At 38.7% G+C, this 144,179-nt stretch overlaps 3 protein-coding genes across 3 annotated transcripts; 1 reads left to right on the forward strand and 2 right to left on the reverse strand.

The window, feature by feature from the left end:
- The first annotated feature begins 7,781 nt into the window (after positions 1-7,781).
- On the forward strand, positions 7,782-76,344 carry ITGA2 (integrin subunit alpha 2). Its single transcript, XM_085213122.1, has 30 exons — positions 7,782-7,941; positions 26,829-26,952; positions 34,013-34,122; positions 35,353-35,444; positions 39,379-39,493; positions 39,889-40,016; positions 41,238-41,386; positions 44,186-44,336; positions 44,752-44,917; positions 46,047-46,120; positions 47,049-47,187; positions 49,145-49,290; positions 49,994-50,137; positions 52,200-52,403; positions 53,234-53,370; positions 55,251-55,390; positions 56,485-56,636; positions 58,000-58,110; positions 58,615-58,697; positions 59,524-59,665; positions 61,251-61,343; positions 62,381-62,457; positions 62,550-62,633; positions 65,319-65,421; positions 66,269-66,379; positions 66,866-66,970; positions 67,248-67,361; positions 69,633-69,722; positions 72,547-72,663; positions 73,372-76,344. Exons 1-30 carry the CDS (start codon positions 7,905-7,907, stop codon positions 73,459-73,461), a joined length of 3,528 nt encoding a protein of 1,175 aa, XP_085069248.1. The 5' UTR covers positions 7,782-7,904; the 3' UTR covers positions 73,462-76,344.
- A 4,322-nt stretch (positions 76,345-80,666) lies between these two features.
- LOC100549086 (molybdopterin synthase catalytic subunit) lies at positions 80,667-84,586 on the reverse strand. Its single transcript, XM_085213528.1, has 4 exons — positions 84,451-84,586; positions 83,539-83,692; positions 81,990-82,113; positions 80,667-80,776 (listed from the first exon to the last, which is right to left on the reverse strand). The coding sequence occupies exons 1-4, from the start codon at positions 84,569-84,571 to the stop codon at positions 80,708-80,710; spliced, it is 468 nt and encodes a 155-aa protein (XP_085069654.1). The 5' UTR covers positions 84,572-84,586; the 3' UTR covers positions 80,667-80,707.
- Positions 84,587-85,641: 1,055 nt separating this feature from the next.
- Positions 85,642-88,899, reverse strand: LOC104914875 (molybdopterin synthase sulfur carrier subunit). Its single transcript, XM_085213529.1, has 3 exons — positions 88,743-88,899; positions 88,460-88,581; positions 85,642-85,787 (listed from the first exon to the last, which is right to left on the reverse strand). Exons 1-3 carry the CDS (start codon positions 88,752-88,754, stop codon positions 85,661-85,663), a joined length of 261 nt encoding a protein of 86 aa, XP_085069655.1. The 5' UTR covers positions 88,755-88,899; the 3' UTR covers positions 85,642-85,660.
- Positions 88,900-144,179: the final 55,280 nt, after the last annotated feature.

A 144,179-nucleotide genomic window follows, 5' to 3' on the forward strand; every position in this document is an offset into this window, starting at 1 on the left:
TACAGGGGAATTATATACATGAACATTGCTTGTTGAGTGTTCTCATCTCTGGGCCCATATTAATGGCCACTGATGTGCAGTCTGTTGTTTCCCACAAACACTGGTGTCAAGAGATTATTATTCTTGTTTTAGTTATTTTACACTGTCACAACATATGCCATAATGCATCAAACTTCTTGGTTTCAGCTTAAAATTTCCCACAGCACCATTAGTCAGGAAAAAAAAAAAAAAAAAAAGGAAAAGCTCTGATGACACTAGTGTTATGGTTTTGGGGATTCTCAGGAACTTCAGAAACTTGTTAGTTGGGTTTTTGCAGTTTATGTGAGGGATCTGTCTTTTGAGGATCTTAGATTAGAAAATACATTCAAAGTCTCTGGCCTTCTTTGCAACATTTTTCCAACATTTGGAAACATGCCAATAGATATCAACACACAAGCCCCAACAAATGTAATTAGAAAGCAAAGCAATTATTCCAAGACACTGCTGCAATACAGTTTGTCTCTTCATACACTACCTTCAGGTTTCAATCATCATTGGCTTGCCAGGTTGTCATCTAAAATTTTTTCTTGATGGTAAGATTTTTGCAATCTGATCAGGAATGCTTTGTGCATCTCATCAACTAGGTGACATTTAATCCTGTTACCAAGTTTATCCCCCACAGCCTAGTCTGATATTTCATCTTTAACTCAAGGTTCAGCAGCAAATGGAAAATAATTGAGCAAAAGTAGCTCCAATTTAGCAGTTATGAATGTAATGATAAGTATTCTCTTGGAGACTAAGCTTTTTTTTTTTTTTCTTTTTCCCAATATGCAAACAATATAAGAAAAATAGCAAACCAAAACCATGTATTAAGACTAAAATCCACCTCACCTCATCCATTTGCAATTCATATGTGGTTAAGCAGGGTTCTTAAGGGTGCCAGTTTTGAAAAGAAATGTCTAGCAAATGATTGAGTAACTCTTTGTGACAGACAAATAAAAAGGAAGAAACAATGAATTTTAACTCCACAAACCAAACAGTCACAATGCCTTTAAGGCAAAATTGTCAAGAATTTGAGTTAAAGGCATATTTTTTAGCAGAGTTTCTCATTTTTTTTGTTGCATACCTATAACTCCTGTCTGATAAATATCTGGGAGAAGGTACCTCTGCTGTTAGGAGTGGATATTGGAGCTGTATCAATATTAATGCTCTGAGAAATGGTTTGAAGCTCACTGGCTGTTTTAGAAGGCATTAAACTACATAAATTTACAGGCTTTCATATTGGACCTCAATTTAGAGGATCACAAATGAGTGGGAATATGTTTTCCCCATCTACCATACATCCCATGAGCATCTATGATAATTTCCATATATCAGGCACAAATTTTGCTCATCTGGACAGAGAATCTCTTAAAGTATGTATGTACTCTATGTTAATTAGGATACAGCTCAGTCTAAACAATATGTAATCAGTAAATGTATGCTAAGATATATAGACTGGAACAGGACTGGAGAGTACTAAAGCCTCTGGCTGAGGACACAATGCACACACTCTCTGCCTTTAGAGAGTTTTCCTTTGAACTCTGACTTGAATATCAATTTCATATTTTTTTTCAGAAGACAGTCTGGCTTTAAAGGACGTGAATACTGTTCCTGCAGGTCTGCTCTTCACATCAAAGATCTTTACTTCTCTCTGCCAGCTCCTGTAATTTTCCTTTGAAATCCTTACTTCACTTTTCAATCCCTTTTACTTCCTCTGAGGTTCATATTACACGTCTAAGAAAGCAAGTGTATACTGACCCAGTTGGACTTTCAAACATCTTGCCAACATCTACTGTGAGACTTTGTTATCCCTATTAGTCCTTTTCTGTTTGTCACTAAAAGGTTTAGTGGAAAACAGATCATTGGGTTTAAAATGTTTACCCTTTGTTAAATTGTATAACAAGATCTGTTGCTCTTAAATCACCATGTAAGAAAACCTTCTTTCCAAAGTGGATTTGGATGATTCTCAGAGGACCTGAGGTGGACGGGGAGATGAAGGAGGCAACTCCACATGTTTTACACTGATGTGCGATTTGTCAGGATTAACTCATCTGTCAGGATTAATCATGGCAATCACATAGATGTTAGATCATGACTTTCTAATAGAAAACGCTGAAGTTAGGAACAGCTCTAAATGTGATATCCAGTTTGCTTTCTTGTGGGTGTGCATGTGTGTGTGCCACGGAAGACGGGCTCCCTGTAGTACTTCCACTGGGTAAAGAACTGGCTGGATGGCCAGGCCCAGAGAGTGGTGGTGAATGGGTTCACATCCAGCTGGTGACCAGTCACAAGTGGTGCCGCCAGGGGTTGGCATGGGGTCCCATCCCATTCAATATCTTTACTAAAGACCTGGATGAGGGCATTGAGTGCACCCTTGGTAAATTGGCAGACGACGTCAAGTTGGGAGGAAGTGTTGATCTGTCTGGGGGTAGAAAGGCCCTACAGAGAGATGTGGGCAGGCTGGATAGCTGGGCTGAGGTCAATTGGATGAAATTCAACAAGACCTGTGTCCCGCACTTTGCCCCCACAACCCCAGGCAACCCTACAGGCTGGGGACACAGTGGCTGGAAGACTGCGTGTTGGAAACAGACCTGGAGGTATGGGTCAATGCTTGGCTAGACGTGAGCCAGCAGCGTGCCCAGGTGGCCAAGAAGTCCAATGGTGTGCTGGCTTGGATCAGAAACAGTGTTGCCAGCAGAAGCCAGGAATGGATCATCCCTCTGTACTCTGCACTGGTGAGGCTGCAACTGGTGTACTGTGTTCAGTTTTGGGCCCCTCACTAAAAGAAAGACATTGAGGCCCTGGAGCGCGTTCAGAGAAGGGTAATGAAGCTGGTGAGGGATCTGGAACACAAGTCTTATGAGGAATGGCTGAGGCAACTGGGATTGTTTAGTCTGGAGGCGGCTCAGGGGAGACCTTACTGCTCTCTATAACTACCTGAAGGGTGGTTGTGGTTCTCCCATGTAACTAGCAATAGGACTGGAGGGAATGGATTCAGGTTGGACATTAGGAATACTTGTTCTCTGAAAGAGAGGTCAGGACCTGGAACAGGCTGTCCAGGGAAGTGGTGGAATCACTGACCCTGGAGGTGTTCGATAAACGTTCAGCTGTTGTACTGAAAGACATGGTTTAGTGGGCAATGTTGGTGGTATATGGACCATTGGACTGGATTATCTTAGAGGTCTGCGCCAACCTCAGAGATTCTATGATTCTGTAATTCTAAGATTCTACTTTACACACTACTTTACACACTACTTTACCGCTTTAGGTGTCTGACACACCTACTGAATTTTCCTCTAACTCAACAGTGCAGGCATCACTGAAATCAGCTATCTGCTCTTTACATGATGAAACTTTCCAAGGTGACTGAGACCATAGACTATTTCATCTGTGACTAATCTTACCCCTTCTTACAGATTTCCAGAAGGGATAGACAATATACCCTCCTGAAAGTGCTCACATCATTAATAAAGAAATATTAAGAGCATGAAAATATAAAATATAAAAATATTAAATTCCAAACAGCTATGATAGTCTCAACAATGAAATCATAAAATGAGCTAAATACTAAAAATAATCAATTCTGTTTGGTAAATCAATTTTACAGAAAGCTATAGATTAGTCCAATAGCAAAAGCACATGAAAGAACTAATATGAGCTCATAATAAACATCTATGTAGTGTCAGGTAATGTCCTTTGATGTTAAAAGTAGATACCTATGAAAAAAAAACTAAGACCAAGGCAAAACCATCTTCCCACAAAAACTCTTGGCTCCATGCTTTTTGCAGTACAAAGTCTTCACAGGATGGGAAGATTTCAATATGTTTAGTAATCCTTGGCATACTTTTCTTTCCCAGTCATGACTGGGAACTCAGGTTAGCTTTAAGTACTTCTAGTAATCTGTGGCACTGAGGTCTTCCTGAGTGCACACAGATGGAAAATCCATCCTCTTTTGCCTGTGCTCATCTTGATATGCGGTACCTACACCAGACTGCCCTAATTTACCAATTGTAGAAGACAGCATTCAACTGACCCCATCACTCTCATTCATGCCCTTTCCAATACTATACATACACTATTTCCTTTTAAGACATCCCTTTTCTGGAGGTAAGCATCTTTGTTGTGATTCAACAGCACCATGCACTCATTTGCTCACTCCCTCCACTGGGATGGGGGAGAGAATCTGGAAAACAAAACAAAACAAAACAAAAACAAACAAACAAAAAAAACAGGCAACAAACCAGAGCCTGTGAGTTGAGATAAAATCTATTACTAAGAGAGAAGAGGAAAAAAAAGATAATAGTAGTAATGATAATAGTGTAATATATATATATATATTTATATATATATTTTTATGAAACAAGTGATGCACATGCAATGTCTCACCACCCACTAACATTGCCAGCCCCATGCAATGAATGCCTCCCTGCCCAACTCCTTACTGTTTTCAAGTTATCTCACGTGATGTCTTATGGTTTGGAATATCCCTTTGACCAGTCTAGATCATCTGCCCTCGTTCGGTCCCCTCCCAAGCTTTTTGTGCCCCCTAGCCTCTTGCTGGCAGGACAGTGAAAGAAGTTGAAATATCCTCGGTTCTGTGCAGCACTACTCAGAAACAACTAGAACATTGGTGTGGTATCTACATATTCTCCTAAAGCCAAAATATAGCATCACACCAGACTCTAGGAAGGAAAAAACAACTCTGTCCCCACTGAAACTAGGACACCTCACTTACTTAATTAGCCTTCTAGCTCTACTGTGGTACTTTGAGATCAATGAAGCAAAATTTCACAACATTAAAACTGTATTATGGTGAAGTTACACTCTACTAATTGCTTAAGCAATTCCTAATTTCAGCTGGGAGAGCAGTAATCAACCTTTTCCAACTTATCACAAAAACTGAATTATTACTAAGGTCTAAACTATATCCTGACAGCTATTTTTCCCTTTTTGTTTTGGTTTTATTTTTTTAAGCTTTTGCTACAAGCATGTGTCTGCCAAAAATAATAACTGCTTGGTGGCCATTTTCTCTGACATCCTCAGAAACATCAAAGGTTTCTGTGACTTGGAGCCATACACCTTGGCCTCCAAAGGCAAATTGCATCACCTTGGTGAGAGCCCCTCCCAGAATTACGTTATCAAAGAAGTCCAGTGTTGTACACTGCACAGAAACTCTGAGTCTATGGGCACCCCTCACAGATGACAAAGAATGGAAATACCCAAATGCTTGTCTGAGAAGGTTGGCATTAAGTTTCTTTTATGTCATCACATTAAAATTACTATATATTAGTTGTAAAATCCCACAATAAAGCATACTATTATGCAGACAACAGATATCTTTTAAAATCAAGTATTAGCACAGTTTCTTTCCTCTTTAATTCTTCATTCCTCTTGAAAATACAAAGATTATACTGATCTTTTCTGTAGTGGAACTTACCAAGCTACTTGCTTCCCTTAGCACAGGGGAAAAAAAAAAAAAAAAAGGCTTACTTGTCATTTCCAAATGAAAATAGATTCTTTCCATGTGCAACAAATCAATATTTATGCACAACCAAGCCTGAAACTTCACAAACACGCTCAGGCAGATGAAGCATTTTTGGCAAGTGTCCCTATGACGAGCAGACAAAACTGGGTGCTACGAAGCACACCAGTAAACAGCCAAGTCATGGAGAGCACAGGGTGCTTATCAATCCCCCCCTTACATACAAAAACAAACAAAACAAACAAACAAAAAAAGAAACAAGCACAAACCAAGCTGTTCGGTGGATTAGTTTTTTGTTATTCTAGACAAAATAAATTAAGGAATTACTGCCTTATTTTTCTTTCATTCTTTCCCTAATTTCACAAGGTGCACATATAATACATATAAAGTAGATGGGAAAAAGTCAGAAGGCTCACTCCCTCCCTACAGAAAGCCTGGCTTTCTGTAACACACAATGGGCAGTTCAGGATTATATAGCAGGGTACAAATGCTTTGTAAGCTATTTGAAACATAAGTATTCAACTAAAGGTTAAAGGATGCAATAATTCACATGGTAGGTATTCTCCTCCGACCTATTATTTGCAGATACAGACAAATGTCAGTCTGGGAACGGCCTTTGTGCGTATGAAACTATTTTTCAACATTGTGTCTGGATGAGGAAGAAAGTTTCGTATCCTGAGGGTGTGTTCATAATAAGGATGATGTAACTGAATCAAAGGCACTGTTTCCTAGGAAACCGACATGTTGGTCTTCAAAGGTTATTTTTAGGTGGGATAGAGGGTAATTCCAGGTGTATGTATTAACTAAGAAATATTTCTTTTTCCTTTTGCTGTAGATTTCATTTATTATTGTCCTTCCAACAGCATCTATTAATTGGTGGTTCTTTTTTCTGCTTCATGGAAGCATAGATTTCCCTCCCTGCCCCAGAGCTGCAAGCATTCTTACACGCACAGCACAGGGAGAGGAAAGCCCAGAGCTGCTCCAACACCTGCTGCTGGAGCAGATGTTCCTGTTGCAGGTAGCTCCCCCTTGAAGCACATTCTGCAAGGCTGTTAAGACACAAAGAAAGGACTGCACGTGAGTCATTCTCAGTAAATGATTGACTCAGAAGGAATGGTCAGAAGTAAGGATGTCCTGTGAAGTCTGTCCCTGTGCAAGCTCATGGGCTAGGCTGAGCAGCATGACTTCATGAAAGAGTAAATATGTGGAAGGGATCATTGTGAATTGTCTAGTGCTGGGTTTCTGCTATACTTCCATCAAGGATCTGAATGTCCTGACAGTTTCCAAAGACCCACTGTCTGAACCAATCAATACCTGCTGGACAATCCCACCTGTCAACAGCCTCTGCTTTAACTTAAAATTCACATTCAAAGTGTTTGAAAGGAATATGATAGTGAGAGAACACATGTATTCTTACAGTGCTCCTGAAATAAAAACTGAGGTCTGTGACACACCACAAGGACATGACAAGATGATGAACAGGGGGAGGAAGGAAGCATTTCTATTTCAAGTTTCCAGACAAACTGCCTTTTTCACTCCACTATGTTCATGCCAGGAAGCTCCAATATGTTCACTAAAGTCATTGCTGCAAAATAGAATATCATCCAGTATTCAATAGGTCTCATACACCAGAACTGCGGGAGAGAGAAAAAGAAGGTATATCAAATACCATGAATACGTAGGGTACAAACAGTGCTAATAGGCCTACATAGGCTGAAAACTACACAGAACAGAGATAATCCCGCAATTCGCACTGCTTTCTGATTTCTTTCCAAGTAGGACCCCTTACTATCACATCATTTGTGGTTTTCACTCACACTGTGCCCCTGGATGTTGGCCGGACACCTACGGCAATATTTTGCATGAGCAATATACTGTTACTGTCATGGCTAGTGCTGGAGTCGGTGGAATGGCAAGGCTCCCACATCCTGTTGCACTTCTCACAGCTGAGGGCATGGTCTGCAGGAATTTCACTTAAAGGAGAAGATGTGGGTTTAAGGCAATAGAGAAGAAAATATCGTGATACTCGAGGAAGACTTCGTGCTCCTAGGGGGGGGAAAAAAAAAAAAAGAGAGAGAGAAATAAACCCTGATTTTCATTAGTTTCAGCAGAACCCCTTCACAATTCGGGGTTCTCACGCCGGACGTCGGCAGATCCTGCCGGCAGCGGGCATGCACCGGCGGGCTTTCACCCATCCGCCCCTCCCGAGAACGAAACGGGGGAGGGCCGGAATTCCCGGCCCGCTGAAGGGACCCCGCGGGACGTTGTGGGCGGGCAGGAGGAGGAGGAAGAGGAGGAGGAGGGGTATTTCGTGGCGGCGAGGAGCAGGTGGCGCTCAGTGCCGCGCGGCCGGCACCACACCGCGCTCCTTGCTCCGCACCTCTCCGCACCGCCCTGCGCCATGGCCTCTGCGAGCGCGGCGCTGCTGCTGGCGCTGGGTAAGGCTCCGGGCGGAGCGGGGCGATGCCGCTGAGCCCCTCGCCGCGGCGCCGGGGACGGGGCAGAGGGAGGAGCGGGGCGGGGGTCTGGGCCGACGCGAGCGGAGAGCGTGCGTTCCTGCGGCAGGTTCGAGCCCTGGGCTGGCACCGCGTTGGGAATTCAGTAAAATGGTGGTGATGGTAGTTCTGGAGGCCGGGGGTATGGATGCCGTTTGTTGGCGTTTGCGGTTCTGTGGGGATTGTGCTGTCCGAAAAGGGAAGGTGATGCTCTTTGCTGGGAATGCCACTCCTGATTACAGGAATCCTTTAGGTCCTATCCCACCCTGCTCAGCAGATGTCTGCTTGGAAAAGGACTGGGAAACTTGAACCATCTCCTCCTTCTCTTGGCTTACTTAATTACCATTACATATATTTTCCTGGGAAATGTACGCCATCATATTCACTTGCCATAAGCAAATTCCCAAGAACTTTCAGAGTGGTAATATTACTGTATGCTCGCTCAAACCCTTAATTAGTAAGTGACTGAAGAAGAGGCATAAGAATGAGTTTCTACATGTGAGTTGTCCCGACTTGTTCTTTCAGTAGCTGTAGCAAATACTGCAGTGGAATGTGCGGCTGCAGGGTATGAAGTAGAATGCAAAAATATTATCCTGTGGTGAGATACATGGTATACAAACAGCCTTATGGTTTGGGTTTTTTTTGTTAAGAAATGAAAATTCTTAAAAGCATCATTGGGCAAAACACCCACTCTGCCCTTTTGTTTAAACCATCTCTTATGCTCTTGTTATAGTTACTGCACACCAGGAGTGTTACAAGTCCCAAGGTAAAAGTCCTAAGACTTGAGGAGATTTGTCAAGCAGTGCAGAAACCAGAAGATAAGGACTGGTTATGGGAGCAGGATTCCCCCGGCAATGAGTCTGACAGAAGTGGGATAGGCCTGCTTTGTTCAGGCACTATCCGTGGTTCATCTACATTTATACGTTCTTTACAGAGAGAGTGGTGAGGTGCTGGCACAGGCTGCCCAGAGAGGTGGTGGATGCCCCGTCTCTGGAGGTGTTCAAGGCCAGGTTGGATGGGGCCCTGGGCAGCCTGGTCTAGTATTGAATGGGGAGGTTGGTGGCCCTGCATGTGGCAGGCAGTTGGAGATTCATGATCCTTGAGGTCCCTTCCAACCCTGGCCATTCTGTGATTCTGTGATTGTGTGATACAGCTGAAAGCAGACATGTGCATTTGATTTCAAATGTGTCGTGACATTTGATGTTAGTAGGTGTAATTGCTGAGTTAATACTTTAAAGCCTTTTTTTGATCTTGTAGAACTAGAAGGGAGAGGCGATTTAGAGTCCCACTGTGGTGATGGAATTCTGATGAGCTCTTTAACCTTCAAAGGCTTATTGAGTATAACGGAGCTGTGATAGCTGAATTAGGCAGTCCAGCAAGAAAATAAATTTGCACAAAATAAATTTGATTTTATATAAGTATATTCATTTCCAAATTATCAGCTATATTAAGTAGACCCCGTAAGGGCCTTGTTGTATACCCAGATTCAACCAAAAGTAATGCAACAGTTAGTAAAGATGTGTATTTTTTACTTTTGTTGTGTATTTTTATGTTTGAAAGTCATTCAGACTTCACAATTGGTAAGGAAATAAAAATACAATAGAACTATAATTTTGATATTACAACCTCGCTAACATAGAAATGTTGTTTTTCATTGGCCAAAAAAGTATAGTATGATAGAAGTAGACTATGTTAGGGGGATAACAGTAAGTGGAGAACTTAATAGTACAACCTGTACAACAAAGCATGATGCTTTCTGTTGCAACATATTGACTGTTTTGAGCAGATCTCAAGTACTTGTAATTTTTCAAATCTTTAGATCTTTGACTTCTTTAAATTAGAGGTTAATGTCATTCTTTAAATCTGCATTTTTGAGATGCTGATTCTTTCTTAGCCTGTTCTTTAAAAAAAAAAAAGCCTGAGCCAAAATACCCCAGCTCTTCCTGAGAGCAAAGCCAATGGAAAACACAGTGCCTTTCCTGGGCTCAATGCTGGTAACATTTTCTTTGGAAAGCTCCTGTGCCCTCATGCTTCAGAGCAGATATTTGAAATTTGGCAGGAAGATGTTATTTGCATCGTTTTGAAAATCTACCTAAATTAGTCCAAGTGAAAAAAACTTTGGAAAATTTCATTCCTCTGGAAAGAAATTTATTTTTATCGGCTCGATTTTAACATAAACCCTGTCTGTCCTTGGTATGGAGCTCAGACAGACTTTATTTGCTACTGCAGTGGCAGTGGTCTGGAGGTTTCTTTATGAGGTCTATGTTTACATCTGCAAATGTCTCCCTTGTATTCTTGTGCTATTTCTTAAAATCCCCACTCTTTCAAACACGTAACCCTCACACCATTCTGCTCTGAACTGAAAAATCCCAGCTAAATAAGGGGTATGTTTTTGAGGACACAGGTGTATCACTTCAGGACACCAACTCCTCAACCTGTTAGACCCAGTCGGATTGGAGGAGGAATCAGTCTTATGCAAAATGAGGAAGGGGGGATTTTCTCTTAAACTTCATATGGACTCCAGAATTTCCAAGTGTTCTTCTGTAGTTCAGTACATACCTCACCCTTGCTGACACAAAGCATCACATTGTCCCAGGAAGCAGCAGTGTCCTTCAGCCTTGGTGGCAATGGGCTGAAGAGCTGTGCAGTGATACAGGGGAAGACACCACTAACCTAAATCTTTTTCTTCTGATTAGCTATGTTTATGTCCCAGGAAATATGAACTGTGATAAAACAAGTGAGTCAAATGTGAAAAAGTTAGGAAGTGCCTAAGTTAGCAGCCTTCAAGGCCAGGTCAGATGGGGCCCTCAGCAGCCTGATCCCTCTCCAAGGCACGGGATGAAACCAGATGATCCCTAAGATCCCGCCCAAACAAAGCCATTCTGTGACTCTGGATTTTTCCCCTTTGAAACCTGTGTATCATGCAATCTTTTGGACTCAGGTCTGCAGCTTTGCTGTGGCTGTCTGCACAGGTGGATGTAGTGTGATCAGAAAAGGGGCTGGAAGTTCTCCCTCTGTTACCGATGAAATTGGAAGATGCCCTAGGAATGGTGAAGAAGGGTAGGATGGAGAGAAATGATTATGTTCTTTGCAGAATAGGGCTCTTTCACTGTGGGTTTTTTTTTTTTTTCTTTTGGCTTTTTTTTGGTCACAAAAGTCCAGTGCAATTTCAGGCGAGTCATTTAAATTAAATATTTGACACGTGGTTGGAGCCTTTGTCTTCTTCTCTTTCTCTTTGCTCAGCCAGGGGTTCTCAAAACTGTAGCTGCATTTTCACAATCTGGCTAAGCTGCCCTGAATGTAGGCTGCTGCTGCAAGGACATTTCATCCACTCCTGACTGTGCGTTCCCACTAGTATCCTGTGGTGCCACTGGGGCTTGGTTTGGGGACAGTAATATTTTCCCTTTTTTTTAGGGGGGGCAGGTTAGTTTTGGAGATCAGCTAACCTGATCCTGTACACTTGAGCAGTTAATATTTAGGTGTCAGCGCTGGCACAAGGGACAGTCAGAACTTGTGGCCAGAGGTGGGAGGGAAACTGGAAGAGTTTCTTTCACTGGTAGCCAACACTTCCACTGGCTTGAGCTGGTTGTGAAAGTGCATCTTAACATGCAAGGCTGCTGTGTATTCACAGCTGTGAATGAAGTCAATGGAAATTGTATTTTGAATGTGCAATGTCTTCTGAAAAAATACAGTTTTTAGCTGAATCATTAGATATCCAAAAGGGGTACTTTGGACCTCAATCTTTTTTTTTTTTTTTTTTTTTTTTTTTTTAAATGAGACTTAGGATCTCTCATTTCTGGAACTGCTTTCAGAGAGCTTGTCAGGTAGCAGAACTGTTATTATATATTATTCTTGGAACTTTGCCTTTCATTCATGCTGTGTTACAGGACTGTATTTTGTACAAATGATGTTTATCTTAGACAGCATACAGGGTATTACCATCACACTCCTAAACACATTAACAGCTAATGTTTATTTGTGCATAATTTGTGCAAAGCAAACATGAGATCTTACCAACAAGTAAGTAAGAGCTCATAAGCTATGTGCTCTCTTACTCTGCAACAATTTTTTAGTTGTACTTTATTTTTTCAATTTATTTATTTTAATTCAGTTGCACAGAATTTTCATTTAAGAGATCAAAGGAGTAAGTAAAAGGACTGATAATTCTTGGTTTCATTGTGCTTCATAGTGACTACACAGATGTTATTCATTGTGGTCTTTCTTCACTATTGTTAATTTTGAATGAATGAAAGTAGTTTTTTCGTATACTTTGTGTAATGTATTTTCATGAATGCTAATAACTGGAGCTACCAGTATAATGGATTAGTGTCCAAACAGCTAAGTGGGAATAAAATGCTTTCCCTTAGGGTTAGTGCAGGTAAAAGCGAGTTTATCCATCTTCAGAGCAGTCATTTTCCCCTCAGAAATCTTGGCTGGTCTCTCACGACTGTTGCTATTTTCATTTCAAGGTTTCCTTTGTTAGACTCTGTGCAGGCTGGTTCCCATTTCCATGGTTACCATGCTGAAATGCAGACAGGACATAGGCTGGCTTCTCCTCCGCGTAGCCATGCACTTGCATACCAACACATGTTATCTGCTTGTTTTAGGACATTTCCATTAGCAATGTTCATGTTTAGAACTTCTTCACAAAGTGAACCCTGGACCAGTTATGCAGAGCTTAGGATTTCAGACCCTGTAAAGTGAAAGGAAGAGAATCAACAAGCTTTTCTTTTTTCATTTGTTTAAATAAACTTGTACTGTTCAGAGTATTCAAGGACATCAGAGAACAGTTTCGGCCTAAGTTTTCATTTCTGTTAAAAAGGGTAACAGAGCAAGTTTAAGTTTTTCTTAAAAATCATTTAAGTGAAGGACTGACATATGTTTGTGCTAAATAGTTGTATGAACACACTCCTTTTTCGTGGCACTGATAAAAGGGCAATAAGAATAAATGGATTTATGACACCTTCTGTCTATATTAACTGAGTGTGAGTGTGCAAGCCTATAAAGCAATATGAGATAATGCGCTTCCTGCTCATGCTGCACTCATTTTTTGGAGGTGGTGGATGCTAAAAGCATCTAGAGGAGTCGATATAAGCTGTTTGAGCGCTTGCATCAATTCTACATCAGGATGGTATTTCCCATTTAGCAAATAAATTCAATATTCTGACTGCAAGCAACTGTTACTTTGAATTAATCCTTTGAGGATACTGAAATGCTATTTAGTGACTAAGTTAGTTTTATTTTCTCCTGGAGATGCATATTATTCAAAAATCTATAAGACTTGCACGCTATTCAGGACCTAAAAGGCAAAGAAGTAAGGTAAACACAATCTCTTTGAATACTGTATGAGTAAAGACATCTTGTGTATAACTGAATGGCATCTGCGTGGCTGAATGTCACACATGATAAATGTCACAGATTCTTTCGTCCCTTTCAAATCGCTGACAGACAAGGATGAAGGACTTGCAAGTTGTCTATAGCCTGGTAGCCTGGTGGAAATCTCCTGCCTTATTCCTGATTTATTTTGCCCTTTTAATCCTGCACCCAAGTTTATCATTCTTTCTTTACTTTGTTCGGGATATTTTTATAAATAACATAAATCTCCTTGTCTAATATGGTTGTTTGTTTCTGAGGAACAGAGGAAAATTACTGTTCACAACAAACATCTGGGAAGGAGCATATTTGCACAGTGAAGGGATCATTCTTAAAATGAGTAGATATACTTACAGAAATAGTGGAGCTTAATGATGAGTCTGGTGGTGGAGAAGGGTTGAGTTTTTACTTTTTATCTATCTATGTTAACATTCCGCAAGAAATCTGGCAACAGTTGATGCTACGAGTAAGTTAAGACTGTAACACAAAACTGCATGCAGTCAGTAGAGGTAAGACCACAGATGCCTGAGTGTCTGATTCTCTGGATTAGCTAGTTAAGAATGATCTCAGCCAACTGCAAGATGATTTCTTATTTGACTGAGGAATAACCAGCCTGTGCTTGGTTTATGTGAACTTACCACAGGAATGGATTCCACTTTTCAGAGTGTTGTGCTGTGCTCCATGTTGTCCACAGTTAAACCAGGTGGAGTTGCTAATGAGGTATCTACCTTTTCCAAATATGCAGCAGTCACCTCTGACTTCTCAGTGTTGTGACTGTTGTGGTAGCCAATACGTACTGCAGTTCTCCTTTCAACTGTGAAAGCGCGCTAAGAAATTCAACTGAATTGCATAATTGCTAAAACAACAAATCAGTAAATTAAAGAACTTTAAGTCTAAATTTCCTTTAAGCTACTGCCTCAGTACGGTAAATATCTGTAGGTGTCTGAATCAGGAGAGCTGATGTCAAGAAGTGGTGGTCTAGTTTCTCAATAGCATTATGCTACATTATTCTATAGAAAAAAGGAATCCCCTTCATACAAGCCTGTCTGAAACAGAAAGAAGTAGGCTGCCTTGTCCCTAGTCAGTTCATGTGTCCTACACAGTTAAAAAGTATTGCTGCAATATATGAGACTTAAGAACATTGGAAAATTTTGCCATGCATGTATCTTTATTTGAACTTTCTATTTCAAGGAGAACAGTAGATATAAAGTTGAAGAAAGGCACAGCATTTTAACATTGATTTTTATAAAATTACTTACCAATCTTACCCATACTACTGTTTTAACTGAATATGCTAATGAGACGATACATGTACTGCTCTAATAATGAACAAGACAGCAATTTAATCCAGCGTACATAGAAGGATAGAATCACTGAATATTCTGAGTTGGAAGGGACCCACAAGGATCATCAAATCCAACTCCACGCATGAACACCCACAATCCAAACCCCTTGTCTGAGAGCGTTGTCCAAATGCTCCTTGAACTCTGGTGAAGAACCTTTTCCTAACACCCAACCTAACCTGCCCGCTCACCCCCCATCACAGCTCCGTGCCGTTCCCTCGGGTCCTGTCACTGTCACAGAGAGCAGAGCTCAGCGCTGCCCTCCACTCCCTGTCAGGAGCTGCAGCTGCCATCAGGCCTCCCCTCAGCTCCTCTGCTCCTGGCCCAGCAAACCCAGAGACCTCAGCTGCTCCCCATGCGTCTTTCCTTTGGACTCCTTCCTGTCTTCATAGCGCTCCTTTGGACACTCTACCTTTCCTTCATTATGTATAAAGCTAGTAATATCTCCCTTCAGCAACTGAATTAATGGGCAGAATTACTTTATTATGCAGAACAAAAATACTTAAAAAACAGATCAGCTTTTCATACAGCTGTAATGCCTATTATTATACCTGTATGAAAAGCAAGATACAGAAGACTATCTTACTGTAGATCATTCTGAAATGGTAGTAATTAGAGAATGTGCAGTTTCTTTAATTACCTTTCCCTTTTTATAAACCACCCTATTTTTAAAAAGTTTGTGTTACAGGCAGTAAACTATAGCGCCATGCCTCCTTTTCATCTCTGGTATAAAATTTAGTTATCACTATGTACACTATTTCCATTGCACACTGAACTGATTTATCTATAGTATCTATAGATAATAAATAGATTTCGCTGGAATTTAGTTGACCTTTTGTAAATGGAAAAAAATTAACTGGCCCAACGCTACATTTAACTATGCCAACAAATAGCATTCACTTTTAGATGTGTCTGAAATACATAGAAGTTAAACTTAGAACTGTAGAGATGACTTGACAATAAAATAACTCCTTTATTAAGATGGAGAAAACAATAAACAGAAAAAAAAATCAGTAGTCCGTTAGTAATTCTGCTAATTATAGTGATTTGCCTGACTCTAGGCAAATCCCCTTTCATTTCACCATGTCTATTCAGTCCCTTTCGTGTTATTTTGGTTTGTTTTGGTTTCTTTTCCAAACTGCCCAGAGCCAGTTCATATTGAACAAATACACTGTGGAAAATACTCTGTGAGTCTCTGGATTTCTCTTTTGCCAAAGTTGATTAAAACTACAATAGACTTTCCTTCTCTGGCAACAAAAAGCAACCATTCTGCTTTAGTGGAAGGGAGCATTATCTCCAGAAAACTCTTCTTAAATCTGCATGGATCCCATTCTCTGTTCCCATATTGTAGCATGTCTGCACTTTACAAATAAAGAACTTCCTGAACTCTGATCAAAGATAGCATCACCCACCTGACCACAACCAGCTAGATATGCCAGACTCCGGTGTATGAGTTGAAGGCTGGAACAGTGCACGCTGCTGCCTCACAGCACCCAAAATCCACCTACCCTACCCTAGATGCTGTGGATCAGAGTGGCAGAATTAATGGAGACTTTTAGGCACTTTTAACAGCAAAGAAAATATTTGCATGTGAAATAGGAAGGTCTTCCAAGTCAAGCACTGGGCTGAGAAGTGGTTGGACTCCACTCTTCTCGGAAACCTGCATTAGGGGTCTCCTTCCCTTGAGTTACAAGCAGGGGAAAAATTCTTTGGAGCAGGGATTTAGGTGATGAGCTCTTTCTCGAGAGCAGGTACCTACTCTGCAGGTACCTGATAAATTATGATAATACTTGGCTTTTACTTACTTACTTACTTAAGTCTCACTTAGCTCTCCCTTGAGACTTAGTAGAATGTGAACTCTCCTCTCTCACTTTTCAAGAAGCATCTTTTCTACCAGGCAGTAAAGCAGTTAGAGAAGCACTCTCAACCTCTGCTTTTGAAACCTGCTTTGTGTTCATCTCAGGATGGATATTTCTGTTTGCAGGCAGACATGCAAAGACACATCTTGCCTCTGGCCTAATGGCTGCAGCACTGAGCTGTAAGGAGTTCTGGGCTGGCCCTTTTGGACTACTCATGCAATTTACCTTTGGTAAATAGGCAGTGCATTAAAATAAATTAATGTTTAGCTTAATAATTCATTTATTTAGGGCAGAAATTATTAATCTGGGAATCTGCCACCTGGCCATGCCTGCAGAGTGGATCTCAGTTTGAGAACCTTGCTGTTAGGGGTGTTTCTGCATCTGTATCATATCCTGAAATTGTACGTGAATTTGTACTACAAAACCTAGGTGACAGATAATTTTTAGTGCAGTCTGGGTTAGGCAGCTGCTGAAGTCTGGGATTCTTGGGCTGTTTTCCTGACATTAATAAGATCACATTCTGCCCGGTGCCAAAATTGATGGCTTCAGTGTTCATTATGGTGAATTTCAGGTCCATGGCTGGGACCACCTAGCATTCAGTCTGCTGGGCTGTGAGCTCCCCTTCCAGCCAGTGAAGACAAATAGAGTCATTATGTCTACTATAGAAAAACAAAAGATCTGATAATTATAGCTCTTCCAACTATTGTATTATATATATCCTGTGGTGCTTTGGGGTTTTTCTTGTTGCAGGAAGCTAGCGTACCAAATAGCTGATTCAGTTCTTGTGTGTAGCCAAGAAAGCTGAGCTCCTGACTTGCTCTTGAGAAGCTGAGATGGAGGAACAGGGTCCTAAATGTGGTGCCCTGAAGACTGTGCCAACAGAATTGCTCTCAAGCCACTGCAGTCCTCACACTGCAAGCTGTGATGCTGGAATTGTTGTGTGGCAAGTTCCTCAGGCTTTTTGTAATTCAGCATTTTCAGGTGCCATTTAACAGTGATATAGCATAAAATGATAAAGTATTATATCATATACTGAAATTTTCGTGTAACCTAGGGTCTGTTGTGCACAGGAGAATACAGATCTTTTGGTCTTGGTGTCTCTGTACAAATATGCATGTTCATCAGTGTGTTAGTACACCTCTACAGCAGCTGAGTGAATAGGGCACAGAGATAACAGTCTTGGTTTCTGTGTAATGACATGCATTTCCTGTCTTACAGTCCTTAAGCAGCTCATGCTACTCTGTATTTGGAAATAGGAAATATTGGTGGCTTGAACAAAGCTGATAATGTGAGTGTGAGGAAAGAGTATATGCTGGAGTGAAAAGCCATTTTTTTATCATAGAGAAGCACATGAAGTATTTTTTCATGATCAGTGTTCTTGAAGCAACTGGCATAAATGTGTATATAGCATATTTGTGTGTACAACTTGTTAGCCATGTATACTTTTAATCTCTTTGTAGTATTAGTAAGAACAAATTGTGACAGTGTAATCCTGTCTGTTGTACCCAGATCAAGGAAGAGAAGAAAACAAAGTGCAAGTCATTTTGAAAAGATGCAATTCCTGTGAGTTCTCTGTAGAAGAAAGCTATTCCCACTGGATTTAAGGATGGAAGTATGGCAGGATAATAATTCATTGTCCAAGTACTTGCTGTCTTTATTAGAAGCACATAGGAAGTTGTCAGTCCAGCAGGAGCTTCTACTGAACATGACTTTGGAATCAATCCTTCTGTGTACAGGAGGTTGTTGAGATTTCCTAGCTCCAGCTGAAGAGCAGCACTCTGATCTATTCTGGGAATGGAGGAGAGCAATGTGTAGGCAAGAAACAGGAAACTATCAAGACAGACTTTCCAAGAGTAATTAATGCAGTTGTGGGTAGATTTAGGTAGATCTCATACAACAACTCTGTACTACTTCCAAAGCAGTTAAAGAGACAGCAGCATTCTCCCAGGCTCTTCTGCCTTTCATTCACAACTTGAATTATATCCTGTCTGCGTTTATAGCAGGTTACTGGTAACCCTTTGGTGCAGTTTCTCATAAACAGTTGTGATTCAAAGGCAGTGAATCATACTTTCACACACACAGAAGCTTTCAGGCTCAGGGCTGACCTACTTCCGGGACAACACAGTTGGACAACACCAATGAAGCCAAGGAAACTTTTCAGAGGGAGGAAAAGGAGGGGAAAGAATAGGGATGGGAGGGAGGATTTGTAACTAAATGAATCATTGTTTAGCCTTTTTTCTTTTGGTTGTGGCTTCAAATTTGTTTATACTCTAACCTCAGTTAATTATTAAATAGTTTGAGATATTGTAGCTAATGGGAAGAATAATTAAGGCTCAAGATAAAAAAGAAAAATAAACAAATAGAAGAAATGCTCAAATAATCAAGTTTTACCTTTTAAGACTTAAACATGATGAAATATCAACAAAGTAATTGAATACAGAAAATACAGCGTCTTGCCAATTGCATTCTTTTCTCCTTTAGATTTCCTCAAATCCCTCTTCTCCTTTTGATTTCTTTTCTCCTTGATTTCCTTTTTGCTTTTTTTTTTTAAGATGGTTTTTCTCAATGAGAGATATGCCTAATTTAAAATAAAACTGATGAACGATAATGATAAAAATGGTGTTTCAGTGCATGAGTTGAAGATTTCTAAGTGTTGCTTTAAATATATACTTATCAGGTTGTGCACACTGGAGAAAAGAGTACAAACAATAGCAGAAAAACTCTAATGAGAAATTATTTTTCAGTTATCTTGACATTTGCAGGTGAGTATCAGTAAAACTTTCCAGTATTTTCTCTGCTGTATGCAGACTGGGTTCAACTGTCTGAGTACAATAAAGATATGTAAAAAATGTGTTTCATATTTACATTCAGAAAAGCCCAAATGAGTGCATCCACTACAGAATTACTTGCTTCACATGAAAATAACTTTGTTTGCTGCCATTACCTGTGCATACATAAAATGCACATAGCAATACAGTAATGCAAATCAGGCTGACAGCTAATTTGTTATCAGGAGAAAAAAAAAAAAAGATTCATTTTTGGCCAAATTTGCTCTCTGTAGAAGCTTATTGCAGAGACAATTACTTGGTGGCTTGTAGAAGTCACAGTGAAGAATATCTGTGCTGCAATTCAACAGAATCAAGTAATTGCATGATGGTTGCTTTGTTCTGTAAGTATTCACAGTCTTGTCAGTAAAACCTTAAAAAACATAATGCACTATAAGAGCTGCTCAAATTATGGGTTCTTTCTGCAACAACAGTTGACTACTTTTAGTTGGATTATTGCTGTGATAGCACAAGTTCTGAATAGTAAGAGAATAACTTTATTTTTATACCAAAATGCCTTTTAAGAAAAAGTAATAAAATAACACTGAATATATTTAATGAAGCAAATACTTCCTGACTGCACTCTTTCATAACTTTATTACTTTCTCTTCCTGCCTTCATTCCACCTTTCTGCTCAGTATTTCAAGGACAGGAGGTGATTATAGTGTGAGGAGTAGCTGTGGGTGCCTGTACTCCCTTGCTAATTTTGGAAGCCAAATTCAGCTATCTTTGCAGCAGAATGAAAACAATAACCAGCTGGCATTGGGATGAGGCAAAAGTGCCTTTACTAGTTTTCTAACAAATAAAGAGATCCAACATGAGCTTGCGTATTACAAAGTGCCAGAATATCAACCCCAGAAAGAGCACCTAGAATTGCTTCAGAAAGATTACAGAAAGATACAGAAAAATTGCAGTCTCCAAAATCCACCAAAATGTGCAGTCCAGGAAAGGTAAGGCCAGAAGAAACAGGAGTTACCATGTTCTCTAATGCCTTGCACCCCTTTCTTTTTCTCTGCTCCCATTGGGGACCAGCAGGTTTCAGGGCACTGCTGGTGAGTATTCTTAGGACGGAAAAAATCTTTGAGAACAAAGGGAAAAATCTCTTAGTAGAATTTTCTTCGGTGTGGAGATTCTCCTGGAGAAGACCAGTGTGAAAGGGCTATCAAACTTCTGGAAAAACTAGATATCTAAAAACTGCTAGACTAAGCAATTGAGGCAGTGTAGGTTATACACATCTTACTGGCTGCCAATCTATGAAACTGCTTCAGGAAGCAGACAATCACCCAGTGTGATTGTCACCCATTGACTTTTTTTTTATATTATTTTCCAAAGCAGATCATGGACTTAAAAGACCACACAGGAACGTGTGTAATGCTGTCATGCTTTTACTATAATGCTATACTGCGACCTTTATCTTCTTCAATGACTACAGGCATAGTCCTTCTATTCCTGAACTCTTAATGTCTTTTTTTTTCTTCTTTTTGCTTGTATGTAGGTGTAGGCAGTAATACTATTTTGTATCCACTATGTAAGATAGAGTTAACCAAGTTAACTCTTGTGCCAGTTCTGTGGGTTTTTTGTGCTTGTTGTTTTTTTTTTTTTTTTTTTTTTTTTTTCAATTCACCATCATTGCAGTTTGGTGACAAACCTGGCAGAGGTGTGCTGTTTACACTGCATTTGTGTTTGCCAGGTTCTGCTGCCCTGTGCTGCGAGGGTTTCTGAAGCTGTGATGCTGCACAGTGTAGCTGTAGCTGTGGCTGTGCATAGGGCAGAGTGGGACTTCGCATAGGGGCCAACAATGTTTCCTCTCCTGACACCATTCATGGAATGGAGGCTCATGCACAAAGACTACCCGTAGCTTTAGTTGGATTATGCAATGAAGTTTTTCAGTTGTGGGTTTTTGTGTTTTGGCTTTTTGGTGTTTTAGCTTTTTGAACAAATTACAGTGTAATTGAGGAAAAAGATGATGAAATTCGCTTCATTTGAGTATTTTCTGCTGGCAAGGTTAATACTGGGTAAATTTAATACTAATGATTAGTATGAAGCGGATCTTTACAGATTCAGTGATAAAGTTCCTGCAAGTCTTCCCTTTTCTTTATACTGTGAGTGCAAGACTTGTTTAATATAAACTAAACAATAGTAAATGCCTTTATTGTACTATATATCTGAGCTGAGACTTAGTAAAAATGATACTGTGTGATTATGAGATTCTATTGTGTATTATCACCATTTCAAACAGCAGCATCACCTTTTTAGTGTAGTACTGATGACTGAAAATTCAGTTTCAGTATTCAGACTTAAAATGATGTGTTTATTATGACAGTATGAAACAAAATGCAGACCAATAAGATTCTTTCTATATTTTTTAAAACTATTACAAACTTACCTGGCAAACCAAGGTAAGGTCCAAAGCAGGGCAACAAGGCTTGTGAAGGGCTTGGAGAATATGCCCTACAAGGAGAGACTGAAGGAACTGGGGAAGAGAAGGCTGAGGGGAGACGTTATTGCTCTCTTCCAATATGTGAAAGGTGCTTACAGCAGAGCGGGGTTGGTGTCTTCTCACTAGTGACAGGTGACAGAATGAGGGGAAATGGCCTCAAGTAGTGCCAGTGTAAGTTTAGGTTGGATATCAGGAAAACTTCTTTACAGAACGGGTTGTTAAACACTGGAATAGGCTCCCCAGGGAGGTGGTTGAGTCACCGTCCCTGGATGCGTTTAAACACCATTTGGATGTGGTGCTCAGGGACATGATTTAGCAGAAGGTTGTTAGAATTAGGGCAGTGTGGTTAGGTCATGGTTGGACTCAATGATCTTGAAGATCTTTCCCAACCTGAGTGATTCTATGATTCTATGACTCTGTTAGACACACAGAGTCATATATATATTTTTTTCTTCTCATCTTATTATTTAAATTTTATTTTTTGTTTTGCTCCTTAATATAAAGAAAGGGTTGCAGCCACTATTGTTATAATCACTACATTAAATGATTGATTACTCAGTATTTTATACTTGCTCCCTTAAAACTCTGTATTTTGCTTACAGAACCAAAACAATTACAAACTCAGGGTACCTTATATAAGCCATTGCTTCAAAAAACTTGCTTCAACTTGTACTTATTAGTACAATAGTAGCGAAGATGTTATAGCCATTACTAGACATGCCTTTTATAGTTACAGAAGAATTCCCACATGTTCAGGCTTAAAGATGCTCAGTCAGGACTTGTATTATTTTTCATCCTACTAGAAGCAAGAAAACAGAGGTGCAGATGTATAAAAGCAGCAGCACTACTATACTGCATCTCTCGTATACAGTAAAATATAATCATTGAAACACAGTAATTCCCAGAAAAAAATACAATGCAGATTGGTGCTGGAGTTTCATTAGATATCTTACAGTCTCTTCTATTCCATTAGGGAATTTTTCCTAACTACTATTTTTTTCTGAAATGTTGTTGGGAGCCGCATTGCCTGATGAAGCAGTCCTCTTTGAACCAAAGCGTTTATGTTCTCTATCCAGCCTGTGAAGAGGAAAAAAAAACCACACTGAAGTCTTCAGAGGCCCCTTCAGAAACTTCAGGCTTGCATCTGGCTTTGTTTGTTCCATGAAGTCTGTTTGTTTGACTGTAATTAGGTTGTCATTTACAGACAGAAGTTGGGAAGTGGATTTTTCCTTGCCCAACTAATTTCTCATTGCAATTGTTAGGTCATAAAGTAATATTCTGTCACCAAAAGCTATTGAAATCCAGATAGTGGATTAGTTTTCTTCATTCTGAGATACTCAGATTATCAAAGTTCATTTCCTGAAGGGAGAAACAGATACTGAATCTTTCAGCCTAGAATATACAGTACTTTGAACTCTGATTCTTCAGTAGTTGACATTCCTTTAATGCATAAGAGACCTTCTTATTCTGGAACAGTCTTAAAATAGGTTTGCAGCAAACAGTATTTTCTTTTTTTCTTTTTTCTTTTTTTTTTTTCTTGCTCCAAATGCTTGAATTTCTTGTTCTGAATACTGTATATAGATAGACACACAAAATGGATAAAATATGTCTTTATACTGTAAGCACAATATGAAATGGAGAAAAATGCACAAAAATGCCTGCTATGTTATTCTTCTTTACACCTTACCGCAGCCATAGGATTCTTTTGGCTCCAAAGCCAAGGTTTATTTGCATGTACACTACCTGATGTGTGTGACATAAATTTAAAATAAAAAATCTGCTAAAAATTATCAAAATATGGAGCATAAAATGACTGTCATTGAAATATGTTTATACTGTGGTTCCCTTAATAATGTTAGAAGTGAGGCAGATGTATTTGCCCGCTTTTCTACTTCGATTTTGCAAGTAGTCATGTAGTAAGAAGTAGTAAGAAGCAAAGCTGATAGACAAGAATATTGCAGGTGACACTGCCTCCCTAGACACTCCATTTCCTGGTTTCTTTTTTAACTTAATCTTATTTTTTTAAAATGTGGTTGGTCTGAGGAGAACTGCAGGGCTCACAGGAAGCAAGGGGAGAGATGGACAGGCAATGTGCAACCCAGCCGGTGTTTTCTCAAACCCTATCTAATTCGACACCATTTCCTATATGAAATTCAGTCAACATAGGAATTTCTCTTCAGGCTGTTATTTGTGGCATCTGGTGTTTGCAGTTTTATAGACTTCTGGCAATTTTTGCCCTCACTCTTGCATTTAATAATACTATAGTCTTGGACACACGAGGAGGAATCTCCAATGCATTTGCACCTAAGTTGGCTAAGTTGCACTTAAAATATATTTAGTTAAGTAACAATTCAGCTAGCAGTCTAGAAATAACATATATCTTTGAAACACAGGAGCATTAAAGTATAATTGTACCCCCTTTTACCCAGTGACAACTGGGCAGTAGCAGCAGCAATATTAAGATGTATTCACTCAAGTCATACAAAAGGAAGTCTATCTTTTGGCACCTTATTCCTGCTGCAAGTATCATCTGGGATAGCTACAGTGTTGGTAGATGACATCAAGAAGATAAAATCTTTATTTTAAGATAAAATCTTTTTATTTTCCATTAGACAAGTAGGGCTGTCCCTATTCTCTGTGCCCAATTCCATCCAGATAAGGCATAGCCACATGTTGCACTGCTTCCTACTAGCACATGTACAGCAACTCATGATCGCAGTAACTCAGTGCAAGGATGCAGAGGTGAGCATACAGACTTGGAAAGCCATACAGTATGCTTCTAAGCGACATATTTTGGCCCTTCATTCCAAATCCAAGCTTTATTTGCATTTATATCACCTGATTTGTAGAGTTATTCTTTCCCTGAATTTGCACAAGGAAGTTAAAATATACAATAGCATTGTGGTAGAGTCTCTCATGGCCTCTGAGAATGAGTCACTACTAAATGACACTTGATTTGGACCAGAAGATTTCCAGACCTCAACCATCCTGTGATTCTATGATTCTGTGATTTCTCACCAAGTGTAATGTAACTCAAAAACAATAGACACCAAAATAAAAATAAATAGGACAGGACACAAGCAAAATACTTTGATAAAATGCAAATATGTTAGATCACCAAAGAATTAGTGGCAAAGTTTCCACAGTAATCTTAATTTACATATGGCCAATATCTGTCTCTCTCCTTTTCTCTAATTCCCCAAACCTAGATTTGAGCTCTAACTTTAAGTGGTTGTAATTACTGTCAAAAGTATTGCAATACGCAGAGTGGTGTGTCTGTACACACTCTTTTCCAGTCTCAAATAACATGGCTGAGAAAATACTTTTTCTCTCTAATGATGTTTCTCAAGGAACTGTATTTCTAGCAAAGGGCAACTGTTTGGTTTCCAAAGGCCAGCTGTAGATAGTGGTTGTTTGAAATAACTAATGTATGATTTCCTGTTTTGAATTTGTGGTCAAAAAGTAGTAAGTGTGTGAGTTGCATTTAGTCTTTTGCATAACCTTCGTGCTTTCTATTCCATGGGTATGATATGAAAGTCATTGAAATTTTTTACATGTAGTGAACTTTGCATGCAAACCTGCAGTTGTGATTTTGATGTTATCACTATGATGTTGTTATTGCTGTTACTTTCATAGCTAAGCTGCTGTGATGGGCTGCTGTATGCCATTTTAATTTAATTTATTAACTCTCTATTGAAGCTGTTTTAGGGACCTGGAAGAGTGTAAAACCAACAATTAGCACTCCACATATCAAAGCTAGAGAAATACAATTTGAGATTTTTAAGAGCAAAAGATTGGTACATATCTTCTTGAAGAATCAATGTTATAAGGGATTGTTATAAAGACCCCTACTTTACTACAGAATGACTCGTACTGAAAAACTATGATGAGACATATTTTGTGTGAAGAATAGATAAAACACTTCCTGTCTGGATAGACAGGAAGGGAGGGAAAACATGAGTGATGTTGTTTAACCAATGTGCAACTCTGTGAACTAACCTCACCTGGGAACCTCAGCAGTGCAAACAGAGGTCACCATTTCTTCCTTTGCTGTCATTTTCAGAGGCTTTCCTGGGGCACTAAGGTGTCCATGAGCTGGGCTGTACCTTATTCTTGGGATCCCACCATTGTCTCAATCCTTCTGTCTAGAGGGGGGAATAATCTACTCATGGCAATTAGTGATTTCTAATTACACACAGTGTGTAATAATAAACAAAGTCCTGCAACTTCTGTAGCAGGCATTCTTCTTAACATCCTTTTAGAGGCCTTCATCAGAAAGAACTCAGATCCTTTACGAATGAGGAGTGGATTCCTGCACTTCCCAACACGAAGTAATTAATATCACGGTCACAGCAAAGTGAGGTTTCAGTATTAAGTTCCATAGTTTATTAATGCTGTGATAATTTCCATGCTTGTATTTCTAAGTTTTCCTGTTTGGATAACCATTCTGGCTGTTTGGACAGAAAACAAACATGGTGTGATAATGAAATGTTCAAAACCATAGGTTCTCTGATGCAGTAGGTGATCTGATTTTGTTCCAGTCTTTCAAACATTAAATTGCAGAGAGACACTAGAATACAAACAGTATCAATAATTACTTTCTGTGAACCTTCATTTCAGTATACTTCAGCAGGCAGCTGATGCATTTGGGTGGGCCATAGGCTTATGTCTTAATGTGAAGAACCTCTGAATCACATTTCCTGCTTCACTTCAGCTAAAACGCTCTCATTAGTAATGCCACAAGATTTGCTGAGCAAAACAGTGAATGAGTCATTAACCTACAGTATTATAACACCTGTGCATCATTCTAGACAGGCAGTACACATGGCAGGGCAGATGGGTGCCATAGGCTGGCTTTTATTGCATGTGTCAAAGGCTATGTTTTTTTTTCTTCTGTTGTGGCAGTTGGCACAGATGAAAAAACATTTTCACTAGCATCTAAATTATTCTTTAATTGCTTCTGTGGTAAAAATAATCTTTTTGTTAACAGGTTTTCTTCATAACTGCTGTGAAGCCTACAATGTTGGGCTCCTTAAAGCAAAAATATTTTCTGGTCCATCAAGAGAGCAGTTTGGATATGCAGTTCAACAGTTCATAAATGAGCAAGGCAAATGGTAAGCAATTTGAATACCTTGAAAATGTCCAACTAAATGGGTAACAAAAATTACTGCAACATTTTTATTTTATGATTCCAGATTTCATTTAAATGACTTTCAACTAGTTCATTCTTATATTAATCTTTTTACTAATAAATACTGATTTTATTAAAACAAAAGTGAAAATGTTCTGAAGATGCATTCATGTGAATGCTCGGGTTCTTTTTCTTCTACTCAGTGTAATCTGAAGTCTTTATCTCTTTTCATCTTTAATTTCCCTTCCACTATATGACTCTCCTCAGACTCACAATTACTTGTAGCATTTTAATTCTGATCTCAGTCACTCTTGTAGCCATAACATACCTGTTACACACTGTATATGTTAAGGATATTTTCTACTTTAATGTTAGCAAAGTTAACACAAATGAATAGGGCTAAGGAGTTCCAGTTATTAAAATTAACTGAACTTAAACTTTGTACATCTTTTTCTGATAGAATATTGTTTGCTTCTTAAGGGCAACGTATTTGGATGTGTATCATAACATAATCTTAGCAAAGGAAGTCTGCTGCATTTCCTCAAGCATAAAATTTCATGTGAAGACCACTATTGCCATAACATTCAGCTTAATGAGTAATTAGTAAAATATTTTTTTCTGGTAATGTTGGTGCCAAAAAGAACTTTAAAATATTAAACCATCTACATTTAAACACATTGTACTTTTTCCTTCTGCAGTCTCAGCAACCACAGAGCTTAGGACATCTTTTATGGCAGGGACCAATGGAAAGTCATACAAGCTATACATATTATCATAAGCTGAGATAATATTTTAGATGTGTCATTCTCTATAGATTGAAACAATATCAGAACCAAAGAGCAACAAACTGGTATGTTTAACTGATGATGGACAGATAGTGAGTACCTAAACTGTTTTTCAGTAAAAAGAAAGATGGAAATGCATATGAAGATCTCAATGTCTGCAAAAGCCCAGACAAAACTGCAAAAGCTACCGGGGATGCTTTACTATACAGAATCACTGCGCAAGGCACAGTTTGTTGCATATGGAAAAATGTAAGACTTCCTTGGTCCCACTGCTTGTCTTGCATTACCTTGTCTACTGCTGATGACCAGGAGACAAAGCAAGAGAGCACAGCTGTATCCCGAGTAGAAGCTCAGTGTTTCCTCTCACTCCTTTCGGCATGAAATTCCCCTGCTCCTTGCTGATTGCAGTAGCAGTTTCTTGCTGTGTTTCTGCCTGCCTTAATTATGTGTTTAGTCACCCATAGTTCTGAGCACTCTTTCTTCTGTGTGAAACTATTGAAGGAGAGCAAGAATGTTTGCCCAAAGTCAATTAAGTGCTTTGGTATTTTCTGAAAAAATTGTCATGCATTTTATCCTTATAAATTTCTCTCTAAGCTTACAACAGGAACACCAGCTTCAGGACTCAACTAAGACATTTTTTGTTCTTTTATTGTCTCTGTTTTGTAATTAGTTCCAATATAATAACTCCTTCACTACAAATTTACTGGCTGGTATGCTGAATTTGGGAAAGAAAGTAAATTTGGATTTACTTTCCCTATCTGTTCTCCCATCTATGTGAGTATATGAATTTGGGGCTGTTTTCTGCAAATAGGCACTTCTTCATCACTTATTCATTCACTGCGTAATGTCTGACCATGATTCCAAAACTCAGAAGAATTTTATTAGCAGCTGTTTTAGTAACCATGGCTTGTTAGAGACTCTTAATGAAGAAAAGCTCTTTTCAGTCTTCCTGTCAAGTAACCATTAAACATGCAGGAAAAACATCACTTATAGTTTATCTCTTGTTCTCTAGGCTATTTTCTTTTTACTGGTGCAATAGCACATTTTCTTCTGCATATTATTTAAAAGCACTCAAGCTGTTTGAGAGTTGATTTTTCCTAGAGGTGATGCACTGACTGCAGTCTTTGTATGGAGCACTAGCTGACATGTCTGAGATAGGAGGGAGGTAGACAAATTGAGGCCTTGCACAAGGGTGGGATGCTGCCTTGTATCAGAAAGGAACATTTATCACCATGTGCTTTTATGACAAGACCATCATTGTGCAGCAAGTGCGTGATGCACTTGTAAAATCAATTTGGGCACAGTGGAGTTTCTCTCCACATCAAAAACCACAGGTGGCATCTCTCTCCAAGGGAGAGATTGTCCAGAATCTGAGATCCACAAGGATTTCATCACTTCCTAGACTTTGCTTTTGAATATAGTGGGGGCTACTGTATGTAGGGAAGCTGTGACACAAACCAGCAAGGGAGCCCTTTTTGTGTAGAGTCAGAAGATCCAGGATAATTGGACACTGATCTGCTGTGCATTGATGGCATGTGATGCTTGTAAATAAGGACAGATTTGCAAGCCATGCAAAGCTCAAGCTTTTCATAGTGTCTGGTGGGAATTTTCAGACAGGAACTCTTTAATGAGGTCTAGTAAAATTATGAACACTGAAGAAACTTGTTAAATAGAAAAAAAAAGAGGCAGATAGCCATGCAAGTAATAAACCAGAACAGAAACATCACTGAGTTTATAATATGGCTCTTCTTGTCATGAGATTATTTGCATTTAAGCCTTAAATTGAGACTAAATTCTCTGTTATTTCATTAACATACTGTGAGGTTCATTTCACAATAGAGCTAATAGATTAAAATCTCAGTGTGATGTTTGATATAAACTTGTAGCCACTCTGTTGATTTTTGAATTTTGTTTTGCAACTTACAGTATGGATTTTGCATTTTTTTATATTTTTGTTGCCTTTAATATTGTGTCAATTATGAAATACCTTGACATGACTACCATTTCTGAAGCATCACATACTCGTTGCAATACTGAACAGATGTAAAAAATGTGATTGCAAAATGTTAATTACTGATCAAAATATAGCAGCCTCTCTCTTAGGGAGATCTATTGATCTGCTGACTTGTTCAACCAAAAAGACATTTTGACAAAAACACACATTTCTGGAGCACCTTTGCTGTAAATTGATACATTTCCATATAATAATTAAGAGAATGCATTTTGGCCAATTTAATTTTTTTTTTAACAAAATGCTGCCATTGTTACAGCTCTTGCTCTTAAGTGTCAGGATCAACTGCTAACACTGGATTCGTAGCCTTTTGCTTTATCAACTGCTTGACCTAGTTTGCCTTTTCCCAGCTTCTGTCTTCATGGCCTTCTAAGTCTATCAGTCTGAATTCTTGCCATAATTTATAGTTTTTGAGATTTTGAGTATCGTGTTCAAAGAGTTGGAAATTTTAGATGCTGATCAGGGCTTTAGAATGTGTAGAGAAGCAGCTATGAGAGCGAAAAGATTCCTGATCTTTGTATCTATTCATCACTTCCTGTAGTTGAAGGGAAAAGAACCAGATGATTTAAGAGGTCCTTCCTACTTTTATTATTGCAATTTGCAGCTACTCTTCTCTGTTTAGAAACTGCATTAAAGAACAAATGCATTTTAAAAAGTCAACAAGGCAACATTAAATTTAAAAACTGCTTTGACAACAGCTGGGAATGTAGCACTTCACCCTGAATTCTAATTTTTTTTGCAACATCACACTTTGCCAGTTACTCGCTTTGTCATGGTGTAATTTCACAGAAATAATTCCCATTACACTTTGATCTGCCTTTCCTTCAGCCTGTGTGGTATGGCGTTGCTGCTGAACTTTACTTGACTTCGTGCTTTGTGTATAGTGTTGGAGACTGATTAAAGAGCTGACTAACGAAATCTGTGCCAACACTACACAGTGATCACAATGGTATTATGTAAAGCTACTCTACAAAGATACATAATGAAGTTTTGTTAAAATAAATATTTAACCCATGCCTGAAAAAGGCCCATAATTAATATTCTGTGCATGATACAATTTATTTTAAAACAAGTATTTTCAAGTATTTTAGTAATCATTTTTTGCATTCTTTCCTGATACATTCTGTTTCACTCTGTTTTGTCTACATCCTGTTTAATCAAAGTAAATAAATGTTTTTGTCGCTAGCAGGATGCTAGTCAGATTCTCTTTCTTCATTGCTGATTTTTTTGAAAGATACACATTTTCCCAGAACACTGTTGTGTAACTGTGTACCGTAATGGTTTCTTTTACTCCTACTTTTTAAAGACAATGAGGATTTACTGATTTAGAAGGTGAAGACTAGTATTAAACTCATGTAAGTCTCAGGATATAAAAGAAATCCTAATTAAGTTATCTCCTAGGATCTTTATATAGACACACACAATAAAAAATCGCTGTAGGCTAGGCATGGCAGAAATTGTTTAATAATTTTTTCTCAAGAAAATATTGATGAAAGTTTAGTTAAGTCAAATAAGAAAAGATGTTTAATAATTAATTTCTGAAAGTCAGAGTATCAGTAATAATGAGTTTTAAGTGTTAAATTCTGTGTATAGATGCATTTTTTTGTTTATGGTGTAATTGTGCGTTGAGATTACAGAGATTACAGATCTGTATTGAAGGCTAATTCCAGCAAAGGGAAGGTATGAAAATAACATCCAGAACATTATGAAGAATGAAAACTAAATAAAAGCTATAAATTACATTTGCTTTAGGCACAGTTTGCATAGATATTGTTTTGAGCACAGAATTAGAGGAGCTTACTTTTTTAGCTTCGTTTTTCTTCTTTGATCTGCACAATAAAACAATTGCTGTCTTTCTACAAGATAATTGAGAAGTGGACAGGTACTTTTAAAATATTCCTACACAATGGCAACTGAGCTAATAAAAGAGAAGAACATTATTCGTGTGATTAGGTTTGCATTTGGCTGATGTGAAATAAACTAAAAAATACAGTTAGCAGTATTTCCTTTAAGAAATCTCAATTATGGAATCATAGAATTTCCTGAATTGGAAGGGACCCAGAAGGATCATCCATTCCAACCCCTGGCTCCACACTGGACCACTCACTCAAAAATCAGACTCTGTTTCTGAGAGCCTTGTGGAGACTTGAAGGACTCAAACTTTTGTTCTTGCATCTAAAACTATGTCTTTTCATCAAAGCAATTTTACTTGAATTAGTTACAAAATTGGAGCAATAAAATCAGGTAGTCTTCCAAAAGTTAGTAACATATCATCATTCAAGAAAGCTGCTTCAAAGCATAATTATTTCCTAAAATAATTTATTTTACAGTGCAAAGTATTTACATCACCTACCTGTAAAATTTTAGGGAATGGCAGCTAACACTCTAGCAATATATTGGTGAACTAAAAAAAATGTACTGTTTGTCCTTTTTACTGTCCCACAGAGGCATTAATTATTACCATAGACTATGCTGCATGAAAGGAAAGTCATATTGCTGCTCTCTAATCATCTATTTGTTGTTGGTTTGTGTTTGTAGAGATATGTTCCTATAGTCGTATTTTGCCTTAGCCTCATTTTGTTGCACATTAAACTCTGTAAATAATTGTCTTTCCCCAGAACTCCACTACCCTATGCTGCCTGTTGGTCTCACTCTCTCAGAGGGTAGTGCTGGAAGACAGGTGTTCTTCAGCAGCATTTCCACAGGTTGAATTTGTTGGTTTTGTGAATGCTTTCAGACAAAATGTGAGAAGTGTTTTGAGGAATAGGCACTGGAGAGGGAATGTTAACTGCAGATGAAGAAAAGTGCTGGGGAGAGTGAATCATTTCATGTTACTACCATAAATTACTGAAGTCTTAACTTTCTTGTTCAGGATTAAATACTTCACGCAGCAGTCTGTTATCACCTGCAGTATTTTCTTTCTTACTCAGTGTTGTCAAGGTGTGGCAGCTTTCAAGTTCAGACATAAGAACCGTACTGTTGCTGTGCTGAGCCTGTAGGAAGTGCTTCTTATCGGTTAAAAGAATAACTTAAAAGGAAGCAGTTAACTGTTACCTGACGGGAGGATCAAATTCTTTGTCTCTCCTTCCACAATGCATGTATTTCTAAATTTGTATGCACTGGTGTACATTAACATCTGTGCTTTATTTCTTCTGATGGTGACATAGTGTCACAAGTGCAACAGTACAAGTCAGGCAGGTTCAACCAGAGTCCCACAGGCTCCATGTGGCCCTGCACACCCTGCATTGCAGCCACCTGCTGTCCAGCCTGGGCTCAAAGCTCTCTCTCAGCACCACTGGAACATTGGTGCACTATTAATCCTATCGATGCTGAAACCAGGACATGGGGTGCAGCACAGTGCCAGCTCAAGCTGCCATTGAAGAAGACTGATGCAATAGTTTCACAAAAACAGGATCAAATAGCCCACCAATTTTATGATTTTTGCTGCTTTCCTTTTTTAGATTTTAATAAAAAAAATTTTTTTAATCAAAATCTTTTTTGATACTTATATACATTGACTACATTATATATTTTATGAGGGCTGCTCTGAAAGCAACGTCTCTTACTTTAGGATGTTGGACCACAATGTCAGAGGTGGATGTTGGTGTTAAGTCATTAGAAATTAAACCTTCCCACCAATATCCTATTACATTTTGTTGCCATGTGACAAATGGCAGCAGAAGGGCAGTCTGCCAGTCAGTGAATGTGAGCATGAGGCAATGTGGAGGTATGTTTCAGCAGAGGCGACAACCACAGTGGATCACCTTCACTGATGCAAATTGCTTTGAGTGCAGCTGGCTAAATTGCATAGCTAACACTGGTGACTATGTTGAAAAACAGAACTTCCTGGTTGACAATTTGCTCTATCAAATAGTGCAACTGTGCTCTTTGAATCTGTTGTAGTTTCTGTGGAAATAAAGAGGAGGCTTTACTTTTGGAGCAAACTAAATTCCTCTTCACTCACTGCAGTGCATACTAGCCAAAAGGTTGGACACCCATGGGATAAGTGCTTGGGGCAGTATGCTCCTAGAGGCATTCCTGTCAGGGTTGCCTGTCATCACTCAACTGTGTTAACATAACATAAGTAAAGTAAAATAAAATGCAGCTTCCAAACAACTCTGGAGAGAACTCTTGAAAGTCTTAGGTGCAATATTTGGTAGAAGTCTCCTTACCTGATCCCCTCAGATTTAATTGCATCAATACTGCTGGCCCTTTTGGGATGGTAAAAGACATTCCTGTTGTTACAGGTTATTGGTTGGCTCACCCTGGAGTGGTTATCCAGCAAATAGAACCGGAGATATCTATGCATGTCCTGTTGGTACACCCAAAACCACATGTAAAAAATTAAACTTGCAAGGTAAGTTATAGTGAATAATGCCTCATTGCAATTATTCAGGATTTCCTCATTTTTGTACCAGACCCATCTATCTAATGAAATAGTTGGAAGCTACCAAGACCAGTAGCAACAGCATGTAACAGCAGTGTAAGCATGAATGTTGCTGAAGAGGAATTCACAGGAATTTCCTTTTCAATCACAAGTTCAGTATTCAGTGGTCTCAGACTCCTTGAAAAATAAAAATATTTTTCTCTTGTCTTTTTCACTTGACTGTTTCTGAGTTCTAAAATTAACTGCTGGTGAATGTTTATGCATATTTTTTACAATTGACCTTATGATACTGATGTGAACTTTTTTTTTTAACCTTTCTGTCATTTATTTCAAGTATTTTTAATTAATAATCATAGAATCGTAGAATGGCCTGGGTTGAAAAGGAACTCAAAGACCATCTGGTTTCATCCCCTCTGCTATGTGCAGGGTCACCAACCACCAGACCAGGCTGCCCAGAGCCACAGCCAGCCTGGCCTTGAATGCCTCCAGGGATGGGGCATCCACAACCTCCTTAGGCAACCTGTTCCAGTGTGTCACCACCCTCTGTGTGAAAAACTTCCTCCTAATATCTAACCGAAACTTCACCTGTCTCAGTTTGAACTATTCCCCCTTGTCCTATCACTATCCACCCTCATAAACAGCCATAAACAGGGGATTCTTGTTACATTCTCATTTCGAATCTCATTTGGTCAATATATATCATATGAAGCCTTTTCTGCTTTGTGTGTTTATAGATGAAGTATAAAATGAGATTCCCTTTTAGATACAGTGAAGTTTAGATGTGTACATCATGTTTAATTGTGGTGACATATCTGTTCTCCACTGTTTCTTTCACATTTTTGTCCGAAGTGTGCTACTGGATAAGGGCAGCCCTAGTATCCTTAGAAATGTAACAGGAGCCGCTCAGCTGCATCTATGAAGCCAGCCAAAAATGCTTAATTGGAAGGAAGACAATTTCTTCCTCTCTTGTGCCTTTGCTCTCTTGGGAGCAGCTACTTTAAATGGCCCTACTTAATTAATGTCTATTACTAGCTAGCAAATTTATGACAAAGATTAGTTTTCATTTCTTTTGTCTCAAAATATTATGCAAGTGTTTGGAAGAAGCATGTTAGATTCTGAGACATGAAGGAACTCTAACTTACTGAATTGCTTCTGTTCCTCAGCTACTGTTTTGCCAATTTTTTTTTCTTTTTATTTCAGCTTTAATAAATATTCCAAATGTAACTGAGATAAAGGAAGACATGAACCTTGGCTTGACACTGATACAGAACTCAAAAACAGGAGGATTTTTGGTATGTATTGAGGATACAGTCAATAGATACAGAAATTCATGAAGACAATGAAGAAACTAGAATTTCCACAGTTTTTGGTTAAGCCTGAGCCAGACGTGTTTCATTATGCAGCCTTGATAAATACATATTTTGGATGATTTAAAGTCAAGCTCTCATTTTCTAAGATCCATGAAGGTTGTCTTCCACATTTATCAAAACACCATACGGAAGAAAGCCACCAAACAAATAATTAAAGATTTTGTAATTTAGTTCAGAAAACATTTACAGGATCATTTCCACAATGGACATCTGTAAGGTAGTCTCATATAGCTTTGGTTATGCTTTCAGAAGACAAATGAGACCTCTCCTCTGCATTAAGCACTTGCACAGTGACTACTCTCCTGAGATGTTGGGATTTCCAGTCCTATGGGACTGCTCTTTGCTTTAGCAGTATGGTTTATTTGGTTAGTGAAGTAGAGAGAGTGGATTTTTATGTGTATATTCTGAAAACTACTCCTAGAATTCTGTATAATTGGGATGTAGTAACTGTGAGTAAGTTCAGGCCTGTTTTGTACACAGTTTTACGGTCTTTGCCATAGACTTGAAAACTCGTGAAAAGTAGATACGTACCAGTTTGTGATGTATACATGATACAGTAACCAAGTGAAAGAGTATAGGAAAATGAGATTTGAAAGTCCCTCTAAGCTTGTTATTTTTCAGTTGCATCTTCCAATCATGAAATTATTCAACTGCTTATGTTCACCACCATATAACCCAGTTCACTGGTTCACTGAAGTACTACGATAGATACAGATTTAATTACAAGCTTTCCAGGAGTTCTATTAGTGTTATTTAGATGGATCATAAGCTCAGAATACAGCAACAGTTCTCTTCTTGATTGCTGGTTTGAGGATAGACTGTGTGATCCAATCTCTTGAGTAATATCTCTAATTAAAATTAACACTGTCCCCTGCATAACTACTTTAATCAGTATCAGTGACTGAGGCAGTATAAAACATCTCACGAAGGAAAAAATGCATTTCCTAGCAATACATGAACTTTTTCAGTTAAAAAGAATTTCCTGATTCATGTGGCATTGATGATTATCTAAACTTCATGAAGTAGCAAGGCAAAGCAAAACACACAGGAAAAAAGTGGAATGCTAAGATGTGAACTATTTGCCACATCTTTGGGAAAGGAAGTTCTTTATGAAAGAGTGAGTATTAGAGATGGGTGCTTATCTGTGTCTCAGCTGCCTTGAATTTCAAAAGCCCTGTCATTTACATGCACCTAGCACTGATCAATAAGTGGAGACTATCTTTGCTCCTAATTGCACGTTGCTGCCAACCAGGGCTTCACTCTGGGACACATCTCTGGGAGCTGGGCTCTGCAATGGGCTCTCTGTACCATGCTCAGGACTTCCCACCCAGCTCATGCTCATCCTCCCGTGGCTGCTTCTCTCCCAGGCTCCAAATTTTTGTGCCCATATCTGCTCCTCTTCAGAGCTCTTTCCAGACTGCTCAGCTCCTGGCATGTCTGTGTTGCAGCCTGAGGGCTCTGTGTGTTCAGCTTTTTGATGTCATGTGATTGCTTCCCACAGTAACCTAACAACAGGGCAGTCATTTGCACATGCTTGTTACATTTTTTTGTAGGAATGCTTAGTCCTGCTGAATAGTGTTTAAGAGTTTCATTCCTCTGATGGCTAACAATTTTTTATTTTTTTAACTTCCAGATTACGTTCCTAGCAGTTTGTTCTTGGGACACTGCTGTTCAGTAATTTGAAGGAGCTCCCACCAATCCCCAGGACATAAAATCTCACATCAATATTTAATACAGCATTCTCTTTTATCCTTTTCTTTGCTGGTCAAACAGGTTTTTGGATGAAATGAGATTTTTAAAATATATCTGTCTTGAATGTTACAAACCAAATGCATGCTGTATTCCACATGAATCTTTCCTGGACGCAGCGCGGTGTATTTAGTACTTCCCTGTCTCAGCTGCAGGTGCTTCTTGTTACATACCTCCAGGCCATTCGTGTCACATTTGCCTTTGTATGCCACCTTGTAATCAGACAGTGCGTGATCCATCTGCTCCAAGGTTTCTTCCATCCAGACAGCTCCCAGTTTGCATTCAGAGTTCTTAGGATCAGTTCTTAAGGACAAATCTATGCCCCTTTCTGATATTTCATTTTCCAAGCTCATCAGTTCTACTTATCTTATCTACCAGTTTTCCACTGCACTAGTGGTGCATCTTGCTTCTCTGACTGTAACCACACCAGAACGCTTGAACTTAGCTATAGGTATAGTTAGTTTCTTTTGACTAGAAATATTGCCATCATATGAAATATATTAGAATATTTTGATGCCATCTGCCACTGATAATCCTGTCTGACATTTATGTCATTTTTTATTAATTTCTGCCTTTAATTCCTTTTTTTTCTTTTCAGTATTCTTGTCAAAAGCGTAATGCTGCTATTGCTCTCCTTTCACATCTGACATGGAGATGGTGCATTTTCTGTTATCCAGACTCTTCTGACTGACAGAATTGATAGATGAATCAGAAAGTATTTGCATGGGAGCTATAATTTCACAGAATCACAGAATCATGGAACTGTAGGGGCTGGAAGGGGCCTCCAAAGATCATTGAGTCCAACCCCTTGCTAAGCAGGCTCCCTACAGCAGGCTGTACAGGTAGGCATCCAGGCAGGTCTTGAATATCTCCAGAGGAGACTCCACAGCCCCCCTTGGCAGCCTGTTCCAGTGCTCTGTCATCCTCACTGTGAAGAAGTTCTTACGCTCATTTATGCAGAACTTCCTATGCTTCAGTTTGTGGCCATTTCCCCTTGTCCTACCACAATGTGCTGCTGAAAAGTCTGGCTTCATCCCTTTGCCTCCTGCACTTTAGATATTTACGGACGTTGATCAGAACCCCTCTGAGCCTTCTCTTCTCAAGGCTGAACAGATCCAGGTCTGTCAGCCATTCCTCATAGAAGAGATGCTCCAAGGCCTTTTATCATCTTTGTGGCTCCTGGACACTCTCCAGGAGATCCGTCTTTTTTGTACCAGGGAGCCCAGAACTGGACACAGTTTCTTTCAGAACTGTTGACAGAGGTCATATGTTTTCTCCCTGTGTTCCTAATATAATTTGCTTTCAATAAGAACCTCCTAAATATCCTGATGATAAAGTACCGTCTCTGTATTTGTCTTTTCATCTAGTTGCTTTTGTAGAAATCCTTCTACGATCAGAGTTCTCACTTTTATGCGATTAGCTGAAAAATCTTCTTTATGTAGAGATCATTTTCAGCAGAGCAAGCTTCTGAGGAAGGCAGGGGCCAAACTTATCCTTGTAGCGGCAGCCTGCAGCTAAGTTCAGATTGTATATACTGGGAGACTATGAAGAAATTCAACTCACACATATTTTGGCAAAGTTAATTTCCCTTGGGAACAAGTCTTCTCAAATTAATAAATCCATGTGCAGATGCAGTGATCACAAGGCTTGTCAGTCCCGTCAGTGTGTGGGCTTAGAGCATGCTGTCTGGAGATGCTCGTGGATATAATGCCACCTCCTGGTTTAATAGAAGAACTTCACCACATGGTTGAAAGTAACTTGGAAATATGAACTCTAGTTTTACACTGATAGTTTGTAGAGCAGGTGGATTAAAGCAGCACAGGTTCCTGGCAGACTGTATCACACTAGAAATTATAGGTGTGAATGCTCTGTAGGAAGGAGCTTGCAAAGGCTTCAGGATGGCCATAAATAGAGAGTTGTTTTCATGAGAATGTACACAAAGAGGATTGTCTGATATTGTTGTGATAGCAGGAGACTCAGCCTGGTAACCTATGGGGGCTCATCTTATCCCATCTTCCTTTCATCCAGCTTATTTTGCTTTTGTATATGGATACAGTGAGACCAGTACTTGTTATTTTATAATTTCTTCTTGTTATTACTTTTAAAGACTTGTGGCCCCTTGTGGGCACAGCAGTGTGGAAGCCAGTACTATGCAACAGGAGTCTGTTCTGAAATCAGCCCAAGTTTCCAGATTCTAAGAAGCTTTTCTCCTGCTATTCAAAGTAAGACAACATTTGTAAAACAGATTCAGTAAAAAAAATGGATCAAGTAAAATTAAGATATATTGTGTTGGGGACACTTTAATTTGGGATTTTTAAAAATGTGTGTATGAAGTCTTAAAATAAGTCTTTCTGACACAAATGAAGATTCACAGATACTGATCTAATTCTGGTAAGAATCTGGATTCACTCTTCTGAATTCAGAGGCACTGCAGTGGAGCAGTGCAAATTGATACTGACCCAAAATCTGCATGTGATATTATTGAGTCTTCATTCAGATGAAACCTTCCTTATCTGAAGTGCTGCCTATGTGAGACCTAGATATGTTCCTCTTGATTTCACCAAAGACTTGTAAGTAAATTCAGAGTGATGTCCATTTTTTTTTTTTCTTTTTTTAGAGTGTTCTTCCGTCATAGATATTGTTGTAGTTTGTGATGAGTCAAACAGCATTTATCCCTGGGATGCTGTGCGGGCATTTTTGAAGAAATTTGTCCAAGGTTTAGATATAGGCATTAACAAAACCCAGGTAAGTAAAATGCAACTGTGGGAGAAGGGTCATGGGAAGGAAGCAGTGGATTATATTAGCAAATTCTGGCAATTTTAAAGGAAACCACGTTTGTTTTAGCTTAACAATAGTAACTCCCCCAAGGCCATAGATAATGCAATTGTCCTTTATTTTTCAGTACTGGGTATTTTGTTTGTTGATTGTTTTTTAACCTCACACCTAATTTATTCCAAAAGTGACTAGTAATTTGATTCAAAATGCAGACCAACTTAAATAGAAGTCTAGATTATGTATAATGGATACAGATCTCTTTTACGTATATAAGATAATATGATAGATACAAATAATTAAAATGTAGTCTGTGGAAATGTGGTATAAGTAAGTTTGTGTGTATGTGTGTATGTGTGTGTGTGTGTGTTCTGGGTATTTTTTGTGGGAGGTTTTCATATGGCTTTTACTTTCCAACTGCTGTATCTTTAAAAATAGGAGTTTTTCCCCACTTGATTGTTGTCTGATCTTTGAGTTCTTTTCTCATTTTATTCTGATGATGGTAAGGAAAATTTTGTTTCCTGTTTTTAAACATTTTCTGTCTTTGCAGCTGTCCATTTTCCATATACAATTCTGGGAACAAAGTCTGGGCATTGGAAATCTCTCTCCCAAAGGCTGCCTTCTTCATTGGGCTACTTTGGAAGCGAGGTGCTTAAAAGTCAGGCTACCTGCTCAGCGTCATTAGTCCTTTCTAAACCTTACCTTTACCATCTTCCCTTCTCTTTTTCTTTCATGTTACATGTACATCTTAACGTATTTCCATAGTATTCACCTGTATTGAAAGTAAGTAAGGTTTGCAGTGCTGTCAAGAAACTAACCCTTAGGACTTCCCTAGAGAAGATCAAAATGAGGCGCTGTCAGCTCATAGAATTTGTGCTATTTTCTGATTTTTGCATAGCTCACCATGTTACTGCTGTCCCTAAGCTCTTCCAGAAGTAACCAAACATTTAAATGCCTACTAAATCAGATTCTTTGCATTAACATATTGTAGTCCATAATAAATGATGTAAGATTCAAGAGTATTTAGTTTTTTTTGCTTTCCAAATTAGTTAGTATAAATTGGTTTTATATGTTGAAAGAAAATGGTATGCATCTGCAGATCTTCTGCTCCTGCTTGACAAATAGATATGCATCATGATACCATGTAAGTGATTGTAATACATGATAATTTAATGTAATTTTTTCATTTTATAGGTGGGTTTAATTCAGTATGCAAATAATCCTCGTGTAGTGTTCAAGTTGAATGAGTACCGAACAAAGGATGATGTTGTTAATGCAACAGAGAAAACATTTCAACAGGGAGGAGACCTGACTAATACTTTCAAAGCCATCGACTATGCAAGGTAAAATGTGTTGATTACTGTGGTATGATTTCTATCATAACTTACCTCACAAGGCAAGGAGCACTTCCTGAATTTGGTTCCTTCTGAGAGCACATGTCCTGAGAGTCTCCAAGGAGGTGCATTTGTAAACAGGCACATGCAAATAACTGTACATCAGGTACACATGTAGCATAACCTGCAATGCAAGGCAAGGATATGTAAATTCAGCTTGCTGAAATCAAGTCCTTAAACTTTGTGCTAAACTCTGCACTCAATTGGCCAGAAGTGACAGGTCAAAGCGAGTGTACCTCCTTTGGTAAATGTAAAAGGAGAACTGGCTTCAACTGACAAAGAGAAGGCTGAGGTACTGAATGAGTTCTTTGCCTTGGTCTTCACTGGCCAGGATTCCAGTACTTCTCACATCCCTGAGCCCTGCATCCCTAAACCTCTAGGAACTGGGGGTGGTAAATCCCCCCCTGCTGTGAGGACAAAGCAGGTCCGAGACCGCCTCATGAGACTGAATGTGTACAAGTCTATGGGGCCACATAGCGTGCATCCTGGGGTTCTGAAGGAGTTGGCTGAGATGGTTGCTGAGCTGCTCTCCATCATATTTGAAAAGTCATGGCTGTCAGGTGAGGTTCCTGATGACTGGAGGAAGGGTCACGTCACTTCCATTTACAACAAAAGGAGCAAGGAGGATCCTGGGAACTACAGGCTGGTGAGTCTCACCTCTGTGCCTGGGAAGATCGTGGAACAGAAGATCATTGTGGATAACATGCTTGATCACGTGAGGAATGAGTGCATGATCAGAGACAGCCAGCATGGCTTCACCAGGGGAAGGTCATGCTTGACTAATCTGGTGGCCTTCTATGATGGAGTGACGGCATTGGTGGACAAGGGAAAGGCGATCCATGTCATTTTCCTGGACTTGAGCAAGGCCTTTGACATGGTCCCCCACCACATCCTTATCTCCAAATTGGAGGGATGTGGATTTGATGGGTGGACCACTCGATGGATAAGAAATTGATTGAAAGGCTGCAGACAGAGGGTGGTCATCAATGGCTCTATGTCCAGGTAGAGGCCGGTAACAAGCGGCATCCCCAAGGGGTCTGTCTTGAGGTGCTCTTTAACACCTTTATCAATGATATCGATGACAGAATTGAGTGCACCCTCAGCAAGTTCGCTGATGTCACCAAGCTGAGTGGTGTGGTTGACACGGTAGAAGGAGGGAATGCCATTCAGAGGGACCTTGACAGGCTAGAAAGGTGGGCCCAGGTGAACTTGATGAGGTTCAACACAGCAAAGTGCAGAGTTTTGCACTTGGGCCGGAGGAATCCCAGGCATCCATACAGACTGGAAGGAGCAGTCCTTGAGAGCAGCCCTTCAGAGAAGGACCTGGGGGTCTTGATAGATTAAAAGCTTAACATGAGCCAGCAGTGTGCTCTTGCAGCTCGGAAGACAAATGGTATCCTGGGCTCCATCAGAAGAGGGGTGGCCAACAGGGACAGGAAGGTGATTGTCCCTCTCTACTCTGCCCTTGTGAGGCCCCATCTGGAGTGCTGTGTCCAGGTCTGGAGACCCCAGTACAAGAAAGACAAAGAGCCGTTGGAGAGGATCCAGAGGAGAGCCACAAAGATGATCTGGGGACTGGAACACCTTCCCTACAAAGACAGGCTGAGGAGCTGGGCTTGTTCAGCCTGAAGAAAAGAAGGCTGTGGGGTGACCTCACTGCAGCCTTTCAGTACCTAAAGGGAGCCTACAAGCAGGAGGGGAATCAACTCTTTGAAAGGGTTGATAACTGTAGGATAAGGGGAAATGGTTTTAAGTTGAAGGAGGGAAGATTTAGGTTGGATGTCAGGGGGAAATTCTTTACAGAGAGAGTGGTGAGGTGCTGGCAAAGGCTGCCCAGAGAGGTTGTAGATGCCCCGTCCCTGGAGGTGTTCAAGGCCAGACTGGATGGGGCATTGAATGGGGAGGTTGGTGGCCCTGCATGTGGCAGAGGGGTTGGAGACTCATGATCATTGAGGTCCCTTCCAACCCTGGCCATTCTGTGATTCTGTGATTTGCAAATGGCATCAAGCTGAGGGCAGACGCCTCCACCCTGGAAGCATTCAAGGCCTAGCTGGAGGGGGCTTTGAGCAACCTAATCTAGAGGCAGGTGCCTATAGCAGAGGGTTGGAACTAGATGGTCTTAAAGGTCCCTCCAAGCAATTCTATGATTCTATGATTCCAAGTATTTCTGGTACCCAATAGATATATCTCACATCAAGCACCACTGAAAAAGTTTTGGGAGAGATTTAAATTAATTGAAAGTAGTAAAAAACTTCCAAAGATTTAATGGAATTGGTAACATAAGAGTTTTAAGGTCATGTTTGTTAAATAGAGGGAAAAGAAGTCCTTTGTCTGCTGTCAGTTTGTCACTGCATCAATAGTAGCATGAAAAAATTGAAAAATATTTAAGTGATATACTGTGAATTCTGGACACACATAGAATCCAGGTGTGTTTCTCAATAGGCAGGTGCCATTTTGTGATTGGATCTAGGACAGGGCTGTAGGCATAAGCGGCTGGAAGTCTAAATGATTTTGAAAATCTTACTTAGGGAAAGAATCAATCTTCAGTGGAGTCCAAATTTGCATACTCTTAATATTTATCCCTTTTGATTTAAAATTAGTTTAGGCAGTTCCTAGCTATTCTGGTATTACAAAATATAGGTGCTTCTTTTTCTATGTCAGTGGTTGATGTGTTCATTGAAGTGTGTATATGTATATAATTCCATCCATTTTGAATTTCGATCTGGTAAACCCACTGTTTTGTAACAGACAGCATGCCTTCTCAGCTGAGTCAGGGGGACGGCCTACAGCCACCAAAGTAATGGTTGTTGTGACAGACGGTGAATCGCATGACGGCTCCAACTTGAAAACTGTGATAGGTAGATGCAATGAAGACAATATAACAAGATTTGGTATTGCTGTAAGTAATAATTACTTATAGTATGACAGATTTGGAAACATCGTATTATTGTGTGTACATGAAGGTGCATGTTCTATATATAATAATTATATAGTATAATAACACAGTACCTTAAGTTTGGTTAAATATATCTTATGAATTAGTGAAATATAGGACCTCTTTAACTGGCTATAAAATCAGAACTATTTTAATTCGATCAATGGTTTTCTTCTTTGCTTTGGCTTATGTATTTTTCCTGTCTGAGTGGTCCACTGTAAAGGTATAGTAACGTTAGCAGTTCTTTAACATAAATGAAATTAGTTTTATTTTTGTTGTCATATATGGAATCTTACTCAAGTGGTACGCAAGAAAATGAAGTAACGACATGATAACCCCTGCTTTTCTATTTTGTTTCTCCCCCATCTCTCCCCTCAAGGTTTTGGGATACTTAATCAGGAATGAACTTGATACTAAAAACTTAATTAAAGAAATCAAAGGAATTGCTAGTCATCCAACAGAGAAGTATTTCTTTAATGTGTCATCTGAGGCTGCACTACTGGAAGAAGCAGGAACACTTGGAGAGCGTATTTTTAGCATAGAAGGTAAAATACTCAATGTCTCTGAAATATTAGACAAGATTCTCCCAGCTGGGGAATGAGAATTTTGTTTGTCTTCACCTTGGTGTCAAAAGGAGAAGCAGCTGGATCTGCAAGCTGCTTGAGGCTCCCCAGGAGGGCTGTGGTTTGTACAAGCTACTAAAGCCCTAATAAGCCTGAGTTTCACTTTTCTGCAAATTAGTGGGAATTGTTCCTCAGTTTCTGAAAATTTCACTTGAGTCCTCATTTTCTGGCATCAGCCAAGGGTTTGTCCATGTGCATCCAAATCTTTTTAGAGCTGCTATCACTGGACAGTAAAGGGATCTTTCTGCTTGTGTTTGTTAATGTTAAGCAAGAGTAAAGATAAAATGCAAGTCAAAAGATTGAGTTACTTTTTACAAAGCTGAAAAGCTATGGTAATGCAATCCATGTGGTTTCTGCTGGACTCCATTCCTGGCACCATCCATGTGTGTTTTGGATTAGGGTATGCCAGTGGTGGCCCAGAGACACTTCCTCCTGACACCCAGCTTTTTAAAGTCAAATTTACGCCTTACTCAGGAGACCTGTGACCTGACCTCAGCTCATCCTACAGAATTTTTTGTAGCTTTAGTGTTACGATATTCAAGTGGCTTCACTTTCTAGAGTTTTGCTGAGTATTTCTGTTGAATTCTTGTTACTTGACTCTCACCCAACTAGCTTAAGAAACATTCCTGTATGTCACAGTATTTTGAAGGCAATTACAACAGTTGTCAAAAAAACAAATTTAATTGGAAAGTTGTGAATACCCACTTACTAAAGCTGTTAGATGTAGTGTACTTCTAGTGCTTCCTATAGAACGTAAAAGCTGATTAGCTACAGTGCCAGTACCATGCAGGCTGATCCAGGCCATCCTTATCATCTGCCTCTTTTGGAGAAGTCTTGTAACATGCAACACTGTTAGCCAGCTGACAGTAAAATATGAAAATATTGTAACATTTATCTGATTTCAATTTGCAAATGTTTTAGCAGAAATGGTGAATTGGAGAAAAGATGGAATTACGTAGGGACTCTATAAAGTTATACTTGTAAGCAGCAGGATTGGATCTCTCTCTGTGCTTCTGTAGGGTTAACTGTATGTGAACATTTATTGTAACAGGTACAGATCAAGGTGATACGTTCCAAATGGAAATGTCACAGGTGGGCTTCAGCGCATATTTCTCACAAAAAAAGGTATATGAATTTAATTATTCAATATTATAAGTAGGTTTTATTTCACAAATATACTGCTTTGAAACACAACAGTGTAAGAGTTTAAATTGATAGTTTTTTGAAGATTGTTGTAACCAGGAGAATGTCAAATTATCCTCTGTCTTTTTATCAGAAAAACACAAAGTTGACTTCTAACACGTGGTGTGTTCTCCCAAAAAGACAAAATATTTATTCATAAGTGAAGCTAACTGACAGCTACATGTATTCATACCACTTCAGTGTAATGATTTTGAGAAAGTTAATCTAATGTTTTCATCAATTTTTGAGTTCACCTATCGTGAGAAATTCAGTCACTGAAGTTGACATTCTGCAGCTGAATAACTCAGAAGAATTGGAACAGTACTGTAATGATAGTGTATTTCTGGGCTCTGACCTCTATATAAATAGTTAGAAAATAATTTCTCCAATATTTATAAAATCAATAATACTTGCTTAAATAACATTTTATTTAGAAATTAGTCTAATAAATCAGATCAATTCTTCATGCTAATCAATTTTAAGATTATCTTGATTAAATCAATTTTGATACTCTTCCAAGGATCATGCGTTTGTACAAGTGTAGGCTTAGCAAGACCAGCTTTAGAGAAGCCAGGCATAGGAAAGTTAGGTTGCAGTGCCCAGGAACTAAAGCTGTCAGTTATCCTCTTGCAATAGAAGGGTAGAAATTCTTTTAAATAGGGTAGTAAGGTCCAGCATGCAAATGAAAACTAAGTAACTCACATCAACTGCTTGTAGTCATTAGACTGCACATTGTTACCTCAAAACACAGTGATGTTTTATGTAATTAGATATGGTAACTTTAGCTTTTTGGTGTTGGTTTTGTTGTTGTTGTTGTTTACACTTTTTCTGAAATAAGCAGTTCTAAAGTGTTGATTTTTACTTTTTAAAGGATGTCCTGTTACTGGGTGCTGTTGGGGCTTATGACTGGAGTGGAACAGTAGTTCAGGAGTCTTCAAACAGAGTTACTACTTTTCCAAGCAATGTGTTTGAGAAAATTCTGCAGGACCGAAATCATAGTTCATATCTAGGTAAAGGACTAAAATGCAAATCTGGAAATGCATCAAGCTTCTGGTGAATAACTTGGAAAATTTGTCTCTCATTCCTATTCAGAAATGATCTGCAAAGAAAAGAATTTTGCATGCAAAACCTGGAACATTGAATGAAGTCTTTTATTGTGTTTTTAAAATTCTATTCCCATCAAAATGCCAAGCTGGGAAAAAAAAAGGTTCTGTCATAAAACAAAAAAAATCATGAGATTTGAAAAAAGGCCAGTTTGTAGTAGTGGATACCTTCTCTTTTAATATTTATATGTACATTCTCAGTTGCACATGGCCGTTGATTGACTTGCTGTAGTTTCATCTGTGCTTTCTCATTTCTTGGCCTTTTCCAGTCAATTTTATAGTTTTAGGCATAATACAACAGTTTAGCAGAGATCTTATTTATAACTCCCATTTATTTTCTGACACATGCTTTTGTGCCCCAGTGAAGCCAGGCAGCTTGTCTTCTCAGTTCATTGAAATGTTTTCTGCAAAGCTACAATATGCTTGCTAGCAATTTATTCCTGAATAATAGTACTGTGTTTATCAATCATGGCTTTCTAATATGTGAAGTTATTAAAGAGGTGCTATTTTTCCCGCTGATATTTACACTTTTCCCTATGAGTTAGCAGTATTTTTATCTGACACAATAAAATTATTAAACATAGTTTAAAAAGCAGTAGCTTTTTTGTATGTCTGATAGCTTCAGATTTTTTACTTTTCTTTTTGTTAGAATAATCCTTAAAATGTCAGGTCATTTCTGTGCAGCACTTCTCCACTAGACATTGTCTAGAGCATCATTCTTGCACTTTTTGGAGCAAACAATGTTGCTTCCTTTTCTTACTCCTCCTTTGGTACTGTTGCCGTACTCTCATTTCCTTCCTTTCCCTCTTCCTGTCCCCCAGTGAATCCCTCCAGTATCAGTGAGGAGCCCATGCTAAAGGGTTTGCTAGCTCATCACAGCTTGCTAGCTTGGCCTCCTTTCTGCTCTGCACCTTCTCAGTTCAAGTGGCTGTGTGTGTTTGAATTAGAAGCTTGTGGCCTTAAGCTGTGGAATAAAATCTTGTTTTGAAATTTAAGCCTACAGTGATGTTCTCTTCCTGAAAAAACATAGTCACATATTAACTGCACACAAACCTGAATAAGACTGATAAATGTAATGACCAAGGCATAATCCTTTTGGACTGTGTTCCATGCTTTGTACTACAGCTTGCTAAAGACTTGCTTGCTCTGCCCAATCACTGGGATTTTGTTACTCAGTTTAGTTACAGACTTTAGAAAGAGTGATTTTGTTTTCTCGTGTTAAAATAAATCTGGTGTAGTTAAATCACAGAAGTGTAAAATGTGTAGTAAAACTATCCTTACAGTGCTAATACATTCTAAGATATTTGTGGGCATTAAGAGATGTTTCCTGAAAGCAAATAAATGTTAGAATAATGTGAATGAGGATTAAAATGTTGAAAGACATTCAACCAACTAAGCTCTTCAGCTGACAGGCTATTATGGTCTGTTGTGTTCAGCCAAAACACTGGGCTGTGGTTTTGTGAGTTGTGAGAAAATGCAATGAGGGCTTTGCGAAAGCTAGGTGTTTCTCCCTGGTTGGAGCACTGGCTCAAATGTTTTCTCAAGTTTCTCTTTATTTCTTCATTCCCAGGATACTCTTTGTGCAATTTTTCCTATCTCCTTCATAAAACTGACATTTTAATAGTCTATGTTTAGGCTAGGCTATTGTCCATGCTGGTCTGCAAACATTCTTTGACTTGATCTCTGTGCCTCTGTTCATTCCAGAAGAGTTTTGATGCATATGGGACAACTTCAGTTCCCATCTATAGACACCATCCTTTGCCACTGATGCACCAGACTGAGTCGTCTGTGCTGTTATGGATGACCAGCTGATAACTTGAGGTTCACGGACTCTCACATGTTACATGCTGTCTTCTTCCCCCAGGTTACTCAGTTGCTGTTCTCTCAACTCAGAGTTCCATCTATTTTGTTGCGGGTGCACCAAGATCCAACTATACTGGCAGGGTTGTGGTTTATTATGTTGACAACCAAGGTAATATCTCAATTGTGCAGTCCCAGAGAGGTGAACAGGCAAGTATATTTTGTTTACGACTGCAGATTTTGAAGGTCTGTTCCTATTGATAGAGGATTAGATCGCAGTACTTGAAAAATTCCTTTCTCCAGTGCACTTAGCATCCTACTTGCATTTCTCTTTACTACTAGACTTTTTCAGTGAAGTTAACTGTAACTCCTAAAGCATATTTTATGATGTCATTCTACTAGTGGTACAAGATAATATACAAAGCCACATAATGTATAATTCTGTCAGCACTTCTACCTGGGAGAGATTTGGTGAGCTCCACTCTGCCTGAGAAGCTGTGAAGTAGATGACATCAAGGGAGAAATTTGGAAGTTTTTTCTTTTTCTCATTTTGGGAAAGAATGGAAAGCTTAAATGGCTTCAGTTTGTTTTGTTTTACTTTGTAAGACAAAGATAGCAGAGTGTAATGTGCACAGTTGAATATAAAAAGCATACCTTCCATTCCTTGTTCTCTGTTTTCATTCTTATTGTTTAGTGGTAAGGCCATGGTAGCAACTACTAGGCAGAAACAGTGAACACACAGTAAGGTTGTGATTCATAAAACACTGGAGTATACTATATAATAGTTTCATGCCAATGGGCAGTTTCATTACTACTGTGCCTTTTTCAGGTATAAGAGTTTTCTGGTTCAGATGTTAAAGCATTATGCTTTGCAAAATCCACATACAAACTCAAGTTTCTTACTGGTTTTCAGATTGGCTCCTATTTTGGCAGTGTGGTGTGTTCAGTGGATGTTAACAAGGACTCTGTGACAGACGTGTTGCTTGTAGGTGCACCAATGTTTATGAATGACCTGAAGAAAGAGGAAGGGAGAGTATATATGTTTTCCATCACAAAGGTAAGAATGGACATGAAGCAAACCTGGAATTGGCTTCTTGCATATTCTTCCATAATAAGTTCTGGCATTTTCACTTTCAGCTAGGATTCACTGTTTTTCCCTGGATTAGAGTTTGTCAGGACAGTCCAATCAGAAGTACTTGGTGACAACATCTGTTCTATTAAATCAGAGAGCGATCAGAGGAGTGATCCGTGGCCCCAGTGGTAGCACTGCTTAGCACTACCCTCTTGCAGAGACTGGACACGGCTATGCAAAAAATCCCTTGGCTCCAGACTTCTTCTGGGCCTCTATTTTATCTTTCTCCGAGCATTTGAGATGCTGAGAGTGGTGTTTTTGTTAAGAGACACAGAACATGTGCTTTGCCTGAGGTGTAGTGTAGGGCAAGGGTAAGTGATGCAAAGGCTTTTTGGTCAGAGGATGCACATGGAGCACTTCCCAGTACAGTCTTTCCTGTCCTGCTTTTCAGAAGCAGGTGCAAACTCTCCCCAGAACCACTCATGGACATAATCTGGTAATAAGCCAGCTGGAGCAGTCTGAAAGAGAGCCACGAGGCAAGCTAATAGCTAAGCAGTATTAGTGATTAAGGGCTAGCTGCTGCAGCTCGCTCCTCCCTGGCCCTGGTTTTAGGGACTCTGCTGGGCACAGTATATGAATGCAATGCAAGGTTGACTGTTTCTCTATAAAGTTTAGCTTGTAGCTTCCGCTAATTAATTTTCTGTGTAATTTTAGGAAATCTGTTCAACACCAAAAAATATTCCTAAAACAGTTCTAATAAACACCAATGCATTGTTTCATGGACTGTACAATAGGTGGTTGCTATTACTCATGTTGTCTCCTTTGTCAGCATAGCTGTGCTATTTATGCGATGCTTGACTGTTTTTTACTCAGAACCTGTGGTACATGTTTTCAGAATGTTTATATTAACCATCCTGAAAAATCTGGTAATTCTGAACAGTCTCACAAACAGTCATGGATGTCTTACTTACACAAAGTAAATTTTTCCCATTAGTGGCAGCTATTAGAAAACATGGCACTTTACTAGGTAAATTACGATCAGATAAACAGAGATGAAGTAGCATCCTCTTTAGAAGTGCTCAGAATCCAATTATACTGGAGCAAGATGAAGCTGTACCCTGGGGCAATTTTAAGGTCGATGAAGTACTGGAAGCAGTACTGTTGGCAGCCGGCATTGGTCAATGTGACTGTGAAATGAGACAAAAAATACAGAAGAAAAGAATGGTGTTTTTTTTCATGTTTCAGAAAATGAATACACTGAAAGGCTATCCTTACAAATTTTAATCTTTGACAAATATTGGATTTAAAATTATTTAAAAGTTAAATATAGTGAGAGAGTGGTTTAACAACAAAAAACAAAACCTGAATTTGTGAAACTGTTTATCTTGCGTAAATTACATATTTCTAGTCATTTTGAACAAATAACTTGGCTGGTATTTATAAAATTTTGAGCGCAGTGTGATAACTTAGGTTAGAGATGAGGATGATACTTGCCAAAGAGCTGGATTTAAGGTAATATAAATGTGATTATTTAACTCTAAAGTTCTCCAGCCTTTCTTTCCTCATTGGCACTGGAGAGGTCAGGAGTTTACCATTTGGACACATGTTTTTTGCATTAGTATAGTTAGGAAATTCCATTTCTATTTCAAAGAATTATGTCCAGTTACATAATTTCCATTCCCTCTGCATAAAAGCTGGTAATCCAAAACTGGAAACTGTATTTTTCAATGTATTGTGAAACTTTCAGAACAGTCAGATGAGGACAGTGAGAGCACTTAAGCTTTATACATATGGTTATATTTGCTATTAGTACTCTGCATAGCATGCTTTAATTTTGCTGTGTAATGCTTGCCAAGACTCTGAGACATAATGCAAACTGAATGGGCAATACAATGGGGAAGGAATTCAGGGTTGAGCAGTCCAAGGAGAATGTACTGGGGGGGAAAAAAAAAAAGCAAGAAACAATGCACATAGATAATGCTCCTATGTCTAATCTGGAGTCATCATAGTTATGTTTTGGCTTTTTCTTCTTTTTCCTTTTATAAAGGGAGTTTTGGATCAACAAGAGCTCTTGGAAGGCCCACAAGGTTCAGAAAATGCTCGCTTTGGATCAGCAATTGCAGCTCTTACAGACATTGACTTGGATGGCTTTAATGATGTTGTAATAGGTGCACCACTGGAAAATCAAAACTCTGGAGCAATTTATATTTACAATGGGTTTCAAAAGACTATACGTACCAAATATTCTCAGGTAAATAACTGTGTTGTGCAATGTTCTACTCAGATGTGCTGGAGGAAAACTGAAAGATTTTCTATCCTTTTATTGCCCATGATTTCATTCTCTTACTATTGTTATTTTCATGGTTTATTTCAAGCTTTATCCCCCTCCATACTTCAGCTGTCAGCATATCCTGAGTGATACTGTTGTGGTGCTTACAGCTGAAGTACAGAGGAAAAGTTCTTGCAGGATGCTCTGTTAGAGCCTCTCATAATTTTGGTGCATGCATATGAAGTCAACTCATTTCCTTTATCTTTTTTGACACTTGCAATTCAAGTTTTTAAAGCTGTTGTGCAGCACTGAAAATTAGATAAGTCCCCACACTGTAAATTTCAAATAAATTAAAAATATGTATTTGAGGAAAAGTAATTCAGAGAAATTTGCATATTTGGTGTGCTCATATAATAGTAATAATTTTAATGTCACTTTCCGTGCAGACCTTCTGGTTGCAGAAATTATTTGTTAGAAGTCCTGTTTCGCTTCCTATTCTTTGAGTTGCTCAATGTAAAATGGAAAAAGTTTCCAGTAAGTGCTGGCTGACATAAAGCAGTCAGCTAGTTGATTTACTACCAAGACAGAAAATTGTAGTTCATTGTCTCCTCTAACAGGGGAGGAAAAAGTGCTTAACAGCGTTTGAGAAAAGTCACACATTTGAGAATGTTTGAGAACATTCACAAAAGTTTTTTTGTTTAAACAATATGTTACATATACAGAGAGAATCTGCAAAAATCCATTGTTTGGGCTGATATCTACATGCTTAAAGCACTGCTATGGCAACTTAGTAACCAAACTTTCTTTCCCAGAAAATTTTAGGATCAGATTCTGCTTTTGGAAAACGGCTCAAATTCTTTGGAAGATCAGTAGATGGCCGTGGAGACTTAGATGACAATGACATTACTGATGTATCAGTTGGTGCAGATGGAAACGTGGTTCTGCTTTGGTCGGTAAACTCTTTTGGAAAAGCAGTACTTAATGAATCAGATGAAAGTTGAGCATTTAGTTAATTAAGCAGTAAAACAAATCATAAAGCTCTTTCATTCCATGTGTTCAGAGGGCTAACACACTTAATGCTTCATTACTAATACACAGCTTCAGAGTACACTTCTGGGGCGCCCAGTATAGGAAGGACATGGAGCTCTTGGAGCAGGTCCAGAGGAGGGCTACTAAGATGATCAGAGGGCTGGAGCACCTCTCCTATGAGGAAAGGTTGAGGGAACTGGGATTGTTTAGCTTGGAGAAGGGAAGGTTCCAGGGAGAACTCATTGTGGCCTTCAAGTACTTGAAGGGAATGTATAACAGGAGGGGGAACGGCTGTTTATGAGAGTAGATAGTGATAGGACAAGGGGGAATGGTTTTAAACTGAGACAGGGGAGGCTTAGGTTAGATATTAGGAGGAAGTTTTTCACTCAGAGGGTGATGACGCACTGGAACAGGTTGCCCAAGGAGGTTGTGGATGCCCCATCCCTGGAGGCATTCAAGGTCAGGCTGGATATGGCTCTGGGCAGCCTGGTCTGCTGGTAATAATTGTGGTCCTTTTCAACCCAAGTCATTCTATGATTCTTCTAAGTACTTACAATCAAACTACCAAAAGCCAAGTCAGCCTGACGGCGGAACCAAGATGCAGAGGGGGAAGTCGGATGGTGAGGACTGTGACAGACAGGGTGGGGGGAAGAAACACTCCCATGTGGGCATATGGTCTGGAAGGAAAGAGTAGCAGAGGAGAGTGGGACATGCCCAGCAACTTTGGTGCTTCAACAGCTACAAGGTAGTTCTGGTACTGAGAGAGACAAAGCTACTTCCTACAGAACCTGCAGAGCCATTGTGAGCTGATAGGCTTGTATGAAGGAAGAGTGATTCTGCTGGGTATGAACTGAAAGCAGTGCCATTGAATTGGCATCTACTTCTGACCAGAAACCCATATTTTCTAGCATGTAGCCTTTACTGACACAATCTGAGTACTTGTACAAAATAAAGAAGGAAGTCTTCAAGAACCCAAACCTTGTGCCTCCATAAATACTGGGTATTTTCCATTGCTTCTGTGGGGAGCGAAGTTAAAATGTAGCTTGCTGTCCAATTTGTCACCCTTCCTCTTGCCTGAGGGCCCCCATTGTAACAAGAAAAACATCACTGAATTGCTATTGATTTCATAATAAAGCAAGAGTTTACAAAATGAATGGTCAGTTTGGACCCTTGACCTACAAGAGAACTCCTGCTGGTGCTGACGGAGATTGCGTTAAAGAAAATTATGCTCCTTGGAGTACCAGCATTTATTTCTATGTGATTAATGAAAATGCTCGTTTTTCTTTCACTCTGGAATTTGGCCTGATTAATGAGTTTCATTTTTGATTGAAGTGTTTGTTTTTACAAGTGGGGTTACTTTGAAACTGTTCTAATTACGTGGAAGATGTTTTTCTGAAAAACAAAGGCATAATTAAAAAAAAGAATTACCCTTCTTTACCTTCCCAGAGGAACTCCATGACTTCCCAAAAGGAGCAGAAGAGGTTTCGTGTTCAGAAAACAGGGCAAGGGCTTCATTCTCTGTTCTCATAAGGGACTGATTAGGGCATTAGGACAAAGACACTGATTAGCCGTTAATTTGATATGATACATTACTTATTTAATTATATTTCTCAAACCTGCTGTATTAACAGACTCATTTATATGCAAATAAAAATAATTTTGCCAGTGCCATAAATACTCAATGTTTCCATTGAGAACCCCAAAGATTTATGTTACATTTACAAACAGTAGCAGAGAATGGTGTCTCAGTTACCCAGTGCTGTTGAAAATCGCATATAACCCTTTAAAAATGTTTTACAGGTCACAGAGCATTGCAAATGTGTCCATAATTGCCTCGTTTATACCTGAGAAAATCAGTCTGCTGAACAAGAACACTGAAATAACTGTCAAAATATGTTTTCAGGCTACATTTAGACCTGCTAAGAGAGATAATCAAGTGGGTAAGAGTATTTCAATGGCTTGTTTTATATTAATTTCTTCAGAAATCCATTATTCAAATGTGTAGTGGAAATTTTAAAGAAATAATGCATTAGATGTCAAGAAAGGTGAAATCACTATCAAATTTAAGTGCTTAAGGAAGTGTTTTTAAAATCTACTGTCATCACTGGCTCCATAATTTTGTAAAAGTGAGGAATTAACAATATAAAGAAAATTGGTATGACAAAACCCAGAAAATGTTGATACTGAGAAGCTTTTCATTTTACTTTATGTTTTAAGTCTTTGCTTACCAGTTCTGTTGTTTTCCTTTAGCTGATGTCACTCACATATGGCAACACACTTTAGTAAGGGTGAATGGGTATCTCTGGAGGATGCTTGTTTGGGGACAGAGCCTTTGCGAGCTGCTGTTTCAATAGCAGACTTCAGACTCTTCTCTCTTCAGCACAAAAATAATTTCCATAAGATCAGTGCAGAAGTCCATGGAGAGAACCTTTTCTTTTCAGAGAACAGGAGAGTGCAGAATATTTCTGAGATCAACAGTCATCTCTCATGAAGCCATTTAGTCCAACACCAGTTGGACTGCTTCAGTCCTACACACAGTGCCTTTTGGAACTTGTGATTGTTAGCTATAAAATAAAAGTGAACTTTCAAGGTGTATTAGTCATCCTATGAAGAGAAGAAGACAGAAATTATGATGTGATTGAAGAGAAGATGCAGATTTTTTATAGTCGTCTCAGAATTCGGGGATATGATTGCAGTGTCCCTTTATCTGCTATAATCCTGGCCCTGCTAACTGGCTTCCTGCCTGAGATACAGGCTCAGCCATCTGAAGTGGAGACTGGATGGTTTGCCATTTAATGTGCTCTCTGTGGATGAGAACTTATTTCAGGATTTAAAACTGTTTGACTGCTTTGGAAAACAAAAGAGAAAATTTTATCATTTTGAGAATGTTCTGTGATTAGTATGAAAAAAGTATAATATTTATTGTGGTTTGGAAAGTCTGGTCATTCTGCAGTGTTGAGCATAGTAATGAGATCGCAGGCAGTACGGCTCAGCAAAAAAAAAAAAAAAAAAAGTACTGTTATTTTTCTTGTAGCTATAAAGTGCAATGCAACACTGGATGCAGATCTCCAGTCCTCCCGAGTGACTTCTAGAGGACTTTTCAAAGAAAGTAATGAAAGGTATATGCAGAGGGATGTTGTGGTGACTCATTCCATGAATTGTGTTCAGGACATCTTCAATGTACAGGTAAGTGCAATTGTAAGGGGCCTTGTAACAAAAATGATCAGAACAAGATCTTGATAAATTTTATGTCTGTAAGATGAATTCCATCACAGAATTGTAGGGTCTAGAAAGGCCTCTGGAGATCATAGAGTCAAACTTCCCTGCCAAAGCAGTTTCTCTACATTGCATTCATGTAGGAAAGCTTTCAGGTCGGTTTCGAATTCCTCCAGAGAGAGAGACTCCACAAACTCATTGGGCAGCTTGTCCCAGTGTTCTGTCACCCTCACAGTGAAGAGTTTTTCCCTCATGTTTGCATTGAAGTTCGTATGTTCCAGCTTGTGTACATTGCCTCATGCAGGATTTAAGTTTCTTAAATTCAGCAATGAACTTACTCCAATGAAAAACATGGAGTAAGATGCCAGTTCCAAAGAAAATAATAACAGCTGTCTTATTCATCACAGCTTTTTAAGGCAGAAGAGGCCATTCTTAACTATGTATTTTAGTTCTGGAAAAAAAATAGTCCATAGTTTCAATAGATATCAGTTACCATTTAGTTTCAATCAATTTTAGATTCTTGACCAGTAACAATACATACAAATGTCTTATTTCAAATTAATGCTTGAGGTGAACTTTTCTACTTCATGCATGTTAACCCTAAGTATACACAAGTTGTATTTGGGATAAAGTGTCCATCTTTCTCTAGAATCAAGGCCAAACACTGCCCTAAGACCTGCAGTAAGCCCCCTGCATTGTGCCAAGTCTGATATTAGAAAGTCTGAGAATTTTGAGTCTGCTTTGCTTTGCAGTACTTAAAACCAGCAGGCTTAGAGCTGAATAGTAAATAGGAATGTTTTCACATCCCTCCTTCTGATTCTTCCTTCTTTTATTTATTGTATACCCAAATTCAGTGAGGGAAAATATTTTTGACTTGTTGATCATATTTATTGTCATCGTGGAGCCATGAGCTAGAAAAGTATCCACTCAGAACAAAGAAACTAAAGAGATACAAGGCATATAGTGTTTTATTGCTGCCTAAGCAGACTGGAATAGGAATTTGATTCCTGCAGCAGTTTGAGAAGGAAAGTCACCTGCTGTTGGCTTTTGATGGTTAGCTTCTGCAGATGCAAAGTCTACACTTTTGTATGTGATGAGTAGAGTCTTTTGGAATACTTGGAAAAGGAGTTTTATCACAGACATGGGAATAAAAGCTGTTTAGCAAGAGGATACCACGCTAGGCAATCTCTCAAAAGTATTTTGGTAAATAAATGGAGTTTTACATTGTTACTTCATGTTTAGAGAAGTAATTTACTATGCATTATAAATTTACAACAGAATTACCATTTTAATGTTATTTGTTGTGCTGAGAGCTATCATCTGTGTTTTGCAGGAACCTTCTGATGCAGTCAATTCCCTTAATGTGCGCATTGACATTTTCCTAGCAAATCCAGGCACCAGCCCTGTACTTGATACATCTTCTCCTGCATCTGTGGCCTACAGTGTAAGTACACAACCTCAATGTTGGACAATGCATTGCTATATACTTTTGCATAACATGACCTACAGAATCACTGAGGAGTTTGTCCCAGGAGCTACAGGTAAAAATTCGTATTCAATTAAGTCACTGGACTGAAAGCAGGCACCTGCACATATTCTTCCTGTTGCTTTATACCCTGATTCATGTGAATTTCTGTTGCATTGCAGCATGATGTAATCTAAGTCAATTTAGCCTACAATAAAGGAGTAACTGGGAAATGTGGATTCCTTCAGATTACATCAGATTTGCTGTAGGATAGCAACATCCTGCCTGCACTGTTCTTACGGATCAGCTGATGTGTAGTAACATGCTTCTCAGCGTTAGCTTTTCCGTGTGTCAGAATTCTTAAGGTTCTTTGAAGGGATGTTCTTTTTCTATAAGATGTTTAAGACTCTACTGTCCCTAGATAATTTTAAAGTAAAACACTGTCATTCAGGATTTATTTATTTGTTTGTTTGTTTTTCGTAGATTCCTTTTATTAAAGACTGTGGTGAAGATGAGCTTTGTATCTGTGATCTTGTTCTGAACGTACAGCAGAAGGGAGATGACGGGTAAGACCTCAACAAGTGGGATTGGTGGGGACATTTTCCTAGTGGATTTCATGGATTGGCTTATCTTCAGACTCTGAATGAATTTCTATATAAGAATACCATTCCAGTGCAAAATCTATTTAGAAATAGCAGGGGGAAAAAATAGAAAAGAATAGCATTTCTGTCTAAATAACTAGCCAAGGAAAAAGGGGTGTGATATGAACAGAGATACAGAAGCAGGATTTTTATCAGTGTAGGCAAAACTAATTTTTTGATACCATATGAGTGAGTAAACACTGAAAACTCAGAAGAGCAATGTCTGACTGTGTCAGAAGTGCTCTAGGAGAGCAGCTGCAGCAGGAGTTTCAGACTCTTCTGTGAGGAACAGAGAGGTTCCTGCATGAGGCTGTGCCGCTGGGGAAAGGAGATCAGTGTATAAGCACGTACTCTAAATCCATATGCAGACACACACGTACATTTACAGTATGCAGACAGACAGAACTGCCTCCTCCTGAAGCTGCCGTCTGACTCAGCTGCCCATTCTCCGCTTACCTTTCCCAGCATGGTGGAAACTGTGAAAGTTCACCAAAGTGACTTTGACTGTACATGATCAGAGTTCTGCACTTAACAATGACATTAATTCCAATTGGTTCTGAAAAACATCATCACAGAGTTTCTCATGTCACAGGGTTTAGACAGCAGAAGATTTATATGAATAGAAAATAGGAAATGTCTTGCTGTGCTTGTTATTCTTTCTTGGCTAGAGGCAACACAGTACGATACAGTTTCACGATCCACAGCTGTTCCATTACCTCTATTTACAACATTGAACTTCATTTTCCAACAGCAAACAGCAGTTCATTGTCAGCAGCAAAAGCAAAAGACTAACATTCAACATGAAATTGAAAAATAAAAAAGAAAATGCATATAACACCAGAATCCAGGCTACGTTTTCAGACAACTTGTTTTTTGCTTCTTCCTCCTTACCGGTATGTGGTACCCATCTTCACTGTTTCTGTTACTGCTACCGATTTTCCAGCTACTCCAGAAAAAATGTATTTTTCTGTCTATTAGTGTCTGTCCCAAGAAAGGAGAATGTGTGTGCAAATCTTTCTCTCAGTTTATTTTCTTGGCTACCAGAATTATTCCCTTCAGCATATCAGTTTTATATAGGTCAAGGAGAAACACTGCCAACTCAGCACAGAAGTTGGCAACCTATTGAGTTTGACCTCACATCAGTATTTCAAGTCATCTTTTCCTCACTTTAGGCTTTGGCTGTCACATCTCGTGCCTGACTTCACAAAACATGCCTGAGTGCAGTTGCTGGGAATTCATATTTGATAAAGCACGCAGCACAGATGCAACTTTAAAGCAAAGACTTTGGATCTAGAAGTGGTTTCACTGCCAACACCACGTATTCCAGCTATAGACAGTTAATCAGACTGAAATGATTGCTATACCAGAAGCTCTCCTAACAGATTTGGTCTTAGAAGGGAAAATAAGGGAATTTACAGACTATTTTAGGGAATACAGTAGATCTTTAAACTGAACTGTTTCTCTGAAACAATTCATGTAGGATGAAATCCAGACTTCAGTTGTTGGCCTTATGCACTAGGCTGCTACTGGGGAGATGCGTGATAATACAAGAGGTGAAGTCCAGAGCAATAATGAAGGGATAGGAGCATTCGTCACTGTCCTAGAGCCACATTTTCTGGAACAATGAATTGGCAGGACTCAATACTGTGCTGAGTGTGCCCCTCTACCTCCCCATCCTGTTGCACAGCAAAATTACTCACTCCATTCATACCAAAGGACCACACTGGAGCTAGGCTTTTCTTCCACATTAAAAGCTCATTTGTTTAGAAGTATTCCAGGCTGCAAGTGAAGTTTTTTCCCCCAAAAAACATGCCTTTTCTAAAGCTGAAATATTATAAGCTATTTGTTCAAAGCTTATATTCTTTTCAGACTATAAATCATGAATGGTAAGTATCTGGTAGGGATGTGTTTTACAAAAAGCAGTACTTTTTATTGTTTTCAGCATGATGATAACTGGCTATAGTCTATGAATTTGTCTTTCCTTTGATGTGAAATGCTGACATGCTAAATTTTCCAAAGAGTAATAAATAAACTCTTAAGCATTGTAGACTTTCCTACAAAAAAACCATGATAAGATTTCTCTTCCACACTCCAATTTCTATGGTGAGAGTATTTAACCGTCTCTCAGGCCATGCAAATATTACTGTAGAAGTTTCTAAAAACCGCAGTAAGTGTTAATGAAGTAGGAGGCCTATCCACCATGGTCTTTTTTCCTTCTTTCAAGCCCAGCATGAAGCTTCTGTAAGATCATTAGAGTCCAGAGAAATTACATAGGATCAGTCCTTATTCCACCATTCTCCTGCCACTCTTCTAGCCCTACTTATAATTCCCATCCATCTCATCTCTAGGCATTATTGCTATAACACCTACTGGTACTGCTTCTTACGGTAACACAGCTTATGTGGAAGAGGCAGGCTGAGAATTTCCTGTCTTTTATCAGAAACTGCTATTAAGATGACTTTTCTGTTTCCTCTGCAGAGCGATGGGACTGAAGTCTCATGTCAGACAGGAACATCTCAAACTACAGTCATCTGCCAGATAAGCTATCCTGTTTTCCGAACAGGACAACAGGTACAGCTAGCACAATTAAATAACCTCAACTGACATACCAAAGCATTTTTGTTGTTTTTGTTTTCCCCTAATTCTGCATACACTGTTGTTGAAGATTTTAGGGCTGGCAATAGGTAACTTCCCCTTGGATTTCAGAGGCACTGAGAGAAGCAACTCAGAGCTTAGACTGTGATGACCAGTGTTCTAGATTAAAGGAAAAAAATGCTCTAAAGCACACTTCTCTCTGGCCCTACAACCCAAATGCTTCTGTAGCTTTGTAACCCTAAGAGGCTGGGGAGAAGACAAGAGATGAGCAGCCAGCTGCCACACGCAGCCTCCTGGGGGCTCTGTGCAGTGCATCAAACCCTCACTACTGAGCAAACCTGGGCAGCTGCTCCAGCTCAGTTCTGCAAGGAAGTGGTGCTGAGGAGAGATGGAGGAGAGGAGAGCCTGGGATAGATCATGTATCCTTTTTCTCATTTATGCCATAAATCTCAGGATATCCCTGGTTTTATGGAACTTAATCTCTTATTCCTCTGAGGCAGAACAGAAATAGGCTTCCAGCTTTTAGCACAGTCAGTTGGAGGAATAAGAGCCTTTCCAGAAGTAATATAAACATGACATTCTGCAAAGCCAAAGAAGTCCCATTAGATATATAACAGGTTTTTTTTAATTGTTAATTGCATTGGCCAAAGCAGACCTGTTGGAATGACTAGAAGAAAAGAGAAACTGAAAAGGCTATGTGAGTGCTGGTGTTTAAATATGTAAAAACATGTAACCGGAGCAATCTAAAGACCCGTTGTGCAGCCTGAAGCAAGTTACACATCTTTTAAAAATATAGATAGCTAATGTTTACATAACAGAGTTGACTTGTGCATGAAAGAAAAGAAAATGCAGTTCTGAAGGATTAGGAGATTATTGAAATATTACACAGAAACAGGAGAAATCAGTTACAGAGGGTGATATTTGTACATATGAATAATTATGTTGCGACCTTTAAGTTCTCTTGGTGTTGTATCGTCGATTCATTTACTTTGTGTTCCTTGTTTCTTCCATAGGTGTCTTTTGATATTAGTTTTGATTTTAACCTTAAGAATCTTCAGAATATGGCAGTTCTAAGTTTTCATGCACTGAGGTAAAGTGTTTTATAAAGCAAATTATGTATTAGTAGGACATTTATACAAAATAATATAAAAACACCTGATCAAAATGTATTTTGATGAACAGCGAAAGTAAAGAAGAGCAAGAACTGGACAACCAGATCAGCTTGTCAATTCCTTTGCGGTATGATGCAGAAATTCACTTCACAAGGTATGCTGAATAATGGAAGGAGTCACTGTCATTTTTTCAATGGCTTAAAATATAGAAGCAGTTCTTGAAAGACCACTGAAAGTATACTGAAACTTTGTTCTGTTCTTATGGAAGTCACAAGAAATTCTCTTGGCTTTTCTTTCCACTCCCACCCTACCTACTGTGGCAGCAAAAGCAGCACGTCCTGCTCTACACATGCCCAGGGTTAGGATCATGAGCCTGTCCCTCCACTTGGGAGGCAACTGAGATTGGTATGTGTCAGATGCAGTATCCTGATAAATGCAGACTGTGAGTAAAGCCAGTTAGCCAAGGGGAGAGAGAGATAGACAAAAGTCCCCATAAGAGTGATCTTGACTTCAGGCCTTTGAAACCTCTTTTTTCAGCCCCGGGAACATTCAGTGATTTGGAATGCACTGAAACAGTAGTCTGATAATGTTGCAAACAAGAATAATTCCAGTTAAAGTTTAACTGAAATTAAAAACGAAATGAAAATACACTAGTTTGACTCTCAGTTTAAGATATGCTATTTTACTTTCCATCAAAGAAAGGTTATCTTTCCCAGCTGCTGAATTTTCAGATAAAATTTGTGGAGCTATACTTGATGCACATAGTCACGAACTAATGGTGGAAAAAAATGCTTTAGCATCCCAAAGCATTCTAAAATCAATAAACATAAAATGGTAGAAAAGAAATGGCAGTTATTCAAACAATGACAGAAGTATGCAAATAAAAAAGTTGTTTAAAAATTCACAGCAATGATGAATTTAGGAAATGAATATTCCAAAGCCACTGTGACACATAACACAAGAGATTCATGCTATGACCTGACCTTGAATCTGGATCATAGCACAGAAGCTTATTTTAATAAATGCATTGCAATTGCAGTTTCATTGTTCTAAGGCCCTGGGTTCACCACACTTGAGTCCACCAGGTCTAGGGTCTGACAGAATCTTTCCAATTTTTGTAGTTGCTGAAAAGCATGCATTTAGACCAGCGATGCAAGTTCTTTCAACTCCCTGGGAAAGTCAGAGGAGACGTCAGTAGAAGAAGAGTGTTTGTTATTCAAGTTGGCAGGAGCACAAAGACTACAGAAGGATTTGAGTAGGTGGCTATCACACCAAATTAAGGACTAACTCAGTAGAAATTTCAAATGGTGCAAAGTTGATTCAGCAAATTTATTTTATCTGAGAAATGATTACAGACAAACAAAAAACAAACAACCCACAAAAACAAGCACAGAGTTTATAGTAAAGTTGCTCAAGGAAAAATAGGATTTCAAATTCACCTGCACCCCCATCAGAAAATGTAATTACCTATGCAAGTCAAGGCATGAAGGAATCTGTACAGTCAGAGAAGTTTTTTAGTTATTCTTGGAGATGAAACAGCTTAAAAGAACTGAAGGAAGTACACATTAAGGCAATGTATAACTTTAAATGCTTCTCTTGGATTTAGTAACTCTTAGCAAATATCAATATGGAAATAGTTTCCTCTTCTGACAGGTAATTTTTAGCAAGTAACAAACTTTTTAAATAAGAACTGAGGAAAAAAAGTCATCTCGCTGAAGGGCATCTATTCTAGCAAAAAATCTTCTGAGTTTTCAGAGGTGGGAATCAATCTTACCAGTGACAACTGCAAGGACAGGAAGTTGATACTTTCAAACTAGAAGAATTGGAGATTTGAGCAATAAGAAAGAGCTCCACATGGATTGTCCTGCGAGTTACTGTCAGGAGGCCCTGCAGGGAAAGGCCTCATGGGAAGAAGCATGGAGGATCACAGAGGATCCCTGGCACAGTTGGAAGAGCACCTCATCAGGAAGTGCCTCTTTGAGGCTGTACATGTTAATTTGGCATTGTATGCATAGATGTTACCCAGATAAATGGATAGAGCTGCACTTCTAAACAGAAGGGATTTGTAGTTTGTGCTACAAAGATCAGCTGGAAGGAGTCTTGATGGCTTCTTCTTCTTGCTAACTCACTTCCCAGATTCTACTGCTTGAGTAACCCCTCTCTAGGATGAAGACTATAAAATTCTGAGATGTTTCAGCAGAAGGGTTGCTCCCAAGCAGCACGCGGAAGCAATTACTTACACAGGGATGCTTTTTTTTGTCTTTGAGCGTAGTCCCACCTGGTTGAACCCCTGAAACATCCACAGGACCTCCCACCATGTTCTTCCATCAGACACTCATCATTTCATGATATGTTGGACTGCAGCCACTTTCATGTTCTTGTGGGAATTCTGAATGAAAAAAGAAGTGTCCCAGGGTACTGTAAGAATGTGTAAGAATGTGTCAGCACATGTGCAGGGTGCTGTGTGTGTACACCCAGTCAGTGAGGAAATAAACCCACGTGGAACAGAGCACATTAGGGCCAAAAGTAGCATTTGTTCTTTGGAGAGGAGCCTGCAGTACAGTGCCAAATGCACTGTAGGGTGCAGGAGGCTGAGCAGAGCCCACATCTGATGCTGCACTGCTGGCTCCACATGCTTTCTTGGCTTTGGGCTTCAGTATAGCTCTTCTTTTCCTAAACAAATTTGTAAAATTCAAAGACCCGTACAAGTGACTGATTTTTCTTCTCATTATACTTTTGACCCATATCACAAACTTAAAACAAACCAAAGCAGATTCAGTTGCATATGTTTTCAAAGTAGCTGCCAACTGTAATGTATTGTTTTGTGGTTGTTACCTAGGCTTGCCAACATCAACTTCTATGAAGTATACTCTGGTCATAACATTCCTTCCACTGTGAATAATTTTGAAGATATTGGCCCCACATTCAACTTCTCAGTGAAGGTTAGTAAATGTTTCTATTTCTGGTTTGTGAAACCACTTTACCTCCTCTTATAACTGGGACCTAAAACACAGTTCAAAAAACAGTTCTGTTTCACTGTCTGATTTTGATGCTTTTGGATCAGTCAAATAGGAAAAAAAATGGCAAATAGCTGGAGGATAAATGCTTACAGTCAATGCTTATGAGTTTAAGAATGAACTTTGCACTTAATGCATGAGTAGGCTGGGGAGGGATTGGTCCTGCATTGTTTATGTATTTGGAAGACGGTTAATGCTTAACTTCAGTCCAATTTACACTATTTGTTCACCGAGCTTATTTGTCTTCTATTCACTTGACGAAGGAAAATAAGGCTTTGCAGGCTTGGACTTTGAAATTTAAGTTTGGCGAGGGTTAAGTACTCAAACCAGATGCAAGGACTAGCCAGATCACAACATTTATTACATGCCTTAAAGAAACCCTAGATCCACATATGCAACGTGGAAGAAACTTAAATTATGTTCCATTTACATTCCTGTAACTGCTGTTATAAAGGCTTATTGGCTGTGGTAAAGTATTTGTTTTTCAAAAAATATCTCACCCAGTTAATAAGAGCTTTGCTAAGGAAACAGACTGGTACCCAAAGCTATGTTGTATATACGGTAGTCTGAAGGTGTACAGCATAGTACACTTTCCATTAGGGCATACTGTCATTATTTACCCTATTAAATGTATCAACATAAAAGTACTGATGCAAAAGGAATCCCGTTCTATCTTAATTATCCCTGTTTTGGTTTTCTTTTGATATACCAAATAATTTATGTGTATATAAGTATCGCTACCTGAATTAATTATGAGTTATTTGTTTTGCAGGTAACAACAGGAAGTATTCCAGTGAAGATGGCATCTGTGAAAATCCATCTTCCCGAATTAACCAGCAAAGACAACCCATTGATGTACATAACTGCAGTTGATACAGATCAGGTGAAGAACTGAGCCATATAAGCTGCCACGTTTTGAGAGTTAGCCAGCACTATGTACATCAGCCTTCATAGTGTGGCTGTGATTTCTTTTTGTCTCTTAGTCACAAATGGGAAAGTGTGTGGGAGGACCACAACATCAGCAGTACACTAAGGGTAGTCCTTGGCAGATCCAGCTGTGCAGTGCACAGCTGAGTTTTCATATCACCCAGGAACTCTTCAACTAGGTTCTTCTCCAAGCTCCTCAGAGGAATATAGTAAAAATGGAATTTTTTGATCAGCACAAAACTTTCAGCATGATCTAGGAGGAAAAAAAATTACCAGAAGAGCAGACTAAAAAATGTATTATCTATTGGTTTCTAAATTATCCAGTATTATATAATTCACAACCTATAATTTCACAGCAACCATGCCATCAGGAATATATGATATTATGACTGTAAACTTCAGAGCATACCAACCAATTCTAATTCTGCTGTTCATTTCCTAGGCCAGAGGTGTTACTTGTCAAGTTCAGATAAATCCACTGCAGATAGGAAAAAGACCTTACTCTGCATCTTTCAAGAAAGAAAACCTCAGAGCTGTGAAAGAGCTGGTGAGTAAGAGCCAGGACATGGGTGCAGGGCTGACATTTTCTGCTGCACCTGTGGGGATCGCTGTGATGGCCATGGCATTCCTCGCCTGCTGTGCAGAAGTGATGTTCTCACACTGCATCTGCCTTCGAGAGAAGCACTGTGTGTTCTTCACAGTGTGCACACACTTAATGTGTGGGCACAGGACAGTAAAACTTTCACCTAAATGTTAAAGGACCATTACTTGAAGTGTAATTTGTAATGCATGCTGTTGTCTCTCCTTGCTGTTTTCCCTGAAAGAACTGTAAGAATGCAAAGTGCAGTACCATCACATGCAAACTGGAAGACCTCGTGCTGAAGGGAGAGTATTTTGTGAACGTGTCCACCCGAATCTGGAACAGTACCTTTGCTGTTGTGAGTACCACTGGTGTATTCATGATGAGACCCAAGTATTTTCTAGTTCCTGATGCTTTACAAAGTTCATTAAAGAGAACTTTCCAGTCTAAAAATGTTATGTTATTGTGTTTGCCTGCATTGAAAACTTGAACTAAGAAGTAAAATAAGAAGTAAGGCTAGATAATGGAGCTGGGAACCTTCATTCCAGCAAATAATCTAGGAAAATGCAGCAATAATGTAGATCTTCACAGCTGTACAAAACATTTTCTGCATCTGTTAAATTAATTTAAGGGGAATTATAGCTCCACAAAATTCAGCATAAGAGAGCAAAGTAAAGTGTAGTCATAGCCTAGAAAATAATATTGCTTCTAGTTTTTGAACATCATAGGCTACATAGTGATCATTTCAAGTCACACCAAAATAGGAAAAGCCTATTAACTCTGCCAGTTAGTTTGTTAGAGAAAGCGTGGAAAACTTTTAATTGACTTTCTGTTTTTATTAGAGCTGGCATCAAGGAAACTGTCCTTGCTTAAAGAACTAGAGGATGCTTAAAAATACCCATCAATAATACCTTGACTTTCCCATTTTAAATCATCATGTGTCCTCCAGGACATTAATCATCTTGAATTACCAGACTTTTGAAAAGAGACCATGTTGGCTTCTCAGCTAGGCACCCAACCAGGCTGTCTTAGAGACCCAGGTTTGCACAGAGCATCAAGAACATGACGCAGTCTCATTACCCTGTCTAGCAAGTCTGATGCAGGTACTGACATTTAACAGCAGGGTTGCTGTCAGCTTCACCATTCAGCTATTAAAAGGAAAAGGTCAGGCTGATAATGTAACATACTTATGCAAGTATGTGAAGAAAAGCATCTGCCCATGTTTAAAGATGGTGTTTTTCAAATTGGCTGGGTCAAGAGCATTTGTTAATGGTGACAGATGTGCAGAAGGTGGAGACCAGGATAAAAGGTTGTTACTTGTACAAGACAGTGCTTAGAAACAAATTGTTTACCACTCAGAGATGAGAAGGGAAGATGGAAAATGACAGTTTTCTTCTCATCTCCCATTTTGTTGTTCTCTATTTAACTGTGAATGTTCAGTGCCAATACTCCTACAAACAGCCAAAAATGCAAGTCATCAGACTTGTCCAGGATGAGGACTGAAGATTTCCTGGTATGTTACTTGCTAAACAAAGCAAAGAAAGATGTGTTTAGGAATTGGGAAGGTGTTTTGAAACATGCTTGGGCAGATTTCCAGTTTCCTGATTTGCAGGACAGCCTGCCATGGTGCAGGCATGTTGTATGCTGCAGACAGTCCATTCAGTGCACACTGATGGCTGTGGGATCACAGTAGCTCACACTACCAGCGTCAAACCTACCATACCTGAACCTGCAGTGGCAGTAGGGTTTTCAGAACCAGAGAAATGGCTCAGGAGGCAAAAGGACAAAGCGCTCACTGCATCTGAGATGATTGGCAAGTAGTCTTATAAACCAGAAGCTGCCTTCAGTGACACTGCAGGATTTGGGACCAGCATGCTAGCAGGACATGGGAGGAGGCATGGGAATAAGAGCAGCACTGAGCTGGATACTTTTGCAGAGGAAGTGGTATCTGGCACATGGTCCCTTTTCAAATGGGAACTGGCCTGGATTTTTGTCTTCTTTGTTTAAGCTGAGGACATGATGTCAGAATTTAAGCAGTGGAGAGGAACAGACAGTGGTAGGAAAAAAATAAAGGGGGAAAAAGAGAGAAGAATTGGGTAGAGGTCATGAGGAAAAAAAGGGAGAGAACATCCAGTTTCCATTTCTTTCAAAAGCCAGAGAGATTTCTCCCTTTTTCGCTGTTATATTTTTCTCATCTCTTCCCAGCTATCAGCAGCGATAGCCTTGAAATAACTAAAACAATCTAATTATTACTTAGTAATTATTAGTTATTTATTACTTTAAAGTATAATTACTTTAGTAATTATTATTACTAAAACTAAAAACAATCTTATTATTCTATTTCATTTGATCTGTTAAAGAAGATAAAAGGGGGAGAGTTCTGCAGTTTTACTGCTAATAAATTAAAACAGAAAAATTAAGAAATTGTCAGGACTACATAATTGCTTTCATAGATGCACTATCTTGAGAGAAATAAAAATAAAGATCACTTTAATTTTCTCAATACTGTGATTTTCTTATGGTTCTGAAAAACTTATGAAGATTTAAAAACAAGTCTTCAGGATATCTGTATTCTAAGTAAGTTGTCCTGTAACAGAGCTTTACAATTTTTGTTAATCTTCTCTTTCAGTCCACTTTCCAGACATTGCAACTCTTTGCTGAGGCAGAAATCAATGTGCACAATACTGATTTATTTATAATTGGAGAAAATACCCTAACTGTAAGTGATGAATAATTATTATTATTTTTTATTATCTTTCTTACTTAAACTGATGATATTACAGTGATATTTAGAAGTACATAGCAAATTTCAGCCTCTTGTGATATATAAATATGTTGAACTAATATATCCTTTTGGCTACATACAAACTTCCATAAGTTACAAAAACATTTTAATTTCATCTGACTACTACCTAAACCAGAGATAAAATCTTCAGATTTTAAAAAGATTGTAGAAGTATCAGCAAAATGCAGTTAAAGACTTAAGAATTTCATTCAGCTTCCTCTGCATGAAGAGATCAAACTGAACTTCTTTCTCAAATAGAAATAATTGTTGTAGATAAATAAGCTCTGGGAAACGTTTTAGCAAATCTGGTTTTTAGTCTTACTTCCGTAACTGTACTAGGTTTGAAGTTTGCAGACAGATCTTTGAAGACCAAAGTGTAAGCTGTTAAGGATGTCAAACATCTGCTAGAATATGTAGTATAATCCATTCATAGGCAATGGAATATTCAGTTAAGTATGTACCAAAACAGTAACTGATTGACCTATCTCAAAGTGATGATGAGACCACATTTCAGTACTATTTTTGTCATTATTTTCTCATGGATAATTCAGTTTTTGCAAAGAACCTCTAAATAGATCCCTTTGTAACCAAGGAAGCCTCAAATCCCTGAAGGAGGGAAAAATATATATAGGTCTGTAAATAATGCCATGATTTTGCAGAAAAATTACTTGCATTTGAAGTCTGCTGAGTGTCTCTGCTTGGTGACATAGTATTTCTGCCAAAAGATGAAACCCATTAACATACAATCCAAACATTCCACTTAATTGTACAGGCTTTCTAGCTAGTTCATAGATTACATTTGACTGTGTATTCTTGTACAGCTGGAACATGATAATACCAAATTTGCATTTCCAGCATCACTGTCAGTGATTTCAGAATTTACCTATTTCAGTGACTCTTGTTTAAGTCAGTTGACACACAAAGGGTAGTTTTTTTAGCCAACCACTGAAATATCTGCAACTGAGACTTTTACTGCTCTGAGAGAGTGGATGAACAGACCATGAAAGTTATCTACATTATGTTCTGGTGAAGTTTAGTCCCATCCTTAATAGTTTCTTGCCCTGTGAGAAGACTTGGCAAATGTGCCAGCTGGTAAAGGGCAGTGGACAATATACTCTTCTAGGGAAAACAGTTCTCTTTGCCACCTCAGTGTTGGAGCCAGCATCCAGAACTGGACACATAGCATGGCAGGCCAGAAATGATGGCCACTCTCTGTCCCTTCACTCTTTTTTTGGAATGGGACCATGCAGTGGCAATCTGAGTTTGTTTCTGACTTATACTGTTATTTTAGAAAAACAGCAAGAGTGGTAGGATTCATCCAACTTAGTGTCTACATTAGAAATCCATACAACAGTTAGCACTTCTATTAACTCTTAGCAGTAGAAAGAATAGGTATATTTGAGATGCAGTTAATTGCATTTTAAAGGTGATTGCTAAAAATAGATAAGGTGAATTATGCCCTAAAATAAGGCCTGTCTTTTTCCATTGGAAGCCAATGGCTATCCTGTAGGTATAGCAATAGATGAGGTGAATTCTAACCAGACTGCATGTAGAAATGAGATTGGCTTTTTAAAATTACGATGAGTTGGATTGCCATATAGTTAAATTAATTAATATTACCTTTTGATGTTATGTGGAGAAACTGCTTGATACTTTTGCGTAAAAGCTTTCAGAGTCCTTCCACATTGGGAAGTACTGCCAGCTGGAGGACAGAATGTTAACCTGCTATAATCATCATTACAGCTACTCTGTTGGAGAATACATAAAGCCAGCCTGCCTCAGTGAAATGAATACATAAAGCCACACCTAACACAACAGTAGAGCTTTCCAGCAGAAATGACTTAAATCACTGAGATGTCAGCTCAGTGCAAGTTTCCCAGAAAGCTTAAGATTAAATTACACCAGACAAATGCACTGAGCAAGCAACCCTGAGAAAGTAAACTGACATGACTTCTTTTATCATGTTTCAGGAAGGAAAAAAAAATCTTCATGCTGAACGTCATTCCAAAGATTTGACAGTTCATAAATATTACAGCAGTATCTCCGTGTGCCACTACATTATGTGAAACTAGATAGATGGTCATATGCAATCCAACTAGATAGGGTATCACCTGAAAATGAACTTCCAGACATTGTATGCTGTCCTGTGAGCTCTCTGGTATTTCTTGGGAAGCATAGATGTCCTAGAGGCTTCTGTTTGACCCCTATGTCTTACTGCAAATTCTTGAAGCTAACTCAGGAGAACACAGATTAACACCAGAAGATCTAACAATTAATATTGTTTCTTATGGCTGCCCACTGCAGAGAATGGAGTCTGAAGACTCGGTTGGAAGTAGTCCTTCTCTAGCTGATGCAGCTGAAGTCTGTTTTGAGTAGATGGGGTTGTAAGCACAGCTATTCCTAGCCTGAATGTCAGTATCTCTGGTTTACCTAGTAGCAGGGTATCCATCTCTGGGAGATAACTCTGTGAAAGTACCCTTGTTACCAAAAAGACAGAAAGCTGACATGAAGAGATTGTTTCTATGCCTGTTGTATGTGGCCAAGAATGACGAGGGTTCCTAATCTTTGATGTCCAGTGCTACTGTAGTGCAAGCAGGTGCCGGTGGACCCCAGTGAAAAGATTGCTGTTGTCTGGTATGTTCCAGTCACTGATCTTGGCATACGTGCACTACAGCTATCCTTAATAAGTACTTGGTTTACAAATCCTGCTTTACATGCTGTTAAAATGTTAACCCCTACCACATCTCTCTGCTTTCAGATTCCAGTTACAATAATAAAGCCAGATGAGAAAGCTGAGATACCAATTGGTGTTGTGATTGGCAGTATCTTGGCTGGACTCCTCTTGCTGTTAGTACTGGTTGCTGTTTTATGGAAAGTAAGTAGGTGTTTATATTCTTAAAAAGAAAAGCAGAAAGGGATAAGTACATGTGGGCTGTTTTCTTTGGAACCTCTCTTCATTAGTGCTGAACAAAACTGCATACGCAGTTTAGTAATAAGAATAATACTGCATTGGCTTTCCACTCTTGATGGGAGCTTTTAAAATCAAAATTCTAAAGTGAATCACCATAGATACGGGCAATGTGAAAATGATAAATGTGCTGCCAGTGCCTTAAAATGAGAGCAGCATTTTTTGTCCCTCCCTGTCTACCTCCACGGCTCACCAACCATATTTCCAGTGAGCAAATCTGGGGAATAGAAGCAAGGAGAGAATATATGCTGAACAGGCAAAAAGAACAGAGAAGGGTGACAGCAAAAAGTGGTTTACAAAGGATACCTTGGTATTGTTCATGCCAGAGCATGGGAGTTCTTGGGGGACCCTGGCACACTAAGACAGCTTAGATATCCATATATCTTGACAGGGAGACTGGCTGCTCAGCACTACTCTTTGGCATTTGTTGCCCTAGGCAGGAAATTAAGGCCCAGCTTCTTTCACTCTACAGTTAGGAATCATCTACAAATCAAACACTCTTAGTGTGTGCATGCACATATCATGCATTTCTTCCATCATAGTATTTAGCTTAACTTAGAAAAATAAGTATTGATGACTGATTGTAATGTGGTGTTATTTCCATACTCCTCACAGTTTGGCTTCTTCAAGAGACAGTATGAAAAAATGACACAGGATATAGAAGATATTGATGAAATTACAGAACTCACGAAATACAAAGACTGAAGATGTATTATGTGGATAAAGAGAGGAGATCTGAGCCACCCATAGAAATTGTGATCCAATCAGTTCTTCAGCTGGAGTGCCTTAAAGCTTAATAACATTTAAACATTTTTAATTAAAGTGTTGGGGTTTTTTTAATAGATGAAAATATTTTACAGATTCTGCTCTATTATAAGAGTAACTGCAGGACAGTTTGTTGGTTTTGCTTTTTCAAAAGTGATTTATAGTGCCTTTTCTTGTATATTTTTGCCTTTCAAACAAACTTAGCCCTTAGAACTGGCAGGTCCGGAGTTTACAGTAACGTATTGTGCCAGCAACACTTCTCCTGATCCACTGCAGAGTGAAACAGAACAACTTATTTCAGATTATTGTGGAACAGCATCAGTTCGTAATTCAGTTGACAAGTACCATATGTGTAAAGGACACTTTCTATTACACTGATGATGAATGTGTGGTGAATACTGCTTCCAGACTGGGAGAAAAAAATTCATTTTTTCATTGACTAGCTCCATCCTTATTGTTTTACACAAATTTATACAAGCAAACCTTTGTCTTAACTAATCTATGAAATGAGAACTATGTAAGAAGACATCTATCTGTGTGCTACAGGGCAACTGGATGGGCATGCTGTTCCAAAAGGTCACCATTTCCTCGCACTAAGGTCACAAATTACTGAAGTATACTGTTTTTGGAAAAAACTGCCAAATGATACATGTAACTGCCTTCTGAATGCTGTCTCTGAAAAGAAAATAAGAATTTCGTAATCACTTACACCATGTTCTCTGCCATGTTATGACTGGCTTTCAAATTTCATCTGGAGAAGAACTACCAATACTGTTACGCTGGGCTTTATGTGCACAGGCCACCTGACATCAGTTTAGCTTTTGGCATAAATAGAGAACAGAGTCAAAATCTTGCCCTTAATTCTGTACTGGAAGATTTTGCAATAGTAAGAGCATGAGGTGAGCAAAAGGGGATATGACTGAGGTCGTATGCACATGTTAGGACAGAAAACAGAGATCTTGTAGGTCTTTTCCAACCTTGGTGATTCTATGATAAATTACACACTGCACTTGCTTTTTTAAGCATCTCAGTGGTCTCCAGGAGACCAAAGTTCAGTGTGAGCTACATACCTGTCATTTTTTTATTTGGTTGTCTTCATGTCTTGAAGAAGTTAGCTTGTATTTTACATAATAAAGTACTGTAAAGCTCTGCAAGAACTCTGAGCACAGTTGGGTCTTTGTGTAAGCTACACACTCAAATTTATCACGTGCTGCCCAGTTTTAATGATAGATCAGTCAGAAGGCCCTGTAAGACTGGTAACAGTCAGGGGATTTGGCCTTCTGTCTGCCTTTCACTTTCATAGCTGGTGGTTACTTAAGTGCAGTTGTGACAGAAGATGCATGTGTTGTCTTTATGGATAATGCCACATAACTAAGATTGTTTCTGACTTGATGCGATTTACTTGAAGAGTAAAACATGTAAATGTGCCTAACTGACACAAAACCTGAAGTTATGTTTTCTTTCCCCAAAAACTAGTTTGTAAATACAGTTAGGCACTTTTAGAATTATTTTCTATGGGATGTTTAAAAAATTACATTTGAGCATGTTTGGAAATTTTATTCAGTCTGTTTTTTTAAATCACTAAAGATTAATCAGTCATGAGCCAATTATTTCTTTGGCAAATAACAGCTTCATTTGCATTGACAGCTGGATTGTTCTCAATATGATTGTATGTGTTTTTGATTTATTTTGTATCTATTGAAGGTTACACTTTTGTTCAGGTTTTTTTTAACATTTTGAAAAACAATCTGGACTCTGATCTTGACTGTCAGACAAGATTGTTGCCATGAGCTGAGTTTGTGACCAAAATAATTATTTTAAATTTTTTTCAAAAGGCAATTATTCAAACCTAAAGAATGTGGTCCTGACTTATAGTTATGAACCCTGCAAGCAAATGGTCTAAAAGTAAAGATAAAAATTTGTCTGTCTCAATCACTGTATAAAGTTGTAAGGAAGAAAACAAAATCCTACACCTACATGTGTGAGGGTCATATAATCAAGGCCATAGGAGGAGTTTCACAACAAAGCAGACTGTAGCATCTGTCATTTCTCATGCTGCCATACAAGAAATGATGTAGGCAGTGAGCCAGACTCCCTTCTTCAACCACAGGTGTGAAATACAGGTCAATATCTGACACCCAACATCTTGGTTATTTAATAGTTCATAGATAGGACAGCAATGATTCAGTTCACCAGTCTACACTGGGTTTTATTTTGTCCCAGACAACAGGAGTCCTCTCAATCCTGGGAATAATACTTCCCCTGAAATAAAGGTAAGGCATAGCAATGTGCAAGGTTTTCTATCCTAGCCACTTCAAGTTACTAGTTTTATTTTTCTTCTATGATTAATACTTACACGGCTAGTTCAGTTTTTGTTATGGGTGACTTCACTGCACTTTTAAGTTAAGTTGGCACAGCCACAAATAATGCTGGAAATATTATGTATATTTTGTATTATGGATTTTTTAGTTTTACTTTTTTTAAAAAAAAAATAGCATGTTGCAAATGAAATAATACTCAAAATGTTGGACTTCAGCATGTGCTTCTGTTTGTGCTTGCAGCAGAGAAATCAGGAACTCTTTCAACAATCTCAAGGTATATCTGATCATAGTCTTGAACCTAGCTGCTGACTTCTGGAAGTACTAGAATCAAGTCTAAACTCAGAGTTTCACATGAGACTACATTTAGATGGAAAAGAGAGTATAAGCAAACAGACTTCTGAAAACTAGTATGTAAGCTCTCTGGGAGCAGGGACTGTACCTCTGTGAAGCCTACCTGAAGGTCTAATAGCATTATTATAATAAAAACAAGAATACTGCTGAACAGAGACTCAGTTATTTTTATACAGCACCCTTAAGAGAAGAAATGCTACTGAAAAAGCACTGCATAAAATGGGTCAAATATGTCATTATTCCAGTAGCACACAGCAAAAAACCCTAAGGTGATGACTCTGTGAAGTATACAAAGAAGCTGCACCAGGGCCAGGACTTCCTATATGCATATGATTATTTTCTGTGGCATCTGAAATTACACCATATTCTGCCAGCCCCATGCTTTGTGTCTATATACTTTACGGCTACAAATCTTAGAATTTCCATAAAACAGAATCAAATGTTTCTAATCTTAAGGCACAAGATTCTGTCATTCACCCTGCCTTGGTGTTTAGGAGAATTGCAAACCAGCTTCCTTATCTACTAACTTGCATGTATTATCTCTTATATACAAAAGTAGAGTGCAACAAAACCTTGCACATTAAAGAAATGGTACAAATATGAAATCGATAGTTAACTACCTCAACTTATTGTTGCCTTTAAAGATAATAAAGCATACATAATTCACACAACCTCAGAAAAGCCAAGTCCTATCTGTTCAATCAACGTCTGTGCCTTATGATTCATTTTTCATAGGCAATCACAGGCCTTGATGTGTTAGTCGTTTTAAAAATGATTTACCTCTTTCCCTCAAAGTAGCAGAAATCAAACTTTTAAAATAGAATCACTATTGAAATATAAAAGGATGCTAATTTTTATAACATGATTCATATTATCTGGACGAAGAAAATCACAGTCCTAAGATACTAAAAGAAACACTTCTCACTTATAGTCACCCACCTATTTTTAACTCTTTCTTCATGCACCACATGCAACACTTAAGGGAAAAGCCCAAAACTGAGTTTTCAGAGCTTAGGGCAGTTACTTTCATTATACTCCATCAATACTTAGTTTTAGTAGTACTTGAAGGGAGCTTATAAACAGGAAGAAAACTGACTTTTTACGTGGATAGTGATAGGACAAAGGGAAATAGCTTAAAAGAGGGGAGATTTAGATCAGACATTAGGCAGAAATTATGTCCTCAGAGCACAGTGAGGCACTAGCACAGGCTACACAGAAAAGTTAAGTCTCAGGAAGTGTTCAGGGCCCGAAGTTGGATGGCCCTGGGCAACCTGATCAGGTGGGTGGGAACCCCACCCATGGCAGGGGGGTCGAATTAGAGGGTCTTTAAGGACCCTTGCAACCTAAGCCCTCTTATGACTCTATGATTAGATAGTCTGTGAAGCAGAAATTCCCTGAAAGCTACAGGCAAAGTGAGCTGAAAGAAAAGCCAGTTTACTTTAAACTTGAGTAACTTAAAGGCCTCATTACTGAATACAACATGGTAGTTTCATGAATTACAGAGGTGAGCACCTGTATTTTGCAGCCCAGCACAGCACGGCTGTGCTCCCAGGCGGCTGCCCGCACACACATCTGTCCCTCTGCTGCCATCTCCTGGGTAGGTGTCTCGTCCATCAGTTGCATTTTCACATTGTGCTTTCACAATGTCCGCCTGAGCTTCTCTTGTGAACAGAACAAAATGAAAGGTTTTGATGCAGGAAACTTAAACAAAGGGAACAGTCTATTTAAATACTACCAGTCAAATCCAAGACATTTCAGAACGACAAATTCTCATTCTGAAGACACGTTCTTCACCCCCAGCATGACCCTTTGTCATGCAGGTCACTACACAAGTCACAGATTTACCCTCTGGTTTACAATGTCTGCTTCCAGGAACATCCATCTCTCCCCACAGACCCATCTCTGTAGCTTACTGTGACACAGCTGGAAGAGCACCAATGATTAGGTAGGTTTACCTTCACTTACAGCCAAATAAGAGAAAAAGCTGCACTCATTCCAGACAACAAGGTCTGCATTTATACTGCTCTGTTGTTCAGCTCACAGTCATCAGAACACTAGGTAGTTTTCAACCAGCAGTCTAGTTCTGTGAAACCAGGACATGTACAGCCACATCTTTCCCTGACATGCAGTTAAGCAGCTGAAGTTCATCCCCAGGCCTGGAAATTTGGAAGCAGTTCTGGGTTGCTCTAGACATAGCCTCAGGCAGCTATGTTAGAGAAGAGTAATTTGCCAACTTAAAATAATTTCTTCCTAGCAGAGAGTGTAGCACAACAGAAGGAGCCTGAACAAAGAGCTCAGGTTACGTATTTATATTTCAGTGACATACATTTTACCTCTATGCACATCATCGCTCCTAGGGGCTTTTCCATTTTGCTTTAAGATGCCAGCAGAACCCAAAGTTACATAATACTGATGCATCATTGTTCCAGAACAAAGCAGTACTTGCCTCATGCACAGCCAGGGACACAAAATGACATTTCATTGTTTTGACCATGGCAGCATACACACATTGTAGCACTCAGCTATGACTCAGTACAACATCTCTTCCATTCATTGTTCCTGGTCACTGCAGGGAAGTACACCACTATTCTTTCTCTTCTTTTCTGCACCCTACTTCCAGCTGCATTGCTGAAGGAGAAGGTGCACTTAAGGTCACTCTGGACAAATCCTCAGAGACTGCAGCACCAGAGAAGTACTAAGGCAACAGAGTGATTACAGAGGAATTGCCCTCAATCATTGGATTTGATGATCTTGAATGTTTTTTCCAACCTAGATCATCCCAGGGTTCTGAATCTGTAGAGCTCCAAGTACAATTTAACTCTTCTATGTATCAGTCTTCCTGCATCAAAGCACAGCTTGAGCATGTAAGAATTGTACAGGCTTTACTTCTTTCATAAACCTTACATCACAAGGCAAGCTAGCCATTTGCTTGAAATTAATCAGTTGCATGGTAACGACAAACAAATTAATGTGCAAAAACACAAAAATACTGGAAACTGTTTGTGTCTTTGATTGTTTTTTATTGGTTTTTGGGTTTTTGTTTTGTTTTTTTAGGTTTTTTAGGTTTTTTTTTAAGAACAAAAATAATTACTTGTCTGAAGAAGTGATCTGATTGATTCCATACAATTCTCAGCAAAAATGACACTCAAATTAACAGAGGGCTTCTCTCCAACATCCATGCAACCTTCAACTTGTTCAGCTCTGCCTAGATAATAGAGCCCACATGGTTTGAAGACTGTGAATACACATGCATACAAGGAGCAGCTGCTGTCCTGCAGAGGAAGAATTCACTTCCACCGAGGAAAAGTGCAGCAGTAAGCTTTAAAGCTTTACCCAGTTTAACCACTCCTTTACCTGAAGTTGTGTGCTCTTCTGGGGTTTATGTAACCCAGTACAGTAACATCACTAAGCATTAAAAATGACTGACATCCCTGGGAAAAACGATCACTGCCTATTTTTTCAGTTTCATTTTGTGCTGCTAGCAGCTGTGAAGGTTTTTATTGCAGACACAATGAAACAGATTTATACAGCTGAGGCTTAAGTACTGTGTTATGAAATGATATATCAGCTTCAGCAAATGATTTTACTTAACTGCATTCCCCTTTTCTTAGAATACCTATCTTCTCAACATCGATAACAATTAGATAAATCTGCCATTTGTCATTAGTAAAAATGTCATACACAATGCCACCTTGAACTTTTAGCATCTACCATACTTTGTGGTACAGAATAATATAAAGAAAGCTATCCTAATCAGAGAAGCAGCCTACTGTCTACAGTGGAAGAACAGGCATACTATGTCTGTCCTTTTCTCTTAGGTAAAACATAAGAGAAAAAACTATTAAAAACATAAATGTGAATTTAAAGGCATACATAAGCTATGAATTCCTTGCAATGTTGTACATATGCAATAGATTTAACTTTTCTTTGAACAACTAATCCATTCTGATGACTTTGCATCCTAACCTGTCTAAGGTCAAACTACTAGATCTAATTAAACTTATTCTTAAGGATTTTTTTTTTCCTGTAGCATCACAAAATTACACATCCAAAAAAACTCCTTCAAAAATCAATCATGTCTAGACATCATTAGATAAGTACAAGTTTATGTGCTACTGTTAATGCAAGTTTGCTGCTGGCAGAGATTAGTATCCAATTGTCCTGTTGCGACCTCCTATGAAAACAGCAAAGACTACAAACACAGAAGCACTAAAGCAGTATATATCACAGAGGACTAAATGTCTTGCAACCATGAATTTTAGGAAAGATAGTTTTTAAAACTGACTCCGTGTTAAAAACTATACAGAGACGATTTCAAAGGATTTAAGAACACTTAACACTTTAAGAAAATCCTAACTAATGCTCATTAATTTCATACAGTCCTAATTAAATTATTCATATTGAAATACCTATTACAACTGCTTAAAATCACATAGATTCTATGTAAGAACAACTCAAAACTAAAACAGAATGCTCATTAGAAGCAGTAACATTTTATTTATAAAAGAGTACAGTTATTTTTCTGAATTTGTCCAAAAGCATTCCTTGTTTTCCTTCCAAGAATACTCGTCCTCATAAATCTCCTGTGAATACAAAGAAAGAATGAGAAATATTGTGGGAGTCCACTACATACAATCACAGTTGTTTGGCCTGCACAAGCCAGGCCAAACAATTCAACAGCCATTTTGCTATTATTTGCTGACCACATCAGGACTACATTGCACTTAGCTGGCAAACAGAAAAGAGGGGACCATCTTTAGAAAACACTGATTTACATGTGGGCAGATGCTGAACCTGGAGCTGAACCTATTACATTTAGAAGGCTTCATCTATACGGAAGTCACTTAAGGAAAGAGATCTAGAAGAAAGGATGCAGAAGCTGTATAGTACATAGCACTTGTGTCCTAAACACTACCATCATTTTTAGGAATGAGAGTATTTAAGTGTTCAGAAAACGTGTTAAAAAAAAAAAAAAAAAAGACACCAAAAGACTCAAAATACAGTATTACATCTTCAGGATAGACTGGACTACCCAACAGCAGTCTAGTCCCAAATAGCAAATTCAGCAGGGTTGTGAACCCAATTATTCTTTCTGGAATAATAAAACTTCAGTCTACTGGAGGAGGTGTCAGAAAAGTGGTGATAGAGAAGATAGTGTTCTACAACTTAAGAAACTACTGTTATTACATGCCAACTTTGGAATGTAAGAGAAGGCAGAGATAATCCATTAATTGCATGCAATGCAGTGGTTATGCAATGTGGCTCTTTCTAGACTTAGGCTGCAGTCTACACACACTGTTGTGTCTCCATATTAGCTTCTGAACCACTGAATATTCTTTCATTGTGTGCTGTTGCTACGTGTATGTGTGCTGCTGCTTAATGCTTTGTGCTTATCCATAGTCATAGAGATGAGAGAAAAATAGGAAGAAATGCCACTTTTACTTGCAAACTGCAATGCCATCCAAGACACAACACATTCTAAATTATTCCACTAGTATATGCAGAACTGAACTTTGCCACTCAGAAGAGATGAGCTCAAGAATCCTTCACTCTGACCCCACAAAGGCATTAAGAGGAAGAGTAGCTGTGAGGCACAAGCAAGGGAGGGTCTTCCTGGTGCCTGAACGCTACATTCAGGCCTGGTTGCATTAAAGTAAATTCAGTGGTGCCAGAAAAAAGCATCTCTTCAGGAGCAACTGTTGCCCATAACACTACAGCTCCTTCCCTAAGAGCCAGCAGCAGTTCAGCTGTCTAAGATCCTTGCACAGGCTAGAACCAAATCTGAACCAAACATACCTTTTTCCATATTGGGACAAATGCTTTTAAAGTGTTGATGCAATGTGTTACAGCTTCAAGGGATTCTGCTCTGTGTGGAGACGAGACTGCAATAATTACACTTGCTTCTGTTATTGGAACCACGCTAGACAGAGAAGAACAACAAAGCTTTAGCTAATACTTAACATCTAGAGCACCCAAACGCTGTAGCCATGTCACATCAGTATTCTGACCACATGCACTCCTGACTCATTCACACTGAGCAAGTGTCAAGCCACGTCCAAAAGATTATGCACATTTAAACAGAAAGAAAACCACAACCAAAATCAACATCAGCTGCAGGAATTCCACACTTTAAAATAAATAGAACTACCAGTCATAGGTTTTTTTTCTCTAAGCTTGAAGTATAAGCTTCATACTCTATTCCTTCTTCTTTTTTAAAAATAAGAATTAAAAGATGAAAATTACTATCTTGCAACAAAGGAAACTCTCTGGAAGCTGGGCTTAATAATGAACAATAACAGGTCTGGAACAGGAAGCTAACTGAAAATATCAGAAATTCTTATGCAAACTGAGATGATATGTGAAAAAAAGGTATTATGTATCTCAAAGTACACAGATTTTGCAGCATAACTTCAGTTTTGCCAAATGTTGACTTCAAAGTATGTTTCTTTTTCTATTTGGTGGGTCATTTTTACCAAACTAAGCTAACAGAAGTTGCACAAGGTTTTATACTACTCCTCATAAGGGTAGTATTCCCAAAAGCCTCCCAATCCTCCCTATTTAGCAAGACTGCATTGGCAAACAGCTCAGAAAAAAATCTATGCTTAAGTACTCTGAATTGCTCTTCAGAGAGAATTAATTCCTGTCTCTGTTGACTTCTTGTAGAAGAAATCTGAAGAAACTACCCCTCAGAGTTAATATTAACCTTTGTGATCGCATTCTAAGTTCTTCCTGTGGGGGAAAAAAAAAAAAAAAAAAACAGAAACAAATATTTGCAACACACAATGCAAATCCTGCTAATTTCAGCCAGCAATCTGATGAACAGTGAAGGCTTAGACTATGTTAAACCATTCCATAGTTTATACCCAATAGAAAAAACGTGTATCCAATGCAAGGAATAACAGGAGATGTTTTTACAAGCATGACTGACAATTACCATGCCTTTCTCTCAACCTCATATTCTAACATTTTAAATCTGACAGGAAAAAAGTAGTGACACTTTGCAGCAGTGGAAGAGAACTTTACAAACATAATGGCCTGCTCTTTCCTGCAAGGAAATCTTGATCACTTTTCTCCACTCCCAAACCATTACAGCAGGATTGAGGTTCCTTACAGCAGGATTGAGGTTCCTGACAGCTAAATATGGATTCTGGCAAATACTACTAATAAAAATAGTTTGAAAAACAAGACTTTATTTCTGAAACCTAGTTCCTTACTGACAGCACGATCCAGAGCAAGCTTTGATGCATTACAGCTTTTACAGACTCCTGCACAACCTTCAAGTATGCAAGCACCATACAAGGATTAGTATATCATCTGAAGAGGAATATGGTCTATCCATACATACCCAAGTCTATGATGCATTGCAATATGTTTGACTGATGGCCACTTCTGTCTAACATCTCTGCAGATTTTCTTTATTTCCATCTCCGCCATTGAAGTATATGCTTCATACTCTAAGCGAATCACTTTTTTCCCTTCAAAATTATTTCTCGTAGTACCTAAACAAAAATGCAGTTATAAAAGGAAAGCAACAGAAAAAAAAAAACAGAGCAAAACTCAGGATCTCCTGCTGAGGCCAAGGACAGCACTTAAACATAAATGACTTTCTCTAGTTATGACTATGTAAAGAGATTCTTCAAACAAAAGAAGTCTTCAGTATACGAGGAATAAGCCTACAGATTACAAAAATAGTCTGTAATGCTCAAAGGTGGAACATCTTTTGTGTTACTTTATTTAAGTGCTTAGTACTTGGAAGCCAAAGGTACTCAAGCTTGAGCAAAAAAAGAGTTTGAAGATCTATACCATGTATTTTAAACAACAGGATGGAGCCAGCAGATTCAACCTGCACCAGCCCATTGGTAGAACAAGACTCTGTCTTCAACCAAGATCTGAATTGCAGCAGTTTTCACACAGGTGGGTACCTGTGTTTTATTGCACAGTCACTACTTTCCATTTTGAATAAACTGTGTGCCGGGGAATAGCAGAGTAACTTATAAGCAGGACTGTTCTCCAGCACTGCTGTTCTGTTCAGTCCTAGAACGGCACACCAGCAGGGAAGCTTCTCACCACTCAGTCCCAATGCAACTGTTGTGTTGTCATGGTCTAAATAATTCAGAATGAGTTTTCTAAATGTCCTGGGTTCAGTCCAGAAATGTATTTATTTGAGTAGCACGAGTTTGGGGTGTGGGAGAAGCTGGGTTCCATTTATTAGACTATTAACACGTCCAGAGATCCAGCTCTGAAACATTAAACTCACCAATGAAAAGAGACACTGCCCCACAACATGGTGAAATGACCAGTTCTGACACTTCATCTACAGACAGCTTTTCAGACTTGAGCTTGATAAAATCTTTCGGCACATCCTCTCTTTCATTCATGGCTCCCTAGAAGGGCTAAAACCAAACAGATTCTGTAGTTGTTTCTGCCAATACTAACATTTGCCAACTGCCTTTTATCATATTGATGCCCCAATTTATTCAGAAAACATGTACCATCTTCTTACTCACCACAAGAGACCAGTCTTCATGGCAAGTTCACTTCTCAGCAGACTTGCTAAGAGAACAGTAAGTGCAAACAGCATGGGAAGATCTCTTTCTAAAGCACATAGGCTCCTGCCTTGCAGGAAAGTCTGGTGCAGTAGGACAAAACAAGAACTAGTTCAAAGTTCAATTCAACAGTACAATATACTAGCACAGACCAGTATGTTAGCAAATTTCTGGTAAGCCTGCCAGCCCATTCCGTCTTATCCTCCAATCAATCACAGTTTAAACTTGCATTTAATTCAAAGTTTAATATGCTCTCCAGGACATTCAAGTTTTCATCCTATCAACCTGTTTCAATGACACTGGTGCCACTTCTAAATGCTTTGTATAGACACCAGTTACCAGTTCATATAAGGATGAGGAGGAATATAAGTGGACTGAGTAGCAGCAGTAGAATAAGCTACACTGGAAAGCACGAATCTGTGCCAGGGACACCTGACCCTTTGACAGCAAAAAAGAAAAAAAGTATTTTTTTAATCAGCAATCAATTCTTCTTCTGTATCATCCCTTCTGTTAAAAAGTGGCAGGACATTTTCCATTATTATCTTACTTATGCAAGCTGGATATCTACTCACAGCCAGAAAAAAACTACCACAGAAAATAAGACCTAAAAGCAAAAACAGAACAGTGCCTGACTTCATTGCCAATTTTATTCCATTTACTTATGTGTGCTAAGCATTTATTCATGCAACAGCTTATAGTTTCTGGTCAGCACAGCAATTCTCTCCTGCAGGAAACAAAAGTTACGTTTTCTCCACAGAGTACCAGATGTAGATGGGGATAATTGCATAACAAATCTCAGGATCTTGCCAGAAAAATACTGGAGGAAGATTGTACAGAACTCATCAGATACTTTAATATAGGATGATCCTCCACAGGATGTGAAGCAAGAAGTGATACCTACCTAACAGAACTTGCACAGATTCAGCCTCCACTAATTGGTGGGATGATGGCAACTTCGTCTCCTGTCTGCAGGACCAGAAGCTGATCTCCAAGAAGCACGTACTCCTGCCGAACAGCGAAAACCACTTGATCCCGGATGACAGCAAGCCTGAGGAGATTGGCAGGAACACAGAAAGGTTCCTAATTAGAGTGTTTACATTCAACCATGAAATTTCATTAAACAACAAACTGATAGACAGTCTAGGGCAGCTGAGCTAAATGCTGCTGAGATTTAGGCAATTCTCTTCCGATATACTTCTAAAAATCACAGAATCATGGAATATCTTGATTTGGAAGGGACCCGTAAGAATCATCAAGCCCAACTCCTGGTTCCAAGTAAGATCACCCAAAAAACAGACCACATGACTGAGTGCATTGGCCAGATGCTTCTCGAACTACAGCAAGCTCAGAGCCACAACTTCACTAGGTAACCTGCTCCAATACCCAACCACCCTCTCTGTGAAGAATTTTTTTCCAATATGCAATACGAACCTCCCCTGTCACAGTTTCATGCCAATTCTTTCAGGTCCTGTCACTGCTACCAGAGAAAAAAATAGCATACGTTATAAGCATCCACCTCTTGCTAATTTTTTTTTTTTCTTGGAGCTAGGAAGAAACCAATTAAAGACAATTTTCAAAAGTCAGGGTTTGTCACTGGATTTTATTAAAAATCAACCAATGTAAGCCAGACTCGCTTTAGAAGCTTCTAATTAACTAGGTAACTCAAGAACATACAATCTGATTTGGGATTAAAAGGAAATGCTCTCCCAATTCAGTGTGGCTGCACTGCACAGCAATTTTTGTCAAGAACACCATCCCTCAACACTTTTTGTTTTTCAAGATTTCATGTAGATTCAGTAGTCAGACTGTTATTCTTGTTCTGTAACCTCAACAAGGTTCTGTACTTACAGATCTGAAGTCTGCTACTGATGAGGGTGACAACATTGCTAAGAGGGCAGACATAACGCATTTTTCTTGGAGATGATCAAGGCCAGGTTGGATGGGGCCCTGGGCGGCCTGGTCTAGTATTAATTGCGGAGACTGATGGGCCTGACTGTGGCAGGGGGGTTGGAGATTCATGATCATTGAGGTCTCTTCCAATCTGGGCCATTCTATGATTCTGTATGATTCTGTGATTTCTGCAGATTCTGTATACATATGTTGGCCTTCACATCTGTGAGATGTTGGTGGGAGAGTCTACAGCTCTGGATACCATGAAACACGGGTTTGCTTTCACAACAAAGTACAATCACACAGAGAGTATGAGGACAACACTATTGAGACACTAGAAAATCATGCCAACACTTTACTTTAGCAGATGCAGCATAATAACTGTATTGTTTGAGAGTACAGAATCTGGCACAGTCAGTGAAGAGCTGCATTGCCTAGAAACAAGCAAGCGTGCCAAAAGGGTAGATGTAAAATTCAACTTTTTTCCTACCAGCCAGCTAGACAAAAGTACGCAAGGCACTGTCTGAGAAAAAATCAGTAGCGCTGTCTTGGAGGACAGACTGAAGGGAGGGACTGTACAAAAGTAAAGCAAGCCACTAAAGAACAGACTACAACTATGGAACTGAAATGCCCATTAAAAGGATGGTTTTTAATTAATGTCACTTCCAAGTAAATTCATTGGGGAAAATGTGTGGAACAGAAGAGGACTGTCAAGTATGCTCAAGCTGCAGTTTGAATATCCATTAGCAACGTGAATAGAAGTCTGTGGTCAGTGCCCTACAATTATGTTGAGTTTTTCCAGAAAATCTAGGAACAGAAGCATTTTCCAAGAAGGCCATTGTGAAGGGCATGTGCACATGCAAAGTAAAATACACCCATTCCTTACTCTAAAACTCTAGTTACGCATCTTATTCTACCCATTCCTTCCTCCTCTAAAACTCTGTTGAAGCCTCTCCTTTAGAAACAGTTGGCATTGCTAAACTTTTATTCTTTTTCTCACAACATCTGAGCTTGAGCACAGAAGCACTGAGCACAAAGGAAGACTTTGGAACCTAGAGCTAAAATGATGGAAATTCTGGTGCATTAAATCCTAACCTGCGTTATGCCCTATACTTTTACTCTTTTTCACTAAATGATGCTACACTTTTCTGCATCTGATTTATTGTTAGTAGGCTCCAATACACTCAGCCTTAACCAATTAAGGCACTCTTGCTGCCACCCCTAAAAAACAGGACAAGACTCCCTGTGAAATGCAATCAAGAATGCCTTTTTTTCCCCTATTTCTTGTGTAAGGGTTGTTTGGCAGGAAGCTTGGGCCAGGGCCTCAGTTCCTTTCTTCACCAGCCTTCCAGAAACTGCCATACACTCAGAGTACAGCTACAGGTAAGTGATCAAAAACACCTGCCTATGAGCAGACCTTCTTATTTTATCGCTGTGGCTGGGCTGCATGCCCTCCTGGGACACCTGGCTTTCCCACAGGTGATGCTTTCTGTCTTTATGCAATGACTTCGCAGAGGCTCTCCTAGACATCAGGACCTCAGACCTCTCTAATACCCATCTGTGGGGTATGTTTATCAGATTTAGCCTTTTTAGTGTAGATGTAAAGCTGCAGTATTTGCTACTGGCTCACAGCCAAAACACTCACTTGAGGTTATTAGAATTTATTTCAAAGAGAAATTCACTGCTGTTCTAATGCCAAAGTGCTGCTGCAGCCTCTAGCTCGAGCCTATACGATGAACTTCCACTTCTTAAAACAAAACAAAAACAAATCCTACACCCCACGAACGGTAGGCTTAATGCACCGCCTGTACGCGGCATTTTCCCCGATACCTGGGATGAATCTTAACGATCTCTTCCCAGAGCTGCAGGGACGTGATCCGCTGCGGCACAGACACGCTCTCGGAGCGCAGCCCCACCAGCTCCGCGCTCCTGGCAAAGTACAGCACCGTCACCTGGGGACGACAGGGGAAAAGGACGTTTCTGTAGGCGACCGCAGATCCGCGCCTACCGCAGGCGACTCCGCCCGACGCTTCTGCCGCGGGAACCGAGAAGGCCCCCGCTGGAGACCAGGTGGGTGCCCGGGGCCCACTCGCGCCCGCCCGGCGGCACTCACCTGGCAGCTCATGGAGCCGCCCTCCCCAGCCGGGCGCCCTCGGCCTCCCGGCGGCCCCCGCGCCCGGGCCTGGCCCGCCCCTTGCGGCCTGCGGGCGCAGCCCCGGCCCCGGTTCCGGGCTTTAGGCAGGGCCGGGCTGCGTTTCGGGGCGTCCGGTTTGGAGCGGCCTGTAATTCTCAGAATAGAACCTTAAAAGGCAGATTTTGAGATGGGTGCAGCCTCTGCAAGTGGTTGCAGATGTTATGCGTTCGGTGCACGGAATTTGTCATATATATTTATCGTAGGTATACCTAATATTTCAAAGCCCAGAATCTATTAAAACATTGTTGAAAACCTTTCTGGAGTATAAAGGTTGCAGTGGCACGGTATCGCCAGTCTGCCCACATCACCTGTCTCCCCATGGACAGCTGCAGGCCTCCAGCCACTGCTCTGCTGGGAGGAACGTGAGCTGGTGGTGAAGGCAGCACAGCAGGACACATGCTAGGGAGACCTTGGCATAGCTACCAGCACAGCTGTGCTCCTCCCATCACACCGAACAGGGAAATCCGTAACTGCTCGTGGAGACATGGAACTTGCAGTGTGCCAAAACTGCGGTGTGGGCAGGTGGTGGCATCCTGACTAGATGGGAAAGAAAAAAAAAAAAAAAAGAAAAAAAAAAACCTTCAAAATAAGGACTAGTATCCTGTCATTCCAAAAGATCACTGAGAATGTAAACAGGCCTTCCTATGTATAATTCTTTGCACTGACTTATAAGGAGGGAGCAGTAGCACAGTTTCCTATTGTACAGTGAAAGTTACAGTGATAACAAAGTTTTTCAAAAAACTTTCAAAAAGATGTGCTGCAGAACCCATGGAGTATGCATTTTGTACTTCTTAAACAGTACACCATGTCTTTAATTCTCTGTGGTGAGGAACAAATGTGCTATTTTTTAAAACTATTCTTTTGCTTGTAAATGATTAACTGCCACAAATTGAACTCAAGACAAGTAAATAAAAACTTGCTCTTTTATCTGGGCTGCGTAATGTCGGATCTTTACATCTTAAACAAAATAGATAATTTTTACGAAGTGTGGATGACCTAGCCAATGGCTAGCAAGTGGCTGGCACATTTTTCCGGTACAAAAGATGTGTCATGGATGTCATGTCCTCACAGTCAAGCAGATGAATAGATGGGCTCAGCTGGAGCAAATTATCATCACAGTTCACAAAACAGTAAGCTCTGAAAGATTTATTCTTAGAGTTGGAGTTGTATTTGGAGTGAGGTCCACTGTGGAATAAGGACAGAGCAGTTAGTTACAGATTTCAAGTTTCTTGATTTTACTTGGGCCACTTCTTGAGCTTGCTTGAAAGTATGGCTCAGTCCTTAGCTCTGTGTTGTGTGACTCAAGTCAAAATTTAGCCTAGGCTGCACAGGAGTATAACAGCATATGTGACTCTTAAAATTGTTCACTGTGTTTTAGGATCAACAAAAGAAGTTAACAGTTTTTAAGAAAAACTGAGGTGTATTATCATCATCCAACAAAAACTGTCCATAAATACCTCTTAGATCTGGAGTTGTTTTCTTCCAAGAAGACCAGACTCAGGAACAGTTTATTGGATTGGAAAAGTGACTTTTATTGAGATTGCTACCCATTTGATTGGCTTTTTTTTTTTTTTTTTTTTTAATAGTGAGTACAGCTATCTATGTAAAATGACATTAGAGATGTTTCTAAAGACCAGGAGTAAACACATTAGCTCTGTAAATGCTGGGATTTCAAAACTGTCTTTTCTTTATGATCCTTTAATCTCTATCCACATCATTTTTCCCCTAACATATTGTCTATTTTGGATCCTTGTTTCAGGTGCCATTTTCTTCCTGAGTAGCTGCAGAATGTAATGGATGGTTCTAAGTGTCATTTATTGAGGCTAATATTTTAAATTAAATCTAAGGTGTGGTCTTTGGCTTTTGTGAACATATGTGTGTGCATCCTTCCACATCCAGATGTATGTTAGCATCTTAGGTGATCCTTTAAGGTGATATATTAAGGGCTGTGATAAAGACCTCCAAAGCAGACATTTCTTTCCTATTCTATTTTCCAACTGTTCTTTGTTTAGTATCATTTAATACTGAAAAAGTGCAGACCTTTCTGCACAGAATTCCCCTATAGCACTGCAATAGAAACTGACTTACAAATTCAAATAAAATCCAGGAGGGGCTAATGCTAAGGAACTGCTGTTCCTATTAATTTATTTCTTACCTGCCTTACTTTGAAATTTACCCAGGCACAAGGCTTACAGTTTAAGGTACTAATTTTGCATTGTGCTTTAAATTGAGAGAAACAAAGCAGAGCGAATGAAACTTAAGAAGGAACACTAGTCTGCTAGTCCTAAGCTATTTTTGTAATAATTGATTACAGAATTTGTTACAGAACCTAGCTTGACATGTTGGGAAAACCAAATAGGAATGAACTGTTCACATACTGTTAATTTTATTAACTTCTTTTTACCAGTTATTTACTTAATGTCACTGCAACAAAAGTGACTCTTTGGAACTGCACAAGACTGTAATTGTGTAACTTATGGTGTATCTTCTGTTTCATTTTGTTTTCATTTTAGACTTTTTTGTAGGATTATTTGTATAGATCATGAATTACTGCTGTTAAGTTCAAAACTATACTTAGGAAGTGTTGAGAGAACAACTTTTATTCCTATTTTACAGTTATAATGAATTTTGCTACACCTGAGTGCATCTGTGGTATATACCAGAGATTTAGGTATTGATGCGTAACACTGTAGTTGAAAAAAATGCACACAACTGCTTTACTTCATGCTTCCTGAAGTAACCAGGGAGAATTATCACGATCTGGAATAACCCTTCATTACTTGTTGTACCCTTCATTTATCTTGGGCCCCCAGCCAGATTTAGTCAGTTTATCATTAACCTCCTGCTACTGAGTTCATTTATAACAAAACAAAGCTGTTCAGAATAACTTACAAGGATCCCAAAGAGAGGCAGCTATAACAGATATGTCACCATGAATTCCAGTCATTCCACTGAATTTAGGTCTGAATTTGGATTCAAATGTGTCAACACTACTAATAATCTGGAAAACATTTCCTTCCTATTTTTGGAGGAAAGAGAGCTGTTCCTTCAGTTTACATGTTGGAAGAATGGGTAGGGGTGGGGAAGTGAAAATATGAATCTTTCTGAGGCACTGTGACCTCTAGAATTCCTGTGTGTGAGGTATATGTGGCCATTTGACCAATGTCTTTAACATCCCCCTTGGCACTCTTTGAAATTGTCTATTACAAAACAGATGGTGCAGTAGTTACTTTCTGAAAGGCTAGAGTAGCATGACCACATCTGGAATTAATCTTTAGCTCCCTAAACCAATAGATCACCCAGTTTTAAGAGGGCTTTCCAATATAAATGCATTGCATAAGTACAGAGAAAAATACACAGCTTTAAGGCAGAGTATAAGCAGTCTGGAACTGCTTCATAGTTCATAGGCACACAAGTCTTTCTGTTCAACTGTCTCATTTAAAGCAATTTTTTTTTTTCTATAAGAAATTCTTTTTTATTTTCATTGAGGAACAGCAGTAAGTAAAATATGTAACTTCTTAAATGAGATTTTAAAAATCCATAATCTTTGAGGTTTGTATAAAATCTTTTCTGTTGATGGCTAAAGTATTCCTAAAGATATGAGCTTTTTAATTTTCAAACTCTCCTTTGCCCAAAGGGTACCTCAAGGTAATATTAAACCAGCATGCACACAGCATCATTTAAATCAAGCTAGCTATAGAGTTTTGGGTGTCTATTAAGTGGTGTAACAACTGTTCTAAACAATGATGGGAGAGAGCATTAGGGTACTTAGTAACGATGCCAAGGTAATAACTCTTTCCACAGTCTTTAATCTCAATGCAAAACAAAATTTTTATCCCTAAGAACCTTTGTTTTTCAAAGTGCCTGGTACAGAACTGCACCTCTTCATTCTCTGTTCTGGAGAATCTACATATTTAAAACTGTGTTGTTTGTCACTGTTTAAAAAAAAAAAAAAGTCAAAAATTCATTGCTGACTACAGAGGTCCACATAACAAACTGGTGGAAAAGGCAAAGAATTTTGAGTGTTATCAAATCTACAAATCATATCTCTGATATTGCACTTAAAATGATAAAATTTCTCTCATCCATAGGATTTCACTTGGCGTGTATGCTCTTCTGTCTCCTTTTGCATATCAGCCAGCACATAGAGATGTTGATGATGGGGACAACTGCAGGTTATTTATACAGTGTTAGTTTATATTCCAAGATTAAATTGTTGGCCTTCCATTTATCAGAATGTGCAAGAATCTGAAACATAGAACAAGGTAAGGCACATTTCACAATACAGATTTGCTGAAGCCAATGGAATTCCACTGGAGTTGCCTCAATCCATTGCTGACTCGTGAAAATAAAATCAATATCTTTACACAACAGTAACATGAGTTTTCAGGTAGACGCTTGTCATATCAAATCACAGGTTGCAGCTACTCTATCTACGAAGTATTTATAATCTGTAATATACTGTAGATTCTTTGCTAGAAAACTGAAACTTTGTTGAACTTGATCCAGTATTTAACATCAGTTTCTTTTCTTACCTCTGGAAGTGCCCACAGTGCAATCATGATAGGGCATTCTGCAAATGCCAGTCTTAGTTTTAGATTCTGATTCCCTCACATGATTAATTCTTTCAATATCATTTAAAGTATTCCAGTTGTTTTTCCTTTAAGCTTTTCTTTACACTTTCTGTGTAAAGGTTATACAGCTGATGCTATAGAGTGCTATGCTGATGTCTTGATTAATTTTACACTTCAGGTTGAGAGTTTTTATGTAGTAGAGTCGAAAGTGCAAACAATTTTATAAGCTCTCTGAAGATGCAGCAGATGTTCTTCATGGACAATACCTATCACAGGTGACTAGAGACACCAGGTGTGGATCTGCCCTTACTGTAGCAGGTTGTCTTCAGTGTGGAATGTGCCATGTTCCCAAATCTGCCTCATTGCTGCCTACATAAGAGCCTTTCTGATGGTCTGTAAATGTTGATCATCATACAAACAGTACAGAAAACTGGATCAGTATTCTTATTGAAGTTTTTTGTTTTCCTTCACCTGTTTTGCACATTAGCAGAAAAATACACCTAGATCATTACTGATAACATCTATGGAGGCTAATTAAACAGGAATGATTTCCATCAGTCTATATACATATACATATTCAAGTCTTACCTGTGTTGGTTGACATCTGGAATGCTTTCTTTGTTGATCAGAAAAGTATTTTTTCAGAAAATATAATATTCAGTTGAAATTTTTCCTAAACCTGGAAAAATGTTGTCTGATTAGTTCTGAAAGCCAGCCACTTGATAACTTTGACATTTTAATATGAAGCAGTAGCTTTTGAGAGGGATATTGTAACTATGCAGTTGAGAATGAGTTGAATTTTTTATTTCAAATTTAGCTTATGAACTACATTATATCCTGACATGCAAGTAGGAAATTTTGCTTACAATTATCCAATATGGGATTGCCTGCAATTCAGAAAAATGGTGAAAGCTATCCTAATGGGTATCCAAATTCTGTGCACAAAACAAAGCCGCTAAAGTTTCTGTTCCTTTGTATTGTCTTAAAAGTTTTTTCTTCCATATATGAAAGCACAGACATCCACATGAGGGCACCAGCAGACATCTTATTCTTAGACCATTGTGTAATCTGGTTCTGAAACAAACATGTCAATCAATGGTCACTCTATACTTACAAAGGTAGAGAGAAGATTGAAATCTTAAACATTACAGTTCCTAGATATTGTTTTATTCTTTCTTATTCCAAGACAATAAAAAATATTTTTGGATTTCCCTGCATCCTACATTCAACAGATACATTAAAGTAAAACTTTTAATCACATAGAGATGAAAGATGTTAAGATATTTAATGAAATAAAATTAAAATCCCTTTTTAACCTGGCTACATAATGAGACAGAAATAAACTCTCATTAGAATTGGTAATGTTTATTATTTCTTACCTTTGAAATGAGAAAAAAAATCCCAAATTTTCGCTTCATTTTTATTAAATCCACACAGATACGCAGACAACAACCAATCAATTTGTAGAAGTTATACAATTTAAAAAAAAAAAAAAAAAAAAGCAGAGAGCAATTATTGTTGCTCTACTCTGGGTTAGGCAGAGGATTCAGAACCAAGTCTGCCTCCTTCCTTTCCCTGCTGAACTCCAAGAACATCCACCAACATAAACACAGAACCTGAACAATCACATTTCCTCTCCAAGTCCAAATGTGCCAGGCAATCAAAAGTACTGAGGCATGATACTTTATTCAGTAGGCCAGCACAGTGCACACTATGAGGAGGATATAACAATGTATTTGTTAAATAGGAAAGGTTACACCAAGCAGAGGATGTTTTTCTTCAAAATCAACTGTGCAGCATTTTAAAAAACAGAAAAAAAATGACAAGAACTTCAAAAACACTCTGGAAATTATTTGGAAATCTGTCTTAACATTGTAAGAGTGATCTCTCTAGACTCTATTCAAATGGAAACCCGTGCACTTTTCTGAAGAGTCATTCTAAAGAGCTAAAATAACTTGCTTACTCCTGGCCAAAGCTTGTTGCTCCACTGACTGTTGGAGTAGCCTGGAGAAACTAGGCTCTCTGGGCTTACTTTCATCTTTGTGAGTGCTCTCCTGGTGGCAGGGAAACAAAATACTACTATTTAAAGATTAGAAATATCATATAAAATAGACTTCTGGAATGTGAAGAATCCAGAAAATGTTTGCATCCCCAAGAAGACAAAGAATTAGAAAATTCAGAAAGTTTGATCTGAGGACTATCCTCAAAGCAGATACTTAGGCAGAAGCACATTTTATAGCTTGAGAACAAACTTCTTGAGAGCAGGAGTGGACATGAAACATTTGTGATTATGTAAAGCTACTGAAAGTGTTGATGCAGAGTGGTGACTTTAAGGAATCTTTAAATTAGATTTTTTAAGAAAAAATGGTTATCTGGAAGGACAGTAATTTACTCTTAATGATTGCTGTATGTTAGAGGAAGGGAAGAGTGGAGTAAGACTTACTTGATTGTCTTCTTGCATTGCTTTTTTTCAAAAACAATTTTAAGCGGAAGTAATCAGCAGTCATTAAATATTACAATAAAAGAAATTCTGGTTGAACCATAAAGTACCTGCTGAGCTATCTAGAACATCAAGTTAGGTGAGTATATATTCATCAGTTGACAAATGTGATTTGTCATCTTGGCTGATTGAGGTAAGCTTTTTTTATCAATATGCTGCCTCTGAAACCAATTAAAAATGAGAATGAGTTTGAAACTGTTGCACTGCTTAACAAATGGAGAACTTGCTATGTAGTTTCTATTAACAGCACCTCCAAGATGAAGAGCAAAGATGGCCATGCACTGTAGTATCACTTTATTGAAGAGATTAGAGATTTTAGTTTGATAGAACACACTTGTAGATACTAGAAGATGTTTAAAGTCACTTTAGAATTGATTATAAATTAGCATAGGCATCACTTCAGTTTAACATAGCTGATAATGAAAATTTCCATGTCCTGAGAGATGACAAAGCTAATGATAACACGGAAACTGAGATTTTCAACATGCGCATTAAGACAGCAGAATTAATGCAGCAAAAATAGCTGAGTAAAACAAACAAAGCACTAGCCTAAGTATTATAGGAGTACTGACAACCAAGTGTAATTGTGAAGCTGGCATATCTCCATGTGCCAGACTCCACTTGGTGCATATGAGTCACAGTCAAAGTGATTTCTCGGGAGATTTTGAAGGCATCACAAGGCTAGTACTAAGGGTTAAAAACAGAAGGATGTAAATTGATACTGGAGTGTGGGGTGTTGGCAAAGCCAGTAGCTTCAGTTTCTTTAGCTAGCTTCAGAATTAAGACCTGTCACAAATAATGGCAGCCATTTCACCTAATTTTAGCTGTCCAAGTGTCATTTAGGTAGTGCTCGTGCTTAGTCGTCTTCTATAGCTAGTGAAGAGACAGAAGCAAGTATAGTTCAGGTCTTTCACACCAGCCTATCTTTTATACTTACTCTCAGTAGAATATCTGCTATCTAGAGACAACTGTGAAGCTTCAGTTTATGACTAGATTAAATACCACTTAACACTTTTTGTCTCCTTTCAGCTTGTAACACTCTGTACCACAAGACCAACTAACTGGAAGTCTGCTTACTCAGGCTTCTGGAAGCTCCTGAATCTGTTCAGCATTTTATCAGTGATATCCTAATAAAAATAATGAGAAAGCAATGAAATAGAGGAGTAGTCTAGATGCTTAGTTATACATGTGCAAACATATAATATAGACATTGAACACACAGCAAGGGTTGCTGTATAGAATGCTGACTCTCTAAAATGGTTACAGTCATAACTAGAGAAGTCAAATTTCCCTCTGCAGTTCTCTCTTTCTACAGATATTCAGTGAGAGCTTGGATCTCGCATGTATTGAGTTTCTTTTACCACTTAAAATCATAAATGGAGTAAATTGTTTCAAACTGTCTATTCCACAAACTGAATCCAAATGTGTCAACACAAAATTTGTGTGATACAAGTCATAAAGTTTTCTGAAAGGTTTTTACTTTTCCAGTGCTGTATTTGGAGTAATGCTATTCAAAAAAAATAGCAGAGGCAGTAGTAAAAGAAAAAGAAAAAAAGTAAAAACACACATACTCATACACACACACATAAAATCAAAACAAAACAATACACAGATCTTGCATATTAAAAGAATAATCCTTCCATGAGCAGAAGTATTAAAATGTCGTCTGTGGATTAACTCAGATGACTCACCAGATATTGCAACAATGGAGATTGAATAGTGATATATTTGATAAAGATATTAGGGCAAACAGCAGCAATGGCACGTTTTCCAGATGTTATGTAAAGCAGAATTATAGTGCGACTTTTTTTTACTCAGGGCATATACTGGTTATTTTTCCCTCTATACATTCTGGCTCCAGGGCATATTTCTGTTCTTTCCTTCCATGTTCTGATCAGCTTTCACTATTATATGCACTACAAGGGAACTGCAGCCGGTTTTCGCAGACAGCAGCAGAACGTAGACATGCTTGTTCCCAGCTGAAGTTTGGTCTGAAGATAAGAGAGCAGCAACCCTTGCAGACTCTGTACTGGTGTACCCTAACATTATAAGGTTCTGGGAATAGTGAACCTGGGTTTTTTTTAAAGAGCTAATGTCCTTCCGTCGTATTATGCAGTACCAATACAGGTGGAAAGTGCTGATTAAAATGATTAAGTATTGATTAAAATAAATAAATGTATCCTTACTGTTAAACATGGCACTTGAGTTAACACTACTTCTGCAATTCAGGCTTCCCGGCTGGTCAGAATTTATAGATGATAATTAGCCTTGTGTCTTCTTCTTAAGCCTGTCTGCCTAAACAGTGAGAGGTAAAAATGGCTGGACTTTGTAGCACACCCTGTCTGCTTAATACAAGGAGCAGTGGGCTTGAGTTTCACAGAGCTATGTGCGTTTTCTGTCATGAGGACATTTACAGTCTTCTTGAAAGAATTTGCATGTCTTGTCAAAGTTCATAACACTCTTCAAGTATTGCAGAAAACTGCTTAGCACTAACCTTTTGTTTTTAAAATGAGCAGATACAGTCCAATCAACTTAATGCTAACAATTAGTGATCTTGTATTAAAAGGCTCCTGAAAGCATTTGCTATTGTAGTTTGTGCACACATAGCGTTTCTCATCCTGTAAGCACTTTCAGCTAGCTTTGCCAGCCTCACCATCAAATGTGGTAGCTGCTGAAAACCCTCTAGGCCCAGACAAAAAAAGCTTAGCAGAGAGTATCACTTCACCATGCAGCTGCATGGATGTTGATGCCAACTCAGCAGACAAGGTATGGGTGGGAACAAGTAGTGGGAAGGTGGGATCATTTGTTTCAGCAGCAGTCTGGGGTTCATGCCAAAATGAATTGCTCATGAGACTACTGACTGAGGATTGCCAATATTACGCTGATATGGAAGTAGAAATTCATGCTGATAAAGTATTTTGTTAGTAACTCATAAATCTAATAACATTAATGTGAACCTAGATTTCAGAACTTTAGTTTTCCAATATCAGAATGAAATTGTTCTCTCAATAGTAAATCAAACAAGTTTGAAAATTTGTGTCTAAAGATGGCATGCTGATATCAGACAAATGAAGGTGTGACTTAATGACATTGAGTGCATTTCATCTTCTGTCCATGCTCATCATCAGCTGAGCTGATGAGTCAGGGTGCCTGTACACCCAGATACAGAACTGTCATTCTGGGAAGGCCAAGGGGTGGTGTCTTTGAGGTAATGTTGTCTTTTACTATGAGAATAAGTGTAAACTCTATGACCATTCTTCTCTTCCCTTCCCTGCCCTTCCCTTCCTTTCCCTTTTTTCTTTTCAAATTAAAAACTCAGAAGTGACATTTTTAAGCTAAAGAAATTATATTTGAAGAAAATTTGGAGAAATCTCTAGAATATCAAATAATCTCTTACCATTAAGTGAGGGCCTGTGGATTATTCAAATAATCTGGAATAAAGCCTTCACTGTAAAAGTTAATTCTCCAAAGTAGAAATTGATATGGAATTTCCTATGGGCTCAGGACTCAGAACTCTGACCTGGGAAATGAATGTGATCTATAACAAATCTAATATGGGCTCAAAAGCTATACAGCCTCCTCTAGTGAACCCAAGGTAATCATTCTTTTCTTCAGTGCTTCTGTAACTCCTACTCCTTTGCTAAAATCATCTTAGGAAGACTTCTCAGGACTGCGGGAAAATGCCCCTTTTTAGTCCTCTCTTCCTGAATTCCCAGGAGTTTCTCAGTTTCATTTAGCTCTGGCATCAGTCCAATTTAAAACTGGCCATTTCCAGTTCTAGCCTCTTTATAACTAACTTGGAATAATGCACACACTCATCCACATATGGATTAACATGGTTAGTAGAAGCCTGTAGCTAATAACATTAGTAAACTTGAGATTTTTATTTGGATTTTTCACTTGAACTTGAACAGAAAGAGGATGGAGCAGACTGTGATTTCTTTTTGAAAAAAAGTTGTTGCTTAATATAGTCATGCATTTTTCTCTCCAAAAGAATAAAAGTTCACCTATTCAATTATCTTCAACACAGTGGCATTGTTTTACCATACAGCTTATGTGGGAAATAGATAGTGTGCAGTGAGGAAATGTAGTTTGGGAGTCATTTCTACTGTCTTGTCTATTTTTCACTCTCTGGATGCATGGAAATCCTGTTTTTGTAAACTCCTGGGTATCTGTTTTAGCTTTACAGCATTTTTAGTTTTTGTATCTGCAGAATCCCCTCTCTGTGATCAGGTGGTAATGGAGAAAATGTAAAGTTTGATGCAATTTGTGTTTGTTGCAAATCACAGTATCACTTTATCTATACATACAAATTGTAAAGAACTGTAACCTTGAGATTGAAGAGAGATTTGTCTTTTTTTCTCTTTCAACTATATATTCTCCTTCTTGTGGTTTCTTTAGAAGGCCAGGATATTAGAGTACAGTGCAGCTCTGAAATAAAATTCATATTCTTACATTCAAAGACCAGTATTTGAAAGAATTGTAAGGGACATAGTACCAGCGCATGGATAAGATACGGCAATATACCCAAAAAGTAGGATCTGAGGTGGAAAAGCAGAACATGTTTCTTCCAAAGACTGCGGTATTATTGTTTCTAGATCTGTACTGCTGCATAATATAGCTATATTGACCACTGTCAAGCATGTTTTTCAGTTAGAATCAGATTACTGAGGCTTGAGAACCATTGCTACCGTTTACTAAATGGAGTGGAGAAATGTATCTTATCTTTAACTTACAGAATACAAACAGAAAAAAATAGTGTTAGTTGGCAGGAGCAGGTTTTACTTCATTCTGTAGGAACTGTGTTCTGTTCAAAAGCAGTATATTTGATATATATCAAAAAGAGTATCAATCTTTTAAACTAGTTTTTCCAAGCACGTGAGATTTTTGTACAATACTGCTAAGAGGAAGGATGAAATATGATAAAAATCTATAAAATAATGCTGTTAAGTATCTGTTTTAAGATCAGTTTGTATAATTACACTTTCATGCAGACCAAAGTGCAATAGATCACTTAATTATTATTACTTATTATTAATTACCACAGTATCCTTAAACATTATAACACATCAAGCTGGAAAGAGGGCCTGAGACCACAGGAGTACCAGGCAACAAAGCCTTCTGTTAGCATTAGAATAATGGAAACATAGGAGGTCCCAAGTTGGAAACGACCCACAAAGATCATTGAGTCCAACTCCTGGATTCATAAAGGACCACACAAAATCCAAACCCCATATCTTAGACCAGTGTCCAAACCTTTCTTGAACTCCAGCAGCTTAGAGCTGTGACCTCTGCCCTGGAAAGCCTGTTCCAGTGCCTGACCGCTCTCTCAATGAAGAGAGCAACCAAAGAGTAACTTACCAAAAGTGTTGTGAGAAAAAAAAAAAAAATCTGATACATTTGGCCACAGCATTAAGTAAAGCATGTATATTTCCGTAGAGAAAACACAAACATAACACCATTCTGTCTGCAGATGAGAAATCGGCACAGATAGTCACCAAGGTATGCTCATCACTGATGCCTGCTGCAGAACTCTCCCAGAACTCACACAAATCATCCATAAATACCTTTGGAAAATCACTTCTACTCCCTGGAGCTGGGCATGACCATGAGGCATACTAGCATTATTTCACTGAGCAATCCCATGTGACCAGAGTCCCTCTGATGGGACAGAGACATTTGTTGACAGGAAAATAGTAGGAATTTATAAAATTATGCAATACCTTTTGCAACTATTTCAAGTTCAGTACCTTTGCTTGGCACAATTTGTAGCTGGATAATTCTTGCCTTTAATGGTATTGGCCATTATGTCAATATTACATTTAATCACTGGGAAAGAACAGAATAGTTGTAAATACTTTCAGTTTCCTGAATCAGTGGCAGAATTGATTTAAACTAACCCTGACAATCAACTGGTTCTTATCCCAGGATAGAGTGGCAGGTGTTGATCTTTATCCCGCTGGCAACGACAGGACCTGAGGGAGCAGTATGGAGCTGCATCAGAGAAGGGTCAGATTGGGGTTTAGGAAAAGGTTCTTCATCAGAGGGTGGCTAGAACCTGGAACAGGCTGCCCTGTTCAAGTAGCATTTGGACAACACTCTTAGACATGGGGTTTGAATTTGAGTGTTCCTGTGTGGAGCCAAGGGTTGAACTCACTGATCTTTGTGGATCCCTTCCAACTTGGGATATCCTATGATTACATGGTTCTGAGTCTCTGCAGCCAAGACTTGTTAAAATAATCATTTATTTTCCTTGTTGTTTTTGAGACATGGAAACTTTGTCAACCTTGAAACAGAATGAACTGCCAGCAGTGTAGTTGTTTTGAGTAAATATTCCCAGAATTTCAACACACCATGGATGGCAATGACGTCTCTTTTAATGTTTGTTGTCCTAATTCCAATACACAATACTGAGTATAAAACACAAGACTGCAGGTTATGCTACAAGAGATTTATGCAGATAAAACAGATCTTAGTAGCTCTGCTTCCTTCCTCTTTTATTTTAATTTTGCTGTATTATATCCATAATTTCTAGTTATACCAATTTTGAAAGCAACTTTCTCAAGGAGTAATTTGGAGAAGAATAATTCCATTATGTGCATTTCTTAAGTTTCTATTTTAAAAGTCTTTTTTTTTCCTCTCTACTAAGAATGGTCTAGGGTGGACTTTGTTTTATTTTTATTTGGGTAGCAAGCACTGCGTCTCTGAAGCAGAAAGGCTTGTCTTCTTAAAGTTGGTTCAAGGTAATTGTACAGTTGGAGCAATACCCATTCTTCTCCCCCTCTAAAAAAAGAAAAAGAAAAAAAAAAAGATCTGGGAATTACCTGTTGCAGATAGTAAGGAAAATATTTTCACAACACCGTGAGTCAAGCACTGGTACTGGTTGCCCAGAATGAATATGGAGTCCCCATCCTTGGAAAATTTAAAACTTGACTGAGGAAAGCACTGAGCTGCCTGTCCTGAAAGTAGTTCTGCTCCAAAATTGCTTGGACTGGATGATGAGAAAATAGGTAAGGGCCTCAAGTAGCTCTAGGCAAGGTTTAAATATCAGGAAGATTTTTTCCACAGAAAGGCTAATTAGGCATGGGAGTGAGCTATTCAGACAGGTGGTATAGTTGCCATCCCTAGCAGCATTTATGAGGCCTGTGCACTTAGGCACACAGTTTAATGATAGACATGATAGTGTTAGGTGGACGGTTAGACTTTTCCAGCCTAAATGATTCTATAATTATATATCCGGAGACCCCCTGCAATGTAGATTCTCCTATGAATCTATTATTTTGAGGACCTCCACAGAACATGCTCATTTCTTCAAATCTTACACGTTAGTTCCCCGTGGATCCCCATGCTCAGAACCACATTTATTAATTCCTCAAACTTGGCAGCCCCTACCCAGACCTTTATTAATGAGTAAAATAAGATAGCTGACTGTGGAGGAGAAAATGAGGAGCCGAAGGATTATTACAAATTAAGTGGATATTTAAAAAGTGGGACACCTTTCTCAGGAACTAGGTAAGAACTGAATAGTCTTGGTCACCAATAATAGAAGGTAGACTTTTTTTCACAAAAACTGCCTTTATTGCTGTCTAGCATTATTGTCATTAATGAGGTTAACACTGATCTATACTTCTTGAGATCAAAATGAGGTCATCATTTCTTTAGTGAAGCAATGGAACAAGTTGACCAAAGAGATGGTTGGTAACCCAGCCCTGGAGACATTCAAGGTCAAACTGGATGGAGCTATGGGCAGTGTGATCTAGCTGTTAGTATCCCTGTTCATTGCAGGGGAGTTGGATGTGATGACCTTTAACAATCCCTTCCAACTCAAATTATTTTTCTATTCTATTCTTAATAGTCTGAATTCCAGAATATTTCTGTGTGCTGGCTTTTCTGACTGCAGTTTCACATGGCAAGCATTATTAAATATTTGCCATCAGCCCTGAGACAGGGAAAACAGCAAGTTCACATTTTTCTTCTGCTGAGGCATTGTTTAGATTTTTGCATTTTGTCCAGGTACTGGGCTTGGGCCACAAAATGCTGATCCACATCTGGAACTATCCCAATGTTCAGGATTTTTTCTCAGCCCATTAGACTGCAAACTACTCAGAGGCAGAAAATACCCTTATTTTCACATCTTCCTCAGAGAGTAGAGGAGGAGACCTGGTTCCACTATTTGACCCATTTTAGTGGGTTTCTCACAGACCTCTCAAGATTTATTTCTTGCTGGCTAAGTCCCTGGGGATATGAGAAACAAAGACCAGCACGTTTTTTGCCTGTAGTGCTGAACAGCACTGTGGCGTCTCTGGTTACCATATGTCCTAACACACAAATGCATGGTGCCAGCTCATGCAACTACATGCACTATGCTACTGACTGAATAAAAGCATCACATAGGATTCGGCTGCATCACTTTCTAGCCTTCAGGTCTACACTTTCTTTCTTCCTCTCATTCATTCTCAGATTTATGCATGCCAAGTTTAGGTTTGAGGGACATAAGCTGACGGCAAAGGCCTGATGTACCAAGTTTAACTGAGGGACTTAAGATAGGAGCGCATTTAGCCTACGCTACCTTAATAGTCTGTTCAAAGAATGAGAGACATTTTCAGACGGGGATTTAGGAGGGAGCTGAATAACGCTCTGGAAACTTTTTCCCTTTTCTCTTTTGGGAGTGAGCTAACAATGAATACATTCCTAATTAAGATACCTGGCCAATTGCCTAGAATTAGGTGATATAGAGCAAGCCATAGTATAAAAGCTAATAGGGACAACCATAATCCTTAACAATCTGTGCAATAACTTCATTTTCATAGGAACCCCTCAGACCTGTCATATTTATCCTTTCTTCTGTTTTTAAACTGTCACATGCCAACAACACTGTACTTGCTAGCAGTGTGCAAGCCACAGTAACTCATCTTTTTCATACAGGTGGAAGGAACAACAAGCTATCTGGAGTGCCACAGGAGTCCATGCCATCAAATAGCTGTACTACACAATGTCTGTTACTCTGACCCCTCCACTCTGCTAAAGAATAAAGTCCAGCATTTCTACAGAAATGATTCGTGAGATTCACATCCTGATTGGGATTTGACCCAACCACCCCCCATGACTGCGAGAGAAACTGGCATAGAATTTCAGAAAGAGTGAAGCATGAAGAAGCTACAAAGGAAGAAATGCAAAACACGCTGAAAAGGAAAGGGGAACTGCAACAGATGTGTTCTTCTGGATTCTATAGGAATTTCTTTTTCCTCTCTTGGTTCAGAATTTCAGTATCGTGTACCTGACTGTCATTTTGTCAGTATGTAATAATTGTCTACTAGTAAATAACAGGTGCATCTTGTTAGCATCCCATGCTGCTTGGGTCAAAGAGAGCTTCCAGTAACTTCTAGTAGACTCATTAGGCATTGCTTATATTTCTGGGGAGAAAAGACCCCGGATTGCTGCAAAGTAAGCTCTGTAGTGCTTTGGGAGTCTGCCTGTCTCACTGAAACCTTTGCGCAAGTTCAGTGGACCTGATGCATTCCTTTTAACTGCTTTGCACAAATTCAGGGACACCATGTCTCTCTTTAGAAACACAAAAACATCTTTTGGCTTTTTAAATTTTTATGTTTTCTGGAAAACGTATTTCTTCATCTACAAAATGTCATGAAATTAATGCCGTTACTTTTTATGCCAAAATAGCTTGTAGAAGAGGAAGCAATTCTAGCAGTAGTGTGAAGCTTTTTGCCTTAGACGCTTCCTAGTTTGCCTCTATTATTGTCCATAATTATTTCACCATTACCCGTGCTCTGATACTAAATTAGTTTTATAAATATGCAACCAGAGGTGAGCCTAGTCCAGTTTGAACTAGTGTATATGTTTTTGTGTTTATCGTTATCTGTTTCAGAGTCTTATTTCCAAAGAATCCAAACCTGGATCCAAATTCAGAGTCCTCAGATAGTCTGTCACTGCAGAAGGTTCAACCAAAACAGCCAAGCACAACTTTGAAGACAGTTTTATTCTCAATCTTGATCCAAATACTTGAATTCCTCTCTTTCTCCCATCCCTTTAATCTAGATTAAAGATAAGATCCTAGGAGCACAGGAAAAAGAGAATATCAACAATAGATATTAATTGCCCTGTATCAATCCCTAAGGAGCTCTCTAAATATTTAGACAGTATGATGTGAGAAACAACATTGATAAAGAAAAAGAAAAAATGTTGGTAATTACAGCAAAGTTTAAACATCACATGTAATATGTAACAAAGACCTCTGAATATAACAGGGAAAAAAAAATAGCATAGTAAAGAAAAAAAAAAATTTAAATCAAAATCAAAGCATTGTCCTCCATGCCACTGGGGTCACATGAATGAAATATCTCTAATGTCCTTCCAAAAAGAAAACATCATTAAAAGCCTGGAAGAACTTAGTTCTGAATTAATTCTCCAACAACATTCAAAACACTTCCCTCTCTCTTCCATCCCAGCATTTTTCCTAAAGCCTCTTTCATGACCCATAAAAAACATGCAATTGTCATAAACAAAAAGTAAACTTCTGACCATTATTTGAAGATTAAAACTATTTAAGTAACACACTGAAGTAAACAAATCTTAAACCAAAAGTACAAACAAGTTTGGAAAGAGGATCTATGAAAGTTAATGTATGTATTTTATTGATTTTATTATTACTTGTATAAGGAATAAGTTGAAAATTTTTACCAAACAAATGCCAGTCAATGAAATCTGCAAAAGTTTACAGTAGATTAGCTTAACCCAGCATTTTTGGAAATTAACATGGGTCATATGTGATACTTCTTTTACTGGGCATAAATGGACAACTGTCTTAAAATCAGTCTTACTGCCAGCATACAAGGCATTGGCACATATGACTGTTCAGCAGCATCTGCTCAGAGCTTCCTTCTCCCTCTTGCTGGAGCCTCCTCATCTTCTTCTTTATTGCTTTGCATCTGCTGATTTTCTTGTCTTTCATCAGACATTTAAAACTCCAGAAAAATTGGTGTTTAATATACTTCACTCTGGTGTAGCAAGTGTTTTGTTTGTTTTTTGTTTTTTGAGTTTTTGCTTATTTTCTTATAAGATACATTTTGATACAAAATTTTAATCAAGATGGAACACTGGGGGCATTTGCATCGAGATGAAGGATATGTCACAGTTTTAAGATGGTTGCTAATGTGGTTCTTCAGTGACATGTATTTTATTTTATTTTATTTTTGCTGTAAAAGAAAAACACAACAAAAGGAATTGGCCTGGGGAAAATGCCGCAGAGATACTGTTAAGAAGTCTGACTTAAAGCCAAGCAGCATATGCAGAGTGAATGCTCAGTCCACCCATTGTGCTTACAGCCACAGGGGGCTGAGAATAATACCCTATGTAATTTTGACAGAACCATGGTAAAAATATTTTGGTCTAGCTGCTTCAGTTGCTGAAATCGGAGACCTTATTTTGTAATTAAATATATACGTTATTTTAGCATAGGTTTTTATTTCTATGCTAACAGTAATAATTATGTATTTAAAGAAGAACTGTTAAGAGAGTGCAACATGCCACTTAGCACACAGTAGTATTAATAAATTTAATCCAAGTGCCACTTTTAACCCTATAAAGGTGATGAACTGGTAAGGACTTGGCTATTGCAGAGGTTTTGGCCAAGGTGCATTTACTAGCTACTTCTTTGCCCATGAAGAATCCTATAAAGAACTACTTGAGTCTCACGTAATTTTGAGCAGCCTGGGAACAGATATAAGCTGGACTAAGAAAAATACAGCTTTCAAACATAGGTCAGAACTATAAAGGTGAAAAGGCAGATCACCTTTGTTCAGTTTTAATTCCCCTGTGCCGAAAACAGCATGATTTAACAATCTGATCCATTCCAGCATTCCTTTCAGTTAAAAGAAGGATAATAATTTAGGACCACCTGATAGCTTGGAAATTGTAGACATGCAAAGCAAGGAGACTGGCAGAGTCTAGGAGGCAGAGACCTGGTGAAACCACTGCCTCCTCAGATCACTGTAGTGGCCAAAGCAGAAGGTGGCTCTTAAGGCAAGAAGCAGAGTCCTGCTCTTTTCTGGAAGTACCTCTTGCTTAAGGCTTGGAAATAATCCATGTCTCAGCCTTAAGGAAAGGAAACTTTCTTTGCTAGAGTATTAATTACAATCTTCAAAACAAAACTTGTTAGTATTTTGTCACAGAAGTCCTGTTGATTTATGAGGCTTTGGGAATGCAATAAATAAATCACAGCAGACTTATATCTTTGTGTGAAGATTTGCAAAACAAATAATAAAGTATTGATGTGATTTTTTGTATTCTAAAATTTACTTAATCTTGTTCAATTTAATCTACATAGGTTGCTCTGAAAGTAATGCCTCCTATTTATTTCCATGGAAATGACAACTCATACAAAGAGCACAATAACACTACTGGATAGAGCAAATTCTCAGCTACAAAACACTATTTTTCAACATAGTCACCACCATTAGCTGTGCATTTTTGCCACTGATGAACAAGAACCTGAATGTCACTCTCATAAAGATCTGCACCAGCAGAGGTGGTCCACTCTTGCGGTCATCAGTGCTGAAACACAGCCACCTCAGTGTGCTCACTTCCACTGTTTGGTCTCCACCAATGTTCAGTAAGTATCAATGAATGTCAATGGTGCCAATTTTTCCTCATGGAGGAATTCAGTGACACATCTTTGTTTCATAAGCACTTCCATGTCAGATGTCATTCTGCCAGATTGCCCCTCTGCTGCCATTATTGCTGCCATGGCAACAGAATGTAATAGGATATTGGTGGGAAGGTTCAGCCTCTACTGCCATACAACAAACACCCACCTCTGATGTTCTGAGCAAAAGTCAGAAAATAGGAGGCATTACTTTCAGATTTTCCTCATAGTTTCCTCCTTTAAAATAAACTGTCTTGAAATAGATGTAGAAAACCAGCAGATCCGGTAGAATTTGATTGGGGTTTCTGGAGTCAGGTTTAAAATTCTTACAAAAAAATCCATTCATATCCTAACTTGTATTTGTCATTGTATTTATCTGAAACACTCTCCCATAAATTTTACAAAAATTAGATGGTACATTGTAGCATTAAAAAGAACTAGCTAGAAAAAAAGAAAAAGAAAAAAAATATTAATAAAGCTAATAAGCACTGACTTTCCAGCAAAATAAATGGAAATAAGAAATGGCTTTATTTTATCCCTTAAAGTAATGAGTAATTGAATAGAAGCTTTCCACTTAAGAAGACTCAGATGTTTTTCATTAAGACTGCTAAAATGCTTAACAAACTGTTTTAGAATTTGCCAAATTACATCCATCTGCATAAACTAATAAAATATAAATTATCATTTCCAGTAGTTCTGAAGAGATATTAACTCAAAAGTTAATATATTAAGCATATTTCACAATCTAATTTATTTCTTAATCTCCATCTCACAGTACATTAAAAATTTTAATGTAAAATAAAAAACATTACAGTTTTACACATAACGCATGCTGACAGCACAGATGTCCCACCACGCTACAGCCATGCCAGCCTGAATTCCCAGGGACTTCCATGCTATCTGCATGCTACATTCCCTCTCGAAAGAGTCTGTTTTTTCAATTAGTGATATTGCACTCCTTTTGTTTTTGGCAAGGGTCTTTCAGTGGAGAGACATGATATGAAATAGAATAACCTGATGAAATATAATAAGTTAATAATAGTGTTGTACACAGAGTACCTTTCATCATGACATATCCCAAAGAGTTTTACAGGCTACACATAAAAATCGTTCTTTACCCACCACTGAAATATAGTTACTGCTGGAGAGGAATAGGGTAAACCAGACCATGCCATGAATAGCAGCTTTTTTGAAGAAAGGAAGTTAAGAAAAATGGTGTCATAAGAAAAACAATGGGAATATTTAAGGAGACCAGATCCAATTACTAGCATTTGCATTTGGTCTATGTGTTTAAAGGATTTCTTGTAAATACATGAATCAGTAATAGGGATGTAAGTGTTTCATTTCTCAAGATTTCATTTTGCCTTTTGTCAGAAACAATACCTTCAGCAGCACGGGAAAGAAAAGAAGAAGAAACAAAGTTATCTATTGAAGGGCTAATTCAAAATTCACTCTGAGGAGAAAATGCTGGTTATTCACTAAAACATTTCTTCAAAATGTTCATTTTCTCCCAAGTACTAAACAATCCTGATTCTTCTATCTGGTGTAATTTATTAAAAAGGCAATTGTGAAATCTCATCACATCTGAATCTGAGTCAAGGTGGCATTCAGTGAAATATGAAAGCTGGCATTTGTAAAAGTGTTTTTTTATTTGCTCTCTGTGGTGTGGGATACATGTTCACATATTGGTACAGTGAAATGTGAAAAGCAATGGAACTCTGAGCTATGTGCATTTACAGTATAGGTTCAGCACTCTTGATTTCAAAAATACAGTTAAGTTGTTATAAGTCATCTGAGCCATGGTTATTGACTGTGTCTACTGGCCTTTACTAGTAGCAAACTCATTAAAAATAACTTAAATCTTTTCCTTTATGGATTGACAGTGACCCCCATGAGAGGGGTCATTTGATGCACTGAACCCTTTGCAGCCTGATCAAATGCTCTTGCTGAAAAGAATTATTGAAAAATAAGTCATATGAGAGTAGTAAAGGAGAGGTAGATGGTTCATCCTTTGTTTATTGATAATTAGTAAGGCCCATAAGTCCATAAGTCTGCCTTGTTTATAGGATATATCTAGGCAGATATAAGAAAACAACTTGTTCAGTGCTTCTTGAAAACCTGGAAAATTAATGTACATTGGAATGCAGATGAGCAGAGCATTCACTACTTGAAGGTTTATAAACAGAGAGTAACAGTTAATGGCAGCAGATCAAGCTGCTGGTAAATTATTCATGCAGTGTCACAGGGATGAGTCATGTCAGTATTGATTCATTGGAAGAAGACAGTAAAACTACAGCAATTAAGTTTGCAGATGATAGAACACAGGGAAGTGAAGCAAACATGAAGGAGGATGGAAGTAATTATAAAGTCCACACTAAGAGGTAAGGAATATGGATTTCCAGCCTGAAAAAAAAAAAAAAAATCCAGAAATCCCCCCCCAATCCCCCCCCCCCCCAAAAAAAAACAACCTAGTATAACTAGAGAGTCTAGAATTACTGGAAATTAGCAAAAATGAGAAACAGAAACAATGGACAACTGATTTGATATGAACACTGCAACCTAGTGCCTAAATTAAAGGTATGTTTCAGGGCGAAGCACTCTGAGAATAAAAAGGTTGAAAGAAGCAACAGGGTCAGAATTAAAAGTCAGAAAAACTATCATGAAAACTATCTGAAGAGCTGACAAGGTGGGCTGAGTGTGCTAGGTAATAGCTACCTACTGTGCCTTAGTTTGATATAATCTGCAAAGTGAAAGACATCACTCCTATGGATTTTTTGACCAATGCTACAGGGTAAGTCTCCTGTCCATTCCCTCCTTGAGGCTTCTTTGAATTTCTACCTTACTGATACCACAAAAAATACCTTCACATTATAGATGTAATCACATTCCCTGTATCTCAGATCTCACTCTTCAACTCCTTCCAATGTTCCATTCTGGGAAAATGTTCTATGGATTACAAAACTAGAATTTTTTTTTTTTTTTTTTTTTTTTTTTTTTTTGCCAGCTCTACAGAACACCTCCATTTGAAAAAACTATTCTGAAGGGAGGATAGGGGGAAATGAAATAATTAAGGATTTAGCCTGTGATCAGGAAGGCTTCGATCTGCTCAAGCACAGATCACCTATTTGATCCCAGTGTTCTGTCTCTTATCTTCACTCTTAAAATAGATTTAATACTCTCTCTCTACATCACAGTGGTCTCAGGAGAATAAATATGCTACAGATGGTAAAGCACTCAGACATTAGCATCCTGAGGGTCGAAGGAAATCAGAAGTTATATGCATGTATGCGTCTTTGGAATCATTTGCAGTCAAATGGACAAAGCTTCCAGAGAACTTGCTTGAGAAATTGCTTAACTTACAGCACATAATTTTGTTCAATGAATTTAATTTCCATTATGTGTGTGTATTGACCATTAGTAGTTTAGGAGAAAGAAAGAAGTAGATCTTACACATTAGAAAACTTTTAGGTCTTGGCTACTTTTTCCTATTAAATATATCTTGGCACTTGCCTAGATTATGGAGTAATCTCTTGCACAATATCATCCTTTAAATAGGTCAGCCAACACTCTATATCCAAATACACTCCAAGCACTGCTCAGATCTACTTAGAATTTTACAGTTGGGTTCTGTCTCTCTAATGGTCTGAATCAAATCTGAGGATACATCCAGATACCCTGAAGCAAGGGTATTACAAATGCAGATCCAGTCTGTCTGGCACAACTGTTTCGTTTTCTGCTAAGGGATCTTCTTTTTCTCTTTTCCTTCTATTATTTTTCTCTTTTTTTTTCCTCTGACTAAAGCAAAATCAATTTGTGATTTTACAAAATCTAAAAGTGATTATTTTCCAGGAGGAGTTATATGCATTTTTGAAAAATGAGAAAGTGATTAACTTGCAATGTGTCTTGAGTGAAACCAATTGAAAAGAGTAAAAACATGGAAATTCAGCACATATGTTTTGTGAAAAAAACCTATTGTCCTCTCTGGGAGGCTTTATTTCCTCAGCTTTTTAGGCAATGCTTCTTTGGCCCATAAATCAATACGGAAGAGGTTCTGATGCTAAAGACAGTGTTATTAGCTACAGTTGCAGAAGGTTTATGTTAATAGCAGGATGGGTACCAAAGGTCCAGAAAAGACAGGACATTGCAGTAGTTATGAGTACTTGAGGTAAAGACATTATATGCAATGCTTGTTGTTTTATTGTGACTGATACTTGGCTTTCTATCTTAGGAACGGATCAGAACTCTAATTAGTTCTGAAAAATCACAAATTTTCCAGAGGATTTGTGAACTGAGACTAATTTTTCCATGGTTTCATAAAGTTTCCCATTTACTTGATTTTTTTTTTTTTTTAAACTCTGTTTTGTTGCCACAGAAAAGTACAGGATAAAACCTCAGTATTAGTTATGTCTTGCCCTCCAGGATATAATTTTTCATAACTATCTTTAATTGAAAGGAATTAACTTTCCTTTATAAGTCTACAAAATGCAAGGTGTGCTCAGATGCCTAAATGTATGCATTAACATTTATGTTAACTGAGGTCTAGTTTTGTGACTGAACTGCCTGGAACAGTATACTAGAGTGTGGTTTTGGCATGCTAGAACCCATCTTCTGGCCGCAGGTATTTATATTGCAGAATTTCCTTTCATAAAAACAAAATTAACCTCATATTTACAAATTATTCTGTGCATAACAAGGATAAAAGCGATTTATAGCTACTTTTTTCTTCTGTTGCTGCCATTTAATCATCTTCTGAGCACCTACATATATTGTTACTGCACTGCAATTTATTTCTTAGTACAGTGCCCCATTTGTCTCAGAACTACAGTTCTTCACTTTGCCTCAGATGTCACTTACATCTTTTTCTCCTGTGTCTTCATCCTTCCTTATCATTGTTACCTCAAGCTGACATGCATGGACTACAATGATAGCTTTATTTTATGAAAAGCAGTCCCAGAAAATAAAGAAAGCATTATACTAAATCATTCATATACCTCCTGTGTGTAATCCTTAGTTGTCTCAGTGCTTTATCTTGCTCTTCGTCTACTCTTCCTTTACCATTTGTAAATGGTCAACATTTGAGTCTATTGCAGAGATGTGTCTTGGGTGAAGCAAAACTTCTTCTACTCATTATATGGATGTCTGAGCCAGTGTTGGTATATCTGGAGTGGGGAAATGCCTGGAAGTCACTTATAGCTCCTGTGCACTGTTTGCAATACATAAGTACTGCACAAGAGATGTGCTTACCCCAAATAATAGTCTTTTTTACAGTGTGTTTTTTAATTTTTCCCAAGTACCAAAATTAGGACAGTCTGTGCATGAGACCATGAGAAAGAAGATGGACTTCTTAGATTCCCATGCTATAAACGCCAAAATCTGACCATAAGTTTTCTGCCTATTTTTTTTTTTAAGTCCTATTTATTATTGGCATGATTCATTTTTTGTTTTGTAATAGTACCCAGATGTCTAATGCTGTGCACCATATGAACTTATAAGAAGACACAAATTTTATTCTGCAGAACTTAAAATATAATTTAGGAGACAGAATATATAGCAAACAAATGCAAGGACATAAAACAGGTGACACAGGCATCTGTGTGACTGGTTGTTGTGGACTGGCAAAAAACAAAAAAGAAAAAACAAGCAAACTAAAAAAACCAGCACTAAATCATGTACAGGAAGTTACAGGGAGTTTATGATATTGGAAGGCCCAGTTCGGCCCTGTCATCTGCCATTAGCCAGCATTCAACCCCAGCAGGCTTCATATGTACAGCAAGGCCTGTGAGGCAGCACTTGAATTTGATAAGACATATTTAGTAAACAAACCCTCGCAAACTGAAGGGGAGGTCCAAGATTAGTTTGGGTTTGTTTTGTTTTCCTTTCTTTTCCCTAATGAAGGAAAATCCCTGGCAAGGTAATGTTCCCCAATAGGCTTGAGGAACAAAAGCTCTGGAAAAACACAAGGGAAAACACAGCTCCTTCATGCCGCAATGAAAGGTGAAATCACAGGACAGGAGATACTCCAGGATCAGTGAGGGAACACTGTAGTACACATTAGAACAAAAAGAATGAAGGAGAGAACAGGAGATTCAAAAGGTTAAACTTTTTTTTTTTTAAATCCAGTAATAATTCCACTCTGGATCAGACACACCTAATTTCCTACTTTACAGTCCTGAAATACCAAGTAGAGTACCAAATTTATTATTTCATGAATTAAAACATGATTTTCAAATAAGTTGTTTCTGGGAATACTGGTTGCATTGTCTAGTCTAGGGGGGAAAGTGGTGTTTTTCATTTATCAGACCATGCGGTGGCAGTACACATTAGCTGCAGTCACTCAGTTTTGCAAAGATGCAATGGTATTCACTAAAGTTATATCTCAAGTTCTCTCCTCTTGAGTGTATTAAATGCAGATGCCAAATCTTGGTATAATGTGTTCACTCCTAAAGGTTGAAGGCCTACTCTTAAAGCACCTACAATACAAACAAGTAAATAGAACCTTCATACGGCAGAAATGTGTGTGGTGATATATTCACATACTTTCCATAGTACTGCTTTAATCCATAAATAAAACAGTTTGCTATTTCTTCCAACATTTTTTTCTTCTAAGGAGCTATGGCATATTTTCACAGGAATTATGCTTATTATGAATTGTCAACAGTTTGCCAGTACTACCTTATTCTTTATATGCAAAAATACAGTGAAGGCAAATTAAATAAAATTACCCTTCATAGCAAGCATACAAAGAAGAAATCCCACCTATATAAAAGACTCATAGAAAGGATTTCTCAAGAAATGCTCTGCTATCCATGGTGACAGGCGTATATTACCACCCTCCTGCAAAGCAAAATACTCTGCATTTGGAGGGAACAGTTTTATCTGGTACAGTTTGGAGAGACACAATATCCTGTTTTTAATGCAACACAAGTGTTGGGAGATTGAGTTACCAAGTCTCATTAAAATGTATATATATATTTATGTATATATATATGTAGTTGTGAAATCAAATTTCTATTTTTTTGTATTTGTGTACTAGATCAAATTAGGAAGTGAAAAGGAGCCAGTTATGGTGTACATAGGAGTTGATACTTGCTAATCTCTGTTTTGATCCAAGCAATATTTCATTTGACTGTTTATTTTCATTAAGATACTTTTGGAACTTATTTATTGAGCTATGGTACTTCTTGGGAAGTGTTTCTGTCTGTTGACAAATACCATCAGCAGTAGAGTAAACTCGTTTATAAAAAAGCTTATTAGTACAAACTAAAACAAGAAAAGGATCCTAGAAAGGGCCCAGAGAGGGAACCTACAAGGGTAATGGCAGGATAGAAGCGTAGAAGGACATAGAGCTTCAGGACTTGTACAATAGTCCCGTTTCCAACTAGATAACACATACTCAGCTTGCAAAAATGTTACTGTTAGCTCTGGAACAGGATTCAGCCACTCACAAATCATTCTTGAAAGCAAAAGACTGCCTAATACAGGCATAGGGGAACAGAATTGTAAATCACATACATACACAAATTATGTGCCACGTGCACATAAACATATATGAACATATTTTCACAGAATGATATATTAAAAAAGAAAATATAAGCTATGAACTTTCAAGTTAGTTTGTATGAATTTAAAAAACGTACTGCTATATATGGACACCCACGTTAATAGCCTCAACCTCATACAGTTCCCTCTATTTTCACCAAGAGCACAGGTGCACATTCATTTCCATTAGCTGTTAGCACAATTAAATGCTTGAATGGAGAACAGGCTGTTCAGTTTGATTGTCCTCATTTGACAGTCTGGTTTCCTATATTTTATGGTGCTTGTATTTCCCAGCACAGAACGTCCACAAAACCTTACAACACCTCTCAGCAATAGACAAACATTGCTACTTATGTTCAGGTTCTGGAGTGAAATAAGAGCATTAAAAATATTGCAGTGCAATGCAATAGGCAGAAATACAGAAATAAACATAACGTTGAGGTGGGAGTCTGCAGTCTGAGTCATGTCATCTGTATCCTTCTTGCTTTTACATCCAGTTTCAGAATTCAGTTTAAAACATACCTTTTCAGTAACAACCCAGTTTTAATTAAAGGTACTGGGTAATCTTGAAAGTTGGTCAGTATTTTCTTAGATATTTGGACATGCTTACCTTTATGAACAGCACACGCAGTCTCAGTCCCTCCTGAAAGTGGTTACTCCTACCAGTGAGAGTACCCAAGACCCTGTAAGTCAGAGAAGGATGGGAATTTTCACTGAAAATCTCTGCAACAGAAGAGAAGGATTTGCCACATTCTTACCCTCCAGCTGTTCCATTATCTGCTGAAATTAGAGGATTTCACCAGCTGAGAAAATTTTCTTACGGATTACAATTTTGACTCAAAAAAAGGAAGTTAAGAAGTATAGCAAGCATTGTTTTAATGAGTTATTGTTTGTAACTGATGGTATCTGATTTCTTAGTAAGCAAGTACTTCTGTCAAAAGAGGGGCTTATGGTGTATAAAGTGTATGCAGAAGAATCAACCTGTAAGGCAAATAAACATTTGATGTTGCTGTTTTGGACTGATTAGGAAAGAGGTGGGTTCTCTTATTTCACCTACACCAGGACTTTGTCACATAAGATCACTGACGAAGAGCCATGCATCATTTTGGCCAGTCCATAGTCATTCCTCAACCACCACACTTTCTAGTACAAATTAGCTTCCTCCTGCTCCCACTAAGGAGTGAATTTCCTGAAAAGCGGAAACAAGACAGTTATCACAAGCAGCATAGTATCCACACCAATCTAGCTCATGTTCCAAGAATGAAAGACTGAAGAACAAATGTAAGGTAAAATAGTGCTAAAGAAAACCCAGCTTCTGTTTCCAGTGTGAGGTGGCTTACTCATAGCCCTAGATTTTCCTGTTATCTACACAGCCTACCCAAATGTATGAAAACTCAGGGTTTGTGCAGCCTCACTTCAATCACCCTGTTCAGTTTTTGGCACCACAATATAAGAAGAAAATGCAACTATTAGAGAGCATCCAAAAGAGGGCTGTGAAGATGGTGAAGGATCTAAAGTAGAAGATGTCTGATGAGCAGCTGAAGGTATTTTGTTTGCTCAGTCCAGAGCAGAGGAGCTGAGGGGAGGCCTCATGGCTTACAAGGAGCAGAGGGACAGCGCTGAGCTGTGCTCTCTCTGACAGTGACATGGAGCTGTGGCAGGGGAGGGGCAGCTGGAGGTTAGGGACAGGGTCTCACCAGAGGGTGGTGGGCATGGAACAGGCTGCGTAGGGCACTGGTCACCGCCCCAAGTGCCAGAGTTCAAGGAACGCATGAACAGTGCTCTCAGACATGGGGTTTGAATGTTGGATTTTCCTGTATGGAGCTGGGAGTTGGACTCAGTGATCCTTGTGGGTCCCTTCCACTCTGGGACATTTACTGATTCTGTGATAATTATAAATGCTGTGTCTAAGATCTTGTATTGTGGTAGTCATAGTGTTTCTGTTAAGGACAAATCAATTTTTGTAATCAAGAAGCACTTTTTATCTGTTTTCCACATTTGCAGTAGTGTAAAGCAAAGATTTACATTTACAAAATTTACAAAAGGCAATTTCTTACCTTTTTCTTACAGATGAAACAGTGTAAGTGATGATAGCTTTTTTTGTTGGTAGTGTTTTGTTTGTATGTTTTTTTGTTTGTTTTAAAGGCAGGCCCACCTCCCTGATTTTCAAAACAGTGAAACTCTCAATGAGAATCGGTATACCAGCATGTATCTACTGTGTGCTGAGTTAGGGCATAAGTATCTTTGGTGAAGAAATTCTTGGCTGAATTATAGAGAAATCACTGACTATAACGTTGGAGGAATGCTTCAAAAATAAGCAAAAATATGTTTTCAGGAAATCCAAGTCTTCTCACCTTTGTTGGAGCCATTTGGGCTTACTTACATTGCTTCTGCTTTGTCCTTGCTCGTGGTATTAGAAGATTCCGTGAGTTCAACGCTGTAAAGAGTTGTGTTTGCTACTGCTATTTCTGCTTCAAACAACTCCCATCACAATGCTTTTACATGTGGTTACATTTCTGTGATAAAAGAAGTGTTCTGATCCATTATCTGTGGCTTTTACCCTTACTCACCACCTACTTCTTCCTCACAATACAGAGTCAGCAGCATATTTCATGAGCACAGTGTATCCCATATGGATACAAGTGAGTTATCTTCTGATTCAGTAGGAGTGTAAGATATTCAGTAGGAGTGTAAGCATATGAAGAGCTCAAAATGCAAAATCCAGTACTCAGGGACACTGTATATTTTGCAACTCCAATTCCCTTTGTGTCCGAAAAACAACAGATTGATTGTATTCATTCCTCTTGTCTTATTTTCATCTTTGAAAGATACAGCATGTGGCACAGCACATCCATCATAAAATGGTCAACCTCTATATGCACAAGATTCTTCTGTGTGGAAAAAAAAAAAAGAAAAAAGAAAAAAGAAAAAAAAAGAAACATTTTGAACCTTGAACTGTTCTCCCTTTTGACTATAAAGCTTCATGTCTTTTCTTACTTTCTAAAAACAACATTAATGACCACAGTGACAGAATCAAGGAAAGTTAGTTATCCACAGATAGCAGCATGGTCTTGTGAGCTGTCTATAAAATTACCTACCGAAAAGAGTAAGAGCAGGAAGTACAAAGAGACAATAGCTCCAGACATGGTATTAAAATTGAGAGTTATATTTCTGGAAATACACAGCTGTGACAAAAGCATACCTTATGTATTGGAAACCTGGTTACATCTCACCAAAACAGAAAAGAGTCTAAAATACTAACTCTGGCACAGACAACATGGCCTCCAATAGTTCCTTCCAACCCCAAACCTTCTGTGATAATTCATAATAAATGGACAATAGCAGCATACAGGCAGTGGCATGGGATTAAATTCTGATATTCTTTCCTTGGAGAGGGACCCACTGTCCTCGCTTACAGCAGAAGGGAGAAGGAGCACCGTATGCCCCATTTTCAGCCTAAGCAAGCAGTTACACCCAGTCACATGTGGAAGCATTGTAGTGCTACCTTCTTTATTTCTGCAGGAGGAAAGAAGCCCAGATACTAAGATCTTCACTTCTACTATTGGCTTGGATTTTTGTAAAGTACGATATTGAGCCTCAGATCAGGGATGATACCATGGAGTAAAGCCAGAAAGTGCTCAGTATGGCCCTATTTTATAATTAATAATTAGTCATGATGCTCTTACTGGAATTTTATTTGGCTAATAATGGCTTGACGCTGAACAGAAAAGGGGGGAGGTGTGTAATCTAATCTCTCCTTGTACATGCATGCTTTAACCACTTTTATTTCTGTAAAGAATATTGAATCCATCTGCCTATTTACCTCTTCACTTTGTAAATATGAATATATGTCCTTTATTCATTCACTCATAAACCAGATAAATCTCGTAATAGCACATACAAATCTCAAGAGAGAATCTGAAATAGGATGAAGTTGTTTCCAGTCGAGATCCATGCACTTCCTTGATGAAGAAAAAATTAAAACATTATTTGATATTTAGAAGATTTTGTTACCTCCTCTGCAGAAGAAATGGTCATGCAATCACAGGTATTTCTTCCACAGAGGAGACGGAAAATTCATCTTTGCATGAACTTGTAATGCCACAAGAAGTCTGATACTGAAATAGTCAAGGTGATTGTCCATGAGAAGCCTCTACATGCCTCCTCTTGGTCACATCATTGTGGATCCACTGTGTTTTAACTAGTGAGGCAGATAAACCCAAAAGAGGAGAGGAGGCAGAAGAATTGTCCTCTGGTGACAGAACCTGCACTGCCCTCCCTGGGAGGAAATGATGAAGTGGAGAAATAGAAAAAAAGAAGGGAAGAAGAAATGAAGCAGAAAGCAAGGCACTTGTGGAACCAAAGCCTTGCCTACATTCTCCATCCCCCTAGTACACAGCAGGATAAGGGCAGGAAAAGCTGGAGATATGAAGAGAGAAACTTCAGTATGCCCATACTCATGGTTAGATACATTTTAAATACCCAGCCTGGGTTTTCAAAACCTTTCCAACTTCAGCATCCCAAATTGGTTCCTAATAAATTGTCCATGAAAATTTAAGCATCTTTGAGCAGCAACAAAAAACCGAGAACTAGCTAACCAGGAGCTAACTTATGTCAGTCAGTATACAGGTGCCAGAAACCAGCCAAAAAAGAGACCCCAAGGTTCTTGTGTGTCTTAGATCTCACCCTTTACTCAGAGCTGCAAGAAATTTATTTTATGTGCTTGCTGTGTACAGGCAGGATCCTCACTGGAAGGTTTATGTCTCTAATGAACTAGTCAGAACTCATTTTTTTCTTTTAAAACATAGCCAGAACCTGTGTACAGCAGGTAGTGAATGCACTTGGGGGAAACAGACTTAATTCTTTCCTCATCTCAGAGTAGTTTAATCTCTCTTATCCAACTTTCCAGAAGATGGATCACTAGGAGGTTACCTAATCCAAATATGCTGGTGTGAGAGCTGCAAAATCACTCCTCTCTGCTGCTGTGCAGAAAATGCTAAAGACAGAATGAGAGAGGCAGAGCATGAGTGTATAGTCTAGTGGCTAGACTGATAGTGAGGAAGCACAGTTCTGATGCCTGTTTCCATGACCACTCCTGTATTTTACCTATTTTATATAAAGAGCAGACTTTGTCTTGAGAACAAAAAACAGAACTCAGATCTTTTCTTATAAAGCTGAGCCACTTCACTACTAAATTCCTGACTCATTCCATAAACCTTGAGGGCTTTTCAGCATGATAGTGTAGTGGTGGCACTTCTGGGAAGCACTTCTACTCAGAACACTTATAGCCCGATGTCAGAACATTTCACTCAAAGAGATAAAAGCTCTGAGTAACCTCATGAAGAGGGAACTCAACCTGACTGTCCATGTCAAGATGGGTGAATATAGATACACAAACTGAACAGTTTTGAAAGAAAAGTTAAAAAGAAAAAAGTCAACACCAAATAATTCTAGGTGCCTCCAGGGTTAGGCACGTATTTCTAGTGTTGGGTTTTGAACTTAGGTTCCTGAATTCCAACTAGATTTCATATAAAGTGCTTAAGTCCTCTTTTGGAGCTGGCCCAAAGTCACAGTTAGATCTGAAAACCATATTTACATTTAATCTCACTGCTTTCTCACCTTGCTTTTGAGTTCAAAGTTCACTGAGTTCATGAAAATAAGCCAACACTCAAGAAAGTTTGGCAAATACAAGATGAGGTGGTTCACAGAGCTGAGAATCTGGCAGACCTACAGTGCTAGATTTCTACTGTTCATACCTCCTCAAAGCAAGAGAGATTATATTCACCACCCAAAACACCAGTCTGAGCAGTGCTTAGTGCAGAAAGCTGGATGGAAAGTGAAAGATGGAGCTCAGAGTCTGAACAATTCACAGTGTGCATGTAAATACACATTCAAAGTGCTAGCACTACCTGCACTGCTGTATGCACAGGGAGCTGCACTTCAAGCAACCTGTGAGTGTCTATGAGCACAGCATCAATATCCTGACATTTAGATTCATGTTTTGAAATGGTAGAACCCCAACAAGCATTTTGAGAGCACCTTTCCTGAGATTTGTGCCTTATTAGCCTCTGAGGTTCACAGTGCAAACAGGTGACAAGTGCACTTGCAGCTCTTACTGACATGTCTCTGTTTATTTAGAAGGAAGCTGCAAGGACGAGTGATAGAAGAGGTGCTTGGAAAGGCTCTCTGGAGATTATCCAGCCTTGCCTCCCACCTGGAGCTTCAAACTGTGGGATTCTTTTCAATGCCTCACTCTGAATATCCTCCCATGCACCTTGCTTGCTGACAAACTCAAAGATGTGGAATACTGCTTAGGTGTAAAATAAAAGAGAAAGAAATGAGAAGCCAGAAGAGAGTCTTTGATTTCCAAGAGCATGTTGAGATTCTCAGGAAGACCCAAATATGTGGGGCTTTTAACAATTAACCTCAAGATGAATTACTTGTTTTAAAGACAGTAAAAATGCCATGTTGTGTGGATGTCTACATGTGTGGGTAGATTTCTCAGGAGGACTTCAGGGACTATAGCCACACCAGTTGTGCTCCCAGGAAGCAGCTCCAGTCTTGCAGAGCCCTTGCCTCAGGTCCTCTTCCCCATCACTGCCCGTTTACCTCCAGACCCGTGTGCGTGAAACTGAAGGTTATTAAACAAAATACCATCTGAACAGAGCAAAAACTATCAAATGAGCAATAGGCATGTATGAACACCAGAGGGCAATTAGAAAAGGAGCTGAAATGGGAATCATTAGATAACATAATTCTAAATGAATGGTGACTCATACTTAATCCTGTTGACTGTTTATGATAAATAGAACAAATGTCTTGTCAAAGTACTATTAGTTCTTCCATGGTTTGATAATCAAGGTTAGTTACTGTTAGAACTACAACATTATGCTATGTTTCCAACTGATGAAGGAATAAGATTGATTGGAAACATATGGTAAAAAATATTGCAGTTCGTTGTTTGCATCTGTTATACTTTTACTTGTTAGTAATTGGTTCACGAGTTGCTTTTCTATTTTTGCTTTTTTTTTTTTTTAATATATTAAGTGAAAACAGAGACTTTCTAGCAGATACACAAATGAGAGGATAAACATCTCAGAAAGCTTTGAAGCTCTGTTATGTTTTTCTCTCCAGTTTGTTTTGTATCTCTTGGACTACACGCAGGATTTTCTGCTGGTAAGCAAGGGAATAAAGCCCTTTTATTGGGTCACCTGGGCCTGGTGAGAAAAGGGTATATATCTGACATCCTTTAAAGACAAATGAGATTTGCAGAAACTAAAGAAGAAACTTCTTCTGCAACATATCAAAACTTTTTAAAGGGCTGACTCTTAGCGTATAAGAAAGGTTATGAAAGGAGTGCCTAAGCGTTTAGCTAGCAAAAGCTAAAGCATACGCAGACTATTAGTTTTCTAAAATGCCTTCAAACTGTGAGCAACCCAGCACTTAAATTTCATTCTTAAGGATGCAACAAAGTGTATTCACCACATTTTCACATCTTTATTCCCTTGTTAGACCATGAAGAACTGCTAATCATAACCCTATGATCTGTGAGTGTATACCAAAACAAACCTAAAAGCCAGTGGAAATTACAATGTGTGTGCTTCAGTACAATCAATTTTGTTTGTTATTTTAGTGGCATGATCTGTTTACAACAATCAAGCCATCACGTAGCACAAAGTAAATCAATAGGGTGATAATGTAGCTGTTTACTATACTTACAGACTAGTCTGTGACCATGTCTAGGACACCCTATACCCTACAATGCTCTTCATTTTTATTTCCTTTTGCATCAAGGTTGACATAACTCACAAATACTAGGAAATCCCACCATGCTACAAAATGTAACATTTATAAGAGATACATCTGGTATATATTTAGTGAGCAGAATAAGGACTTGCTTTGATTATACATGTGGATTAGCTCTTTGAAGAAAAAAGTAGGTGTTACCTCATGCCCATATAAATCCAGTGATAAAATGTGCCTAAACCAAAACCCCCTTTACGTGTCTTTACTTGTACACATACATTAACATGTTTCAGGCACAGCTCTGAACAAGATACACAGACATATGTTGCTATGAATCTTGGAGAATGTACTGTGCCTATATTTTTCAAGCTATGCAACAATTCCTGCCATAGATTTATGTTGTGCCAGAAAGGGACGATATGAAGATATCCTGTTGGCACAGCAAAACATATTTTCAATGTATATCAAAAACATATAGGTAGAGAAGTGTGTGACTATTTGATACTTTAGGAAGTGAATTTTTAGTGTATCAGCTGTTTGCGGCAGCATCCCATGCCCACACTGATACCTGCTGCATCTCTCAGCTGCATCCACATCATCCTGTCAGTCTTTCACTGAAATGTGAACAGCATCATCTCTGGTAGAGGACATTGCAGGGCAATACTGTGCCATAGTCCACTGTCACAGAGTGAATGCTCTGCTGCAAATTTACTCCAGCTGACCCTGCAGCAGCCAGCTCATTAGTGAAAAAATAACAACAGTTAAAATGGGTCAGCTAATTACTTTTAACAACTTATGTATGTCTATTCCACAGAATGGAAATTACAGACAGGGAACACACATCCCTTTTCTAGGAGGCACAGAAGGTTCAGAGAGGAGCAGAAGGACTTGCTGCAGAAGAACCTCCATAGAGAATAATATCTCCTGATTCAGCAAGCAATGTAGTTAATGATGATATTGCTACAGACTCAGATTTTCATGATTTTCAGGAAAGATGTGTGCTACCTCTTCATAAACCATGCTTTGCTTGAAAGAAAAAAACAGTGGTTAAAAGAAGTAAAATGAGATTAATAATGCCAAACTTTCTGTTTCCCTTTTCTCTTACTAAGTTGTATTTTGCTTTATTAATCATCTTGAAATGAATTCATACAGAGTGAGATCCCAAAACCTCAGAATTATTTACTGTATGAGATTATTGGAAAGTTAGCGACGCTGATTATCTCTTCCCAGATCTCTTTAATATAAGTTATTTCTAGAGCACAGAACCTCTGCCTCCCCTGTGTGCCCACTGAAAGAAACCATAGCATGTCACAATAAAAAAATCTTACATTCCCCAAAGTCTGCAAAGTTTGGTGCTTCTATCCTTGTATTCCACAGACTTCCAAATCTTCCCTAAAGGGAATTTGTCAATTCCCTAAGTAAACTTTCCTTTGTTTCCTGGGGTTTCTGTATCTCTTCCTTAGGTTTTGTACTATGTGAATAAATTATAGCCCTGAGACTCTTGGCAGATTATGGTCCAGTCCTACAGACTCCTGTAGGATCTTCTTTACAGTCTAGATCATACCAGGTAGCAACATTTTCTGTGGGTTGTGTGACAGTTTTTTTGTAATAACCTTGCCTAATAAGCTTTTGTGAAATCAGATTTATGTGCTTAATAAAATGAATGCATTTTTAAAGAAGATTTGACATTTTATGGAATTCCATTTATTTGTGTTTCAATTAGCTTTGTTAACAATGGCAAAGTTAGTAATGATGTTTGGCAATCAAAACAGGTTGTGAAGTATTCAAACAATACAATGTTAGCTAAGTTAAAGGAGATGTTGTGCAGAGCATTTCAAATTGAATTTGGATAGTGGCAAGCATCTGTGTGTTTGGAAATCTCTAAGTTTCTGCCTGAAGGGTAAATTGAAGCTTATATAAACAAGAACTTGTGATCTAATGTTTGGGCTTTTACTGACACAGACACAAAGACACACACAGATGCACACACATAAACCTCTATGGGAGGTTACAAAAGATAGAGAAAAAAAGAGAGAGGAGGTAGAGGAAGAGATGAGACATGTTAGCTGTCTATTTAATGTTTTTCACTCATGTAATACAGTCTGGCAAGGCTTTTTCCACAGTTCCACCAAGCCAGACCTGTAAAAGCAATTATCTGTCATCATAACGTGAATCAAGCTTGCAACTGCTGTGATTCTGAAAAGCGTGACAAAGTTAATTGAAATTTAGACACTGAATAGTTTTTACTTCCTGAGATAAGGTGTGTTTTCAGGGGAAGTTTGTTGCTATGTTGGCTTTAGTTAACTGTTCTTAAGACTCTTGTTAAAGGATTTGTGTTATTTCTGTGGGTGGATCATAGTCTCATCCAATTACGGCTTCAGTAGAGCCAAACTTTGTGTCATATGCTTTACTAGCCCATACTGGTTTGCACATTCCTCTCACTTCACAAGGAAAAAAAAATAAAAAGACAAAAATAAAAATCTCTCTCAAGCGATTACAAAAAGTATTTTGGAAGTATCAAATTTTACTGAAAGTTCAGTTCATTCCAAAAATATCATTTTGGTGGCTTATTGATGTATTGTTTTAGTAGCTGCAATAAAATCATTTGAAATCTCACAAAAAATTAATTCTCAGCCCAGAAGCCAAATGTGAAATACACTTAGGTTTCCTTGGATGGTTATCTTCTAATCTGCTGACTGTAGAACACCGTGCATTTACTTCCACCTGGTTTTACACTCTTTTAAAAGTGATATCTGCATTGAAATAGCTTGCAGTTAGAAAATGAAATCCTGAAGGCATTCATGTCATTGGTACTAGTGCAAATAATATAAGAATATATGAAGAAAATTGGAACTTTCTGAGTCCCTGGGGTATATTACATATCTGATCCTCTTTTTAGCCCGATTTTCTCTAATATCATTCCACTGACTTGTAGTGGAGTGGTTCCAGAGCATGATCTTGTAAGATGTTCAGTATCCTCAACCCTCACTGAAAGAGTACACTTGAAAGAATGAAGTCTTCTCTCTCCATTACAAATAAATAAATAAATAAATAAATAAAATTGGTTTTTTTAAGGATTTTTTTTTTTTTTTTTAGACTTAATTATTTTAATCATACAATGAATCACAGAATGGTTTGGGTTGAAAGGGACCTTAAAGACCATTTGGTTCTAATCCCCCTGCAGTGGACAAAGGACGCCTTCCACTAGATTAGATTGCTTAAAGACCCATCTCCAGGCTGAATAACTCCAGATCCTTAAACCTTTCTTCATAGGAGAATTCCTTAACTCTCAGCTTATACTCATGGCCCTTCTCTAGACCCATTCAAACAGGTCCATTTTCTTCTTCTGGTGAGATCCCTAAACTGAACAGGCTTTTTCTTCGTGTTGACCCTCAGTTCTTGCTTGTGGGGTCTTTTTAGTCATTTTTCATTACTTTTTTAGTCCCTTTGAAGGAAGGAAAAAGATGTTCTCGAGAAATGATACAATGTAATTAATACATACTTTTTGAAAGTATAATTATTGTTTCAGTGAATGTTTCCAAGGAAAGATATACCCATAATAGACATAGAACTTGTGTCTACTGAAAACAATTATCAGATTTAAGCCCTAAACGAGAAAGAAGCCTTAGTTTTCCTCTCAGACTTCATATAACGTAGAAGTCCAAAATACCAAGTATTTTAATCCAAAGTAACAATTTGCAGGAATATTTCCTTTCAAAAAGACAAATCTTCTTTATGGTAGCCTGATGCAGCTCCCATTTCATCTTTCTTCTGACCTCCAGCATTCCTCATCTACGAGGTGGGAGACAAACTAAGAGTGAGAATGCAAGTGATGGTCATGCTGTCTAGAATGCTAGTCTAGAAACTGGGCAATTATAAGGCTCCAAGGACTATTACAAGCCCTTGTCATAGCTGTACAAGGCTTACATTTAATCTAGCTGAAGTCACTAGCACCCAAACTGATGCCCAGGAGGTCAATCCAGCTTTTAAGGACAGCAAAATTGTTTAGATTGTACTGAACAGACTTGAATGACCAAATAATTTAACGTTTACTTTTTTATTTTTTATAATGTAGAGGACCTGCATGATCTACTCAGACTTTTTGAGTATTTGGAACTAATGCACACACCTGAACATCTCAAACTTGAGGTCAAGCTTGAGAAACCTGTGGAGATACACCTTAGAAAAACTGTAGACCAACATGTGATCAGGTGCCATTGTATAGGCAGAACAAGGGAAAATGGTTTTAAGTTGAGGGGGGGAAGATTTAGGTTGGATGTCAGGGGGAAGTTCTTTACAATGAGAGTGGTGAAGTGCTGGAACAGGCTGCCCAGAGAGGTTGTGGATGCCCATCCCTAGAGGTGTTCAAGGCCAGGTTGTATGGGGCCCTGGGCAGCCTGTATTAAACTAGTATTAAATGGGGAGGTTGGTGGTCCTGCATGTGGCAGGGGGGTTGGAGATTCATGATCCTTGAGGTCCCTTCCAACCCTGGCATTCTGTGATTCTGTGTGATTCTGTGTATAGGATCTGCAAGGGAAGATCATGTAGCTAACCTTACAACAATGGCATTCTCCTTCACAGCTGCACTTCTGAATGCAGTTATTTGATTATAAGGATTATCATTCAGCCCACCATGATGTAACAGAAATTTCCCAGGACTTATTTCATTGCTAGATGTAGGCTAAACAAAACTTACTGTTCACTGTAAACTAGTTATATTTCCTCTTTACTGTTTCTGGTGTACGTTCCAATTTTGAATGTGCTTTCCAGTTTTTCCCATAATCTCTACCCTCTCCAGACTGTTGCATTTTTGAACACTGAAGTACATGCATTATTCAAGCATTACATTTCTCTTATCTGGCCTGCGTCCATGCCCCTTAGGCACTGAACTAACCAGATCTCATATACCACAGCAGGGTTAAGCCAGGTCAATGCCTACTGGAGAGCATCTCCCAGAAGCTGGGTGCCACAGAAATCATGGTGCAGTTCAGTAGGTGGCACCCTTTCCTTTAGGTATGCCCTATAACACCACTGCCTGGAACTACATAAATTCACACATAAGCCAAAGTTCAAGTTACCTTATTCGGTACTAGAGGTCCATGAGAGTCATGAAGATAGTGGCAAGCATCCTTTCACTTTCCCACTGGCAATGTCATTGTTATCAAGCATTGATGGATGTTGGTGCTCCCCTTCCCCACCTCCCAGCAGCCAAATAAGGTATCTGGAGGAGCAGCGGAGAAGAAATGAAGCTTGTCCACAGTCTAGGGAAGTTTACTCATTGGGATATCAGGACTTCAAGGGAATCGAGATGTGCAAAATCGATCTTAAATTTTTCTTAGATAATGGGATCCAACTACACAGAATCTCCCCCAAAATGTGCAATGTACAAAACTTTGGGCTTCAAGCTTCTTCTGAAACATTTTTCTGTGCTCCTCTGCATCATCTGTGGCTCTGTTCTACCTGGTGTTGTAAAGGCTTAAAGCTCTGACTCCTACAGATACTAATTATGTAAGCTAGTGTCCAAAAATCAACTATTAGTTCTTTTCCCCACACAAATAAAATTACTCCTCAACTCAATGGTTTACCAACTCTTTTTCTCCAGAGACCGTTCACATGAAAAGAACAAAAAAGTCACCTTCTGACGTACTCAGATCCTTTCACCAAGATCTCCCAAATATGGAGTAGCTCCCAAAATGTTTAATTCCCCAGACCACCTGGGAGAGTCCCACAAACCACTGGTGGTCCACAGACCACAGTCTGAACACTTCTGTTTTGGGCTACTGGTTAAATAAAAAGAAATTAAACACAGAAAGTTGTTAAAACAACATTGCATGTGAGTCATGGCTTCACATTAAGTAATGCTCTTACAGAGCACTTGTCTTGTCCTCTGGATGGAAGCTTCCCACCTTCTGTCTCTAGTCTCAACCCCTTGGTAATAAATACCATGTTTTATTATTACAGAAGTGAAAGAAATGCTAATGCTTTGTGTGAGAAACAATGAAGTGTTAGAAATATAATGAGAGGTGTACAATTGAATACAACTCTCGTATTTCTGCTACTGACATGCAGTGAATGCTCTAGATTTCTGTTAAAGCCTGTCTAAGCAAAATTTGCCAAAGAATACTTTTTTCACATTCTCACTTTCTGAAGTGCACCCTGGTGCAACCAGACTCTGTCTCTTCATTCATTTAATAATGGGCTGTAACAAGCTTGCTTCAGTTCTGCCTGCTAACTGGTGGAGGCATGCAGTGAAAGAGTTTAGCAGCCACAGTTTGGTGCAGTTCCATGTCTGTTTCTTAAGGCATTTTTAATGAGCTAATTTTTATGATTGTAGACTTACTTAGGCTTTTAAAAAGTGGATTTAGACGTGAGGAAATGCTGCCATTCATTACATTTGCAGTCTATTATTCATTGTTCATTATCAGATTATAAATATTTTTCCCTTGGTCCTCTATATTCCAGCTCTGAAGATGCCTAGCACAGAACACAGCCCTATAGAAGTCCACAAAAGATGACGTTTTGCCTTGATATCCACCCACTTTCAGATGTTATACATGAAACACCCTGCTAGTTTGCATAACTGTTGGTGAAAACTCTTTCCATATCGGGATGTCTCAGTTCAGTGCCTGCCTGCTGACTTGCACTGGAGCAGAGCTTCAGAGTTGGCTGCTACCTTCTGAGAACAAATGGTGTTGAGGTGTGGATCTATAATACTTGGGACCTTCCTCTGGTGCTGTGTGGAAGATCTTGTACAACATGTGGCTGAAGAGAATCGTCAGAGCAACAACTGTCCTCCAGAAGTAATGTGAAAAAGCAGTATCAAAAATATGGTTTGTGAAGCGTACAGGATTACCATTAGCCTTTTGAAGTGGTAAAGCCCAATCCTTATTTTTTCTGCTCATTGCCTCCACCCTAAGGCTGTTAGTTACGCTCCTTCAATATTGCACTGGAGGTGCAAATAGACAAGGGAGCACTGCCAAACCCTTCTGTTGCATGAGGCACAGGGAGCTTGGCAGGCTGGCAGGCAGTTGGCAGTGCTATTACTGCAGCAGGGCAATGATCCCTGCCCTACCTTCCCTAGGGCTGGGATCTTGATGGCAGCCTGCCAACAGAAAGGTAAGATTTCTAATTCCTGTGCTTCCAGGTATCGTCACATGTGCTGCTACTTCTGTGTTATTATTTTAGGGAAGGACAACTTGCTTCATTTGTGTTCTTTAGAAAAGAAAATGTGCTTTCAAAATATTTCTCAGCAACTGAACTATATTGACAATATTTCAGCAAAAAGTTGAAAAGAAATGGAAGAGTGATGTAGTCAGGATTCACCAGGAGAGTTCCTGATAGGAAAAGCTGACTCTTGAGTGTCCCAAATGGTTTTTGTGGCCCATCTCTTCAGCAAGGGTTCCACAGTATTCTGCTGCTCCTAGGCTGGAGACCACCAACACAGCTCCTCTGTGGTACGTGTACAGAGGGCTGAAGCTGGGGAATATGAGGGAATTTCCAGGAGCGTGTTGGCCCCTTATGAGTTTTGATACTGATGTTCTAATCTTGGATGGTATTATGGAATCAGCTGTTAATGAACTAACAGTAATAATAATAACAGGAACAGCTGATGGAAATAATAGTAAGAAACAGGAGGGGGGTGGGACTACCTGACCTCCAGAGGTTCTTTTCAACCTAAACCATTCTGAGAATCTGTGATTTTTTTCAACAAGAGTCTCACTATTGCTGTCAGTTTGCAGATATATGGAAGATTTCACTATACCTCTAGTGAAGTGAAGAGGGTATACCCTAATACAACACTAGTTCTAAAGCAATTATGATAGTAACAACTGCACATTTTCTTTGGTTACTTTTGGCAGATTTTCTTATTAGTGTAATGCAAATGAAACATCAAATTGCTGTTCACTGCCAGACAATTTACTGTTTACACATGGATAAAAAAGTTCAGAAAGTAATTAATCTTGCATTTCTAATTTGTACTTTGATTAGGCATCTGAGGCATTTTAGTAATGCTAGAGGTGGCAAGAAGAAGACTGAGAACAAAGCATTGGCAAACCACAAACAGAGCTTCTGGCATAAAGAATGGAATTTATGTTCCTATCAGGTGGGGCAGAGTTAGCACAGAGCCTGATAGAACAGTCTGTTCCCAGGAGCTTGGCTTCAGAATTTTGTTGGCCTCTGTAATAGGTCATTGGCATCAGAGCAGGTGAGGTACTTAAGGGAGGGCATCTGTGAGGGACATAGATCCAGCTACAGAGAATCCACAAAGCAGCCACATGAAGTAATCAGCACCCAGACTGAACCAAAGCTGAAGCTGAACTGATACGGAAACCCACAGAAGGAGCCAGGAACCTTGTACATCTCTTGGTGATCCAGTCACATGTGCAGAGCAAGAGCAGGAGATGCTCCTGTTTGGAATTTGAAATCTGGCATATTTTTTTATGTCCATATGAACTTTATGGAATGCCAGAATTTGGGCAATGGCCAGAACCTGAGGAAAGCCAAATATCCCAGAATACCACGGGTCAAGGTCCAGAACAAAAATATCACGCTAATTGGAGGCATTGTGGCAGAAATACTATTAAATTATTCTGGAGCTTGAGAATAGGTTGCAAAGCACTTATAGATATAGCCCATAGCAAAATTAGTCAGTGGATACTAAGCACTTACTAAGTTAGGTCCATTATCTCCCCCATCTGAGTATATGAAAGTCTTTGGCATTTGGATGGTCTGGGTTACTATGAGAGCTAAATGAACCATAAACCATAATAAATATGGAATGGTGCAGGAATACATTGTTTATTTCACAGAAAACAAGGCATGATAACTCTTACAACTTTCTTGCTTTTTTGTATGCCTCTGTTCACTTCATGCATCTGGTGCCTTTTGATGATTCATTTTAATGTGTTCAGCACATGCTCATACACAGACTGAGATCACAATAGAGAATCACTGCAGTGTGCATATCCAGGGATCTAAGTCCAATCAGTTGTTGACAGTGACAGAGTGACAAATGCTGTCAATATTGTATGATGTGAAAAAAATCTACCAAAAAATTAAATCCTGGAAAATTCTGAAAAACAGTTTTCCAAAGGTTTGGTGATATAAGTAAAAGTCCCTCAAGCATATATTTCTCTCCCTTGAAGAATGTAGATGGTTTCAGTACTTAAAGTCAAGCATACACATATGTTATGTGGTGATCCAAAGCTGTTACCACTCAGTGTGCATGGCTTTATCTCAATTTCCCTTCTACTATGATAATTTATGTCAGATTTATGATTTACTGTAGATTTATGACATATACCAGACTGTCAATCTTAACAACTAGATAGCCGAAGTAATCTCCAAAATATTTAGCATCATACCTGGAACATTCACTGGTGGTGGAGTAAGTTTTGCTGAAATGTATGCAATTCCTTGTATGTGTATGAAGTACTCGTATTGATGAGGGATTCAGTGATGGAAAATAAAGTCTCCTGTTACGCCAAAGTACTACAGGCGGTTTTAGAGTCATTTTCACTCTTTTTTTTTTACCTTTAGAAGCACACATTACTTTTATTATATAGGCAGACAGACAGACAGACAGATAGATAGTTATGGCTAGAAGTACCACAACAGAAAAACAATGGTTTCCATTTAAATTGTTTTGCTTTTCAGTCAGCTTGTCTTACTCAAAAGCAACAGAAGACCCTTGACTTCACTTATATTTCAAAGCCTAGTCACTCTTTGACATCTGTTTTGGTGGAAGCTTAAACTACTTTGCTGGCTTTGTTACTTTATATAAATGTTTAAAGACAATTCAATAAAGTGCAATTTCTTTGAGACAGGTACTATCATGTCAGTTTGAGGTAATCATGGCCATGCCTTCTTACATGTTTCTAATGCCATTTGATAGGTGTCATTGACTTTTATGAAAATCTTTGAGGCACTTCCTTATAGACTGTGTTTGGAATTACTGTACATATCTCTTTCCTGGCCTCTGGCTGAATCTTACAATGTAAATAGGTTCATATGGCTGGCACACAGAGGGATAAGGTGTGTATTACTAAAGCCAGTACTTCAAAGGGGTATGCATGGTTTCAACCAAAATTAAGAACAGGAGAGCCCTGTATAGACACTTCTTTTTCTTTCTTTCAGTTTTTCCCTAGTTCCTTCTTTAAAAGAAGAATGTCTGGGTGAAGCTTTCTGAAGAATTATTCTGAATAATTTAAGTAAGTTTATATGCCATCCTATTGGACTTTTTGTTTTGTTTTGAAATTGTTGCTATTGAGACATAAGAGCTTAACAAACAAATTAGTGATGTCAGAACCTCTCAATATCCATTATTGAGTTACCACCATTTTGAACCATGAAAAAATACATAGTTGCTACTGACAATGAAATAAAATGCCTGACAAATACAACCATGAGAAAAAAAAATCATCTAAATGGAGTTTTTATAGATTAAAATTAATTCTGAAAACAACACAAAACACCGAAAAGCTGTGTACAGTTAAATGTCAAAGCTGCCACATTTAAAAATGCTACTGGAGTAGCCTATATTCTTTAATATCTTATTCCCTTTGAGAGGTAAGAACTGTCTTTGGATTCATGACATGAAGAAGCGTTTATAACACGTAATGTGGTTGTATACACTCTGAATGTTGCTAGCTGAGTGAAAAGAAGCATTCTGTTATTTCTTCTCAGACAGGGACTGAAAACCATGAAACAGTAATTTATTTTTTTTTAATGCTTCCATTGCAGCTAAAGAAATACAACTGTTGCAAATGAATTGCACTTAAACTCATTAACATATGATCTTACGGTTCTTTTGTATTGCAGTCATAAATAGTTTTTTTGTTTTTTGGTTTTTGGTTTTTTTTTGCTTGGACAAGACCCAGTTCTCAGTTTAGAGTGGCCTGAAGACTGGGCTAAAGGAAAGAACTGTGCTGCAACATCGAAATGACAGGCACTAAAAAATGTTTTCAACTTTCTTCTACAGTTCACACCAGTATATTTGATGCCAAATGTATATGCAACAGGATTTTGAGCAAAGCTATTCATTTAATAGCTTTCCCCTTCTCTTTCCTTCTTCCAGTTTACAATTTGGGTACCACCCCCAGCCTTATGAGGTTACTGTCACAAAAAATCAGTTTACACCTTTAATGAAAAAGTAGAAGGCTTTTGGTTCTGAAGTCCCTGTGTTTGTAGGGGAAAAGAAAACCACCATACATAACCAATTCATGAGTTATCTGTTGAGTTAAAGAAAACAGCCTACAATGGCTTTTATTCTACATGCAGACAGGACATGGATAAACCTAATTCCCCACATGAATGAATACAGCATTTTACAACTGAGTTTTGTAGGGCCACTTAATTTCAGCTACGATTGCACAGAGACAAAGAATATGCACTGACTTCCAGACAGCAATACTTCTTGACTAAAAGCAATTTATTGGATAAAAATATTGCAATGATATTTTTTATCTTAAAGCTAGTATATACTCTCATTCCTACTAAATGTAAACAAAACAGAACAAAACAAAACAAAAACCCTGCATTTTTCTGTAATAGAATTGTGTGCAAAACATGAAACCAAGTAAACAATTATGAAGTGACAAGAGAAATAACAATGTTCTGCCTATATTTACAGAGGAAAGTCCTAAAATACCATTTTCAAATTATGCATTATGCATCATACCGCATCTGACAGTTGTTGGATTTTTTTTTTTTTTGTACTCCTGAGAATAAAGAAAATATGGTCACATGTTGCTGAAAGCACATGCTGCTTTAATCTTCTATATGCAGTTTAAGATAAATCATCTTCAGTTTCATCCTGTAGCCTGATCCTCTTCTGCACCAAATCATTGCTGGCCTAATAGTTGGTACTTCTAAAGAGCAATAAAAATGTAATTATAACATTATAAAAATGTGAATATAACATGTTTTAGTAAAGAAAAGTAAGTCTTGGTTAAATAAATAAATACTGTAAGGAACACCTGCCAAGAAAAAATAGAAAGATGCTGCAATCTATTCATACTTCTTTTCTATCAGTAACACTAAATCTAAAATACTGCAAATCATTGTTAACATCTGAGAAAACACTAGTGACTCTCACAGTTTGCTGAATTAGTTTTTGTTCCAGATATGTATGTGAAAATTTTACATCCAAAATAAATAACTTAAATAAGAAAGACTTGAATGATGAATATTAGTGCGTTTTCTATCTTTTAAAGTTCAAATTTGGCCACAGATTTCTTTAATCATATTTTGACCCTGTCACTGTGTGCATCAGAGTTTCCACTATTCTCAGCTCTTCCAACGATGATCCTTTGTTAAACAGTAAAAAGACAGCTTACTGCTATTTTCAGTTAAGCCTTGAATTGTATTTTGAGTTGACTTGACAATGCTCTTTCCCACTCAACCATAAGCTCCTTTCTCCTTCATTTTGTGACAGGCAGCCAATGATTTTCCTTCTTCCAACAGCTTGATTAATTCTATCTGTAATTTATGTCAAGCCACCTGCACGGATATAGTATTGAATGTCAGGCGACTTGAGTCTGAAGGTCCTGAATGGCTGAAGTATGTTTTTGGTGGGCTTTCAGTGCTAACCTTTCCACCTTCAGAGTCCAGAACTGAATTTTTGGTGAACCTGCCCTGTGAGGAGATCTTTTCCGTAACACGTTTACATCCTGCTCAATTTAACACAGAGATACAAGTTCAGTAATACATACCTGATGTTTAATAATTTCTACTACTTACTTTAATTACTTTCATTTCATTTAATCTTAGTTGAGAACATTACTATTTGTGCTCAAACCACTGGCAAAATCTTGACAGGAATGAAGTGTCCTCATCCAGTTCCGGGCTCATCTTCTAGGTAGCCAGGAGAAAGTTGAAAATGGGCAACTGAAAATTTAATTGAAAATAATAGCTTGGAGTTTAAAAGACTCTACAAAGACCTTTGAGAAGATTCTGAACTTTTTGAGATCAATATAAGAGGGCAACCAAACATATAATTCAATATTTAAAGTTCTCTTCTGGTTGGTTGCTCACAGGGACATAAAACTGACTTTTCTATCACACAGTTTTGTTTTCCAGCTCATAATATCCAAGAAGAATGACCTGTTAAATGACTATATAGCTTAATTACTCATTTTCACATTCGTTAATTAATGCAATAGTGCAGTCCTTTGCCCAGCTCCCTTTATATGGTTTCTATAAATGTGCAGTACAATACTATATTAGTTTGGATTAGTTTCTTTCCTCCTCATACTTGAAGAAGTGTGTAATAAGAACTATATATAGGAATACTTTATTGTATGTAGCAAGCTTAAAGTAGCAGAATTCCCATCCTAGTCAGAGCAAGCCAATAATTGCAGCATTAGCTTTGGCACAATAAAGAGGATACATAAGAGCTTTCCCTAAAAAATAATTCCTTGACAAGCATTTATCATGGTAAATTTGAGAGTAATTTCCATTATGCTTCTGTGTATAAGATAAAATGGCAGTTGTTTTCTATGTTGAACTTTGTTCATATACCCAGACTTTTAACTTGTGCATTCAGGAATGCAGAGATTTTTCTAATTTTTCAAGTCATGGGTATCTTATGTCACAATTACAGAGGTGCAGGTTGACATAAGTATTTCAGCTTACTGCCCATAGGGTATTGTTGATGTCATGAGGAAAAGGCAGGTGTTTTGCACTTTTTCATTGAAACTGCTCTCAGTAGGTTGGTCCAGTTACAAACATTCTTCAATGCCTATTTTGTTAATATTTCAGATTCCAAGATTACCAATCATAATTTGTGATGCCTGCACACTCAAGAGAAATCCCAGGCAACATAACTTAGTTCTCAAATTTTCTCTGAAAATTTTCTTGGCTTATACTTCTTTACAAAAATAATTAAACAAACATTAGGTTGCCTTTGAGCCCTTTCTAGATCTCTGTTTTGCATGTTCCTCTTTCCAATTGCCACCTCAGAATGCGACTTGCAATCTTATTGCAAGGGGTGGAAAAATACATAATAATTCCTGTTGCCTGTATATATGAACTGCAAATAAATACAAGATATCTGTATTATACAGATCTGCTCATATTTGATTCTGTCAAATGATTCTGTAAGGAACTTATGTTTTGTAGCACTCGTAGCACTCATATAGTTGCATGCCTAAGGCACCATATCTCATCTGGACAAGATGCAACAAAGAGGTCTAGCCTACTTTGAAATCACTAGAGATCATTATTTGAAAGATAATCAAATGTTGAGCATTATGCCTAATAGCTTGGTTAGCTTGTAACTGGTACTTCCAGATGCACACACACATGCAAGCGCACAAAAACAAGCACACTTTTGGATTTCACATTTAAATACTGCTTTAAAAACACAGGACACCTTAAAGGCTAACTATTATGATTACTGTGATTAATATAAACTTTTGATATTCTTCCAAATAAAAAAGTTTATGCAGAAATGTAAAATTTTCCAGGTTTTTCTTTTTTCAGTCATAGTGCTTTGGGGCCAAAGGGGACCATTAGATCATCCAGATTCATCTCCTGTATGTCACAGACCATTAAATTTCATTCAGTTACCCTTGTATTAAGCGCAATAACTTGTGTTTAAGTAAATCACAACTTGAATGTGTCTCCATACAGGCATTTCCATCTGGATGTTGTGACAAGCCCTTTCCTCCATACCTTGTGATCCCATATTTCCTATAGAACTCTTCCTGCTGCTTACAAGTTCCTCTCCACCGTTATTCCCTCCACTAGTTCAGACTAAATTTACAAGTCCTACCAGCTGCCTGGTCCAGAATTTTTATTTGAGTTTCTTCCCTTTACATATTCTGATCGTACATTCAGGTCTTCAACTTTACTCATGACAGACATGCGCTTTAGAATCCCAGTGTGCTTCAAGGCAATTTTACACTGTCCTCCATTCTTCTATCTCTTTCTTGGCTTATTCATTGAATATTTGTATCTCGGAGAAACACAGGGTAGTGGTTTGGTACAGAGCTAGGAATCCAGTGAAATCTGTATTGCAAGTATTCACTAGGACTCTGCAACAGTGTTTGTGTTACTGGACCCATGGTCTTGCTGCCACTATGAGACACAGAAAGAGGATGAATTACTGTTGAATGGCATTGTGCTTGCTTCTGCTTTCTATTCCCTGTTGCATTATTTCCTCCTTGCAACAAATGCTTATCACTGTTATCTCCTGAATTTTTTGAAAGGTATCCCCCACAGACAAACCAAAGATAGACAGCCTGGCTTGTTCTGTCGTCCTTCTTGATGGTTGCAGCAGGTTGTATGCATATCTGTCAAAGGGACACCCAAAACATAGAGTGTTTCCCCCTCTTTGTGTATTGGTTAGTAAGTTAATGAGATCTGCATGTATAAAGAACCCTGAAGCCACACTGCAAAATCAATATAAAGTAAACACCATTTAGAAAGCTAAATGAAATACTCGGGGTCTGATTTTAGCATTTAAGGGAACAATAGGTCAAATTCAATTATCTGCTTTCCAGATGATAGTTTCCATTTTACCAAATAAGTCTCTATCGAGGCTGGCAAAAGCTTCTGTTAGGGGGTGAGGGAATGAAGAGAGAAAAGCAAGGAAGGTATATGACCTTATTTTACCTTTTCTGACAAAAGCAGATAACACTGCTAATTTGGGGAGAGAATCTCACAGGCCACCAAAGGTTCTTTGCTGAGATGAGCTGCAGCTTTTCTCTTCCAGAACATCTCTCACTGCTTATTTTATTATCTTGACAAAGCCCTGAGTGCTCATCATTGCTGCAGAGATGGAAGAGCTTCAGGTTCACCACAGTACAAAGAGTTATCATGAGGTTACTTGCTTCTAAATAAGGAGATATGCTGAAGAGCAGCTATGAAGTCTCCATATTGCTGGTGGTACAACTGTGTGTAAGGCAGAGAGGAAATCAGATTAGCACAGCACAGCCTAGTGAATTCACATTTTGCCTGCACAAAATGATAGACAATACTAAAATCATGTAGGATTAAGCTGAATTTTTGGTCACAGCTTAGGTTTGCTGTCCTTATCTGTGTGCTTAACTAGCAGATCACCAGCTCATGAATTGCTCACAAAATAAAATATAAAATAAGCATTATAGGTTTCAAGTAATCAATACTGGTAGATGCTGCTTGTGGAAAGACAAAAGTTCTGTGAAAAGATGGGAATGCTAGATGTTTTGCTATCTCCAAAGCACTGGGGTTATCTATGAAATTTAGTGTCTATTACACAGTATTTGAGATCACTAAGATGCCAGTAATGCCTTATCTCCTTTGACCCTTCTTTTGGAAACATGGATGACTTGACTACTTCACCAGATTTTCATGGCACCAAGACAAAGAAATCCAATGTCAAGCACAAGATATCAATACATTAGCTTGATGCCTATGCTAAAATAGCCACCTATGAAACCACAATCCTCCAATCCCCTAATTTGCTACAGTCTCTAGCAATAGGACTAAGAGGAATGGCTTCAAGTTATAGCAGGGGAGGTTCAGGTTGGGTGTTAGGATAAATTTCTTCTCTGAAAGAGTGGGCAAGTACTGGAATGGGATGCCCAGGAAGGTGTTGGAGTCACCTCCCTAAAGGTTTTCAAGAAATGTTTAGATGTGGTACTAAGGGAAAACAGTGGGGGAATATTGGTGGTGGTTGGACTAGATGATGTTAGAGATCTTTTTCAGTCCTGGTGATCCTATGTGCTTCATGATTATCTTAGAAGATTTTGCCCTCTCTGGAGGGAGGCAATAGTTTTAAATGAACCCACAGTTTATTGAGTTGTAACAATTTAAATATGTAACAATTAAAATCTATATGGCCATGGAATTACTGGAAACATACTATACTACCTCTTTTCATGCAGAAAAGCATATATTCATTTTTTATTTCTGACAGCATTACTAGCTCCTCTCATCCTATTTCCGGGTCAGAATATTCAGGATATCATTGCTGAGAAGAGCAATAGATGGGGTTGATCATTCCAATTTAAGAAGCAATTTATTGTGTTGTCTTTCTCCAGTTATTGCCAAGACTCATTTACATTCAAAAAAGTATATATATATATATATAATTTTTTTTTTTTCTCAGTTTATTTTGGCACTTCTGTATCTGAGTGTCAGCCAGCATCAGTCTCTGGCAGGGTGCTCTTGAACCATTCTCCAAAATAAACACAGCATTGTCAGTCAGGTGTTTTTCTACCCATGTCCACCCACTCGCCAAGAAATACATTTTTATTTTAGACCTATATCTTAATTATCTAAAGAATTTGTCATCTAAATTAGATATCCTATCTAAAGTGGAGGAATCATGAAATACGCACCCCAAGCATACAGGGGTGGCCAGCAGGGAGCGCAGTGACCCAGGACTGCGGTAAACAGGCCGGGCAAACATGGCCTGGCATGTCAGAAGGGAATGGCACAGCACTTTGCACAGGGCTGACGAGCATGGATGTACTGCTCTTCTCATCCGGGGCCATGAGGGAAAGAGATCTCCATCAATACCAACATGGTGACCACCTGGTGTGGCAGACAGACAGGCAGAAAAGCAGACAGGGGACCCACAACCTCTCTGGGCTGACATGCACACCTGGACGGATCTCATAAGGAGTGAGAGAGCTGCCCAGGCCTTTGGCTGCAGAGAGCTTCAGAACCTGGAAGTCCCTCCATGGCCTGAGGGAGGAGCAGGAGCAGAGGGCTGTAATGGGTGTTGGTGTGTCCTGCTCAACAAACTTCTTGAGCAGCTGGCCAGGCTGCAGGAAGAAATCACCAGGATGAGAGGCAAATGGGAATCAGAGAGGGAGGCAGATAGAAGTAATTCTGAACTGATACATGCCAACTGGCAGTTCCCTCCTAAGTCTCTGCTTGGGGTAGAAGCTAAACCATTTTCCCATTAGGAAGATAAAGGACATGATAACACTCAAAGTGAAGGGGGATGGATCCTCATCTGCTTGAGCAGAACGAGGTATCTTCTGCCTAGCCCTGCAGTCCCCCTGGGCAACTGATACAAGGATCTGGGGTTGGAAACAGAAGAGGGACAGGATAGCAGACAGAGCCCAGGAAACAGCAAGCATACTTAGCAAGGCCATCCAAGGAATTGTATTAAGACTTCCGTAAACAAAAAAGGGTGAGGAGTCTTAGTAACTGGGGACTCCTTGCTGGGAGGCACTAAGGCCCGCATTTGCCACCCAGGTAACCTCTCCTGAGAGGTTTGCTGTCTTCAGGGGCACATGTCAGAGGTGTTAAGAGGACTCTACCACATTTCATGAAAAGACTACTACCCACTCACTATCATTCAGATGGAGTCACAGGAGGCTGCAACAAGGAAATTACATTAATAAGGACTTTGCATCCCTTGGAAGGACTCTGAAGGGATAAGGAGTGCAAGTACTGTTCTCCTCTGTCCTTTTGGCTGATGGCTGGGACCTGGAAAGAAGAAAGGCGAATGGGTCAGGTAAATTACTGACAGAGGGGATGGTGTCAGGATCAAGGTTTTGCGCACTGTGATCTCAGGCAGGCCTTAGAGAGCCTGGGTATGTGGGTGTCAGATGGAATGTAACTGAGCAGGTGGGGCAAAAGTGTTCTGGAACAAGCCAGCTGGATTGATTATCCAGCTTTAAACTAGATTCGATGGGGTAAGGAGATGAAGTTCTTTGTGACAGAGAAGAGCCAGGCAATGCTGTCATTTTAGGAAAAACCTCTCTTTTGTCCTATTATACTCAGAAAAGATAACGTTGTCCATAGCCCAACTGAAATCTTCTTTCATCCCTCTAAGGGATACCTGCACCCTCTGTACCCTACCTGTACACCACTGCACACAGCACGAGAAATAAACAGGAAGAATGAGAAACCTGTGTGCGGTTACAGAGCCATGATCTCATTCTGATCACAGAGACATGATGGGACAGCTCACATGACTGCAATGCTGTCATGGATAGCCATGTCCTCTTCAGGAAAGACAGGCCTACAAGGTGAGGTGGTGGAGTTGCTCTCTACGTAAAAGACAAATTAGAATGTATCAAGCCCCAACTGGGAGTGAAAGATGAACGAGTGGAGAGCCTGTGGGTAAGAATTAAGGGGTGAGCTAACGTAGGTGACTCTGTTGTGGATGTATACAAGCCACCTGATCAGGATGAGGAAGTTGAAGAGGCCTTCTACAGCCAGCTGGAAGTAGCCTTGCAATTTCAGGTACTGGTTCTTATAGGTGACTTCAGTCATCCTGAAATTTGTTAGATAGCAACATAGGCAGGCATACATTACTGTCCAGGAGGTTTCTGCAAAGTGTTAAAAAATAACTTTCTTGTGCAGGTGGTGGTGGAGCTGACAAGGACGGGTGTGCTACTAAACGCTGTTCTTACTAACAAGGTAAAGCTGGTTGGGGATGTGAAGGTTGAGGGCAGTTTGTGATGCAGTGATCACGAGATGACAGAATTTAGAATATTGTGTGGAAGAAACTAAGCAATAAGCAGAATTGCTACTCTGGACTTCAAGAGAGCCTACTTTGCCCTCTTCAAAGACCTACTTGGAGGTATCCCACGGACTAGTTAGACTGTTAGAAGGTAACGAGTTCCATTATAGCTGGTTATCACTTAAACCCCACTCTGAGTATAAAATCAGAGCATCGCTAAGAGTAAGAAATCAGAGAGAGGTGGCAGGAGGCCTGCATGGATGAGCAAGGAACTTACGGATAAACTAAAAGGAAACAAGATGGTTCGTGAAAATGTGGAAAAGGGCCTGTCTACTTGGGAAGAATAAAGGAATGTTGTCAGGGCCTGTAGGGATGCAGTGAGGAAGGCTAAGGATTCCCTCATGGAATTTAATCTGGCAAAGGAAGTAAAGAATAACAAGAAAGGTTTTTTTATATATATCAATAGTAAAAGAAAGACTACAGAAAATGTGGGTCCCCAATTAAATGACATGGGTGCCCTGGTTACAGGGGATGCTGAGAAAGCAGAGATTCTGAATGCCTTGTTTACTTCAGTCTTTTTACTACAAAGTCTGCCCCTCAAGAATCCTAGACCCTGGAGGTTATAAAGTCTGAGGAATGGAAGGCTTCCCTAGGGTTGAGAAGGGGATGGTCAGCATCCAGCGAAAATCAACACACACAAATCCATGAGCCCTAATGGGATGCACTCACTTGTATTGAGGGAGCTGGCAGAGATGATTGCTGAACCACTCTCTATCATCTTTGAAAGGTCTTGGCAAATGGGAGAGGTGCCTGAAGACTGAAGGATAGCCAGTGTCACTTTAGTCTTCAAAAAGGGCAAGGAGGAGGACATGGGAAGCTACAGCCCAGTCAACCTCACCTCCATCCCTGGAAAGATGATGGAACAACT

Source organism: Meleagris gallopavo, chromosome Z (genome assembly GCF_905368555.1).
Source record: "Meleagris gallopavo chromosome Z, MGAL_WU_HG_1.1, whole genome shotgun sequence".
In the NCBI taxonomy this organism is placed as follows: Eukaryota; Metazoa; Chordata; class Aves; order Galliformes; family Phasianidae; genus Meleagris; species Meleagris gallopavo.

Excerpts from the sequence above, each read along its gene's own strand:
- LOC104914875 (XM_085213529.1), bottom strand. Across the intron at positions 85,788-88,459 it reads ATCGTTAAGATTCATCCCAG|GCTTGCTGTCATCCGGGATC; the intron begins GTATCGGGGAAA and ends CAATCTCCTCAG.
- ITGA2 (XM_085213122.1), top strand. The coding sequence starts at position 7,905 with ATGGCCTCTGCGAGCGCGGCGCTGCTGCTGGCGCTGG. Across the intron at positions 52,404-53,233 it reads TACGTACCAAATATTCTCAG|AAAATTTTAGGATCAGATTC; the intron begins GTAAATAACTGT and ends TTTCTTTCCCAG. Across the intron at positions 56,637-57,999 it reads AGGACATCTTCAATGTACAG|GAACCTTCTGATGCAGTCAA; the intron begins GTAAGTGCAATT and ends TGTGTTTTGCAG.
- LOC100549086 (XM_085213528.1), bottom strand. The coding sequence starts at position 84,571 with ATGAATGAAAGAGAGGATGTGCCGAAAGATTTTATCAAGCTCAAGTCT. Across the intron at positions 83,693-84,450 it reads GGCAGTGTCTCTTTTCATTG|GTACTACGAGAAATAATTTT; the intron begins GTGAGTTTAATG and ends ATTTTTGTTTAG. Across the intron at positions 82,114-83,538 it reads GCAATGCATCATAGACTTGG|CGTGGTTCCAATAACAGAAG; the intron begins GTATGTATGGAT and ends TTCTCTGTCTAG.